Consider the following 144179-nt stretch of genomic DNA (forward strand, 5'->3'; position numbering starts at 1 on the left):
GACAGAACGACAGATTAGACAGAACAGGCAGAACGACAGAACTGAAAAAATAAACAGAATGACAGAACGGACAGAACAATAGAATGGCAGAACAGACAAAACAACAGAACTGGCAGAACGACAGAACCGACAGAACTGACAGAACGGAGAGAACGGAGAGAACGACAAATCTGACATAATGACAGAATGGATGGTAGGACAGAACGGACAGAACTGACCAAACGAAAGAACCAACAGAATGACAGAAGAGACAGAACGGACAGAATGACAGGATGGACAGAACGACAGAACCGATAGAACTGACAGAACAACAGAACAGACAGAACGACAGAACTGACAAAATGAACAGAACGACAGAATGGACAGAACAGACAGAACAACAGAACAGTGAGAAAGACAGAACCGACTGAACGACAGAACAGACAGAACGACAGAACTGACAGAATAGACAGAACAACAGAACAGGCAGAAAGACAGAACTGAGGAACGAACAGAATGACAGAACAGAGAGAATGACAGGACTGACAGACTGAGAGAACGGACAGAACTTCAGAATGACAGAAAAGACAGAACAGTCAGAATGACAGGACGGAGAGATCCAATGGAATGACAGACCTGACAGAACAGACAGAACTGAGAAAATGAACAGAATGACAGAATGGACAGAACGATAGAACAGACAAAACAACAGAACTGACAGAACAGACAGACCGACAGAATGGACAGAACGACAGATTAGACAGAACAGGCAGAACGACAGAACTGAAAAAATAAACAGAATGACAGAATGGACAGAACAATAGAATGGCAGAACAGACAGAATGCCAGAACAGACAAAACAACAGAACTGGCAGAACGACAGAACCGACAGAACTGACAGAACGGAGAGAACGGAGAGAACGACAAATCTGACATAATGACAGAATGGATGGTAGGACAGAACGGACAGAACTGACCAAACGAAAGAACCAACAGAATGACAGAAGAGACAGAACGGACAGAACGACAGGACAGAGAGATCCAATGGAACGACAGAACAGACAGAACAGATAGAAGGACAGAACAGACAGAATTACAGATCTAACAGAACAGACAGAACAACAGAACAGACAGAACGAATCAAGTGACAGAACAGACAGAATGCCAGAACAGACAAAATGACAGAACTGGCAGAACAACAGAACTGACAGAACGATGGAATGGACAGAACGACGGAAGGGACAGAATGACAGAACTGACCAAAGGACAGAACGACAGAACAGATGGAACCGACAGAACAGTCAGAATGACAGGATGGAGAGATCCAATGGAACGACAGACCTGACAGAACAGACAGAACTGAGAAAATGAACAGAATGACAGAATGGACAGAACGATAGAACAGACAAAACGACAGAACTGACAGAACAGACAGACCGACAGAATGGACAGAATGACAGATTAGACAGAACAGACAGACCGACAGAATGGACAGAACGACAGATTAGACAGAACAGGCAGAACGACAGAACTGAAAAAATAAACAGAATGACAGAACGGACAGAACAATAGAATGGCAGAACAGACAGAATGCCAGAACAGACAAAACAACAGAACTGGCAGAACGACAGAACCGACAGAACTGACAGAACGGAGAGAACGGAGAGAACGACAAAACTGACATAATGACAGAATGGATGGTAGGACAGAACAGGCAGAACGACAGAACTGACAGAATTATAGAACTGACAAAACAGACAGAACATCAGAACAGTGAGAAAGACAGAACGGACAGAACGACAGAAGTGACAGAATGACAGAATTGACAGAACGGACAGAACGACAGAACTGAGGAACGAACAGAATGACAGAACGGAGAGATCCAATGGAACGACAGACCTGACAGAACAGACAGAACTGAGAAAATGAACAGACCGACACGACGACAGAATGGACAGAACGACAGATTAGACAGAACAGGCAGAACGACAGAACTGAAAAAATAAACAGAATGACAGAACAGACAAAACAACAGAACTGGCAGAACGACAGAACCGACAGAACTGACAGAACGGAGAGAACGGAGAGAACGACAAATCTGACATAATGACAGAATGGATGGTAGGACAGAACAGACAGAACTGACCAAACGAAAGAACCAACAGAATGACAAAAGAGACAGAACGACAGAAGAGACAGAACGGACAGAACGACAGGACAGAGAGATCCAATGGAACGACAGAACAGACAGAACAAATCAAGTGACAGAACAGGCAGAACGCCAGAACTGACCGAAGGACAGAACCGACAGACCGACAGAACTGACCGAAGGACAGAACCAACAGAACGACAAAACTGACATAATGACAGAACGGATGGAACGACAGAACAGACAGAACAAAAAAATGGACAGAATGACAGAACCGACAGAACGACAGTAGTGACAGAACGGACAGAACAAAAAAATGGACAGAATGACAGAACAGACAGAACAACAGAACTGACAAAATGAACAGAATGACAGAACGGACAGAACGATAGAATGGCAGAACAGACAGAATGCCAGAACAGACAAAACGAAAGAACTGATAGAACAGACAGACCGACAGAATGGACAGAATGACAGAACTGACAGAATGACAGAACTGACAGAACTGACAAAACGACAGAATTGACAGAACAGACAGAACGACAGAACAGACGGAACAACAGAACCGACAGAACAACAGAACAGGCAGAATGACAGAACTGAGGAATGAACAGAATGACAGAATAGACAGAACGACAGGACTGACAGACTGAGAGAACTGACAGGATGACAGAATGACAGAATAGAGAGAACGACAGAACGAACAGAACCAACAGAACTGACAGAACCAACAGAACGAAAGAACAGACCGAACGGGCAGAACCAACAGAACGAAAGAACAGACCGAACGGGCAGAACCAACAGAACGAAAGAACAGACCGAACGGGCAGAACCAACAGAACGACAGAAAAGACAGAACGGACAGATCGAAAGGACGGAGAGAATGAAAGAAATGATAGAACGGAGAGAACGACAGAACGAACAGAATGACAGAACAGACAGAACGAAAGAACAGACAGAACAACAGAACTGACAAAATGAACAGAATGACAGAATGGAAAGAACGATAGAATGGCAGAACAGACAGAACAGACAAATTGACAGAATTGGCAGAACTACAGAACCGACAGAACTGACAGAACAAAAGAAGTGACAGAACAGACAGAACGACAGAACTGACAGAACGAAAGAACCAACAGAACGACAGAAGAGACAGAACGGACAGAACACATAGAATTACAGAACCAGCAGAATGACAGAACGGACAGAACGGACAGAACAGTCAGAATGACAGAATGGAGAGATCCAATGGGACGACAGAACTGACAGAACAGACAGAAGAACAGAACAGACAGAACGACAGAACTGACAAAATGAACAGAATGACAGAGCGGACAGAACGATATAATGGCAGAACAGACAGAATGACAGACCTGACAGAACAGACAGACTGACAGAACAGACAGACTGACAGAACTGGCAGAACTACAGAACCGACAGAACGGACAGAACAACAGAACTGAATGAACGACAGAACTGACAGAACAGGCAGAACGACAGACGGATAGAATGACAGAATGGACAGAATATCAAAACTGCAAGAACGACAGAACTAACAGAACGAAAGAATGGATAGAATGTCAGAACTGAAAGAACGACAGAATGGACAGAATATCAGAGCGGACAGAATGACAAAACAGACAGAACGAAGGAACGGAGAGAATGTCAGAACTGACAGAACTACAGAACTGACAGCATGACACAATGGACAGAATGTCAGAACAGGCGGAATGACAGGATGGACAGGATGAACAGAACAGACTGAACTACAGAAGAGCAGATTGGACAGTATGAACAGAACAGACAGAATGACAGAACAAAAGAATGCACGGAATGAACAGAAATGACAGAATGAAAGAACAACACAATGGACAAAGCAGACAGAACAACAGAATGTCAGAACTGACAGAACGGACAGAACGACAGAACAACACAATGGACAGAATTAACAGAATGACAGAATGACAGAACTGACAGAACGACAGAATGACAGAGCGGACAGAAGGAAAGAATGGACAGAATGTCAGAACTGACAGAGCGACATAACGGACAGAATGGACAGAACAGATAGAACGACAGAATGTCAGAACTGACAGAATGACAGAATGGACAGAACGAGAGAACGGAAAGAATGACAGAATGAACAGAATATCAAAACTGACAGGAATACAGAACTGACAGAACGGACAGAATGGGCATAATGTTAGAACAGACAGAACGACAGAACAGACAGAATGCCAGAACTGTCAGAACGACAGAACTGAGAGAACAGACAGAATGACAGGACGGACAGAATGACAGGACGGACAGAACTGACAGAAAAACAGAATGGGCGGAATGGACAGAACAGTCAGAACTGGCAAAACGACAGGACGGACACGATAGACAGAACGACAGAATGGACAGAATATCAGAACAGACAGAAATACAGAACGGACAGAATGTCAGAACCGACAAAAGGACAGAACAGACAGAATGGACAGAATGACAGAATGGATAGAGTATCAAAACTGAAAGAACGACAGAACTGACAGAACTGACAGAAAGACAGAATGGACAGAATGTCTGACCTGACAGAACGACAGAATGGACAGAACGGCCAGAATGAAATAATGGACAGAACGCCAGAATGGACATAAAGACAGAACAGACCGAACGACAGAACAACACAATGGACAGAATTAACAGAATGACAGAATGGGTGGAATGGACAGAACGGACAGAACGACAGAATGGGCGGAATGAACAGAACGACAGAATGGGCGGAATGGACAGAACAGTCAGAATGGACAGAACAGTCAGAACTGGCAAAACGACAGGACGGACACAACAGGCAGAATGGACAGAATATCAAAACTGACAGAAATACAGAACGGACAGAATGGACAGAATGGACAGAATGGACAGAATGACAGAATGGATAGAATATCAAAACTGAAAGAATGACAGAACTGACAGAACGAAATAATGGACAGAATGTCAGAATTGACAGTACGACAGAATGGACAGAATACCAAAACAGACACAATGACTGAATGGACAGAACGGAAAGTACGACAGAACTCACACAACAACAGAACGGACAGAACAACAAACTGACAGAACGACAGCATGGACGGAATGACAGATTTGATAGACTTTTTAAAACAGAAAGAACGACTGAACTGACAGAACTGAGAGAATGGACAGAATGTCAGAACTGACAGAATGGACAGAATGAACAGAACGGACAGAATGAAATAATGGACAGAATGAACAGAATGGACATAAAGACAGAACAGACCGAACGACAGAACAACACAATGGACAGAATTAACAGAATGACAGAGCAGACAGAACGGAAAGAATGGCAGAATGTCAGAACTGACAGAACGAAGAGAATGGACAGAACGACATAATAGACAGAATATCAAAACTGGCAGAAATACAGAATGGACAGAATGACAGAACAACAGAACCGACAGAACGGACACAACAGACAGAATGGGCAGAATGACAGAATGGATAGAGTATCAAAACTGACAGAACAGACAGAACAGACCGAACGACAGAACAACACAATGGACAGAATTAACAGAATGACAGAATGGGGGGAATGGACAGAACAGACAGAACTGACAGAACGGAAAGAATGACAGAATGGACAGAATGACTGAATGGACAGAACGGAAAGAACGACAGAACTCACATAACAACAGAACAACAAACTGACAGAACGACAGCATGGACGGAATGACAGATTTGATAGACTTTTTAAAACAGAAAGAACGACTGAACTGACAGAACGAAATAATGGACAGAATGTCAGAACTGACAGAATGGGGGGAATGTCAGAACTGACAGAACCAAGAGTATGGACAGAACGACATAATAGACTGTATATCAAAACTGACAGAACTGACAGAACTGACAGAATGGACAGAACAGTCAGAACGACAGAACGGACAGAATGTCAGAATGGACAGAACGACAAATCTGACAGAATGACAGAATGGATAGTATATCAAAACTGAAAGTACGACAGAACTGACAGAACTTATTGAATGACAGAACGGACAGAATGGACAAAATGAGAGAATGGACAGAACGACAGAATGGACAGAATATCAAAACTGACAGAAATACAGAACAGACAGAACAGACAGAATGGACATAATATCAAAACTGAAAGAACGACAGAACTGACCAATTGACAGAACAACACAATGTACAGAATTAACAACATGACAGAATCGGGGGAATGAACAGAACGGACAGAACGACAGAATGGACAGAACGACGGAACAGACAGAACGACCGAATGGACAGAACGACGGAACAGACAGAACGACCGAATGGACAGAACGACAGAACTGACAGAACGACCGAATGGACAGAACGACAGAACTGACAGAACGACAGAATGGACAGAACGACGGAACAGACAGAACGACCGAATGGACAGAACGACGGAACAGACAGAACGACCGAATGGACAGAACGACAGAACTGACAGAACGACAGAATGGACAGACAAGAGAACATACAGAACCACCGAAAAACAGCATGGACAGAATTAACAGAACGACAGAATGGGTGGAAAGGACAGAACAGTCAGAACTGGCAAAACGACAGGACAGACACGACAGACAGAACGGACAGAACGACAGAATGGACAGAACGAGAGAACGGATAAAACGACAGAACTGACAGAACGACAGAATGGACAGAATGGTCGGAAAGAGAGAACTGATAGAACGACAGAACAGATAGAACAGACAGAATGTCAGAACTGACAGAACGACCGAATGGACAGAACGACCGAATGGACAGACAAGAGAACATACAGAACCACCGATAAACAGCATGGACAGAATTAACAGAACGATACAATGGGTGGAAAGGACAGAACAGTCAGAACTGGCAAAACGACAGGACAGACACGAGAGACAGAACGGAGAGAATATCAAAACTGAAAGAACGACAGAACTGACAGAACCAAATAATGGACAGAATGTCAGAACTGACAGAACGGACAGAAAGGACAGAATGACAGAATTGGCAGACTGAAAGAAATGAAAGAATGAGAGAACACACAGAATAACAGAACTGACAGAACGAATGAAACGACAGGACGGACAGAACTGACACAATGGAATGAACGTCAGAATTGACAGAACGACAGAAAGGAAGAACAACAGAAGTGACAGAACAGACAGAATGGGCTGAATATCAGAATGGACAGAATGACAGAACAGACAGAACGGACAGAACGACAGAACCAACAGAACGGACGGACGACTGAATTGGCAGAATTAAAGAAATGAAAGAATGATAGAACACATAGAATGACAGAACTGACAGAAGAGGCAGAACTGAAAGAAAGTCAGAACAGACAGAACGACAGAATGACAGAACTGACAGAATAACAGAACTGACAGAACTGACAAAATGGGAGAATGACTGAACGGACAGAACGACAGAACTGAAAGAACGATAGAAGAGACAAAGCAACAAAACAACAGAATTGGCAGATGTGGCAGAGCAAACAGAACGACAGAACTGATGGAATGATAGAACAGAAAGAAAACGACAGAACAGACAGAACGAAAGAAGTAATAGAACAAGAGAACAGACAGAAAGACAGAACTGACAGAATGATAGAGATAGAGAATTCCAAAGATTCACAACTCTCTGAGTGAAGAAATGACAGAACGAGAGAACAGACAGAACAGACAGAACGACAGAATGGACGGAATAGACAGAACTGACAGAACAGATAGAATGACAGAACGGACAGAATGGACAGAACTGAAAGAACGACAGGACAGACAGAGCGACAGAATGGACAGAATGGACAGAACGACAGAATGGAGAGAATGACAGAACTGAAAGAACGACAGAACAGACAGAACGACAGAACGGACAGAACTGAAAGAACGATAGAAGAGACAAAGTGACAAAACAACAGAATTGGCAGAACGGGCGGAGCAAACAGAACGACAGAACTGATAGAACAATAAAACAGAAAAAAAACAACAGGACAGAACGAAAGAGCTGATAGAACAGTAGAACAGACAGAAAGACAGAACTGACAGAATGATAGAGAATTCCAAAGATTCACAGCCTCTGAGTGAAGAAATTTTGCCACATCTTAGTCCAAATGGCAACCCCTTGTTCTGAGAGGGTGACACCTAGTTCTAAACTCCTGGTCAGGGAACACATCCAGCACCTACCCTGTGAAGCCCCTTAAGGATTTCATATAATTCAATCAGGTCACCTCTCATTCTTCCAAACCGTAGCGAGTAAAGGCCCAGTGTTCTCAATCTCACCTCATAGGCCAATTTCCTCATCCCAGGAATCAATCTAGTGAATCTTTGTTGCACTGTCTCTGGGACAAATATGTTTTGTTGGGTTCATACAACATGGAAAGAAACCCCAAATTTTATCCTTATTGCTATTTTTTAAAAACTGGACTTTTTCTGCTGAATGAGGAAAATAAAGGAAGTTGGTACAAGTCACCTGATCGCAGGGTTGTCCCTCTGTCTGGGAGCTATACTCAGCGGTTTCAAGAGCAAAAGAATTCTTTTTTCAGATTCAGAAATTTCACAATTCATTGTACAAACCCCTTGTAATCAACAAAAGCAGAGGAAGTGCAGACGAACTGGCTCTCTCATCCTGCACTATCACAAAAGAGAAAGGTCGAAACTCATCACTGGAATAGATACTAACAGCCAAGTTGTCTATCTCCGAAGGAGGAACAATGGAATTCTGGCCAGGAGCACAGAAACTAATTGTTCAGCTGCAACTAACCATTAATAGACCATGTCACACAACCTGAGCCTCTGGCCTTTTGGCCAGTTTTAACATTGCAGCTTTGAGCCTCAGGGGCAGACCTGCTATTTTAACATCAACTAGGCAGAACTCCAGCAGCTCGGCTAGGTAAGTAGTCTCAACCCCACATAGCCTTCTTGACTTAAAAAGTATCTGATCAATGCCTGCCAAGTCGTCTAAACACAGAAAAGCACATTGTGCGGCAGCTTCATTCATTTCAAGGATTTCCGTGTCGTTTAACCAGCCAGACACACATGGAAATGGAACCTCACCAAGAAGGAAACACCCTCTGGACTCTGACTTTAGCCTATGAAACTCATATGAACTAATATTCTTTATTCTGTGGATCCTGCACTGTTAAACTCCTTTTCTCTATCGTCCCCCCCAACACCCTTTAGTGTGTGTGTGTTTGTGTGTGCGTTTGGTGTGGGTAGCTGCTCCTTTTTCCAGGTTTTGAATGTGAAAAATAAACTAACCTTCTGAGTTAACCCTAACTCGGGTTTGCTGTGGATTATTATTATATTGGATCACAAAACCGAGCGATTTGGAAAACACACCATCAGCTATTTTTACAAACTAATTCAAAACACCTTCTGCTTTCGGACAGGCGGTAAACCAAATTTAGTGCAGTTTGGACTGTCTCTCTCCTGTCCGTAACACCTTTCTTAGGTAAGGAGGACAAAATTGTACACAATACTCTGGCTGTAAGTTCACCAAAGTCATGTATAATAGTAGTAAGACTTCTTTACTCTTATATTCCAAACCCTTTGTAATAAAGGCTAACATACTATTTGTTTTCTTAATTGCTTATTGGAGCTGCATGTAACTTTCTGTGACTGTATACAAGAATACCCATGTGACTCTGAATACCAATAATTCTCAGCCTCTCACCTTTTAAAAAATATACTGCTTTTCTATTTTTCCTACCAAAGGGGATAATTTAACATTTCTCCACGTTACATTCCACCTGCCATGTTCTTTTCTACACACCTACCCTGTCTATAGAATCATAGAACCATAGAAAAGTTACAGCACAGAAGGAGGCCATTTGGCCCATCTTGTCCATGCCAGCCCGAGGACACCCAGGTGCCCTTCCTAATCCCACCTTCCTGCACCCGGCCCATAGCCCTGCAGCTTACAGCACTTTAGGTGCAGATCCAGGTACTTTTTAAAAGAGTTTAAAGTTTCTGCCTCTATCACCAACTTGGGCAGTCTATATCTCTTTCCTAAACAAAAACAGAATTACCTGGAAAAACTCAGCAGGTCTGGCAGCATCGGTGGAGAAGAAATCAGTTAACGTTTCGAGTCCTCATGACCCTTCGGCAGAACTGTTCTGCCGAAGGGTCATGAGGACTCGAAACGTTAACTGATTTCTTCTCCGCCGATGCTGCCAGACCTGCTGAGTTTTTCCAGGTAATTCTGTTTTTGTTTTGGATTTCCAGCATCCGCAGTAGCTTTTAGCTTTTTGTTTATATCTCTTTCCTCCTCACTGTAATTTCCTCATAGCTTATTTCCATCTAACTTTGTATGATCAACAAACATAGATAAATTACACTTGGTTCCTTTATCTAAAGTCATTGATATAATTCTATGAGTGACAACTGTTTAAATCTCTGACCCAGACACCTGCAAAGTGGGCCCCATGATCTTAGCAGTGGGGCCAATTCTTGTGCATAAGAACATAAGAAATAGGGTCAGGGGTAGACCACACAGCCCATCGAGCCTGCTCCGCCATTCGATACGATCATGGCTGATCTTGGACTTCAACTCCATTTTCCCGCCCACTCCCCATATCCCTTAATTCCCCGAGAGACCAAAAATCTGTTTATCCCGTCCTTAAATGTATTTAATGATGGAGCATCCACAACCCTCTGGGGTGGAGAATTCCAAAGGTTCACAACCCTTTGAGTGAAGTAATTCCCCCTCATCTCCGTCCTAAATGGTCCACCCCTTATCCTGAGACTGAGCCCCCGTGTTTTAGATTCCCCGACCAATGGAAACAATCTCTCAGAGTTCACCCTGTCAAACCCCTTCACAATCTTGAAGGTTTCAATACGATCCCCTCTCATTCTTCCAAAATTCAGAGAATATAGACCCAATTTACTCAACCTCTCATCATAGGACAACCCTCTCATCCAAGGGATCAATCTAGTGAACATTTGCTGTACTGCCTCTAATACAAGTATAGGCACAAATATTTATTCAATGTCTGCCATTCCCCATGATTGAATCTGGTCATCCCACTCCTAGATTGGTCTACTTTGTACCTCTTTTACACCTGAACTACAGCACATTCCAATTTCCACCCTTGGAAGTCTTGTCTGTGTAATAAAGGACCCAATTTTAATGAACGAAAATCCCCATCCCCTCCCCTAGCCACTGGTCACATGCTGAGGGCAGAGGACAAAGTTCCCACTGATGGTGAAGAGTTATGAGGTTGGATGGAGCCTGGGAAGGAGGTAGAGTCTGAATTATCTCCAAGCCTGCCAGAGAGGCCATTCCCAGAATAAGTGGAGTTTTGGGTGTTTGGTGCATATCAAAGGTTGAAGGTTAATGTTCAATATTGCACCTGTGTAAAAGAGGCACACTCCAATGCCCCTTCAGCTCACTCTTTACTGCACTCTTTCAATCCCCCGATAAAGATATTCAGGTCCTGAGATACCTTTTAAACAAGCACATGTTTCAGAAAGACTGTTCAGCTTGATCAAAGGAAAAAGTCTAATTTCGTGCAGATTGGAGTCCTCGGTAGGTTTTTTTTAACCTGTGCAGATGTGTGTTATCTTTGCTATGGAGACTGGGCTCTGTTTTCTTTGTTACCGTGGTAACTGAAGGCTTTCTGGCGCAAGCCCTTTGCTCCTCCTTGAGCTTTCAAAGCGTCTGCTGAGCAAGACAAAGAAAGGCCGGCAGTAATTCGGGACTGAAAAATCCACCAGCATTTTATATTCGCACATTTATTCTCCATGATTTGCAGTAACTCTGCGATGTATTATTATTTATCTCATTGGAAATATGGGGAAAAATAAGTTTACGTCCGACAAACTGTACCATTTGAATCGATAACTCATACGAAAATAAGCATGATTTTGAATTTTGTAATAAAAATAATGGATTTGCAAATTAATTTCCAGTCCGGTTCAAGATCAGCATGTGGGGATGAGTTTCAACACTGACCTTTACTTGTGGAGATCAGGATCATTTGGCAGAGTTCAGTAATCTTTGTTAATGTTCATCATATTTGTCGTGCAGCATTTTATTTACACGTTGTGGATTGGCAGTTGTACACTGTAGCCAGAGTGATGAGAAATGAGTAGACGTCTCAGGTGGTCACTATTCTGTTTATGCTGCAAAGTGGTTACGTTAATCCAGGCTACTGGGATTATGTCGAATTACATGGAAATTACAACACGGAAATAGGCCATTCGGTCCATCCAGCGCACGTTGGCATCTATTCTCCACATGGTTCTCTTTATTTATCCCCCTTTCCCTCAACACCTAGCAAAACTATTATTAAATGTTGACATTGATTTTGCTGCAAGCACTAACATTCCACAGGTTGTTTGTAAAAATGTTTCTTTCTTTCCTAGATCTGTTGTGTTTGATCTTTTTTCTATTTCCCCTCAATCTGGAAAAAAATCTATTTCTGTCAGTTCTGTTGCCGTTGCTTCATCAAGTTAAATACCTCTTACCAAATCAGCCCATAATCTTGGCTGTGCTAATGAAAGCAGCTCCAACTTCTCTAGTCTTTCTTTTTATTTCTGTTCCCTCACATCAGGCAGCATCCCAGTGAATCTGAGTTGTTCCCTGTCTATTCCCTCAACATCCTACCTGTGTCGTCAAGCCCAAAACTGCCCTCAATCTCCAATTGTTCCAGGCCCTGTGACAATGGCCATGTGGTAGGGTGGAGCATATAGGGAGAAATCATTGGAGCTTGTCAGAAAGGCATGGCGATAATCATGGGAGATTTTAATTTACATATAGACTGGAAAAATAAGATGGGCAAAAATAGTCCGGATGAGGAGCACATTGAATGCTTTTGGGATAGTTTCTTAGAACAGCATGTTCTGGAGCCAACCAGAGAGCTGGCTATACTAGACCTGGTATTGAACAATGAGATGGGGGTAATTAACAGTCTCATATTGAAGGCTCCCCTAGGTAGTAGCGACCATGATATGATTGACTTTTACATTCAGTTTGAGGGAGGGAGGAGCGGGTCCGAGACTATGTTTTTAAACTTAAATAAGGGCAATTATGAGGACATGAAAGCTGAGCTGGCAAAAGTGAATTGGCAAATGAGGTTAAGGGATAGGTCAGTAGGAATGCAGTGGCTAATATTTAAGGGAATATTTCAGAATGCACAGAATAGATACATTCCAATGAGTAAGAAAAAGCCCAAAGGACGGACACATCATCCATGGTTAACTAGAAAGATTAAAGACACTATCAAACGTAAAGAAAAAGCATATAATTGTGCAAAGACAGGTGGCAAGTCAGAAGATTGGACAGAATATAAGGAACAGCAAAAATGACTAAAAGACCAATAAGGAGGGAAAATTAGAATATGAGAGAAAGCTAGCCAGAAATATAGGGGAGTTTTGTCCTTGGCTTGTGGGATTGGTGGGGGTGGGTGGGGGCAGTTAGGAAGCTGCCCGCCACCTGCAATTGGCGGCGGTCCGCGATTTTACACAGACGGGCCTTTTAAGTCCAGCCCAGTGTGATACGTGAGGGGCATCGCTGAGCATGCGGGCGGGGGGAGGAGTGCGAGTGGGCCTAGCGCAAAATTCACGCATGCGTGCGAGAGAGCACAGAAAAATCTCCCTGAGGCACGGAGCTGCCCCAGGGGGATGAAGAATATATTGAAACAATTAATGAGCATCTGAAAAATTTAATGAAACATGTTCCCTCCTGTGGCTCTGTCACATGAGCAGGGACATACTTTTAATTAAAAAATAAAGTTTTTATTTGATTTTTATTTGCTTTTGGAAAACTCATCCCACCCGCGGATGAGGTTTCCGAAAAAGTGCAAAGGCTGCTTGGCCTTTTCGCCTGTCCCGCCAACCGTTAGGTTCTACTGGCAGTGAAAAAAATAAACTCAATTGGTAAATTGGTGGACTTAACAGGCCTTTTAATTGTCAGCGGGCACATGGCCGGCTCCATCACATGCCCACTGACCGGACTGTCACGCGACTGCGCGTTGGTGTCAGCACGTTTGGCCGACATCATCACGCGTCATTTCACGCTCGGTCGGGTCGGACGCATGCCCACCAGCCGAGCTAAAAATTCTGGCCACAAAAACAGATAGTAAGAGTTTTTATAAATACTTTAAAAAAGATACCAGTTAACGAAGTGAGCATTGTTCCTCTAGAAAGTGAGTGTCGGAAATTGATAATGGAAAACAAGGAGAAGGCAGATGAATTGAACAGGTATTTTGCATCTGTTTTCACCTTAGAGGATACAAGTAACATCCCAGAAGCAGCTATAAACCAGGAAATGGAAGGGAGGAACTCAGGAAAATTACAGTCACCAGAGAAATGGTACTGAGTAAATTGTTGGAGCTGCAGACTGACAAGAGCCCGGGTCCTGACGGACTTCACCCGAGGGTCTTAATAGAAGTGTCTAGTGCGATAGTTGCTGCATTGGTTTTAATTTTCCAAAACTCCCTAGGATCGGGGAAGGTCCCATTAGATTGGAAGATAGCAAATGTAACTCCATTATTCCAAAAGGGAGGAAGACAGAAGGCGAGAAACTATAGGCCAGTTAGCTTAACATCTGTTGCAGGGAAAATATTAGAAGCTTTTATTAAATAAGTTATAGCAGGGCACTTGGATAAGTTCAATGTCATCAGGCAGAGTCAACATGGTTTTGTGAAAGGGAAATTGTGTTTAACCAACTTAATGGAGTTCTGTGAGGAAGTAACTTGTGCTGTGGATAAAGGGGAACTGGTGGATGTACCAGAAGGCATTTGGTAAAGTGCCACATCAAAGGTTATTGCGGAAAATAAAAGCTCCTGGTGTAGGGGGTAACATATTGGCATGGATAGAAGATTGGCTAGCTAAGAGGAAGTAGCGAATAGGCATAAATAGGTCTTTTTCAGGTTGGCAGGTTGTAATCAGTGGCTTGCCACAGGGATCAGTGCTGGGACCTCAAATGTTTACAATTTATATCAATGATTTGGATGAAGGGATGGATGGGATGGTTGCCAAATTTGCTGATGACAAAAAGATAGGTGGGAAAGTAAATTGTGAATAGGACATAAGGAGGCTACAAAAAGACATAGATTAAGTGGGTGGGCAAAGATCTAGCAAATGGAGTATAATTTGGGAAATTGTGAAATTGTCCATTTTGGCAGGAGGAATAAAAGAGAAGCATATTATCTAAATGGTGAGAGATTGCAGAACTCTGAGATGCAGAGGTACCTGGGTGTCCCAGTACAAGAATCACAAAAGGCTAGTATGCAAATACAGCAAGTAATAAGAAAAGTTAATAGATCATTATCATTTATTGAGAGGGGGATTGAATACAAAAGTAGAGAGGCTATACTTTTGTTGTACAGGACACTAGTGAGACCACAGTGGGAGTACTGCATACAATATTGGTCACCTTATTTAAGGAAGGATGTTAATGCATTGGAAGCAGTTCAGAGAAGGTTTACTAGACTAATACCTGGAATGGGTGGGTTGTCTTATGAGGAAAGGTTGGACAGGTTAGGCTTGTATCCACTGGAGTTTAGAAGAGAAAGAGGCGACTTGATTGAAACATACAAGACCCTGGGGGGTCTTGACAGGATAGATATGGAGAGGATATTCCCTCTTGTGAGTGAATCTAGAACTAGGGGTCACAGTTTAAAAATAAGGGGTCACTGTTTAAAACAGAGGTGAGGTGAATTTTTTTTTCACTCAGAGGGTCATGAGCCTTTGGAACTCCCTTCCTGAAAAAGCGGTGGAAGCAGAGTTTTTGAATATTTTTAAGGCAGAGGTGGATAGATTCTTGGTAAGCAAGGGTTATCAGGGGTTATCAGGGGTAGGTGGGATGTAGATTTGAGGTTATTATCAGATCAGCCATGATCTTATTAAATGGCGGAGTAGTCTTGAGGGGCTGAATGGCCTACTCCTGCTCCTTGTTCGTATGTTCATCTGCGGGCATCGCTGGCTGGGCTAGGATTTATTGCCCATCCCTAATTGCCCTTGAGAAGGTGGTGGTGAGCTGCCTTCTTGAACCGCTGCAGTCCCTGTGGTGTAGGTACACCCACAGTGCTGTTAGAGAGGAAGTTCCAGGATTTTGACCCAGCGACAGTGAAGGAACGGCCGATATATTTCCAAGTTAGGATGGTGAGTGACTTGGGGGAGATTCCAGGTGGTGGTGTTCCCATCCATCTGCTGCCCTTGTCCTTCTAGATAGTAGCAGTTGTGGGTTTGGATGGTGCTGCCTAAGGAGCCTTGGTGAATTCCTGCAGTGCATCTTGTAGATGGTACACACTGCTGCTACTGTGCGTCGGTGATGAAGGGTGTGAATGTTTGTGGATGGGGTGCCAATCAACCGGGTTGCTTTGTCTTGGGTGGTGTCAAGCTTCTTGGGTGTTGTGGGAGCTTCACTCACCCAGGCAAGTGGGGAGTATTCCATCACACTCCTGACTTGTGCCTTGTAGATTGTTATGGCACAGCTGATGGTCAATGCTGAGCTGCTCAAATCCGAAAGGGAAACTTGATACAACTGCCATGGCTGTTTTGCAATTTGTATAAATTTCTAGATATGTGCCTTGAATTCAGTAGGAATAAGACCACCAAGTCTTATAGGTTTTACAAACCTAGATTAAACATTTATTAATAAGAGAAATAATTTTTAAATACATGCATAGATTTATAAATTACTACGATGATAACTTCTAAATCCTCTAATTAATCTAATTCACAGTTACACTTTCATTAAGGTAACAATGAGACACACAGATTTTTAACTGCTGGCCCAGCCAGCGAAGCCCACATTTCGTGAATGAATAAAAAACAACCCAGGCAAAGAAACATGAGACCCTGAACAATCCAATTCAAAGTGAGTTTCCTTAACTTCAGTTCTTTGGAGACAGCTGCTTGAGGCGTAGATGCTGAAGGCTTTTTCACACTTGTAAGATCTTAAAATGCCTCCCCTTACACACAGCCCTTGCACCTTTATACATATTTTCCCCTTTGAATGCAAATTCCCATTGTTTCACTATGTCTTTGGACTTTACCTTTCTGATAATAAAAATCTCTTACATTACCAATTTTACCAGTAATTTTTGGGAAAAGTAAATGCACAGGCCAGAATTTTTCACTGAGCGGGTGGGCCGCATCCGACCTGCTCGAGCGTAAATGATGCGCGAGGACATCGGGTGAGCATCCCGCTGTCATCGTGTGCTCGTGCGATATTTCGGTCAGCGGGCGTGTATGGAAGCCGGCAGCACCCGCCGCCAATTAACAGGCCCATTAAAGTAATAATTTAATGCACTTTCTCACTGCCAGGTGGCTTTTGGATTTTTATGAATTCTCATCCATGGCCGGGATGAGGTTTCCAACAGGAATTAAAAATAAAATAAAAATGTTTAAATCTCGTTTATAACATGTCCCTGCTCATGTGACAGAGTCTCATGAGGGGACATGTTTTTAACATTTTAAAATTCTTTACTCATGTTGTTAAAAGTCTTCAGCTCCCTGAGGCAGCTCTGTGCCTTCAGGGAGTTTTCAGTGCACGCACCTGTGCACATGTGTAAACTTGCGTGCTTGCCCTCCTCCCCAGCAGCGCTCAGCATCTCAGCTGTTAATTGACCAGCCAGTGTGAAATCGCGGCCGGGGCCACTCCCCAGCCCGCCTGCCTCGCCCGCCTGGTGAGGTAAAAATCTTGCCCCCTGTTTCTTAACTTCCACCGGCTAAGTGTAATATCTCACAGCCTCTTTTGAAACCAATCTAGCCTGGTTTATTTAAAAATGCTAATGTTCACCTGACACCTCTGTTTACCTACTTAACATTTCAAACCTATCTTGACTTCTATTACATCAAAGCCTTCAGACCAGCTGCCTTTAATTAAATTAAGTCTCACACACACACACAGACACACACATACAGACACACACGCACAGACACACAGACAGACACACACACACACAGACACACACACAGACACACACACAGACACACACAGACCCTGTTATTACTCGACTTTATAATAAATTCCAATAACATTATGAAAATTATTGTATGTTCCTGACAAGAAGGTGAACAGGCTTTTGGGAGTCAGGGGGTGAGTTACTCACTGCATATTGTTGAAGAACTAGCTGAACCACTAGCCTAACTGTCCAAGTACAGCTACAGGTGTCTACCCAAAGCAGTGCAAAATTGCCCGGCTATTCTTGATCACTAAAAGCAGGACAAATCTAATCCAACCAACACTTTTTTAAATTTTCTTTCACAGGATGTGGGTGTCACTGGCTAGGCCAGCATTTATTGCCCATCCCTAACTGCCCTTGAGAAGGTGGTGGTGAGTCACCTTTTCAACTGCTGCAGTCCATGTGGTGTAGGTACACCCACAGTGCTTTTAGGGAGGGAGTTCCAGGATTTTGACCCAGCGACAGTGAAGGAATGGTGATATATTTCCAAGGATGGTGAGTGGTTTGGAGGGGAACTTCCAGGTGGTGGTGTTCCCATGTGTCTGCTGCAGAATTCCTAGCCTCTGACCTGCTCTTGTAGCCACAGTATTTATATGGCTAGTCCAGTTCAGTTTCTGGTCAATGGTAACCCCCAGAATGTTGATAATGGGGGATTTGGCAATGGTAATGCCATTGAATGCCAAGGGGTGATGGTTAAATCTTGTTGGAGATGGTCATTGCCTGGCACTTGAGTGGCACAAATGTTACTTGCCACTTGTCAGCCCAAGCCTGGATATTGTCCAGGTCTTGCTGCATTTGGACATGGATTGTTTCAGTATCTGAGGAGATGCGAATGGTGCTGAACATTGTGCAATCATCAGTGAACATCCTCACTTCTAATCTTATGATAGTAATCGTGGGCAGTCATGGAGAATGGTCATTGTGAGCAGCAATGGTTGCAACCATGGTGAGCAGTCATGGTGAGGACGCAAGGTGAGTAATAATGGTGAGCAACAATGGTGAGTAGGAATGGTGAAAAGTCATGTTCAGCACTCATGGTGCGCAGCAAGTATGAGCAGAAATGGTGAGCAGAAATGGTGAGCAGCAATGGCGAGCAGCATTCGTGCGCAGCAAAGGTGTGCTGTCATGGTGAGGAGCAATGATGAGCTACAATGACGATCAATCAAAGAGAATTGTTTTTTTGAGCAGCAATGGTGGATAGTCAGGGTGAACAGAAATGGTGAACAGACATGGTGAACAGTAATTGTGAGCAGTAATGATGAGCAGCAATGCTGAGCACAAATTGTGAGCAAGAATGGCTAGCAGTAATGGTGGACAGCAATGGGCAGCAGTCATGGCGAGGAGACATGGTGAGCAGCAATGGTGAGCAACAATGATAAGTAGCAATGATGAGCAATCATGTTGTGCAGTCATGGCGAGCAGTCCTGGTGAGCAGTCATGGTGAGCAGCAATGGACAGCAGCAGTGCGAGCAGTAATGTTGAACACCAATTGTGAGCAGAAATGGCGAGCAATAATGGTGGGCCATCATGGAGAATAGCTATTGTGAGAAGCAATGGTGAGTAGCCATGGTGAGCAGTCACAGTGACAACTCAAGGTGAGTAGTAATGGTGTTCAACAATGGTGAGTAGGAATGGTGAACAGTCATGTTGATCAGTCATGGTGAGCAAGATTGAGCAGAAATGGTGAGCAGTCATGGTGAGCAAAAATAATGCGCAGCAACGGTGAGCATTCTTGGTGAGCAGCAATGGTATGCTGTCCTTGTGAGGTGCAATGATGAGCAACAATGACGAGCAGTCATGTTGAATTATTATTGTGAGCAGCATTGATGGGCAGTCAGGGTGAACAGTAATATTGAACAGTAATGGTGAACAGTAATTGTGAGCAGCAATGCAGAGCAGCAATGTTGAACACCAATTGTGTGCAAAAATGGTGAGCAGTAATGGTGGACAGCAATGGGCAGCAGTCATGGTCAGGAGACATGGTGAGCAGCAATGTTGAGCAACAATGGTGAGTGGCAGTGGTGAGCAATCATGGTGTGCAGTCATGGTGAGCAGTCAAGGTGATCAGTCATGGTGAGCAGCAATGGACAGCAGCAGTGCGAGCAGTAATGATGAACACCAATTGTGAGCAGAAATGGTGAGCAATAATGTTGGGCAGTTATGGAGATTAGTCATTGTGAGAAGCAATGGTGAGCAGCCATGGTGAGCAGTCATTGTGATGACTCAAGGTGAGTAGTAATTGTGAGTAACAATGGTGAGTAGGAATGTTGAACATTCATGTTGATCAGTCATGGTGAGCAGCAAGATTGAGCAGAAATGATGAGCAGCAATGGCGAGCAAAAATAACGTGCAGCAATGATGACCAATCATGGTGAGCATCAATGGTGCAATTTCATGGTGAGGAGCAATGATCAGTGGCAATGATGATTAGTCATGGAGAATTGTTATTGTGAGCAGCAATGGTGGGTAGTCAGGGTGAACAGTCATTTTGAACAGTCATGGTGAACAGTAATGGTGAGCAGCCATGGTGAGCAGCAATGTTGAACACCAATTGTGAGCCAAAATTGTGCTCAGTAATGGTGGACAGCAATTGGCAGCAGTCATGGCGAGGAGACATGGTGAGCAGCAATGTTGAGCAACAATGGTGAGTAGCAATGGTGAGCAAGCATGTTGTGCAGTCATGGTGAGAATTCATGGTGAGCAGTCACGGTGAGCAGCAAAGGTGAGCAGAAGTGCGAGCAGCAATGTAGAACACCAATTATGAGCAGAAATGGTGAGCAGAAATGGTGGGACGTCATGGAGAATGGTCATTGTGAGCAGCAATGGTGAGCAACCATCGTGAGCAGTCATGGAGAGGACTCAAGGTGAGTAGTAATGGTGAGCAACAATGGTGAGTAGGAATGGTGGACAGTCATGTTGAGCAGTCATGGTGAGCAGCAAGACTGAGCAGAAAGTGAGCAGTCATGGTGAGCAAAAATAGTGTGCAGCAATGGTGAGCAATCTTGGTGAGCAGCAATGGTGTGCTGTCCTTGTGAGGTGCAATGATGAGCAACAATGACGAGAAGTCATGGTGAATTATTATTGTGAGCAGCATTGGTGAGCAGTCAGGATGAACAGTAATATTGAACAGTAATGGTGAACAGTAATTGTGAGCAGCAATGCAGAGCAGCAACGTTGAACACCAATTGTGTGCAAAAATGGTGAGCAGTAATGGTGGACAGCAATGGGCAGGAGTCATGGTCAGGAGACATGGTGAGCAGCAATGTTGAGCAACAATGGTGAGTAGCAATGGTGAGCAATCATGATGTGCAGTCATGGTGAGAGTTCATGGTGAGCAGTCACTGTGAGCAGCAAAGGTGAGCAGAAGTGCGAGCAGCAATGTTGAACAGCAATTATGAGCAGAAATGGCGAGCAGTAATGGTTTGAAGTCATGGAGAATGGTCATTGGGAGCAGCAATGGTGAGCAATCATGGTGAGCAGTCATGGCGAGGACTCAAGGTGAGTAGTAATGGTGAGCAACAGTGGTGAGTGGGAATGGTGAACAGTCATGTTGAGCAGTTATGGTGAGCAGCAAGATTGAGCAGAAATGATCAGCAATGGCGAGCAAAAATAATACGTAGCAATGGTGAGCAATCTTGGTCAGCAGCAATGGTGTGCTGTCATGGTGAAGAGCAATGATGAGCAACAATGACGATCAGTCACGGAGTATTCTTATTGTGAGCCGTAATGGCGGGTAGTCAGGGTGAACAGTAATAGTGAACAGTCACGGTGAACCGTAATTGTGAGCAGCAATTGTGAGAAGCAATGTTGAACACCAATTGTGAGCATAAATGGCAAGCAGTAATGGTGGAAAGCAATGTGCAGCAGTCATGGCGAGGAGACATGGTGAGCATCAATGGTGAGTAGCAATGATGAGCAATCATTTTGTGCAGTCATGGTGAGCAGTCAAGGTGATCAGTCATGGTGAGCAGCAATGGACAGCAGCAGTGTGAGCAGTAATGTTGAACACAAATTGTGAGCAGAAATGGCAAGCAATAAAGGTGGGAAGTTATGGAGAATAGTCATTATGAGAAGCAATGGTGAACAGCCATGGTGAGCAGTCATTGTGACGACTCAAGGTGAGTAGTAATGGTGAGCAACAATGGTGAGTAGGAATGTTGAACATTCATGTTGATCATTCATGGTGAGCAGCAAGATTGAGCAGAAATGATGAGCAGCAATGGCATGCAAAAATAATGTGCAGCAATGATGAGCAATCATGGTGAGCATCAATGGTGCAATGTCATGGTGAGGAGCAATGATCAGTGGCAATGATGATTAGTCATGGAGAATTGTTATTGTGAGCAGCAATGGTGGGTAGTCAGGGTGAACAGTCATGGTGAACAGCCATGGTGAACAGTAATTGTGAGCAGCAACGGTAAGCAGCAATGTTGAACACCAATTGTGAACAGAACTGGCGAACAGTAATGGTGGGCAGCAATGGGCAACAGTCGTGGTGAGGAGTCATGGTGAGTAGCAATGTCGTGCAAAAATAATGTGCAGCAATGATGAGCAATCATGGTGAGCATCAATGGTGCAATGTCATGGTGAGGAGCAATGATCAGTGGCAATGATGATTAGCCATGGAGAATTGTTATTGTGAGCAGCAATGGTGGGTAGTCAGGGTGAACAGTCATGGTGAACAGTAATTGTGAGCAGCAATGGTAAGCAGCAATGTTGAACACCAATTGTGAACAGTCATGGTGAACAGTAACAGTGAGCAGCCATAGTGAGCAGCAATGTTGAACACCAATTGTGAGCCAAAATGATGACCAGTAATGGTGGACAGCAATGGGCAGCAGTCATGGCGAGGAGACATGGTGAGTAGCAACAGTGAGCAATCATGTTGAGCAGCAATGGTGTGCTATCATGGTGAGGAGCAATGATGAGCAGCAATGATGAGCTGTCATGGAGAATTGTTATTGTGAGCAGCAATGGTGGGTAGTCAGGGTGAACAGTAATAGTGAACAGTAATTGTGAGCAACAATGGTGAGCAATGTTGAAAACCAATTGTGAGCAGAAATGGCGATTAGTAATAGTGGACAGCAATGTGCAACAGTGATGGTGAGGAGACATGGTGAGCAGCAATGGTGAGTAGCAATGGTGAGCAATCATGTTGAGCAGTCATGGTGAGAAGTCACGGTGAGCAGCAATGGAGAGCAGCAGTGCAAGCAGTAACTTTGAACACCAATTGTTAACAGAAATGGTGAGCAGTAATGGTGGACAGCAATGGACAGTAGTAATGGCAAGGAGACATGGTGAGTAGCAATAGTAAGCAATCATGTTGAGCAGCAATGGTGTGCTATCATGGTGAGGAGCAATGATGAGCAGCAATGATGAGCAGTCACAGAGAATTGTTATTGTGAGCAGCAATGGTGGGTAGTCAGGGTGAATCGTAATGGTGAACAGTAATTTTGAGCAACAATAGTGAGCAGCAATGTTGAACACCAATTGTGAGCAGAAATACTGAGTAGTAATGGTGGGCAGCAATGGGCAACAGTGATGGTGAGGAGATATGGTGAGCAGCAAAGTTGAGCAGCAATGGTGAGTAGCAATGGTGAGCAATCATGTTAAGCAGTCATGGTGAGCAGACATGCTCAGCAGTCACAGAGAGCAGCAATGGTGAGCAGCAGTGTGAGCAGCAATGATGATCAATCAAAGTGTGTAACAATGGCAAGCAAAAATGGTGAGGAGAAATGATGTGCTTTAACAGTGACCAGCAATGGTTAACAGTCGTGTTGAACAGTCATGCTGAGCTGCAAGTGTGAGCAGCAATGGTGAGCATCAATGGGGAGCGGCCATGGTGTGCTGTATTGGTGAGGAGTCATGGTGAGCAGCAATAGTGATCAACAATAGTGAGTCCGAATAACGAGCAGTCCTGTTGAGAAGTTATGGTAAACAGTAATGTTGAGCAGTCATGGTGAGGAGTGGCTGTGAGCAGTAATAATGAGCAACAGTGGAGAGTAGGAATGGTGAGTAGTCATGTTGAGCAGTCAAGGTGAGCAGCCATGGTGTGCACCAATGGTGATCAGCAGTGGTGAGCAGCCATGCTGAGCAGCAAGTGTGAGCAGCAATGGTGAACAGCGATGGCGAGCAGTAATAGTGAGCAACAATGGTGAGCAATGTTGGTGAGCAGCAATGGTGTGCTGTCATGGTGAAGAGCAATGATGGAAAGCAATAAGGAGCAGTCAAGGCGAATTGCTATGGTGAACCGCAATGGTGGGTAGTCAGGGTGAACAGTAATGGTGACCAGCAATGTTTAGCAGCAATGCTGAACAGCAATTGTGTGCAGAAATGGTGAGCAATAATGGTGGGCAGCAATGGGCAGCAGTCATGGTGAGGAGACATGGCAAATGGCAATGGTGAGCAATCATGTTGAGCAGTCATGGTGAGCAGCCATGCTGAACAGACATGGTCAGCAGTAATGGCGAGCAGCAGTGCGAGCAGCAATGGTGAGCAATCAAGGCGTGTAGCAATGGTAAGGAAAAATGTTGAGGAGTAATGATGAGCTTTAGCAGTGAGCAGCAATGGTTAACAGTCATGTTGAGCAGTCATGCTGAGCAGCAATGGTGAGCATCAATGGTGAGCGGCCATGGTGAGCAGTCATGGTCAGCAGCCATGGTGTGCACCAATGGTGATCAGCAATGGTGATCAGTAATGCTGAGCAGCAATGGTGTGCAGTCATGCTGAGCAGGAAGTGTGAGCAGCAATGGTGAGCAGCTGTGGCGAGCAGCAATAGCGAGCAGCAATGGTGAGCAATCTTGATGAGCAGCAATGTTGTGCTGCCATGGTGAGGAGCAATGATGAGCAGTCACGGAGAATTGTTATTGTGAGCAGCAATGGTGGGTAGTCAGGGTGAATAATCATGGTGAACAGTCATGGTGAACAGTAATTGTGAGCAGCAATGGTGAGCAGCAATGTTGAACACCAATTGTGAGCAACAATGGCGAGCAGTAATGGTGGACAGCAATGGGCACCAGTCATGGCGAGGAAACATGGTGAACAGCAATGTAGAGCAACAATGGTGAGTAGCAATGGTGAGCAATCACGTTGAGCAGCAATGATGAGCAGTCATGGAGAATTCTTATTGTGAGCTGCAATGGTGGGTAGTCAGGGTGAACACTCATGGTGAACAGTAATTGTAAGCAGCAATGGTGAGCATCAATGGTGAGGAATAATGATGAGCAGTGATGGTGAGCAATCTTGGTGAGCAGCAATGGTGTGCTGTCATGGTGAAGAGCAATGATGAGCAGCATTAACGGGCAGTCACAGAGAATTGTTATTGTGAGCAGCAATGGTGGGTAGTCAGGGTGAATAATCATGGTGAACAGTCATGGTGAACAGTAATTGTGAGCAGCAATGGTGAGCAGCAATGTTGAAAACTAATTCTGAGCAGAACTGGCGAACTGCAATGGTGGGCAGCAATGGGCAACAGTGATGGTGAGGAGACATGGTGAGCAGCAATGTTGAGCAACAATGCTGATTGGAATGGTGAGCAGTCATGCTGAGCAGTCACGGTGAGCAGCAATGGCGAGCAGCAGTGCGGGCAGCAATGTTGAGCAATCACCATGTAATGGTAAGCAAAAATGGTGAGGAGGAATGATGAGCTTTAATAGTGAGCAACAATGATTAACAGTCATGTTGAACAGTCATGCTGAGCAGCAAGTGTGAGCAGCAATGGTGAGCATCAATGGTGAGCATCAATGGTGAGCAACAATGGTGAGCATCAATGGTGAGCATCGATGGTGAGTAGTAATGGTAGCAGCAATAGTGAGCAACAATAGTGAGTCGGAATGATGAATAGTCATGGTGAGAAACAATGGTGAGTAGCAATGGTGACCAAACAAGGGGTGTCAAAATGGTGAGCTCAAATTATGAGGAGAAATTATATTACAACAATGAGCAGCAATGGCTAACAGTCATGTTTAGTAGCAATGGCGAGCTGAAATATTGATCAGTCATTCTGAGCAACAATGGTGAGTAGGAATGGTGAGCAGTAATTTTGAGCAGTCATAGTGAGCAGTAATGGTGAGCAGTCATGGCAAGCAGCTATGGGGAACAGGAATGGTGGGAAGTCATAGTAAGGTGTTGCTGTGTGCAGCAATAGTGAGAAACAATGGTGAGCAGGAATGGTGAACATTCACGTTGAGCAGTCATGGGGAGCAGCCATGGTGTGTACCAATAGTGAGCAGCAATGGTGAGCAGCAATGTTGAGCAAAAATGGTGAGGGAGAATGATGAGTTTTACCAGTGAGCAGTAATGGTGAGCAGTCACGTTGAGCAGCAATAGTGAGCACAATGGTGAGTAGTAACTGTGAGCAATAATGGTGAACAGTCATTGTGAGCAGCAGTTATGAGCTGAATTGGAGGGAAGCAATGGTGAGCCATCATGGTGAGCAGCAATTGTGAGCAGTAATAGTGAACAGACATTGTGAGCAGTAATGGTGTGCAACAATGGATAGCAGCCAAGGTGAGCAGCAATCGCGGCCTGTCATGGTGAGGAGTGACCGTGAGCTGCAATAGTGAGCAACGATGATGAGTAGGAACGGTGAGCAGTTATATCAAACAATCATGGTGAGCAGCCATGGTGTGCACCAATGGTGAGCAGCAATAGTGAGCAGCAATGATGAATAGCAATGTTGAACAGTCATGGTGAGCAGTGGCTGTGAGCAGTAATAGTGAGAAACATTGGTGAGTAGGAATGGTGAGTAGTCATGTTGAGCAGTCATGGTGAGCATCCATTGTGTGCACCAATGCTGATCAGAAATGGTGAGCAGTCATGGTGATCTGCAATGGTGAACAGCGATGCTGAGCAGCAAGTGTGAGCAGCAATGGTGAACAGCAATGGCGAGCAGCAATAGCGAGCAGCAATAGTGAGTAGTAATGGTGAACAGTAATGGTGAGCAGCAATGATGTGCAGCAATGTTCATCACAAATTGTGAGCAGAAATGGCAAGTAGTAATGGTGGGCAGCAATGGGCAGCAGCCATGGCGTGGAGACATGGTGAGCAGCAATGTTGAGCAACAATGGTGAGTAGCAACGGTGAGCAATCATGTTGAGCAGTAATGGCGAGCAGTCACGCTGAGCAGTCACGGTGAGCAGCAATAGCGAGCAGCAATGTTGAGCACCAATTGTAAGTAGAAATGGCGAGCAGTAATGGTGGGCAGTCATGGAGAATAGTCATTTCGAGCAGCAATGGTGAGCAACCATGTTGAGCAGTCATGGTGAGGACTCAAGGTGAGTAGTAATGGTGAGCAACAATTGTGAGTAGGAATGGTGAACAGTCATGTTGAGCAGTCATAGTGAGCAGCAAGTATGAGCAGCAATGGTGGGCAGCAATAGTGCACAGCAATGGTGAGCAATCTTGGTGAGGAGCAATGGTGTTCTGTCATGGTGATGAGCAATGATGAGCAGCAATGAAGAGCAGTCACGGAGAATTGTTATTGTGAGAAGAAATGGTGGGTAGTCAGGGTGAACAATAATGGTGGACAGTCATGCTGAGCAGCAAGTGTGAGCAGCAATGGTGAGCATCAATGGTGAGCGACCATGGTGAGCAGTCATGGTGAGCAGCAATGATGAACATCAATGGCGAGCAGCAATAGTGAGCATCAATGGTGATGAGTAATTGTGAGCAGCAATAGTGAGCTACAATAGTGAGTCGGAATGACGAGAAGTCATGTTGAGCAGTTATGGTGAACAGTAATGTTGAGCACTCATGGTGAGGAGTGGCTGTGAGCAGTAATAGTGTGCAACAGTGGTGTTTAGGAATGGTAAGTAGTCATGTTGAGCAGTCATGTTGAGCAGTTATGGTGAGCAGCAAGTATGAGCAGCAATTGCGAGCAGCAATAGCGACCAGCAATGTTGAGCAATCTTGGTGAGCAACAACATTGAACACCAGTTGTGAGTGGAAATGGCGAACAGTAATGGTGGGCAGAGTTGGGCAACAGTCAAGGCGAGGAGACATGGTGAGTAGCAATGGTGAGCAATCATGTTGAGCAGTCATGATGAACAGTCATGCTGAGCATTCACGGTGAGCAGCAATGGCGAGCAGCAGTGCGAGCAGCAATGGTGAGCAATCAACTTGTGTAGTAATGGTAAGCAAAAATGGTGAGGAGGAATGATGAGCTTTAACAGTGAGCAGCAATGGTTAACAGTCATGTTGAACAGTCATACTGAGCAGCAAGTGTGAGCATCAATGGTGAGCTGCCATGGTGAGCAGTCATGGTGAGCAGCAATGGTGACCTACCATGGTGAGCAATGATAGTGAACAGTAATGGTGAGAAATAATGCTGAGCAGTGATGGTGAGCAATCTTGGTGAGCAGCAATGGTGTTCTGTCATGGTGATGAGCAATGATGAGCAGCAATGATGAGCAGTCACGGAGAATTGTTATTGTGAGAAGAAATGGTGGGTAGTCAGGGTGAACAGTAATGGTGGACAGTCATGCTGAGCAGCAAGTGTGAGCAGCAATGGTGAGCATTAATGGTGAGCGGCCATGGTGAGCAGTCATGGTGAGCAGTCATGGTGAGCAGCAATGATGAACATCAATGGCGAGCAGCAATAGTGAGCATCAATGGTGATGAGTAATTGTGAGCAGCAATAGTGAGCTACAATAGTGAGTCGGAATGACGAGAAGTCATGTTGAGCAGTTATGGTGAACAGTAATGTTGAGCACTCATGGTGAGGAGTGGCTGTGAGCAGTAATAGTGTGCAACAGTGGTGTTTAGGAATGGTAAGTAGTCATGTTGAGCAGTCATGGTGAGTAGCCACGGTGTGCACCATGGTGATCAGCAATGATAAGCAGTCATAGTGAGCAGTAATGTTGAGCAGTCATATTGAGCAGTTATGGTGAGCAGCAAATATGAGCAGCAATTGCGAGCAGCAATAGCGACCAGCAATGTTGAGCAATCTTGGTGAGCAACAACGTTGCACACCAGTTGTGAGTGGAAATGGCGAACAGTAATGGTGGGCTGAGTTGGGCAACAGTCAAGGTGAGGAGACATGGTGAGTAGCAATGGTGAGCAATCATGTTGAGCAGTCATGGTGAGCGGTCATGCTGAGCATTCACGGTGAGCAGCAATGGCGAGCAACAGTGCGAGCAGCAATGGTGAGCAATCAACTTGTGTAGTAATGGTAAGCAAAAATGGTGAGGAGGAATGATGAGCTCTAACAGTGAGCAGCAATGGTTAACAGTCATGTTGAACAGTCATACTGAGCAGCAAGTGTGAGCATCAATGGTGAGCATCAATGGTGAGCTGCCATGGTGAGCAGTCATGGTGAGCAGCAATGGTGACCTACCATGGTGAGCAATAATAGTGAACAGTAATGGTGAGAAATAATGCTGAGCAGTGATGGTGAGCAATCTTGGTGAGCAGCAATGGTGCAGTGTCATGGTGAAGAGCAATGATGAGCAGCATTAACGAGCAGTCACAGTGAATTGTTATTGTGAGCAGCAATGGTGGGTAGTCAGGGTGAACAGTCATGATGAACAGTCATGGTGAACAGTAATTGTGAGCAGCAATGGTAAGCAGCAATGTTGAACACCAATTGTGAACAGAACTGGCGAACAGTAATGGTGGGCAGCAATGGGCAACGGTCGTGGTGAGGAGTCATGGTGAGCAGCAATGTTGAGCAACAATGGTGAGTAGCAATGGTGAGCAATCATGTTGAGCAGTCATGGTGAGCAGTCATGCTAAGCAGTCACGGTGAGCAGCAATGGCGAGCAGCAGTGCGAGCAGCAATGTTGAGCAATCACCTTGTAATGGTAAGCAAAACTGGTGAGGAGGAATGATGAACTTTAATAGTGAACAGCAATGATTAACAGTCATGTTGAACAGTCATGCTGAGCAGCAAGTGTGAGCAGCAATGATGAGCAGCAATGGTGAGCAGCCATGGTGAGCAGTCATGGTAAGCAGTCATGGTGAGCAGCAATGGTGAGCATCAATGGTGAGGAGTAATGGTGAGCAGCAATAATGTGCAACAATAGTGAGTCAGAATGATGAGAAGTCATGGTGAGTAGTAATGGTGACAAAACAAGGGGTGTCGAAATGGTGAGCTCAAATTGTGAGGAGAAATTATATTATAACAGTGAGCAGCAATAGCTAACAGTCATGTTGAGTAGCAATGGCGAGCTGCAATGGTGATCAGTCATGCTGAGCAACATTGGTGAGTAGGGATGGTGAGCAGTAATTTTGAGCAGTCATAGTGAGCAGTAATGGTGAACAGTCATGACGAGCAGCTATGGGGAACAGCAATGGTGGGATGACATATTAAGGAGTTGCCATGTGCAGTAATAGTGAGAAACAATGGTGAGCAGGAATGGTGAACATTCATGTTGAGCAGTCATGGTGAGCAGCCATGGTGTGTACCAATAGTGAGCAGCAATGGTGAGGAGCAATGTTGAGCAAAAATGGTGAGGGGGAATGATGAGTTTTACCAGTGGTGAGCAGTCACGTTCAGCAGCAATAGCGAGCATAATGGTGAGTAGTCATTGTGAGCAATAATGGTTAACAGTTGTTGTGAGCAGCAGTGGTGAGCAGAATTGGAGGGAAGCAATGGTGAGCCGACATGGTGAGCAGCAATCGTGAGCAGTAATAGTGAACAGACATTGTGAGCAGTAATGGTGTGCAACCATAGCTAGGTGAGCAGCAATCGCGACCAGTCATGGTGAGGAGTTGCTGTGAGCTTCAATAGTGAGCAACGATGGTGAGTAGGAATGGTGAGCAGTCATGTCGAGCAATCATGGTGAGCAGCCATGGTGTGCACTAATGGTAAGCAACGATAGTGAGCAGCAATAGTGAATATCAATGGTGAACAGTCATGGTGAGCAGCAATGGTGAGCAGTCTTGGTGAGCAGCAATTGTAAGCATAGTGAGAACTCATGGTGAGCAGTCATGGTGAGCAGTGATGGTGATAATGAATGGTGATCAGCAATGGTGAGCAGTTATGGAGAATTGTGATTGTGATCATCAATGGCGAGCAGCCATGGAGAGCAGTCATGGCGAGGACTCAATGTGAGTAGTAATTGTGAGCAACATTGGTGAGTAGGAATGGTGGACAGTCATGCTGAGCAATCATGCTGAGAAGCAAGTATGAACAGCAATGGTGAGCATCAATGGCAAGCTGCAATGGTGAGCAGTCATAGTGAGCAGCAATGATGAGCAGCCATGGAGAATAGTTATTGTGAGCAGAAATGGTGAGCAGACATGGTGAGCAGACATGATGAGAAGTCATGATGAATAGCAATGGTGAGCAACAATGGTAAGTAGGAATGGTGAACAGTCATGTTGTGCAACAAGTGTGATCAGCAATAGTAAGCAGTCATGTTGAACAGTCATGGTGAGCAGTCACAGTGAACAGCAATGGTGAGCAGCAACGGCAAGCAGCAGTGGTGAGCAGTCATGGTGAGCAGTCATAGTGAGCAGCAATGATGAGCAGCCATGGAGAATAGTTATTGTGAGCAGAAATGGTGAGCAGACATGGTGAGCAGACATGATGAGAAGTCATGATGAATAGCAATGGTGAGCAACAATGGTAAGTAGGAATGGTGAACAGTCATGTTGTGCAACAAGTGTGATCAGCAATAGTAAGCAGTCATGTTGAACAGTCATGGTGAGCAGTCACAGTGAACAGCAATGGTGAGCAGCAACGGCAAGCAGCAGTGGTGAGCAGTCATGGTGAGCAGTCATAGCGAGCAGCAATGGTTAGCTGTCTTGGTGAGGAGTATTGGTAAGCCGCAGTGGTGGGAAAAAATGATGAGTAGGAATCGTAAGCAGTCATGTTGAGCAGCCATGGTGAGCAGCAATGGTAAGCTGTCAAGGTGAGGAGTCATGTTGAGGAGTCATGTTGAGCCGTCATGGTGAACAGTCATGGTGAACATCAAAGGCAAACAGCAGTGGCGAGCAGCAATGGTGAGCAGTCATAGTGAGCAGTAAAGGTGAGAAGCAATGGTGAACAGCAATGGTGAGCAGTCATGGGGAATAGTCATTGTAAGCAGCAATGGTGAGCAGCCATGGTGAGAAATCATGGTGAGGAGTCACAGTGAGAAGCAATGGCGAGCAACAATCTTGAGCAGGAATGGTGAACAGTCATGTTGAGCAGCCATGTTCAGCAGCAAGTGTGAGCACCAATGGTGAGCACCACTGGTGAGCAGCAATGGCAATGAGCAACAGTGAGCAATAATGGTGAGCAGCAATGGTGAGCAAAAATGGTGAGTAGGATTGATGAGCTTTAACACTGAGCTGCAATGGTATGCAGTCGTGTTGAGCATTAATGGTGAGCGTTATTGGTTAGAAAAGCTCATAATTCTTAATCCCATTTTTGCTCACCGTTGCTGCTCACCATGACTGCTCACTATTACTCTCATGATTCCTATTCAACATTGTTGCTCACCATTGATGCTCATCATGACTCCTCACCATGACTGCTCATTGATGCCCTCCACTGGTGCCCACCATTGCTGCTCATAATGACGGCTTATCATCACTGCTCATCATTACTGCTCACAATTACCATTGTTGCTTACCATTGCTATTCAACATTGTTGCTCACCATTGATGCTCATCATGACTCCTCTCGATGTCAGCTCACCATTGCTGCACACCATGGCTGCTCACCATGACTGCTGACCACAACCACTACACCATGACTGCTCCCCATTACTGACCACCATGTCTGCTCACTTTGACTGCTCATCATTACTGCTCACCATTGGAGCTCAAAATAATTGCTCACCATTGCTGAGTGCCATTGCTCCTCACTATTGCTGCTCACCATGACTGCTCACCATGTTTGCTCAACATGACTGCTCACCATTCCTACGCATTCCTACTCACCATTGCTGCTTATCATGACTCCTCACCGTGACAGCTCACCATTGCTGCTCACCATGGCTGTTTGCCATGATTGCTCTCCATGACTGCTCACCATGGCTGCTCATTGCTACTGATCATCATTACTGCTCACCATTGCTGCCATCCAACACTGCTCAGCATTACTGCTCACCATTACTGCTCACTATTACTTCTCACTATTGCTGCTCACCAAGACTGCTCACCATGACGGCTCTCCACTGTTGCTCACCGTTGCTGCTCGCCATGACTACTTACCTCTGTTCATAATTACCACATACCATGACTATTCACCATTACTGTTCACCATAACTACTCACCAGGACTCCTCACTATTACTATTCACCATGACAACCCAGCATCGCTGCTCACAATAGCTATACTCCATGACTGATCACCATTGTTGCTCACCACTACTGGTTCCTATTACTGCTCACCATGACTGCTGGCCAACACTTTCAATCATTGCTGTCCATCGTTACTTTTCACCATTACTGCTTGCCATGGCTGTTCATCATTACTGCTCACCATTGCTGCTTACCATTACATCTCACCATTACTGCTCACCATGACATGTTCAGCATTACTGCTCACCATTGCTGCTCACCATTACTTCTCAGCATTACTGCTCACTGTTACTGCTCACTATTACTATTCACTATGGCTGACTGCCATTGCTGCTCACCATGTCTGCTCATCATTGCGGCTCACTATTACTTCCAACCATTGCTGCACATCATTATTTCTCAGCATTACAGCTCACCATTACTCACCACTATTACTGTGCATTATGGTGTTCACCATTGCCGCTCACCATGGCAGTTCCCAATTGCTTCTCACTATTACTACTCAACATTGCTGCTCTCTATTATTGGTCACCATTGCTGCTCACAAATACTGCTCACCATTACTGATCACCATGACTGCTCACCATTACTTCTCACCATGTCTGCTCACTTTGACTGTGCATCATTACTGCTCACCATGACTTCTCATCATTACTGTTGGAGCTCAACATGACTGCCCATCATTGCTGGATGCCATTACTCCTCACGATTTCTGCTCACATGACTGCTCACAATTGCTGCTAAATATTACTGCTCAACATTGCTGCTTGCTATTACTTCTAACTATTACTGCTTGCCATGACTGTTCACCATGACTTCTCCCCACTGCAGCTTACCATTACTGATCACCATTGCTGCCCTCCTTTACTGATTACCATCACCGTTCACCATGAATGCTAATCATTTCTGATCAACATGACTGCTCACCATGACTGCTCATCATTGCTGCTCCCCACGATTGCTTATCATGGCTGCCCACCATGACTGCTCACCAACACTGCTCACCATTGCCACTTACTATGACTGCTAATCATTGCTGCTCACCATGACTGCTCGCCATGACTGTTTACCGTTGCTGCTCACTATTACTTCTCACCATTACTGCACGCCATTACTGACCACTATTACTATTCACTTTGGCTGCTCACCATTGTTGCTCACCATTACTGCTCACAATTGCTGCTAAGTATTTCTATTCAACATTGCTGCTTGCCATTACTTCTGACCATTTCTGCTTGCCATTACTGTTCACCATGACTTCTCACCATTGCAGCTTACCACTACTGCTCACCATTGCTGCTCACCATTATTGGTCACCATGACTGCTGACCATTACTTCTCATCAATGCTGCTCACCATTGCTGCTCAGCATTAATGCTCACCATTACTGCTCACCATTACTGCTCACCATTACTGCCCTCCATTACTGCCCTCCATTACTGCTCACCATCACCACACACCATGAATGCTAATCATTGCTGATCAACATGACTGCTTACCATGACTGCTCACAATGAATGTCCAGCATGACTGCTCACTGCCATTGCTCACCATTGCCACTCACCACGACTGCTAATCATTGCTGCTCACCATGAATCTTCACCATAACAGCTCGCCATTACTTCTCACCATGTCTGCTCACTTTACACATCAATATTGCTCATCATGACTACTCACCATGACTGCTCATCATTACTGCTTATCAGTACTGCTCACCATTGGAGCTCAACATGACTGCTCACCATTGCTGCTCACAATGACCACTCAGCATGGTTGCTCTCCATGACCGCTGACCATGACTGCTCACCATGACCGCTCACCATGGCTGTTCATCACTACTGCTCATTATTAATGCTCACCATTACTGCTCACCATTGATGCTTACCAATACTGCTTGCCGTTGTTACTCACCATTGGTGCTCACCATGTCTGCTTTCCATGACTGTTGATGAATATTTCCTACCATTGCTGCTCACGGTTACTGCTCACCAATACTGCTTGCCGTGACCTCTCACCAATGCAGCTCACCATGACTTCCCACCACTGCTGCTCGCCATTGCTGCTTAAAATTATTTCTCACCATCACTGCTCACCATGACTGCTCATCACTACTGCCTCAAATACTGATCACAATTGATGCTCACTATTATCGCTTACCAGTACCATTCATCATTACTGCTCACCATTACCAATCACCATGACTGCTGACCAATATTTCCTACCATTGCTGCACATCATTACTTCTAACTACTATTGCTCACCATTAATGCTCACTATTACTGCTCACTAAGGCTGTTTACCATAGCTTCTCTCCATGTCTTCTCACCATTGCTGCTCACTATTATTTCTCACCATTGCTGCACACCATTTCTTCTCATCATTACTGCTCACCATTGCTGCTCACTGTGACTGCGCACCATTGCTGCTCAGTACTACTGATCACTATTGCTGCTCAGCATTACTGCTCACCATTACTGCTAACCATGATTGCTCAACATTGCTGCTCACCATGAGTGATGGGCATGACTGCTAGCCATACTGCTCACCATTGCTACCAACCTTTGCTGCTCACCATTACTGGTCATCAATGGTGCTCATCATGACTTTTCACCCTTGAAGCTCACCATGACTGCCCACCATTGCTGCTTGCCATTGCTACTCACCATGACTGGTCACTATTACTGCTCACCATGACTGCAGATGAATACTTCCTACCATTGTTGCTCACCATTACTGCTCATCATTGCTGCTTACTGTAACTGTTCACCATGAGTGATCGCCTTTGCTGCCCACCATTACTGAATACTTCCTACCATTGCTGCTCACTATTATTGCTCATCATTGCTTCTCACCATTACTGCTCATTATCAATTGTCACCATTGCTGCTTACCATTATTGTTCATCATGACTACTCACAATGACTGCTCACTATTATTGTTCAGTATTTCTGCTCGCCATGACGGCTCACTGTGACTGCAGATGAATACTTCCTACCATTGCTGCTCACCATTACTGCTCAACATCGCTGCTTATTGTAACTGTTCATCATGAATGTTCACCATTGCTGCTCACCATTGCTTCTCACCATGACTGTGCACTATTGCTGCTCACTATTACTGCTTACCATTACTGCCCACTATTACTGTCCACCATCACTGCGAATTATTAATTCACACCATTGCTGCTCACCATGATTGTTCGCTATGACTGCTCACAATGATTGCTCACTATTGCTGCTCACCAAGATTGATCACCATTGCTTCCCTCAAATTCTGGTCACCATTGCTGCTCATCATGCCTGCTAACCATATTGCACACCATTGCTGCCAATTCTTGATGCTCACTGTGACTGCTCACCAATACTGCTCGCCATGAATACCTACCTTTGCTGCTTACAATAGCTATTCTCCGTTACTGCACAAAATTGCTGTACACCATTACTGCTCGCCATTATTCTTCACCATTACTGCTCACTATTGCTGCTTACCATTACTTTTCGCTATTACTGCTCACCATGACATTCGCACCAGTGCTTCTCACCATTGCTGCTCACCATTACTTATCACCATTGCAGCACATCATTACTTCTAGCCATACTGCACGCCATTATTGCTCACGATCACTGCTCACTATGGATGCTTAACATTACTGCTCACCATCTCTGCTCACCATTGCTGATCTCAATGACTTCTCACCATTGCTGCACGTCATTTCTTCTCACCATTATTGCTCACCAATGCTGCTCGCCATGGCTTCTCACCATTGCAGCTCACCATGACTGCTCGCCATTGATGCTCACTATTGCTACTCACCACTGCTGCTCCCCATCCATGACTGCTCACCATACTGCTCACCATTCCTGCCCACCTTTGCTGCTCACCATTACTGTTCACCATGACTGTGCACCATACTGCTCACCATTACTTCCCACCTTTGCTTCTCACCATTACTGATCACCTTTAATCCTCGCCATTAACTGATCACCATTGATGCTTATCATGACTGCCCACACTTGTTGTTCGCCATTGCTACCCGCCATTACTGCTAACCATAGCGGCTCGCCATGACTTCTCACCATGACTGCTCACTGTGACTGCAGATGAATACTTCCTATCATTGCTGCTCACAATTGATGCACAGCATTGCTGCTCACTCTAACTGCACACCATGAGTGCTCACTATTACTGCTCACCATTACTGCTCACCATTACTGCTCACCATTACGGCTCAGCATTAATTCTCACCATGATTGCTCACCATGACTGCTCACAATGAATGTTCACTATTACTACTCACTACTGCTGCTCACCATGACTGTTCACCATTGATTCCCTCAAATTCTGCTCGCCATCGCTGCTCACAATGACTGCTCATCATTACTGCTCACAACCACTCACCATTAGTTCTCACCATTGCTGCTCACTTTCAAAACTCATCATTCCTCCTCAACATTATTGCTCACCATTGCTGCACACCTTGATCGATCACCATTGCTGCTCACCCTTACTGCTCACCCTTACAGCTCACAATTACTGCTCACTATTGCTTCTCACTATGGCTGAGATCCGTTGCTTCTCACCATTGCTGCTATTCATTACGGCTCACACTTATAGCTCGCCTTGAGTACTGACCAATATTTCCTACCATTGTTGCTCACCATCAGTGACCACCATTGCTGCTCATCATGACTGCAGACCAATACACCCTACCCATTGCTGCTCCCCATTATGGCTCAGCATGTCTGCTCACTATGTCTGCTCACCATGAGTGCTCACAAGTATTGCTCGCAATTGCGGCTTGCCATTGCTGCTCACAATGGATGCTCACCATTGGTGCTCACCATGACTGCTCAGCATGGCTACTCACCACATCTGCTCACCATTATTGCTCACCATGACTTCTCATCAATACTGCTCACCATTGCTTCCCTCCAATGCTGCCATGCATTGCTGCTCACCACGACTGCTTGCCATTGTGCCTCACCATGACTACTCATGATTGCTGCTTGCCATTGCTACTCACAATGGATTCTCACCATTGCTGCTCACCATGACTGCTTTCCATGACTGCGGATGAATATTTCCTACCGTTGCTGCTAACTGTTACTGCTCACCGTTGCTGCTCAGCATGACTGCTCACCATTGCTGCTCACTGTTGAAGCTCATCATCCCTGCTCACCATGGATGTGCACAATGACTGCTCACCATGACTGCTCATCATTACTGCGTGCCATTGCTGCCCTCCAAAGCTGCCCATCATCGCTGCCCACTATTGCTACTCACTATTACTGCTCACTAAGGCTGCTTACCATTGCTTCTCACCATGTATGCTCACCATTGCTGCTCACTATTACTTCTCACCATTGCTGTACATCATTACTTCTCACCAATACAGCTCACGATGGCTGCTCATCATTTATGCTCACTGTTAAAGCTCATCATTATGGCTCTCCATATTTTCTCACCATTTATGCTCACTATAACTGTTCACCATGATTGTTCACCATTTTTGCTCACCATGACTGCTCACCATATTGCTCAACATTGCTACCCATCTTTGCTGCTCACCATTACTGCTCACCATTAATGCTTGCCATGACTGCTCACCATTGATGCTTACCAATACTGCTTGCCATTGTTGATCACCATTGGTGCTCACCACGTCTGCTTTCCATGACTGCTGATGAATATTTCCTACCATTGCTGCTCACTGTTACTGCTCAGCATGACTGCTCACCATTGCTGCTCACTGTTGAAGCTCATCATCCCTGCTCACCATGGATGCACACAATGACTGCTCACCATGACTGCTCATCATTACTGCGCGCCATTGCTGCCCATCACTGCTGCCCACTATTGCTGCTCACTATTACTGCTCACTAAGGCTGCTTATCATTGCTTCTCACCATGTCTGCTCACCATTGCTGCTCACTATTACTTCTCACCATTGCTGTACATTATTACTTCTCACCAATACAGCTCACCATTACTGCTCACCATGACTGCTCACCATGGCTGCTCATCATTTATGCTCACTGTTAAAGCTCATCATTATGGCTCTCCATATTTTCTCACCATTTCTGCTCACTGTAACTGTTCACCATGAGTGTTCACCATTTCTGCTCACCATACTGCTCAACATTGCTACCCATCCTTGTTGCGCACCATTACTGCTCACCATTAATGCTCACCATGACTGCTCACCATTGATGCTTACCAATACTGCTTGCCATTGTTACTTAGCATTGCTGCTCACCACGTCTGGTTTCCATGACTGCTGATGAATATTTCCTATCATTGCTGCTCACTGTTGCTGCTCACCATTGCTGCTCAGCATGACTGCTCACCATTGCTGCTCACTGTTGAAGCTCATCATCCCTGCTCACCATGGATGCACACAATGACTGCTCACCATGATTGCTCATCATTACTGCGCGCCATTGCTGCTCTCTAAAGCTGTCCATCATTGCTGCCCACTATTGCTGCTCACTATTATTGCTCACTAAGGCTGCTTACCATTGCTTCTCACCATGTATGCTCACCATTGCTGCTCACTATTACTTCTCACCATTGCTGTACATAAGTACTTCCCACCAATACAGCTCATCATTACTGCTCACCATTGCTGCTCATCATTTATGCTCATCATTTATGCTCACTGTTAAAGCTCATCATTACTTCTCACCATTGCTTCTCACCATTGCTGCTAACCATGATTGCTCATCATTGCTGCTCACCATGACTGCTAACCATACTGTTCCCCATCACTGCTAACATTTGCTGCGAACCATTGTTACTCACCATTGCTGCTCACCATGGCTGCAGGTGAATACTTCCTACCATTGCTGCTCACCATTACTTCTCACCAAGACTGCTAACCATACTGCTCCCCATCGCTGCTAACATTTGTTGCTCACCATTGTTACTCACTATTGCTGCTCGCCATGTCTGCTCACCATGACTGCAGATGAATACTTCCGACCATTGCTGCTCACCATGACTGTGCACTATTTCTGCTCACTATTACTGCTCACCATTACTGCCCACTATTACTGTCCACCATTACTGCTAATCATTAATTCTCACCATTGCTGCTCACCATGATTGCTCACCATGACTGCTCACAATGAATGCTCACTATTACTGCTCACTCTTAATGCTCACTATTGCTGCTACCTATGGCTGCTAACCATGATGCTCACCATTGCTAGTCTCCATTACTGCACAAAATTGCTGTACACCATTACTTCTCACCATCGCTGCTTACTGTAATTGCTCATCATGAATGTTCACCATTGCTGCTCACCGTGACTGTGCACCTTTGCTGCTTACAATTACTGCTCACTGTTACTGTCCAGCATTACTGTCCAGCATTACAGTCCACCATTACTGTCCACCATTACTGTCCACCATTACTGTCCAACATTACTGCTAATCATTAATTCTCACCATGATTGCTCACCATGACTACTCACTATTACTGCTCACTATCGCTGCTCAATATTGCTGCTCACCATGTCTGATTACCATTGCTTCCCTCAAATTCTGGTCACCATTGCTGCTCACCATGACTCCTAACCATAATGCTCACCATTGCTGCCAATTCTTGCTGCTCACCAATACTGCTCGCCATGAATACCCACCATTGCTGCTCACAATAGCTATTCTCCGTTACTGCACAAAATGACTGCAGATGAATACTTCCTACCATTGCTGCTCACTATAATTGCTCACAATTGCTTCTCACCATTACTGCTCATTATCAATTGCCACCATTACTGCTCACCATGATTGTTCATCATGACTGCTCACAATGACTGCTCACTACTACTGTTCAGTATTTCTGCTCACCATGACGGCTCAGTGTGATTGCAAATGAATACTTCCTACCCTTGCTGTTCACCATTACTGCTCACCATCGCTGCACATCATTCCTTCTCACCATTACTGCTCACCATGATTGTTCATCATGACTGCTCAGAATGACTGCTCACTATTACTGTTCAGCATTTCTGCTCACCATGAAGGCTCATTGTGACTGCAGATGAATACTTCCTACCATTGCTGCTCACCATTATTGCTCACCATCACTGCTTACTGTAACTGCTCATGAATGTTCACCATTGCTGCTCACCATGACTGTGCCCTATTGCTGCTCACTATTACTGCTAACCATTACTGCCCACTATTACTGTCCACCATTACTGCTAATCATCAGTTATCCCAATTGCTGCTCACCTTAATTGCTCACAATGATTGCTCATTATTACTGCTCACTCTTATGGCTCACTATTGCTGCTCACTATCGCTGCTCACCATGACTGATCACCATTGCTTGCCTCAAACTCTGGTCACCATTGCTGCACACCATGACTGTTAACGATGCTGCTCACCAATACTGCCAATTCTTGCTGCTCACCATGACTACTAACCATGCTGCTCACCATTGCTGCCAATTGTTGCTGCACACCATGACTGCTCACTAATACTGCTCGCCATGAGTACCCACCATTGCTGCTCACAATAGCTGTTCTACGTTACCTCACAAAATTGCTGTACACCATTACTTCTCACCATTACTGCTCGCCATTATTCTTCACCATTACTGCTCACTATTGCTGCTTACCATTACTTTTTGCTATTACTGCTCACCATGACATTCGCACCAGTGCTCCTCACCATTGCTGCTCACTATTACTTCTCACCATTGCAGTACATCATTACTTCTAGCCAGACTGAACACCATTACTGCTCATGATCATTGCTCACTACGGATGCTTAACATTGTTGCTCAGCATCTCTGCTCACCATTGCTGCTCTCAATTACTTCACACTGTTGCCGCACATCATTTCTTCTCACCATTAGTGCTCACCAATACTGCTCGGAGTGGCTTCTCAACATTGCAGCTCACCATGACTGTTCACTATTGATGCTCGCTATTGCTACTCACCACTCACCACATCATTACTTCTCACCATTACTGCTCACCATGATGGCTCACAATGATAGCTCACCATCAAATTTGCCACTACTGCTCAGCATGACTGCTCACCATTCCTGCTCACTGTTGAAGCTCATCATTCCTGCTCTCCATGGATGCTCACTATGACTGTTCACCACGACTGCTCGCCATGACTGTTCATCATTACTGCTCACCATCGCTGCCCTCCAACGCTGCTCACCATTGCTCTTCATCATTGCTGCTCACCAAGGCTGCTCACCAGGACTGCTCTTCACTCTTGCTCATCATAAATGGTTGCCATGACTATTCACCATGACTGCTCACCATGATTGCTCATCATTGCTGTTCACCATGACTATCCACCATTGCTACTCACAACAGCTCTTCTCCGTGACTGCTCAAAATTGCTGCTCGCCATTACTTCTCACCATTACTGCTCACCATTGCTGCTCACCATTGCTGCCCAATGCGATTGCGCACCATTGCTGCTCACTATTGCTGCCCAATGCGATTGTGCACCATCACTGCTCACTATTACTGCTCACCATTACTGTTCACCATTACTGCTCAGCATTCATTCTCACCATGTCTGCTCACCATGACTGCTCACTATTACTGCTCACTATTACTGCTTACTATGGCTGATCTCCATTGCTGCTCACCATGACTGCTGACCAATATTTCTTACCATTGCTGCTCACCATGACTGATCACCATTGTCACTCACCATGACTGCTGACCAATAAATCCTACCCATTGCTGCTCCCCATCACAGCTCAGCATGGCTGCTCACCATGACTGCACATCATTATTGCTCCGAATTGCTGTTCACTATTGATGATCAGTGTTACTGCTCACCATGATGGTTCACCATTACTTCTCACCGTTTTTGCTCACCATTGCGGCTCGCAATTTCTGCTCTCATTGCTGCTCAGCATAGCGGCTCACCATGACTCACCATGGCAGCTAAACTTTGCTTCTAACCATGACTTTTCACCATTGCAGTTCGCCTTTGTGCTTACCATTGCTGCTCACCATGACTGCTCACCATTACTGCTCACCATTGCTGCTTACCATTGCTGCCCAATGTGCTTGTGCACCATTGCTACTCACTATTACTTCTCACCATTGCTGCACATCATTACTTCTCAACATTACTGCTCACCATGACTGCTCACCATTACTGCTCGCCATGATGGGTCACAATGACTGCTCACCATCACATCTCACTGCTCAGCATGACTGCTCACCATTCTTGCTCACTATTGAAGCTCATCATTCCTGCTCTCCATGGATGCTCACTATGACTCCTCATCATTACTGCTCACCATGACTACTCGCCATGACTGTTCATCATTACTGCTCACCATTGCTGCCCTCCAACGCTGCTCAGCATCGTCCTTCATCATTGCTGCTCACCAAGGCTGCTCACCATTACTTCTCACCATTAGTGATCACCATTACTGCTCACAATTACTGCTCACCATTTCTTCTTATCATTGGTGCCCAGTGTGATTGTGCACCATGGCTGCTCACTATTACTGATCACCATTGCTGTTCACCATTACTGTTCACTATTACTGCTCAGCATTCATTCTCACCATTGCTGCTGACCATGACTGCTTACCATTACTGCTCACTATTACTGCTCACTGTTACTGCTCAGTACGGCTGATCTCCATTTCTGCTCACCATGACAACTGACCAATGTTTCCTACCATTGCTGCTCACCATGACTGATTGTCACCCACCATGATTACTGATCAATAAATCCTGCCCATTGCTGCTCACCATTTCTGCTCCCCATCACAGCTCAGCATAGCTGCTCATCATGACTGCACAACATTACTTCTCACCATTTTTGTTTGCCATTGCTGCTCTCATTGCTGCTCAGCATTGCGGCTAACCATGACTCCTCACCATGAAAGCTAAACATTACTCCTAACCATGACTGCTCAGCATTGCAGATCACTTTTGTGCTTACCACTGCTGCTCACCATGACATGACTGCTCACCATTGCTGTTCACTATTGACGATCAGTGTTACTGCTCACCATGACTGCTCACTATTACTTCTCACCATTTCTGCTCGCCACTGCAGCTCACCAATGCTGTTTTCATTGTTGCTCAGCATTGCGACTCACCATGACTCCTTACCATGAAAGCTAAACATTGCTCCTAACCATGACTGCTCGCCATTGCAGCTCACCTTTGTGATTACCATTGCTGATCACTATTACTGCTCACCATTACTTCTCAGCATTACTGCTCACCATTGCTGCTCACCATTACTGCTCAGCATTCATTCTCACCATTGCTGCTCACCATGACTGCTCAATGTGGCTGGTCTCCATTGCGGCTCACCATGACTCCTTACCATGAAAGCTAAACATTGCTCCTAACCATGACTGCTCGCCATCACAGCTCACCTTTGTGCTTACCATTGCTGCTCACCATTCCTGCGCACAATTGCTGCTCACCATTACTTCTTACCTTTACTGCTCACCATTGCTGCTCACCATTATTGCACAGAATTCCTATGCACTACTGCTGCTCAACATTACTGTACACCATTCCAGAGCATCATTGTTGCTTACCATTTCTTCTCACCATTACTGCTCACTGTTACTTCTCACTATTAATGCTCACCACAGCTGCTCACTATGGCTGCTCACAACACTTCTACTGCTCACCATGACTGCTCACTGTTGCTGATCACCATTTCTGCACACCATTCCTGTGCACCATTGCTGCTCACCGTTACTACTCACCATTGTTGCTTGTCATTACTTCTCACTATTTATGTTCACTATTACTGCTTATCATGGCTGCTCACCATTACTGCTCACCATTGTTGCTCACCAGGAATGCTCACCATGACTGCTTAGTATGACCTCTCACTTCTTTTTCCCACCATTACTTCTCAGCATCACTGCTACCATTGCTGTACACAATGAATGCTCACCATGACTGCACACGAATGTTGTTCACCATTACTTCTCATCATCATTGCTGACCATTCGTACACACCATTGCTGCTCACCATTTTGGCGCACCATTGCTGTTCACCATTGCTACTCACCATTGCTGTTCACAATTACTGCTCACTATTACTGCTCACCATTAAGGCTCACCATTAATACTCACTATTGCTGCACACTATTACTGTGCACCATTGCTGCTCACCATTGCTGCACACCATTGCTGATCACCATTGCTGCTCATGATTACTTCTCACCATCACTGCTCGTCATTACTGCTCACCATGGATGCACACCATTACTGCTCACCATTGTTGCTCACCATGACTGTTCACCACTATTGTTAACATTACTTCTCATCATTATGGCTGACCATTCCTGCACACCATTGCGGCTCGCCCTTCCTGTGCACCATTGCAGCTCACCACCGCTGCTCACCATCGCTGCTCACCATTGCTGCAGATCATTACTACTTAGAATTGCTGCTCACCATCGCTGCTCAACATTGCTCTCTCCATTGCTGATCACTGGTACTGCTCAGCATGAATGCTCAACATTGTTGTTCACCATTGCTACTCACCATTGCTGCTCACCATGACTGCTCATCATGGCCACTCACCATTACTATTCATGATGTTCTCGACTGCTCACCAATACTGCTCCCCATGACTGCTCACCATTGTGAGTACACACATATAAGCAAAACATTTTGAGCTGAATCTTCCTGTGGAATTTTTAAAATGAAAAGTTGCCCACTGACTTGGTAAACCCCCAGAGAGCTGTGTGTGAACAGAGTGTAGCTTTTTAGCTGGAATTACAGGGAGCTGACCAGGTCCACATTTACTCACATTGGCTGTCTGTGATATTTGAAGTGTGTGGTACGTTGTGAACATGATACAGCCTCTGAAAACCTCCAGTCTCACTGTCTATTGATTTGATTTCCCTGCATTCTGGCGAATTCTGGGAGACATTAGTGACTGGATCTGTTTTTACAATAAGTTCTGCAGAGACTTACATTCAAAAATATTCAACCTATTATTCTAAAAGGTCTATCACTGCAATTTGCAATTTTTTGCTGAACAATTAATTTCAGTTGTACATTTTTAAATTATTGCACATGAATTAACCACTTAAAACAACATTTTTCAGTATGGGAATTTCTATTTAAACAAGTGATTTGATTTGAATAATGGAGACACTATGGTGTATATCTGCACAGGCACCAGAATGGGAATATTGACTGATTGTTGTAATCAGTCCCAGCATCCTCCAGAGTTATTGATCCAAAACCACCTTAATCCCCTTCAAATAACACAAGCAATTCCATGTAATACCTGTAATCACAGGCTTCAGAGTCAAGTATCCATTGCAGGCTCTGTATCTCATGCTGGATTTCAGCTGCACTCAACAGAACAACCAAAGCTACTGGCTCTGATACAGGTAATAGTGTATGATAAGACCCTAATTCGGAAGATAAACAGTTGTCTGATATCAGAAAAAACAAGATATTAATTGCTTTCCCACTGCTGCTTGTGGATGACTGAGCCCAGAATCAAAGCATGTGAGACTGATTTTCTTTGTTGGCCGGCACCAAGGACAGCTCCTTGCTGATATGACTATCTATAGAGCAACCTGTCCCTATCAAATATTCTTCATGCACAAAAGTGGGAGCAAGGTTTCAAGGTTTCCGGCACTGGGTCATTGGAAACTCTGCAGGAGTTTGTCACATCACATGCGCACTGCTCCAACATTCTTTCCCCTGTCCTGATGGATGGTGCCCTGCTCTTATCAAAGCCTCAGCAGCTCTTCATTAATATATAGAGTGAGCTGCACTGTTACATGTGTCATTGTCTCATATTGGGGGAGGTGTAATCACTCAGCTATTATCAGCCTGTCAGCAGCAGGCAGGCAATCAGGACTGACAGCAAGGAATCATGGGAGTGCAGGCAAGGTTAAATAAGGCTGACAGTTGCGATAATGATGATTATATTATAAATTAAGATGTGATGATAAGGAAGAATAAAAGACATGGCCTGAAAGAATATTCAGTTTAACACCATCTCGTTCCCCTCACATCCTTTAAATTGCCCATTTCTATCAGACAGCATGAGAATGGACATTGAACCAGCAGGAAAGAGGGAGGGCCAGATACAAGAAACAAGTTATGGTTGTTGGATGTGAGAGTGGACGGGGGGACAGAGTGAGAATGGATGGGAAGAGAGGTCGAGAATGGGCAGTGGAAGCAGGTGAGAATAGACAGGGGGAGGGGGTGAGAATAGACAGAGGGGGGGTGAGAATAGACAGGGGGAGGGGGTAGAATAGACAGGGGGGGGTGAGAATAGACAGGGGTAGGGGGTGAGAATAGACAGGGGAAGGGGGTGAGAATAGACAGGGGGAGGGAGTGAGAATAGACAGGGGGAGGTGGTAGAATAGACAGGGTGAGGGAGTGAGAATGGACAGGGGGAGGGGTGAGAATGGATGGGGAGGGGTGAGAATGGACAGGGAGGGGTGAGAATGGATGGGGGAGGGAGTGAGGGTGGTCAGTAGAGGGGGAAAGAATGAATGGGGAGGTGAATGGACAGTGGATGGGGAGAATGGGTGTGGAGGGCTTTTTTATTCATTCACGGGATGTGGGTTTCACTGGCTGGGCCAGCATTTATTGCCCATCTCTAGTTGTCCTTGAGAAGGTGGTGGTGAGCTGCCTTCTTGAACCGCTGCAGTCCATGTGGTGTAGGTACACCCACTGTGGTGTTAGGGAGGGAGTTCCAGGATTTTGACCCAGCGACAGTGAAGGAACGGTGATATATTTCCAAGTCAGGATGGTGAGTGACTTGGAGGGGAACTTCCAGGTGGTGGTGTTCCCATGTATCTGCTGCCCTTGTCCTTCTAGATGGTAGTGGTCATGGGTTTGGAAGGTGCTGCCTAAGGAGGTTTGGTGAATCCCTGCAGTGCATCTTGTAGATGGTACACACTGCTGCTACTGTGCATCAGTGGTGGAGGGAATGAATGTTTGTGGATGTGGTGGCAAAGTGGGGGAATGAGTGTGGAGTGGGGCAAATAAGTGTGGAGTGGGGGAAATGGATGTAGATTGGGGGAATGGGTGTGGAGTTCGGGAATGGGTGTGGAGTTCGGGAATGGATGTGGAGTGGAGCAAATGGGTGTGGAGTGGGGGAATGGGGGCTGAGTGGGGGGAATGGGTGTGGAGTGGGGGGAATGGATGTGGAGTGGGGGGAATGGATGTGGAGTGGGGGGAATGGATGTGGAGTGGGGGGAATGAATGTGGAGTGGGGGGAATGAATGTGGAGTGGGGGGAATGGGTGTGGAGTGGGGGGAATGGGTGTGGAGTGGGGGGAATGAGTGTGGAGTGGGGGGAATGGATGTAGAGTGGGGGGAATGGATGTAGAGCTTGGGAATGGGTGTGGAGAGGGAGGAATGGGTGTGGAGTGGGGGGAATGGGTGTGGAGTGGGAGGAATGGGTGTGGAGTGGGGGGAATGGGTGTGGAGTTTGGGAATGGGTGTGGAGTTCAGGAATGGGTGTGGAGTGGGGGAAATGGATGTGGAGTGGGGGGAATGGGTGTGGAGTGGGGGGAATGGGTGTGGAGTGGGGGGAATGGGTGTGGATTGGGGGGAATGGGTGTGGAGTTCGGGAATGGGTGTGGAGTTCAGGAATGGGTGTGGAGTTCGGGAATGGGTGTGGAGTGGGGGGGAATACGTGTGGAGTGGGGGGAATGGGTGTGGAGTTCGGGAATGGGCGTGGAGTTCGGGAATGGGCGTGGAGTTCGGGAACGGGTGTGGAGTTCGGGAATGGGTGTGGAGTTCGGGAATGGGTGTGGAGTTCGGGAATGGGTGTGGAGTTCAGGAATGGGTGTGGAGTTCGGGAATGGGTGTGGAGTTCGGGAATGGGTGTGGAGTGGGGGAATGGGTGTGGATTTCGGGAATGGGTGTGGAGTTCGGGAATGGGTGTGGAGTTCGGGAATGGGTGTGGAGTTCGGGAATGGGTGTGGAGTTCGGGAATGGGTGTGGAGTTCGGGAATGGGTGTGGAGTGTGGGAACGGGTGTGGAGTGTGGGAATGGGTGAGGAGTGGGTGATAGATGGAGCAGGCAGAATGGGATGTAAACATGTCAATCCTGTCCACGCTGCATTATTAATAGTGACAGTCAGTCTAACAGGTCTGGTCTTTTCCTTTTGACTTGTTCCGCAGAGTTTCCTCAATAGAGAGTTTTGATTATCTCACTTTACAAAAACATAATGAATGTCGGCACCACAACTGGGATCTTGTGCCTTGCTGCAAGGTTTTCTCAATGCTGAATAAACGTTCAGTGTAAGTGCAGCAATGTTTTTAGCTGCTAAGTGCCGATAGGGCAGAATCATTCCAGATTTGCACTGAGTGCAGTATCCGACGGGAAGGGAGTGTTTTACCCGCCGGCCGCAATGGCAGCTTTCATGCTGTATCGCCCCAATTCCACCTCATTAACTACGCAGCCACAGGAAACACCGTCTCACTGGTGCGCAGCCTCTGAATCAGCCACCACGCCATTACCTTATTGCTTTCTCAGGCAGGGCACCAGATTTAAAGTTCAACTGTGCGCACAGCTCTCAATGCCCGCAGCCCAGGACTGCTCCAGTGAAGACATGAAGCCAAAAGCCAAGAAGAGTGCAGCCCCCCCACCCCCGATTCAGTGACACATCCCTGGGATGCCTTCTGGACACAGTGGGGGCCATTACCATGTGGCTCCCCCCCACACTGGCTGCAGGAGGCCCATCAGTCTCACCACTCCCACCTGGGAGGCGGTGGCAGAGGGGGTCAGTGCCAACGCTGCACACAAGAGATCGGCCATCCAGTGCAGAAAACAGATGAATGCTGCCAAGGTAAGGCAGCCATCTCATCCCTCTAAACTCACACACTCACAAGCCCATCACACATTCACTGGCATCTCACTCACTGCCAGCTCAAGGGACATCACCACTCACTCTCTCACACACACCCTCACATCTCCATCTGGCCTCATCTCCTCTGGAGACTGCCTCCTCAGCCCTCACCATCTTCAGGCCACTTGCACAGATCAACATGTGTCCCCCACACACCCCCTGGGATACCCCCCTTCCCCAGTACAGCCCTCGCCCTGCAGCCTGAGGCCACTCCTCCCTCTTCCCCAAACAAGCCCTAGCCCTGCAGCCATTGAAAAGCCGCCCCTGCCTTACGGCTGGTCTGGTAGGTAGAGAGCTGCCCGTGTGCCTCCCTAACAGTGATGTGGTGCTGTCTGTGAAGCCTGGCACTGATGACTGTGAGTGCTGCCCGAAGCAAGATAGGCAAACAAACCTCGAATCCCTGAGTGAACTGCAGCTCACCAGGTCCACGTTGTTTATGTACAGCTGTGAAACACGTCGGCGTGTGAACATCCTGACATGATTAAATGATGTGAAAGTATTGAAATAAGGTTTCTGATGTATGGCTGGGGGAAACACAGCCCCAGCACTGATGGGCAGAGCGGACAATCACAAACTGGTTTCACAATGACATGAAACTGATTTTTGAGCTTCTAGCCATACCACCCCACCCTGCCCACCATGATGCCTGATGCCAACGGAGCCAAAATGTTCTGGACTATGTATTACAGATGTGAAAAATTCAGGGCTCAAAAATGTATGTGGTTGGTTAGGCCACTGTTTTATCTGCACTTTGTTCACACTCTGTTCTGCACACAATCGGGCAAAGAAACAACAACGTAACGCTGTTGTTACACAATGGTGACACACTGTTACCACTGTCACTCACTGTTACCAATGCCACTCACTGTTACCATTGCCACTCATTGTTACCACTGTCACTCACTGTTACCACTGCCACTCACTGTTACCATTGCCAATCACTGTTATCACTGTCACACGCTGTTACCAATGCCACTCACTGTTACCATTGCCAATCACTGTTATCACTGTCACACACTGGGCTCACTGTCACATGCTGTTACCACTGTCACATGCCATTACCACTGCCACTCACTGTTACCACTGCCACTCACTGTTACCACTGCCACACGCTGTTACCACTGCCACATGCCGTTACCACTGCCACTCACTGTTATCAGTGCCACTCACTGTTACCACTGACACACACTGGGCCCACTGCCACACACTGTTACCACTGTCACATAGTGGGCCCAATGTCACATGCTGTGACCACTGTCACACGCTGTTACCACTGTCACACGCGGTTACCAGTGCCAGTCACTGTTACCCGTGCCACTCACTGTTACCACTGCCACTCGCTGTTACCACTGTCACACGCTGTTACCACTGTCACACGCTGTTACCACTGTCACACTCTATTACCACTGGGACTCACTGTTACCACTGCCACTCACTGTAACCACTGTCAAATGCTGTTACCACTGTAATATGCTTTTACCACTGCCACTCACTATTACCACTGCCACTCACTGTTATCACTGTCACCACAGTCACTCACTGTTATGACTGCCTCTCCCTGTTACCACTGCCAGTGACTGTTACCACTGCCACATACTGTTAGCACTGCCACATACTGTTACCACTGTCACACGTTGCTACCACTGTCAAACTGTGTGTCCACTGTCACACGCTGTTACCACTGATAGTCACTGTTACCACTGCCATTCACTGTAACCACTGTCCAACGCTGTTACCACTGTAATAGGATGTTACCACTGCCACTCACTGTTACCACTGCCACTCACTTTTGCCACTGTCACCACTGCAACTCACTATTACCACTGCCACTCACTGTTATCACTGTCACCACAGTCACTTACTGTTATGACTGCCTCTCCCTGTTACCACTGCCAGTGACTGTTACCACTGCCACATACTGTTACCACAGTGACTCACTGTTACCACTGTAACACAATGCCACTCACTGTTATCACTGTCACACACTCGGCCCACAGTCACATGCTTTTACCAATGTCACATGCTGTTACCACTGCCATTCATTGTTACCACTGCCACTCACTGTTATCACTGTCACACGCTGTTACCATTGCCAAAAACTGTAACAACTGTCACTCACTATTACCACTTTTACTCACTTTTACCACTGCCACTCACTGTTACCACTGCCACACACAGGACCCACTGTCACACGCTGTTACCACTGCCACACGCTGTTACCACTGCCAGTCACAGTTACCATTGTCACTCACTGTTACCACTGCCACTCACTGTTACCACTGCCACTCACTGTTACCACTGTCACACACTGGGCCCACAGTCACACGCTTTTACCAATGTCACATGCTGTTACCACTGCCATTCATTGTTACCACTGCCACTCACTGTTATCACTGTCACACGCTGTTACCACTGCCAAAAAATGTGACAACTGTAACTCGCTATTACCACTTTTACTCACTGTTACCACTGTTACTCACTTTTACCACTGCCACTCACTGTTTTGACTGCAACTCATTGTTACCACTGGCAAACACAGGGCCCGCTGTCACACGCTGTTACCACTGCAACACGCTGTTACCACTGCTAGTCACTGTTACCACTGTCACTCACTGTAACCACTGTAATAGGATGTTACCACTGCCACTCACTGTTACCACTGCCACTCACTTTTGCCACTGTCACCATTGTCACTCACTGTTACCACTGCCTCTCCCTGTTACCACTGCAACTGACTGTTACCACTGCCACTCACTGTTACCACTGCCACACACTGGGCCCACTGTCACACGCTGTTACCACTGTCACATGCTGTTAACACTGCCACTCCCTGTTTCCACTGTGACTCAATGTTACCACTGTCACTCACTGTAACCACTGTCACTCACTGTTACCACTGACACACAGTGGGCCCACTGTCACATGCTGTTACCACTGTCATACGCTGTTACCAGTGTCACTCACTGTTACCACTGCTACTCACTGTTACCACTGCCACTCACTGTTACCACTGCCACATACTTTTACCACTGCCACTCACTGTTACCATTGCCACTCACTGTTACCACTGTCACACAGTGGGCCCACTGTCACATGCTGTTACCACTGTCACACGCTGTTACCAGTGCCACTCACTGTTACCACTGCTACTCACTGTTACCACTGCCACTCCCTGTTACCACTGCCACTCACTGTTACCACTGTCACATGCTGTTACCACTGTCACACACGGTTACCACTGTCACTCACGGTTACCACTGTCACTCACTGTTGCAACTGCCACTCGCTGTTACCACTGCCACTCACTATTACCACTGTTATTCACTTTTACCACAGCCACTCAATGTTATCACTGTCACACGCTGTTACCACTGTCACATGCTGTACCACTGTCACACGCTGTTACCACTGTCACATGCTGTTACCACTGTCACACGCTGTACCACTGTCACACGCTGTTACCACTGTCACATGCTGTTACCACTGTCACACGCTGTACCACTGTCACACACTGTTACCACTGCCACTCGCTGTTACCACTGCAACTCGCAGTTACCACTGTCACACGCTGTTACAATTGCCACTCACTGTTCCCACTGCCACTCACTGTTACGACTGCCACATGCTGTTTCCACTGCCACTCACTGTTAACACTGTCACACTGTGGGTCCACTGTCACACACTTTTACAACTGCTAGTCACTGTTACCACTGCCACTCACTGTAACCACTGTCAAACGCTGTTACCACTGTAATATGCTGTTACCACTGTCACCCACTGTTACCACTGTCACTCACTGTTACCACTGTCACCACTGTCACTCACAGTTATGACTGCCTCTCCCTGTTACCACTGCCACTGCCTGTTACCACTGCCACATACTGTTACCACTGCCACTCGCTATTACCACTGCCACTCAATGTTACCACTGTCACTCACTGTTACCACAGTCACTCACTGTTACCACTGTAACACGCTGTTACCACTGCCACTCACTGTTACCACTGCCACTCACTGTTACCACTGCCACTCACTGTTATCACTGCCACACACTGGGCCCACAGTCACATGCTTTTACCAATGTCACATGCTGTTACCACTGCCATTCATTGTTACCACTACCACTCACTGTTATCACTGTCACACGCTGTTACCACTGTCAAGAACTGTAACAACTGTCACTCACTATTACCACATTTACTCACTGTTACCATTGTTACTCACTTTTACCATTGCCACTCACTGTTATGACTGTCACTCACTGTTACCACTGCCACACGCTGTTACCACTGCCAGACACAGTTACCACTGCCACTCACTGTTACCACTGCCACTCGCTGTTACCACTGCCACTCGCTGTTACCACTGTCACCCACTGTTACCACTGTCACACTTTGTGTCCATTGTCACACGCTGTTACCACTGCCACTCACTGTTACCACTGCCATTCACTGTTATCACTGTCACACACTGGGCCCACTGTCACACGCTGTGACCACAGTCCCACGCTGTTACCACTGCCAGACACAGTTACCACTGCCACTCACTGTTATGACTGCCACTCACTGTTACCAGTGCCACACACTGGGCCCACTGTCACACTCTGTGACCACAGTCCCACGCTGTTACCACTGCCAGACACAGTTACCACTGCCACTCACTGTTATGACTGCCACTCACTGTTACCAGTGCCACACATTGTTAGCACTGTCACTCACTTTTACGACTGTCACTCACTGTTAACAGTGACACTCACTGTTACCACTGCCACTCACTGTTACTAATGCCACTCACTGTTACTAATTCCACTCACTGTTATCAATGTCACACACTGGGCCCACTGCCACACGCTGTTACCACTGACATCACTTTTACCACTGCCACTAACCATTACCACTGTTACACACTGGGCCCACTGTCACATACTGTTACCACTGTCACACGTTGTTACCACTGCCAATCACTGTTACCACTGCCACGCACTGTTACCAGTGTCACACAATGAAACCACTGTCACACGCTGTTACTACTGCTCAGAAATGTATGTGGTTGATTAGGCCACTGTTTTAACTGCACTTTGTTCACACTCTGTTCCCCACACAATCGGGAAAAGAAACAACAACGTAACGCTGTTGCTACATACTGGTGGCACACTGTCACCACTGTCACTCACTGTTGCCACTGCCACTAACTCTTACCACTGTCACTCACTGTTACCACTGCCACTCACAGTTACCACTGTCACACACTGGGCCCACAGTCACATGCTTTTACCAATGTCACATGCTGTTACCACTGCCATTCATTGTTACCACTGCCACTCACTGTTATCACTGTCACACGCTGTTACCACTGCCAAAACATGTGACAACTGTAACTCGCTATTACCACTTTTACTCACTGTTACCACTGTTACTCACTTTTACCACTGCCACTCACTGTTTTGACTGCCACTCATTGTTACCACTGGCACACACAGGGCCCGCTGTCACACGCTGTTACCACTGCTAGTCACTGTTACCACTGTCACTCACTGTAACCACTGTAATAGGATGTTACCACTGCCACTCACTTTTACCACTGCCTCTCCCTGTTACCACTGCAACTGACTGTTACCACTGCCACTCGCTATTACCACTGCCACTCACTGTTACCACTGCTACACACTGGGCCCACTGTCACACGCTGTTACCACTATCACACGCTGTTACCAGTGTCACTCACTGTTACCACTGCTACTCACTGTTACCACTGCCACTCCAGTTACCACTGCCACTCACTGTTACCACTGCCACATACTTTTACCACTGCCACTCACTGTTACCATTGCCACTCGCTGTTACCACTGTCACACGCTGTTACCACTGTCACACGCTGTACCACTGTCACATGCTGTTACCACTGTCACATGCTGTTACCACTGTCACACGCTGTACCACTGTCACACAATGTTACCACTGCCACTCACTATTACCACTGCCACTCACTGTTACCACTGCCACTCGCTGTTACCACTGCAACTCGCAGTTACCACTGTCACACGCTGTTACAATTGCCACTCACTGTTGCAACTGCCACTCACTGTTGCGACTGCCACATGCTGTTTCCACTGCCACTCACTGTTAACACTGTCATACTGTGGGTCCACTGTCACACACTTTTACAACTGCTAGTAACTGTTACCACTGCCACTCACGGTAACCACTGTCAAACGCTGTTACCACTGTAATATGCTGTTACCACTGCCACTCACTATTACCACTGCCACTCACTGTTACCACTGTTACCACTGTCACTCACAGTTATGACTGCCTCTCCCTGTTACCACTGCCACTGACTGTTACCACTGCCACATACTGTCACCACTGCCACTCGCTATTACCACTGCCACTCAATGTTACCACTGTCACTCACTTTTACCACGGTCACCACTGTCACTCACTGTTGCCACTGCCTCTCCCTGTTACCACTGCGACTGACTGTTACCACTGCCACTCTATATTACCACTGCCACTCACTGTTACCATTGCCACTCACTGTTACCACTGAAGCACACTGGGCCCACTGTCACATGCTGTTACCACTGTGACATGCCGTTACCACTGCCACTCACTGTTACCACTGCCACATGCCGTTACCACTGCCACTCACTGTTACCACTGCCACATGCCGTTACCACTGCCACTCATGGTTACCACTGCCACTCACTGTTACCACTGACACACACTGGGCCCACTGCCACACACTGTTATCACTGTCACATAGTGGGCCCACTGTCACATGCTGTTACCACTGTCACACGCTGTTACCACTGTCACACGCTGTTATCACTGCCAATCACTGTTACCACTGCCACTCGCTGTTACCATTGCCACTTGCTGTTACCACTGTCACACGATGTTACCACTGCCACTCACTATTATCACTGGCACTCGCTGTTACCACTGCAACTCGCAGTTACCATTGCCACTCGCTGTTACCACTGTCACACGATGTTACCACTGTCACATGCTGTTACCACTGCCACACGCTGTTACCACTGCCAGTCACTGTTACCACTGCAACTCGCAGTTACCATTGCCACTCGCTGTTACCACTGTCACACGATGTTACCACTGTCACATGCTGTTACCACTGTCACACGATGTTACCACTGCCACTCACTATTACCACTGCCACTCGCTGTTACTACTGCAACTCGCAGTTACCACTGTCACTCGCTGTTACCACTGTCACACACTGTTACCACTATCGCATGCTGTTAACACTGCCACTCCCTGTTTCCACTGTGACTCAATGTTACCACTGTCGCTCACTGTAACCACTGTCACTCACTGTTATGACTGCCTCTTCATGTTACCACTGCCACCGACTGTTAGCACTGCAACATACTTTTACCACTGCCACTCACTGTTACCACTGTCACACGCTGTCACCACTGTCACACGCTGTTACCACTGTCACTCACTCTTACCACTGTCACTCACTGTTACCACTGCCACTCACTGTTGCCACTGCCACTCGCTGTTACGAGCACCACTCACTGTTACCCGTGCCACTCGCTGTTACCACTGTCACTCGCTGTTACCACTGTCACACGCTGTTACCACTGCCAATCACTGTTACCACTGCCACTCGCTGTTACCATTGCCACTCGCTGTTACCACTGTCACACGCTGTTACCACTGCCACTCACTATTACCACTGCCACACACTGTTACCACTGTCACTCACTATTACCGCTGCCACTCACTGTTACCACTGTCACCACTGTCACTCACTGTTATGACCGCCTCTCCTTGTTACCACTGCCACTGACTGTTACCACTGCCACATACTGTTACCACTGCCAGTCGCTATTACCACTGCCATTCACTGTTACCACTGTCACCACTGTCACTCACTCTTACCAGTGCCTCTCCCTGTTACCACTGCCACTGCCTATTACCACTGCCACATACTGTTACCACTGTCACATGCTGTTACCATTGTCAAACTGTATGTCCACTGTCACACGCTGTTACCACTGCTAGTCACTGTTACCACTGCCATTCACTGTAACCACTGTCCAACGCTGTTACCACTGTATTATGATGTTACCACTGCCACTCACTGTTACCACTGCCACTCACCTTTACCACGGTCACCACTGTCACTCACTGTTACCACTGCCTCTCCCTGTTACCACTGCGACTGACTGTTACCACTGCCACTCGCTATTACCACTGCCACTCACTGTTACCACTGCCACTCACTGTTACCACTGCCACACACTGTGCGCACTGTCACACGCTGTTACCGCTGTCACATGCTGTTACCACTATCACATGCTGTTAACACTACTACTCCCTGTTTCCACTGTGACTCAATGTTACCACTGTCACTCACTGTAACCACTGTCACTCACTGTTATGACTGCCTCTTCATGTTACCATTGCCACTGACTGTTACCACTGCCAGATACTTTTACCACTGCCACCCACTGTTACCATTGCCACTCACTGTTACCACTGTCACACACTGGGCCCACTGCCACACACTGTTACCAGTGCCACTCACTGTTACCACTGCTACACGCTGGTACCACTGCCACTCACTGTTACCACTGTTATTCACTTTTACCACTGCCACTCAATGTTATTACTGTCACACACTGGGCCCACTGTCACATGCTGTTACCACTGTCCCACGCTGTTACCAATGCCGCTCACTGTTACCATTGCCAATCACTGTTATCACTGTCACACACTGGGCTCTCTGTCACATTCTGTTACCACTGTCACATGCCGTTACCACTGCCACTCACTGTTACCACTGCCACTCACTGTTAACACTGCCATACGCTGTTACCACTGCCACATGCCGTTACCACTGCCACTCATTGTTACCACTGACACACACTGGGCCCACTGCCACTTACTGTTACCACTGTCACTCACTGTTACCACTGCCACTCAGTGTTACCACTGTAACACGCTGCTACCACTGCCACTCACTGTTACCACTGCCCCACACTGTTACCACTGCCACTCACTGTTACCACTGCCACTCACTGTTATCACTGTCACACGCTGGGCCCACAGTCACATCCGTTTACCAATGTCACATGCTGTTACCACTGCCATTCATTGTTACCACTACCAGTCACTGTTATCACTGTAACACGCCGTTACCACTGCCAAAAACAGTAACAACTGTCACTCACTATTACCACGTATACTCACTGTTACCACTGTAATTCACTTTTACCACTGCGACTCACTGTTATGATTGCCACTCACTGTTACCACTGCCACACACAGGGCCCACTGTCACATGCTGTTACCACTGCCACACGGTGTTACCACTGCCAGACACAGTTACCACTGCCACTCACTGTTACCACTGTCACTCACTGTTACCACTGCCTGTCACAGTTATCACTGTCACACGCTGTTACCACTGTCACACTTTGGACCACTGTCACACTCTGCTACCATGGCTAGTCACTGTTACCACTGCCTCTCCCTGTTACCACTGCCACTGACTGTTACCACCGCCACATACTGTTACCACAGCCAGTCGTTATTACCACTGCCATTCACTGTTACCACTGTCACCACTGTCAATCACTGTTACCACTGCCTCTCCCTGTTACCACTGCCACTGACTGTTACCACTGTCACACGCTGTTACCACTGTCAAACTGTGGGTCCACTGTCACACGCTGTTACCAATGCCACTCACTGTTACCATTGCCAATCATTGTTATCACTGTCACACACTGGGCTCAATGTCACATGCTGTTACCACTGTGACTTTCCGTTACCACTGCCACTCACTGTTACCACTGCCACATGTCGTTACCACTGCCACTCACGGTTACCACTGCCACACACTATTACCACTGTCACATAGTGGGCCCACTGTCACATGCTGTTACCACTGTCACACGCTGTTACCACTGTCACACGCTGTTACCACTGCCAATCACTGTTACCACTGCCAGTCACTGTAACCATTGCCACTCGCTGTTACCACTGTCACACGATGTTACCACTGTCACATGCTGTTACCACTGTCACACGCTGTTACCACTGCCAATCACTGTTACCACTGTCACACGCTGTTACCACTGTCACACGATGTTACCACTGCCACACGCTGTTACCACTATCACATGCTGTTAACACTGCCACTCCGTTTCCACTGTGACTCAATGTTACCACTGTCACTCACTGTAACCACTGTCACTCACTGTTATGACTGCCTCTTCATGTTACCACTGCCACCGACTGTTACCACTGCAACATACTTTTACCACTGCCACTCACTGTTACCACTGCCACTCACTGTTACCACTGCCATTCGCTGTTACCACTGCAGCCCGCAGTTGCCACTGTCACACTCTGTTACCATTGCCACTCACTGTTACCACTGCCACTCATTGTTATCCCTGTCACACTGTCGGTCCATTGCCACTCGCTGTTACCACTGCTAGTCACTGTAACCACTGCCACTCACTGTAACCACTGTCAAACGCTGTTATCACTGTAATATGCTGTTTCCACAGCCACTCACTATTACCACTGCCACTCATTGTTACCACTGTCACCACTGTTACTCACTGTTATGACTGCCTCTCCCTGTTAGCACTGCCACTGACTGTTACCACTGCCACTGACTGTTACCACTGCCACACGCTATTACCACTGCCCCTCACTGTTACCACTGTCACTCACTGTTACCACTGTCACTCACTGTTACCACTGTAACACGCTGTTACCACTGCCACTCACTGTTATCACTGTCACACACTGGGCCCACAGTCACATGCTTTTACCAATGTCACATGCTTTTACCACTGCCATTCATTGTTACCACTGCCACTCACAGTTATCACTGTCACACGCTGTTATCACTGCCAAAAACTGTAACAACTGTCATTCGCTTTTACCACTTTTACTCACTGTTACCACTGTTACTCACTTTTACCAGTGCCACACACTGTTATGACTGCCACTCACTGTTACCACTGCCACACACAGGGCCCACTGTCACATGCTGTTACCACTGCCAGACACAGTTACCACTGCCACTCACTGTTACCACTGTCACACACTGTTACCACTGCCAGTCACAGTTATCACTGTCACACGCTGTTACCACTGTCACACTGTGGGTCCACTGTCACACGCTGCTACCACGGATAGTCACTGTTACCATTCCCTCTCCCTGTTATCACTACCACTGACTGTTACCACAGCCAGTCGCTATTACCACTGCCATTCACTGTTACCACTGTCACCACTGTCAATCACTGTTACCACTGCCTCTCCCTGTTACCACCGCCACTGACTGTTACCATTGTCAAACTGTAGGTCCACTGTCACACGCTGTTACCAATGCCACTCACTCTTACCATTGCCAATCACTGTTATCAGTGTCACACACTGGGCTCACTGTCACATGCTGTTACCACTGTCACATGCCGTTGCCACTGCCACTCACTGTTACCACTGCCACTCACTGTTTCCACTGCCACATGCTGTTACCAGTGCCACATGCCATTACCACTGCCACATGCCGTTACCACTGCCACTCACTGTTACCACTGCCACTCACTGTTACCACTGACACACACTGGGCCCACTGCCACACACTGTTACCACTGACACACACTGGGCCCACTGTCACATGCTGTTACCACTGTAACACGCTGTTACCAGTGCCACTTACTGTTACCCGTGCCACTCACTGTTACCACTGCCACTCGTTGTTACCACTGTCACACGCTGTTACCACTGTCACACACTGTTACCAGTGCCAGTTACTGTTACCCGTGCCACTCACTGTTACTACTGCCACACGCTGTTACCACTGTCACGCACTGTTACCACTGTCACACAGTGGGCCCACTGTCATAGGCTGTTACCAGTGCCACTCACTGTTACCACTGCCATTCACTGTTACCACTGTAACCACTGTCAATCACTGTTACCACTGCCTCTCCCTGTTACCACTGCCACTGACTGTTACCACTGTCCATCTGTGGGTCCACTGTCACACGCTGTTACCACTGCCACTCACTGTTTCCATTGACAATCACTGTTATCATGGTCACACACTGGGCTCCCTGTCACATGCCGTTACCAATGCCACTCACTGTTACTACTGCCACTCACTGTTTCCACTGCCACACACTGTTACCAGTGCCATATGCCGTTACCACTGCCACTCACGGTTACCACTGTTACCACTGACACACACTGGGCCCACTGCCACACACTGTTACCACTGTCTCATAGTGGGCCCACTGTCACATGCTGTTACCACTGTCACACACTGTTACCACTGTCACACGCTGTTACCAGTGCCACTCACTGTTACCACTGCCACTCACTGTTACCACTGTCACACGCTGTTACCACTGTCACTCACTCTTACCACTGTCACTCACTGTTACCCGTGCCACTCATTGTTACCACTGCCACTCGCTGTCACCACTGTCACACGCTGTCACCACTGTCACACGCTGTTACCACTGTCACACGCTGTTACCACTGCCAATCACTGTTACCACAGTCACTCACTGTTACCACTGTCACACGCTGTTACCACTGTCACACGCTGTTACCACTGTCACTCACTCTTACCACTGTCACTCACTGTTACCACTGCCACTCACTGTTGCCACTGCCACTCGCTTTTACGAGTGCCACTTACTATTACCCGTGCCACTCTCTGTTACCACTGCCACTCGCTGTTACCACTGTCACACGCATTTACCACTGTCACACGCTGTTACCACTGTCACACGCTGTTACCACTGCCAATCACTGTTACCACTGCCACTCGCTGTTACCATTGCCACTCGCTGTTACCACTGTCACATGCTGTTACCACTGCCACTCACTATTACCACTGCCACTCGCTGTTACCACTGCAACTCGCAGTTGCCACTGCCACTCACTGTTATCACTGTCACACACTGGGCCCACAGTCACATGCTTTTACCAATGTCGCATGCTGTTAACACTGCCATTCATTGTTACCACTGCCACTCACAGTTATCACTGTCACATGCTGTTACCACTGCCAAAAACTGTAACAACTGTCACTTGCTTTTACTACTTTTACTCACTGTTACCACTGTTACTCACTTTTACCAGTGCCACACACTGTTATGACTGCCACTCACTGTTACCACTGCCACACACAGGGCCCACTGTCACACGCTGTTACCACTGCCACACGCTTTTACCACTGCCAGACACCGTTACCACTGCAACTCACTGTTACCACTGTCACTCACTGTTACCATTGCCAGTCACAGTTATCACTGTCACACGTTATTACCACGGCTAGTCACTGTTACCACTGCCTTTCCCTGTTACCACTGCCACATACTGTTACCACTGCCAGTCGCTATTACCACTGCCATTCACTGTTACCACTGTCACCACTGTCAATCACTGTTACCACTGCATCTCCCTGTTACCACTGCCATTGACTGTTACCAGATACTGTTACCACTATCACACACTGTTACCACTGTCAAACTGTGGGTCCACTGTCACATGCTGTTTCCACTGCTACTCACTGTTACCACTGCCACTCACTGTAACCACTGTCCAACGCTGTTACCACTGTAATATGATGTTACCACTGCCACTCACTGTTACCACTGCCACTCACTTTTACCACTGTCACCACTGCCTCTCCTTGTTACCACTGCGACTGACTCTTACCACTGCCACTCGCTATTCCCACTGCCACTCACTGTTACCACTGCCACTCACTGTTACCACCGTCACACACTTGGCCCACTGCCACACACTGTTACCGCTGTCACACAGTGGGCCCACTGTCACATGCTGTTACCACTGTCACACGCTGTTACCAGTGCCACTCACTGTTACCACTGCTACACGCTGGTACCACTGCCACTCACTGTTACCACTGTTATTGACTTTTACCACTGCCACTCAATGTTATTACTGTCACACACTGGGCCGACTGTCACATGCTGTTACCACTGTCCCACGCTGTTACCAATGCCACTCACTGTTACCATTGCCAATCACTGTTATCACTGTCACACACTGGGCTCACTGTCACATGCTGTTTCCACTGTCACATGCTGTTACCACTGCCACTCACTGTTACCACTTCCACTCACTGTTACCACTGCCACACGCTGTTACCACTGCCACATGCCGTTCCCACTACCACTCACTGTTACCACTGCCACTCACTGTTATCACTGACACACACTGGGCCCACTGCCACTCACTGTTATCACTGTCACTCACTGTTACCACAGTCACTCACTGTTACCACTGTAACACGCTGTTACCACTGCCACTCACTGTTACGACAGTCACTCACTGTTACCACTGTAACACGCTGTTACCACTGCCACTCACTGTTACCACTGCCACTCGCTGTTACCACTGTCACACACTGTTACCACTGTCACACGCTGTTACTACCGTCACACGCTGTTACCACTGCCAATCACTGTTACCACTGCCACTCGCTGTTACGACTGCCACTCACTGTTACCACTGCCATTCATTGTTAACACTGTCACACTGTGAATCCACTGTCACACACTGTTACAAGTGCTAGTAACTGTTACCACTGCCACACACTGTTACCACTGTCACCACTGCCACTCACTGTTATGACTACCTCTCCCTGTTACCACTGCCACTGACTGTTAAAACTGCCACATACTGTTACCACTGCCACTCGCTATTACCACTGCCGCTCACTGTTACCACTGCCACTCACTGTTATCACTGCCACACACAGGGCCCACTGTCACACGCTGTTACCACTGCCGCACGCTGTTACCACTGCCAGACACAGTTACCACTGCCACTCACTGTTACCACTGTCACTCACTGTTACCACTGCCATTCACAGTTATCACTGTCACACGCTGTTACCACTGCCACACTGTGGGTCCACTGTCACACGCTGCTACCACGGCTTGTCACTGTTACCACTGCCTCTCCCTGTTACCACTGCGACTGACTGTTACCACTGCCACTCGCTATTACCACTGCCACTCACTGTTACCACTGCCACACACTGGGCCCACTGTCACACGCTGTTACCGCTGTCACATGCTGTTACCACCGCCACTCCCTGTTTCCACTGTGACTCAATGTTACCACTGTCACTCACTGTAACCACTGTCACTCACTGTTATGACTGCCTCTTCCTATTACCACTGCCACTGACTGTTACCACTACCACATACCTTTAACACTGCCACTCACTGTTACCATTGCCACTCACTGTTACCACTGTTACACTCTGGGCCCACTGCCAAACAATGTTACCACTGTCACACAGTGGGCCCACTGTCACATGATGTTACCACTGTCACACGCTGTTACCACTGCCACTCACTGTTACCACTGTCACTCACTGTTACCACTGCCACTCACTGTTGGCACTGCCACTCACTGTTGCCACTGCCACTCGCTGTTACAACTGTCACATGATGTTGCCACTGCCATTCACCGTTACCACTGTCACCCACTTTTACCACTGCCACTCGCTGTTACCACTGTCACACGCTTTTACCAATGTCACACGCTGTTACCACTGCCACTCACTGTTACCACTGCCACTCACTGTTACTACTGCCATTCACTGATACCACTGTCACAACTTGGGTCCACTGTCACATGCTGTTACCACTGCCACTCACTGTTACCACTGCCATTCACTGTTACCACTGCCACTCACTGTTGCCACTGCCACTCGCTGTTACCCGTGCAACTCACTGTTACCCGTGCCACTCACTGTTACCACTGCCACTCGCTGTCACCACTGTCACACGCTGTCACCACTGTCACACGCTGTTACCACTGTCACACGCTGTTACCACTGCCAATCACTGTTACCACTGCCAATCACTGTTACCACTGCCACTCGCTGTTACTATTGCCACTCGCTGTTACCACTGTCACACGCTGTTACCACTGCCACTCACTATTACCACTGCCACACACTGTTACCAATGCCACTCACTGTTACCACTGTCACACGCTGTTACCACTGTCACACGCTGTTACCACTGTCACTCACTGTTACCACTGCCACTCACTGTTGCCACTGCCACTCGCTTTTACGAGTGCCACTTACTATTACCCGTGACACTCACTGTTACCACTGCCACTCGCTGTTACCACTGTCACACGCAGTTACCACTGTCACCTGCTCTTACCAGTGTCACACGCTGTTACCACTGCCAATCACTGTTACCACTGCCACTCGCTGTTACCATTGCCACTCGCTGTTACCACTGCCACTCACTATTACCACTGCCAATCACTGTTACCACTGCCACTCGCTGTTACCATTGCCACTCGCTGTTACCACTGTCACATGCTGTTACCACTGCCACTCACTATTACCACTGCCACTCGCTGTTACCACTGCAACTCGCAGTTGCCACTGTCACACGCTGTTACCATTGCCACTCACTGTTACCACTGCCACTCACTGTTATCCCTGTCACACTGTCGGTCCACTGCCATACGCTGTTACCACTGCTAGTCACTGTAACCACTGCCACTCACTGCAACCACTGTCAAACGCTGTTACCACTGTAATATGCTGTTTCCACTGCCACTCACTATTACCACTGCCACTCATTGTTACCACTGTCACCACTGTTACTCACTGTTATGACTGCCTCTCCCTGTTACCACTGCCACTGACTGTTACCAGTGCCACATACTATTACCCGTGCCGCTCGCTGTTACCACTGTCACTCACTGTTACCACTGTCACTCACTGTTACCACTGTCACTGACTCTTACCACTGCCACATACTGTTACCACTGTCACACGCTGTTACCACTGTCAAACCGTGGGTCCACTGTCCAACGCTGTTACCACTGTAATATGATGTTACCACTGCCACTCACTGTTACCATTTCCTCTCCCTGTTACCACTGCGACTGACTGTTACCACTGCCACTCGCTATTACCACTGCCACTCACTGTTACCACTGCCACGCACTGGGCACTGTCACACGCTGTTACCGCTGTCACATGCTGTTACCACTGCCACTCCCTGTTTCCACTGTGACTCAATGTTACCACTGTCACTCACTGTAACCACTGTCACTCACTGCCTCTTCCTGTTACCACTGCCACTGACTGTTAGCACTGCCACATACCTTTAACACTGCCACTCACTGTTACCATTGCCACTCACTGTTACCACTGTCACACACTGGACCCACTGCCAAACAATGTTACCACTGTCACACAGTGGGCCCACTGTCACATGATGTTACCACTGCCACTCACTGTTACCACTGTCACACAGTGGGCCCACTGTCACATGATGTTACCACTGTCACACGCTGTTACCACTGCCACTCACTGTTACCACTGTCACTCACTGTTACAACTGTCACATGATGTTACCACTGCCATTCACCGTTACCACTGTCACCCACTATTACCACTGCCACTCGTTGTTACCACTGTCACACGCTTTTACCAATGTCACATGCTGTTACCACTGCCACTCACTGTTATCACTGCCACTCACTGTTACTACTGCCATTCACTGATACCACTGTCACAACTTGAGTCCACTGTCACACGCTGTTACCACTGCCACTCACTGTTACCACTGCCATTCACTGTTATGACTGTCACACAATGGGCCCACTGTCACATGCTGTTACCACTGCCACTCACTGTTACCACAGACACTCACTTTTATTACTGACACACACTGGGCCCACTGTCACATCCTGTTACCACTGTCAAAAGCTGTTACAACTGTCACTCACTTTTACCACTGTTAATCACTTTTACCACTGCAACTCGCTGTTATGACTGCCACTCACTGTTACCACTGCCACACATTGTTACCACTGTCACACACTGGGCCCACTGTCACACGCTGTGACCACTGTCCCACGCTGTTACCACTGCCATTCACTCTTACCACTGCCTCACGCTGTTACCACTGCCATTCACTGTTACCACTTCCACTCGCTGTTACCACTGCCATTCGCTGTTACCAACGTCACCATTGGCAGACACTGTTACCAGTACCACTCACTCTTACCACTGCCACTCAGTCTTACCACTGCCACACTCTTTTACCACTGCCACACGCTATTACCACTGCCACACGCCGTTACCACTGCCTCACGCTGTTACCACTGCCACTCACTGTTACCACTGCCACTCTGTTACCACTGTCACACCCTGTTACCACTGTCACATGCTGTTCCCACTGCCACTCACTTTTACCACTGTCACTCACTGTTAACAGTGACACTCACTGTTGCCACTATCACTCACTGTTACCACTGCCACTCACTGTTACTAATGCCGCTCACTGTTACCAATGTCACACACTGGGCCCACTGCCACACGCTGTTACCACTGACATCACTTTTACCACTGCCACTAACCATTACCACTGTTACACACTAGGCCCACTGTCCCACAATATTACCACTGTCACACGTTGTTACCACTGCCAATCACTGTTACCACTGCCACTCACTGTTACCACTGTGACACAATGAAACCACTGTCACACGCTGTTACCACTGCTCAGAAATGTATGTGGTTGATTAGGCCACTGTTTTATCTGCACTTTGTTCACACTCTGTTCCCCACACAATCGGGTAAAGAAACAACAACGTAACGCTGTTGTTACACACTGGTGACACACTGTTACCACTGCCACTCACTGTTACCACTGTCACTCACTGTTACCACTGTCACTCACTGTTACCACTGTCACTCACTGTTACCACCGCCACTCACTGTTACCACTGTCAGTCAGTTACCACCGCCAGTCAGTTACCACTGCCACACACTGTAACCACTGCCACACACTGTTTCCACTGCCACACACTGGGCCCACTGTCACACACTGGGCCCATTGTCACCCGCTGTTACTAATGCCACACGCTGCTACCATTGCCAATCACTGTTACCAGTGCTACTCAACGTTAACACTGTCACACACTGGGCCCACAGTCACACGCTGTTATCACTGTCACACGCTGTTACCGCTGCCAGTCACTGTTACCACTGCCAGTCACTGTTACCACTGCCACTCACAGTAACCACTGCCACTCACAGTAACCACTGTCACACACTGGGCCTGTGACATGCTGTTACCACGGCTCCAAGCCGTTACCACTGTAGGTCACTGTTATGACTGCCACGCAGTGTTTCTACTGCCACATAGTGGGCCCACTGTCACACGCTGTTAACACTGCCACACGCTGGTACCACCGCCACTCACTGTTACCACTTTGATGCACTTTTACTACTGCCACTCAATGTTATCACTGTCACACACTGGGTCCACTGTCACATGCTGTTACCACTGTCCCACGCTGTTACCAATGCCACTCACTGTTACCATTGCCAATCACTGTTATCACAGTCACACACTGGGCTCACTGTCACATGCTGTTACCACTGTCACATGCCGTTACCACTGCCACTCACTGTTACCACTGCCACTCACTGTTACCACTGACACACACACTGGGCCCACTGCCACACACAGTTACCACTGTCACATAGTGGGCCCACTGTCACATGCTGTTACCACTGTCACACACTGTTGTCACTGTCACACGCTGTTACCACTGCCACTCACTGTTACCACTGCCACTCGCTGTTACCACTGCCACTCGCTGTTACCACTGTCACACGCTGATAACACTGCCACTCACTATTACCACTGCCACTCACTGTTACCACTGCCACTCGATGTTACCACTGCCACTCACTGTTACCACTGTCACATGCTGTTACCATTGCCACTCACTGTTACCATTGTCACTCACTGTTACCACTGCCACATGCTGTTTCCACTGCCACCTACTGTTACCACTGCCATTCACTGTTAACACTGTCAAACTGTGGGACCACTGTCACACGCTGTTACCACTGCTAGTTACTGTTACCACTGCCTCTCATTGTAACAACTGTCCAACGCTGTTACCACTGTAATATGATGTTACTACTGCCACTCACTTTTACCACTGTCACCACTGTCACTCACTGTTACCACTGCCTCTCCCTGTTACCACTGCGACTGACTGTTACCACTGCCACTCGCTATTACCACTGCCACTCACTGTTACCACTGCCACTCACTGTTACCACTGCCACTCGATGGTACCACTGCCACTCACTGTTACCACTGTCACACACTGTTACCACTTCCACACGCTGCTAGCACTGCCACTCACTGTTATCACTGTCTCTCACTGTTACCACTGTCACTCACTGTTACCTGTGCCACTCAATGTTACCACTGCAACACCCCGTTACCACTGCCACTCACTGTTACAGCTATCACTCACTGTTACCACTGTCACTCACTGTTACCAGTGTCACACGCTGTTACCAGTGTCACACGCTGTTACCACTGCCACTCGCTGTTACTACTACCACACAAAATGTTACCAATGTCAGACACTGTTACCTCTGCCAGGCGTTATTACCACTGTCACATACTGTCACCACTATCACACGCAGTTAGCAATGTCAGTCTTTGTCACCACAGCCAGCACTGTTATCACCCTCATCACTAGCAGACACTATTACCACTGACATACGCTGTTAGCACTGCCACTCACTGTTACCACTGTCACTCGTTGTTACCACTATCATTCACTGCTGCCACTGCCAATCACTGTTACCACTGCCACACGCTGTTACCATGGTCACTCACTGTTACCATTGGCACACACAGGGCCCACGGTCATACACTGTTACCACTGCCACTCACTGTTTCCACTGCCACTCACTGTTACCACTGTCACTCACTGTTACCACCGTCACCACTGGTAGACACAGTTACCAGTGCCACTCAATGCTACCACTGCAGCACCCTATTAACACTGCCACTCACTGTTACCCCTGTCACAAGCTGTTACCACTGCCACTCACTATTACCATTGCCACTCACTGTTACCGCTGCCACTCACTGTTACCAGTGTCACTCACTGTTACCAGTGTCACTCAGTGTTACCACTGCCACTCAATGTTACCACTGCCACACGCTGTTACCACTGTTACTCGCCGTTCCCACTGTCACACACTGGGCCCAATGCCACTAGCTGTTACCACTGCCACTCACTGTTATCACTGCCACTCACTGTTACCACTGCCACACGCTGTTACCACTGCCACATGCTATTACCACTGCCACTCACTGTTACCACCATCACTCAGTGTTATGACTGCCACTCCTTGTTACCCCTGCCACATGCTGTTACCACTGTCACATGCTGTTACCACTGTCACATGTTGTTACCACTGCCACTCACTGTTAGCACTGACACTCACTGTTACCACTGCCACACGCTGTTACCACTTCCACACGCTATTACCACTGCCACTCACTGTTACCACCGTCACTCACTGATTCCACTGCCACTCACTGTTACCCCTGTCACTCGCTGTTACCACTGTCACACGCTGTTACCACTGACACTCACTGTTACCACTGGCACACGCTGTTACCACTGCCACTCGCTGTTACTACTACCACACAAAATGTTACCAATGACAGACACTGTTACCTCTGCCAGGCGTTATTACCACTGTCACATACTGTCACCACTATCACATGCAGTTAGCAATGTCAGTCTTTGTCACCACAGCCAGCACTGTTATCACCCTCATCACTAGCAGACACTATTACCACTGACATACGCTGTTAGCACTGCCACTCACTGTTACCACTGTCACTCGTTGTTACCACTATCATTCACTGCTGCCACTGCCAATCACTGTTACCACTGCCACACGCTGTTACCATGGTCACTCACTGTTACCACTGCCACTCACTGTTACCACTGACACACACACTGGGCCCACTGCCACACACAGTTACCACTGTCACATAGTGGGCCCACTGTCACATGCTGTTACCACTGTCACACACTGTTGCCACTGTCACACGCTGTTACCACTGCCACTCACTGTTACCACTGCCACACACTTTTACCACCGCCACACACTGTTACCACTGACACACGCTGTTACCTCTGCCAGTTGCTTTAGCACGGTCACTCACTGTTACCACTGGCACACACAGGGCCCACTGTCACACGCTGTTACCACTGTCACATGCTGTTACCACTGCCTCACTCTGTTACCACTGCCTCACGCTGTTACCACTGCCACTCACTGTTACCACTGCCACTTGCTGTTACCACTGTCACTCGCTGTTAACACTGTCACATGCTGTTACCACTGTCACATGCTGTTACTACTGCCACCAACTGTTACCACTGCCTCTCACTGTAACCACTGCCACACGCTATTACCACTGCCACTTATTGTTACCACAGCCACTCACTGTTACCACTGTCATTCGCTGTTACCCCTGCCTCAAGCTGTTACCACTGCCACCCGCCGTTACCACTGCCTCACGCTGTTACCACTGCCTCTCGCTGTTACCACTGCCACTCGCTATTATCACTGCCACTCGCTGTTACCATGGTCACTCACTGTTACCACTGGCACACACTGTTACCAATGTCACACACTGTTACCACTGCCACACATTGTTACCACTGCCACACACTTTTACCATTGCCACACACTGTTACCACTGACAAACACTGTTACCGCTGACACACACTGTGACCACTGCCAGTTGATGTTAGCATGGTCACTCACTGTTACCACTGGCATACACAAGGCCCACTGTCACACGCTGTTACCACTGTCACATGCTGTTACCACTGCCAGTCACTGTTACCAATGCCACACGTTGTTTCCACTGCCTCACGCTGTTACCACTGCCTCTCGCTGTTACCACTGCCACTCGCTATTATCACTGCCACTCGCTGCTACCACCGTCACTCACTGTTACCACTGCCACACACTGTTACCACTGGAACACACTGTTACCACTGTCACACATTGTTACCACTGCCACACACTTTTACCACTGCCACACGCTGTTACCACTGCCACACGCTGTTACCACTGCCACTCACTGTTACCACTGCCACTCACTGTTACCACTGCCACTCACTGTTACCACTGCAACTCACTGTTACCACTGCCACTCACTGTTACCACTGCCACTCACTGTTACCACTGCCCATCACTGTTACAACTGCCACTCCATATTATCCACTGCCACTCACTGTTACCACTGCCACTCACTTTTACCACTTTCACTCACCCTTACCACGGTGACTCACCCTTACCACTGTCACTCACACTTACGATGTCACTCACACTTACCACTGGGCCCACTGTCTCTAGCTGTTACCACTGCCCCTCGCTGTTACCAATGGCACACGCTGTTACCACTGTTACCCACTCACTTTTACCACTGCCACTCACTGTTACCACTACCACTCGCCGTTACCACTGCCACTCGCTGTTACCACTGCCACCTGCTGTTACCACTGCCTCACGCTGTTACCACTGACTCTCACTGTTACCACTGCCACTCGCTATTATCACTGCCACTTGCTGTTACCACGGTCACTCACTGTTACCACTGGCACACACAGGGCCCACTGTCACACGCTGTTACCACTGTCACATGCTGTTACTACTGCCACTCGCTGTTCCCACTGCCACTCACGGTTACCACTGTCACACGCAGTTACCACTGCCACTCACTGTTACCACTGCAACTCACTGTTACCTCTGTCACTCGTTGTTACCTCTATCATTCACTGCTGCAACTGCCACTAACTGTTACCACTGCCACTCACTGTTACCACTGGCACTCACTGTTACCACTGCCACTCACTCTTACCACAGCCACTCCATATTATCCACTGCCACTCACTGTTAACACTGCCACTCACTTTTACCACTGTCACTCACACTTACCACTGTCACTCACACTTACGATGTCACTCACACTTACGATGTCACTCACACTTACCACTGGGACCACTGTCACACACTGTTACCACTGCCAGTCACTGTTACCACTGCCACTCACCCTTCCACTGTCACATACTGGGCCCACTGCCACTCTCTGTTACCACTGCAACTCACTGTTATCACTTACACTCATTGTTACCACAGTCACACATTGAGCCTACTGCTACACGCTACTACCACTGCCACATGCTGTTACCACTGCCACTCACTGTTACCACTGCCACTCACTGTTACCACTGCCACCCACCCTTACCACTGCCACCCACCCTTACCGCTGCCTCCCACCCTTACCACTGCCACTCACACTTACCACTGCCACTCACCCTTACCACTGCCATGCACCCTTACCACTGCCACGCACCCTTACCACTGTTACACACTGGACCCACAGTCACACACTGGGCCCACTATCGCACACAGTTACCACTGTGACACGCTGTTACCACTGCCAATCACAGTCACCACTGCCAGTCACAGTCACCACTGCCAGTCAGTCGCCATGGCCACACGCTGTTATCACTGCCACACGATGTTACTACTGTCAATCACTGTTACCACCGTCACATGCTGTTACCAATGCCACACACTCTTACCAATGCCACCCACTCTTACCAATGCCACACACTCTTACCAATGCCACACATTGTTACCAGTGCCACACACTGACACCACTGCCACACATTGACACCACTGCCACACACTGATACCACTGCCACTCACTGATACCAATGCCATTCACTGTTACCACCGTCACCACTGGCAGACAGTTTTACCAGTGCCACTCACTGTTACCACTGCAACACACCATTACCACTGCCACTCACTCTTACCACGGTCACTCACTCTTACCACTTCCACTCACTGTTACCACTGACACACACTACTACCACTGCCACTCACTGTTACCACTGCCACACACTGTTACCACTGCCACACACTGTTACCACTGCCACACATTGTTACCAATGCCACACACTTTTACCACCGCCACACACTGTTACCACTGACACACGCTGTTACCTCTGCCAGTTGCTGTTAGCACGGTCACTCACTGTTACCACTGGCACACACAGGGCCCACTGTCACACGCTGTTACCACTGTCACATGCTGTTACCACTGCCTCACTCTGTTACCACTGCCTCACGCTGTTACCACTGCCACTCACTGTTACCACTGCCACTCGCTGTTACCACTGTCACTCGCTGTTAACACTGTCACATGCTGTTACCACTGTCACATGCTGTTACTACTGCCACCAACTGTTACCACTGCCACTCACTGTAACCACTGCCACACGCTATTACCACTGCCACTTATTGTTACCACAGCCACTCACTGTTACCACTGTCATTCGCACTCGCAGTTACCACTGTCACTCACTGTTACCACTGCCACTCACTGTTACCACTGCCACTCGCTGTTACCACTGCCACTCGCTGTTACCACTGCCACACGCTGTTACCACTGTTACTCACTGCTACAATGTCCAACACTGGGGTCACTGTCACACGCTGTTACCACTGCCACACACTGTTTCCACTGCCACACGCTGTTACCACAGCCACATCCTGTTTCCACTGCCACTCACTGTTACCACTGCCACTCGCTGTTACCACTGCCACTCGCTGTTACCACAGTCACTCACTGTTACCACTGGCACACACAGGGCCCACTGTCACACGCTGTTACCACTGTCACATGCTGTTACCACTGCCACTCGTTGTTACCACTGCCACTCAATGTTGCCACTGCCACTCACTGTTACCACTGCCACTCACTGTTACCGCTGCCACTCACTGTTACCGCTGCCACTCACCATTACCACTGCCACTCACCGTTACCACTGCCACTCGCTGTTACCAATGCCACTCGGTGTTACCACTGTAACTCACTGCTACACTGTCACACACTGGGGCCACAGTCACTCGCTGTTACCACTGCCACACGCTGTCACAACTGCCACTCACTGTTACCACTGCCATTCAATTTTACCACTGTCACTCACTGTTACCACTGCCCTTCACTGTTACCACTGTCACTCACACTTACCATGTCACTCACACTTACCTCTGGGCCCACTGTCACACACTGTTACCACTGCCAGTCACTGTTACCACTGCCACTCACCCATCCACTGTCATAGACTGGGCCCACTGCCATTCTCTCTTACCACTGCAACTCACTGTTATCACTGACACTCATTGTTACCACTGTCACACATTGAGCCTACTGCTACACGCTGCACCACTGCCACACGCTGTTACCACTGCCACTCACTGTTACCACTGCCACTCACTGTTACCAGTGCCACTCACTGTTACCAATGCCACTCACTGTTACCACTGTGACTCACTGTTACCACTGCCACCCACCCTTACAACTGTCACTCACCCTTACCCCTGTCACTCACACTTACCACTGTCACTCACACTTACCCCTGTCACTCACACTTACCCCTGTCACTCACACTTACCCCTGTCACTCACACTTACCACTGTCACTCACACTTACCACTGGGCCCACTGTCATACACTGTTACCACTGCCACTCACTTTTACCACTGCCACTCGCTGTTACTCACTGCTACAATGTCCAACACTGGGGTCACTGTCACATGCTGTTACCACTGCCGCACACGGTTTCCACTGCCACATGCTGTTACCAGAGCCACACCCTGTTACCACTGCCTCACGCTGTTACCACTGCCACTCGCTGTTACCACTGCCACTCGCTGTTACCACTGCCACTCGCTGTTACCACTGGCACTCGCTGTTACCACGGTCACTCACTGTTACTACTGGCACACACTGGGCCCACTGTCACACGCTGTAACCACTGTCACATGCTGTTACCACTGCCACTCACTGTTACCGCTGCACTCGCCGTTACCACTGCCACTCACCCTTACCACTGTCACTCACCCTTACCACTGTCACTCACAATTACCACTGTCACTCACCCTTACCACTGCCACTCACCCTTACCACTGTCACTCACCCTTACCACTGTCACTCACCCTTACCACAGTCACTCACCCTTACCACTGTCACTCACCCTTACCACTGTCACTCACCCTTACCACTGTCACTCACACTTACCACTCTCACTCACACTTATCACTCTCACTCACACTTACCATGTTACTCACACTTACAATGTCACTCACACTTACCATGTCACTCACACTTACCACTGGGCCCACTGTCACACACTGTTACCACTGCCACTCTCTGTTACCACTGCAACTCACTGTTATTACTGACACTCATTGTTACCACTGTCACACATTGAGCCTACTGCTACACGCTGCTACCACTGCCACACGCTGTTACCACTGCAACTCACTGTTACCACTGACACTCACTGTTACCACTGACACTCACTGTTACCACTGCCACCCACCCTTACGACTGTCATTCACCCATACCACTGTCACTCAACTTTAACACTGTCACTCACACTTACCACTGGGCACACTGTCACACACTGTTACCACTGCCTGTCACTGTTACCACTGCCACTCACCCTTCCTCTGTCACATAGTGGGCCCACTGCCAATGTCTGTTACCACTGTAACTCACTGTTATCACTGACACTCATTGTTACCACTGCCACTCACTTTTACCATTGCCACTCGCTGTTACTACTGCCACACGTTGTTACCACTGTTACTCACTGCTACAATGTCCAACACTGGGGTCACTGTCACACGCTGTTACCACTGCCTCACGCTGTTACCACTGCCACTCGCTGTTACCACTGCTACTCGCAGTTACCACTGCCACACGCTGTTACCACTGCCACACGCTGTTACCACTGCCACACGCTGTTACCACGGTCACTCACTGTTACCACTGTCACACGATGTTACCACTGCCACTCACTGTTTCCACTGCCACATGCTGTTACCACAGCCACACCCTGTTACCACGGCCTCACACTGTTACCACTGCCACACGCTGTTACCACGGTCACTCACTGTTACCACTGTCACACGATGTTACCACTGCCACTCACTGTTTCCACTGCCACACGCTGTTACCACAGCCACACCCTGTTACCACGGCCTCACACTGTTACCACTGCCACTCGCTGTTACCACTGCCACACGCTGTTACCACGGTCACTCACTGTTACCACTGTCACACGATGTTACCACTGTCACATGCTGTTACCACTGCCACTCAATGTTGCCACTGCCACTCACTGTTGCCACTGCCACTCACTGTTACCACTGCCACTCAGTGTTACCACTGCCACACACCGTTACCACTGCCACTCGCCGTTATCACAGCCACTCGCCGTTCCAACTGCCGTCGCCCTTACCACTGCCACTTCCGTTATCACTGCCACTCGCCGTTACCACTGCCACTCACCGTTACCACTGCCACTCGCCGTTATCACAGCCACTCGCCGTTCCAACTGCCGTCGCCCTTACCACTGCCACTTCCGTTATCACTGCCACTCGCCGTTACCACTGCCACTCGCCGTTACCACTGCCACTCGCTGTTACCACTGCCACCCGCTGTTACCACTGCCTCACGCTGTAACCACTGCCTCTCGCTGTTACCACTGCCACTCGCTATTATCACTGCCACTCGCTGTTACCACGGTCACTCACTGTTACCACTGGCACACAGAGGGCCCTCTGTCACACGCTGTTACCACTGTCACATGCTGTTACTACTGCCACTCGCAGTTACTACTGTCGCATGATCTTACTACTGCCACTAACTGTTACCACTGCCACACACTGTTACCAATGCCACACACTGTTACCACTGCCACACACTGTTACCACTGCCACACTCTGTTACCACTGACACACAATGTTACCACTCTCACAAACTGTTTCCACTTCCACTCACTGTTACCACTGACACACACTGCTATGACTGCCACACACTGTTACCACTGCCACACACTGTTACCACTGCCACACACTGTTACCACTGCCACACGTTGTTACCACTGCCACACACTTTTACCACTGCCACACACTGTTACCACTGACACACACTGTTACCACTGACACACGCTGTTACCAATGCCAGTTGCTGTTAGCACGGTCACTCACTGTTACCACTGGCACACACAGGGCCCACTGTCACACGCTGTTACCACTGTCACATGCTGTTACCACTGCCACTTGCAGTTACCAGTGCCACACGCTGTTACCACTGCCTCACTCTGTTACCACTGCCTCACGCTGTTACCACTGCCACTCACTGTTACCACTGCCACTCGCTGTTACCACTGCCACTCGCTGTTACCACTGCCTCACGCTGTTACCACGGTCACTCGCTGTTACCACGGTCACTCACTGTTACTACTGGCACACACAGGGCCCACTGTCACACGCTGTTACCACTGTCACATGCTGTTACCACTGCCACTCAATGTTGCCACTGCCTCCCTCTGTTACCACTGCCTCACGCTGTTACCACTGCCACTTACTGTTACCACTGCCACTCGCCGTTACCACTGCCACTCGCCGTTACCACTGCCTCTCGCTGTTACCACTGCCTCTCGCTATTATCAGTGCCACTCGCTGTTACCACGGTCACTCACTGTTACCACTGCAACTCACAGTTACTTCTGGCACTCACTATTACCACTGCCACTCAATTTTACCACTGCCACTCATTGTTACCACTGCCACTTACTGTTACCACTGCCACTCACTGTTACCACTGCCCATCACTGTTACCACTGCCACTCCATATTATCCACTGCCACTCACTCTTACCACTGCCACTCACTGTTAACACTGCCACTCACTTTTACCACTGTCACTCACCCTTACCACTGTCACTCACCCTTATCACTGTCACTCACACTTATGATGTCACTCACACTTACCACTGGGCCCACTGTCACATACTGTTACCACTGCCTGACACTGTTACCACTGCCACTCACCCTTCAACTGTCACATAGTGGGCCCACTGCCACTCTCTGTTACCACTGTAACTTACTGTTATCACTGACACTCATTGTTACCACTGTCACACTTTGTGCCTACTGCTATACGCTGCTACCACTGCCACAGGCTGTTACTACTGCCAAATGCCATTACCACTGCCAGTAACTGTTACCAATGCCACTCACTGTTACCAATGCCACTCACTGTTACCACTGTTACTCGTTGTCACCTCTATCATTCACTGCTGCAAATGCCACTCACTGTTACCACTGCCACTCACAGTTACCACTGCCACTCAATGTTACCACTGCCACTCACAGTTACCACTGCCACTCACTGTTACCACTACCACTCAATGTTACCACTGCCACTCACTATTTCCACTACCACTCACTGTTACCACTGCCACTCACTGTTACCACTGCCACTCACTGTTACCACTGCCACTCTATGTTACCACTGCCACTCACTATTACCACTGCCACTCACTTTTACCACTGCCACTCACAGTTACCACTGCCACTCACTGTTACCACTGCCACTCACTATTACCACTGCCACTCACTGTTACCACTGCCCATCACTGTTACCACTGCCACTCAATATTATCCACTGCCACACACTGTTACCACCATCACCACTAGCAGACACTGTTAACAGTGCCACTCATGGTACCACTGCAACACGCCTTTACCACTGCCACTCACTGTTATCACTGCTACTCTCTGATGCCACTGCCACACACTGTTGCCACTGCCACTCGCTCTTACCGCTGTTACTCACTGCTATAAAGTCACACACTGGGGTCACTGCCACTCGCTGTTACAACTGACACACACTGTTACCACTGCCACACGCCGTTACCACTGCCTCACGCTGTTGCCTCTGCCACTCACTGTTACCACTGTCACTCGTTGTTACCACTGCCACTCAATATTACCACTGCCACTCACTGTTTGCACTGCCACTCACAGTTACCACTGCCACTCACAGTTACCACTGCCACTCACAGTTACCACTGCCCATCACTGTTACCACTGCCACTCACTTTTACCACTGTCACTCACACTTACCACTATCACTCACACTTACCACTGTCACTCACACTTACCTCTGGGCCCACTGTCACACACTGTTACCACTGCCAATCACTGTTACCACTTCCACTCACCCTTCCACTGTCACATACTGGGCCCACTGCCACTCTCTGTTACCACTGTAACTCACTGTTATTACTGTCACCCATTGTTACCATTGTCACACATTGAGCCTACTGCTACACGCTGCACCACTGCCACACACTGGTAACACTGCAACTCAATGTTACCACTGCCACTCACTGTTACCACTGCCCATCACTGTTACCACTGCCACTCAATATTATCCACTGCCACTCAATATTATCCACTGCCATTCAATATTATCCACTAGCAGACACTGTTACCAGTGCCACTCATGTTACCACTGCAACACACCTTTACCACTGCCACTCACTGTTATCACTGCCACTCTCCGATGCCACTGCCACACACTGTTACCGCTGTTACTCACTGCTATATTGTCACACACTGGGGTCACTGTCACACGCTGTCACCACTGCCACTCAATATTACCACTGCCACACACTGTTGCCACTGCCACTCACTATTACCACTGCCACTCACTGTTACCACTGCCCATCACTGTTACCACTGCCCATCACTGTTACCACTGCCCATCACTGTTACCACTCCACTCAATATTATCCACTGCCACTCACTGTTACCACTGTCACTCACTCTTCCCACTGTCACTCACACTTACCACTGGGACCACTGTCACACACTGTTACCACTGCCAGTCACTGTTACCACTGCCACTCACCCTTCCACTGTCACATACTGGGCCCACTGCCACTCTCTGTTACCACTGCAACTCACTGTTATCACTGTCACTCATTGTTACCATTGTCACACATTGACTCTACTGCTACAGGCTGCTACCACTGCCACACGCTGGTAACACTGCCACTCACTGTTACCATTGCCACTCACTGTTACCACTGCCACTCACTGTTACCACTGCCACTCACTGTTACCACTGCTACTCACTATTACCAATGCCACTCACTGTTACCACTGCTACTCACCCTTACAACTGTCACTCACCCTTACCACTGCCACTCAATTTAACCACTGCCACTCACTGTTACCACTCCCACTCACTGTTACCACTGCCACTCGCTGTTACCACTGCCACTCGCTGTTACCAATGCCACTCACTGTTAACTCTACCACTCACTGTTACCACTGTCACTCGTTATTACCTCTATCATTCACTGCTGCAAATGCCACTCATTGTTACCACTGCCACTCACTATTACCACTGCTACTCACTGTTACGACTGCCACTCACAGTTACCACTGCCACTCACTTTTACCACTGCCACTCAATTTTACCACTGCCACTCACTGTTACCACTACCACTCACTGTTACCTTTGCCCATCACTGTTACCACTGCCACTCAATATTATCCACTGCCACTCACTGTTACCACTGCCACTCACTGTTACCACTGCCAGTCACTGTTATCACTGACACTCATTGTTACCAGTGTCACACATTGACCCTACTGCTATATGCTGCTACCACTGCCACACGCTGGTACTACTGCCACTCACTGTTCCCACTGCCACTCACTGTTACCACTGGCACTCACTGTTACCACTGCTACTCAATGTTACCAATGCTACTCAGCCTTACAACTGTCACTCACCCTTACCACTGTTACTCACCCTTACCACTGTCACTCACACTTACCACTGTCACTCACACTTACCACTGTTACTCACACTTACCACTGTCACTCACTCTTACCAATGGGCCCACTGTCACACACTGTTACCACTGCCACTCACCCTTCCACTGTCACATAGTGGGCCCACTGCCACTCTCTGTTACCACTGAAACTCACTGTTATCACTGACACTCATTGTTACCACTGTCACACAGTGGGCCTACTGCTACACGCTGCTACCACTGCCACACACTGTTAGCACTGCCACACACTGTTACCACTGCCAAACACTGTTACCACTGCCAAACACTGTAACCACTGCCACATATTGTTACCACTGCCGCACACTGTTAGCACTGCCACATACTATTACCACTGCCACGCACTGTAACCACTGCCATACACTGTAACCACTGCCACAAACTGTTACCACTGCTACATACTGTTACCACTGGCACACAGTTACCACTGCCACACACTGTTACCAATGCCACACGCTGTTACCACTGTTACTCACTGCTACACTGTCACACACTGGGGTCACTGTCACACGCTGTTACCAGTGACACACACTGTTTCCACTGCCACTCGCTGTTACCACTGCCACACGCTGTTCCCACTGCCACACGCTGTTACCACTGCCACACAATGTTACCACCATCACCACTAGCAGACACTGTTACCAGTGCCACTCATGTTACCACTGCAACACGCTTTTACCACTGCCTCTCACTGTTATCACTGCCACTCACCGCTACCACTGCCACTCGCCGTTACCACTGCCACTCACCGTTACCACTGCCACTCACCGCTACCACTGCCACTCACTGTTACCACTGCCACATGCTGCAACCACTGCCACATGCTGCAACCACTGCAACTCGCTGTTACCACTGCCACACGCTGTTACCACTGCCACATGCTGCAACCACTGCAACTTGCTGTTACCACTGCCACACGCTGTTACCAGTGCCTCACGCTGTTACCACTGCCACTCACTGTTACCACTGCCACTCGCTGTTACCGCGGTCACTCACTGTTACCACTGCCACTCACTGTTACCACTGCCACTCACTGTTACCACTGCTACTCACTATTACCAATGCCACTCACTGTTACCACTGCTACTCACCCTTACAACTGTCACTCACCCTTACCACTGCCACTCAATTTAACCACTGCCACTCACTGTTACCACTCCCACTCACTGTTACCACTGCCACTCGCTGTTACCACTGCCACTCGCTGTTACCAATGCCACTCACTGTTAACTCTACCACTCACTGTTACCACTGTCACTCGTTATTACCTCTATCATTCACTGCTGCAAATGCCACTCATTGTTACCACTGCCACTCACTGTTACCACTGCCACTCACAGTTACCACTGCCACTCAATGTTACCACTGCCACTCACTATTACCACTGCCACTCACTGTTACCACTGCCACTCACTGTTACCACTACCACTCAATGTTACCACTGCCACTCACTATAACCACTGATAGTCACTGTTACCACTGCCACTCACTGTTACCACTGCCACTCACTGTTACCACTGCCACTCAATGTTACCACTGCCACTCACTATTACCACTGCCACTCGCTGTTACCACTGCCACTCAATTTTACCATTGCCACTCACTGTTATCCCTTCCGCTCACTGTTACCACTGCCACTCACTGTTACCACTGCCACTCAATATTATCCACTGCCACTCACTGTTACCACCATCACCACTAGCAGACACTGTTACCAGTGCCACTCATGTTACCACTGCAACACACCTTTACCACTGCCACTCACTGTTATCACTGCCACTCTCTGATGCCACTGCCACTCACTGTTACCACTGCCACTCACTGTTACCACTGCCCATCACTGTTACCACTGCCCATCACTGTTACCACTCCACTCAATATTATCCACTGTCACTCACTCTTACCACTGTCACTCACTCTTACCACTGTCACTCACACTTACCACTGTCACTCACACTTACCACTGTCACTCACCCTTACCACTGTCACTCACTGTTACCACTGCCATTCACTTTTACCACTGTCACTCACACTTACCGCTGTCACTCACCCTTACCTCTGTCACTCACACTTACCACTGTCACTCACACTTACCACTGTCACTCACACTTACCACTGTCACTCACACTTACCACTAGCACTCACACTTACCACTGTCACTCACACTTACCACTGTCACTCACACTTACCACTGGGCCCACTGTCACACACTGTTACCACTGGCACTCACTGTTACAACAGCTACTCACTGTTACCACTGCTACCCAGCCTTACAACCGTCACTCACCCTTACCACTGTCACTCAAACTAACCACTGTCACTCAAACTAACCACTGTCACTCACACTTACCACTGTCACTCACTCTTACCACTGGGCCCACTGTCACACACTGTTACCACTGCCAGTCACTGTTGCCATTGGCACTCACCCTTCCACTGTCACATAGTGTGCCCACTGCCACTCTCTGTTACCACTGAAACTCACTGTTATCACTGACACTCATTGTTACCACTGTCACACAGTGGGCCTACTGCTACACACTGCTACCACTGCCACACGCTGTTACCACTGCCACACACTGTTAGCACTGCCACACACTGTTACCACTGCCAAACACTGTAACCACTGCCACATACTGTTACCACTGCCACATATTGTTACCACCTCCACACACTGTTACCACTGCCACACACTGTTACCACTGCCACGCACTTTAACCACTGCCACACACTGTAACCACTGCCACGCACTGTTGCCACTGCTACACACTGTTACCAATGCCACACGCTGTTACCACTGTTACTCACTACTACACTGTCACACACTGGGGTCACTGTCACACGCTGTTACCACTGCCACACACTGTTACCACTGCCACATATTGTTACCACTGCTACACACTGTTACCACTGCCACACACTGTAACAACTGCCACGCAATGTAACCACTGCCACACACTGTTACCAATGCCACACGCTGTTACCACTGTTACTCACATGCTACACTGTCACACACTGGGGTCACTGTCACACGCTGTTACCACTGACACACACTATTTCCACTGCCACTCACTGTTACCACTGCCATACGCTGTTACCACTGCCACACGCTGTTACCACTGCCACAGACTGTTATCACCATCACCACTAGCAGACACTGTTACCAGTGCCACTCATGTTACCACTGCAACACGCTTTTACCACTGCCTCTCACTGTTATCACTGCCACTCACTGTTGCCACTGCCACTCACCGTTACCATTGCCACTCACCGCTACCGCTGCCACTCACCGTTACAACTGCCTCTGGCTGTTACCACTGCCACTCGCTGTTACCACTGCCACTCGCTGTTACCAATGCCACTCGCTGTTACCAATGCCACACGCTGTTACCACTGCCACTCAATGCTACATTGTCACACATGGGGTCACTGTCACACACTGTTACCACTGACACACACCGTTACCACTGCCACTCGACATTACCACTGCCACTCGACGTTACCACTGCCACTCGACGTTACCACGGCCACTCGACTTTACCACTGCCACTCGCAGTTACCAATGCCACACGCTGTTACCACTGTTACTCACTGCTACACTGTCACACACTGGGGCCACTGTCACTCGCTGTTACCACTGCCACATGCTGCCACCACTGCAACTCGCTGTTACCACTGCCGCACGCTGTTACCAGTGCCTCACGCTGTTACCACTGCCTCACGCTGTTACCACTGCCTCTCGCTGTTACCACTGCCACTCGCTGTTACCACGGTCACTCACTGTTACCACTGGCACACACTGGGCCGACTGTCACACGCTGTTACCACTGTCACATGCTGTTAGCACTGCCAAACCCTGTTACCACTGCATCACACTCTTACCACTGCCACTAACTGTTACCTTTGCCTCTCACTGTTACCACTATCACTCACTGTTACCACTGTCACATGCTGTTACCACTGTCAAATATTGTTACCACTATCACATGCTGTTACTACTGCCACTAACTTTTACCACTGCCACTCACTGTTACCACTGCCACACACTGTTACCACTGCCTCACGCTGTTACGAATACCACTGGCTGTTACCACTTCCACTCGCTGTTACCACTGCCACACGCTGTTACCACTGCCTCACTCTCTTACCACGGCCACTAACTGTTACCACTGCCACTCACTGTTACCACTTTCACTCACTGTTACCACTGTCACATGCTGTTACCACTGCCACATGCTGTTACTACTACCACTAACTGCTACCACTGCTACTCACTGTTATGACTGCCACACACTGTTTCCACTGCCACTCACTGTTACCACTGCCACTAACTGTTACCACTGCCACTCACTGTTACCTCTACCACTCACTGTTACCACTGTCACTCGTTGTTACATCTATCATTCACTGCTGCTTCTGCCCCTCACTGTTACCACTGCCACTCACAGTTAGCACTGCCACTCACAGTTAGCACTGCCACTCACTGTTACCACTGCCACTCAATATTACCACTGCCACCCACTGTTACCATCATCACCACTAGCTGACACTGTTACCACTGCCACTCATGTTACCACTGCAACACGCCTTTACCACTGCCACTCACTGTTATCACTGCCACTCTCTGCTGCCACTGCCACACACTGTTGCCACTGCCACTCACCCTTACCACTGCCACTCACCGCTACAACTGCCACTCATTGTTATCACTGCCACTCACCGTAACCACTGCCACTCACCGTAACCACTGCCACTCGCTGTTACCACTGTCACTCGCTGTTACCACTGCCACTCGCTGTTACCACTGTTACTCACTGCTACACTGTCACACACTGGGGTCAATGTCACACGCTGTTACAACTGACACACACTGTTACCACTGCCACTCACTATTACCACTGCTACTCACTGTTACGACTGCCACTCACAGTTACCACTGCCACTCACTTTTACCACTGCCACTCAATTTTACCACTGCCACTCACTGTTACCACTACCACTCACTGTTACCTTTGCCCATCACTGTTACCACTGCCACTCAATATTATCCACTGCCACTCACTGTTACCACTGCCACTCACTGTTACCACTGCCAGTCACTGTTATCACTGACATTCATTGTTACCAGTGTCACACATTGACCCTACTGCTATATGCTGCTACCACTGCCACACGCTGGTACTACTGCCACTCACTGTTCCCACTGCCACTCACTGTTACCACTGGCACTCACTGTTACCACTGCTACTCAATGTTACCAATGCTACTCAGCCTTACAACTGTCACTCACCCTTACCACTGTTACTCACCCTTACCACTGTCACTCACACTTACCACTGTCACTCACACTTACCACTGTTACTCACACTTACCACTGTCACTCACTCTTACCAATGGGCCCACTGTCACACACTGTTACCACTGCCACTCACCCTTCCACTGTCACATAGTGGGCCCACTGCCACTCTCTGTTACCACTGAAACTCACTGTTATCACTGACACTCATTGTTACCACTGTCACACAGTGGGCCTACTGCTACACGCTGCTACCACTGCCACACACTGTTAGCACTGCCACACACTGTTACCACTGCCAAACACTGTTACCACTGCCAAACACTGTAACCACTGCCACATATTGTTACCACTGCCGCACACTGTTAGCACTGCCACATACTATTACCACTGCCACGCACTGTAACCACTGCCATACACTGTAACCACTGCCACAAACTGTTACCACTGCTACATACTGTTACCACTGGCACACAGTTACCACTGCCACACACTGTTACCAATGCCACACGCTGTTACCACTGTTACTCACTGCTACACTGTCACACACTGGGGTCACTGTCACACGCTGTTACCAGTGACACACACTGTTTCCACTGCCACTCGCTGTTACCACTGCCACACGCTGTTCCCACTGCCACACGCTGTTACCACTGCCACACAATGTTACCACCATCACCACTAGCAGACACTGTTACCAGTGCCACTCATGTTACCACTGCAACACGCTTTTACCACTGCCTCTCACTGTTATCACTGCCACTCACCGCTACCACTGCCACTCGCCGTTACCACTGCCACTCACCGTTACCACTGCCACTCACCGCTACCACTGCCACTCACTGTTACCACTGCCACATGCTGCAACCACTGCCACATGCTGCAACCACTGCAACTCGCTGTTACCACTGCCACACGCTGTTACCACTGCCACATGCTGCAACCACTGCAACTTGCTGTTACCACTGCCACACGCTGTTACCAGTGCCTCACGCTGTTACCACTGCCACTCACTGTTACCACTGCCACTCGCTGTTACCGCGGTCACTCACTGTTACCACTGCCACTCACTGTTACCACTGCCACTCACTGTTACCACTGCTACTCACTATTACCAATGCCACTCACTGTTACCACTGCTACTCACCCTTACAACTGTCACTCACCCTTACCACTGCCACTCAATTTAACCACTGCCACTCACTGTTACCACTCCCACTCACTGTTACCACTGCCACTCGCTGTTACCACTGCCACTCGCTGTTACCAATGCCACTCACTGTTAACTCTACCACTCACTGTTACCACTGTCACTCGTTATTACCTCTATCATTCACTGCTGCAAATGCCACTCATTGTTACCACTGCCACTCACTGTTACCACTGCCACTCACAGTTACCACTGCCACTCAATGTTACCACTGCCACTCACTATTACCACTGCCACTCACTGTTACCACTGCCACTCACTGTTACCACTACCACTCAATGTTACCACTGCCACTCACTATAACCACTGATAGTCACTGTTACCACTGCCACTCACTGTTACCACTGCCACTCACTGTTACCACTGCCACTCAATGTTACCACTGCCACTCACTATTACCACTGCCACTCGCTGTTACCACTGCCACTCAATTTTACCATTGCCACTCACTGTTATCCCTTCCGCTCACTGTTACCACTGCCACTCACTGTTACCACTGCCACTCAATATTATCCACTGCCACTCACTGTTACCACCATCACCACTAGCAGACACTGTTACCAGTGCCACTCATGTTACCACTGCAACACACCTTTACCACTGCCACTCACTGTTATCACTGCCACTCTCTGATGCCACTGCCACTCACTGTTACCACTGCCACTCACTGTTACCACTGCCCATCACTGTTACCACTGCCCATCACTGTTACCACTCCACTCAATATTATCCACTGTCACTCACTCTTACCACTGTCACTCACTCTTACCACTGTCACTCACACTTACCACTGTCACTCACACTTACCACTGTCACTCACCCTTACCACTGTCACTCACTGTTACCACTGCCATTCACTTTTACCACTGTCACTCACACTTACCGCTGTCACTCACCCTTACCTCTGTCACTCACACTTACCACTGTCACTCACACTTACCACTGTCACTCACACTTACCACTGTCACTCACACTTACCACTAGCACTCACACTTACCACTGTCACTCACACTTACCACTGTCACTCACACTTACCACTGGGCCCACTGTCACACACTGTTACCACTGGCACTCACTGTTACAACAGCTACTCACTGTTACCACTGCTACCCAGCCTTACAACCGTCACTCACCCTTACCACTGTCACTCAAACTAACCACTGTCACTCAAACTAACCACTGTCACTCACACTTACCACTGTCACTCACTCTTACCACTGGGCCCACTGTCACACACTGTTACCACTGCCAGTCACTGTTGCCATTGGCACTCACCCTTCCACTGTCACATAGTGTGCCCACTGCCACTCTCTGTTACCACTGAAACTCACTGTTATCACTGACACTCATTGTTACCACTGTCACACAGTGGGCCTACTGCTACACACTGCTACCACTGCCACACGCTGTTACCACTGCCACACACTGTTAGCACTGCCACACACTGTTACCACTGCCAAACACTGTAACCACTGCCACATACTGTTACCACTGCCACATATTGTTACCACCTCCACACACTGTTACCACTGCCACACACTGTTACCACTGCCACGCACTTTAACCACTGCCACACACTGTAACCACTGCCACGCACTGTTGCCACTGCTACACACTGTTACCAATGCCACACGCTGTTACCACTGTTACTCACTACTACACTGTCACACACTGGGGTCACTGTCACACGCTGTTACCACTGCCACACACTGTTACCACTGCCACATATTGTTACCACTGCTACACACTGTTACCACTGCCACACACTGTAACAACTGCCACGCAATGTAACCACTGCCACACACTGTTACCAATGCCACACGCTGTTACCACTGTTACTCACATGCTACACTGTCACACACTGGGGTCACTGTCACACGCTGTTACCACTGACACACACTATTTCCACTGCCACTCACTGTTACCACTGCCATACGCTGTTACCACTGCCACACGCTGTTACCACTGCCACAGACTGTTATCACCATCACCACTAGCAGACACTGTTACCAGTGCCACTCATGTTACCACTGCAACACGCTTTTACCACTGCCTCTCACTGTTATCACTGCCACTCACTGTTGCCACTGCCACTCACCGTTACCATTGCCACTCACCGCTACCGCTGCCACTCACCGTTACAACTGCCTCTGGCTGTTACCACTGCCACTCGCTGTTACCACTGCCACTCGCTGTTACCAATGCCACTCGCTGTTACCAATGCCACACGCTGTTACCACTGCCACTCAATGCTACATTGTCACACATGGGGTCACTGTCACACACTGTTACCACTGACACACACCGTTACCACTGCCACTCGACATTACCACTGCCACTCGACGTTACCACTGCCACTCGACGTTACCACGGCCACTCGACTTTACCACTGCCACTCGCAGTTACCAATGCCACACGCTGTTACCACTGTTACTCACTGCTACACTGTCACACACTGGGGCCACTGTCACTCGCTGTTACCACTGCCACATGCTGCCACCACTGCAACTCGCTGTTACCACTGCCGCACGCTGTTACCAGTGCCTCACGCTGTTACCACTGCCTCACGCTGTTACCACTGCCTCTCGCTGTTACCACTGCCACTCGCTGTTACCACGGTCACTCACTGTTACCACTGGCACACACTGGGCCGACTGTCACACGCTGTTACCACTGTCACATGCTGTTAGCACTGCCAAACCCTGTTACCACTGCATCACACTCTTACCACTGCCACTAACTGTTACCTTTGCCTCTCACTGTTACCACTATCACTCACTGTTACCACTGTCACATGCTGTTACCACTGTCAAATATTGTTACCACTATCACATGCTGTTACTACTGCCACTAACTTTTACCACTGCCACTCACTGTTACCACTGCCACACACTGTTACCACTGCCTCACGCTGTTACGAATACCACTGGCTGTTACCACTTCCACTCGCTGTTACCACTGCCACACGCTGTTACCACTGCCTCACTCTCTTACCACGGCCACTAACTGTTACCACTGCCACTCACTGTTACCACTTTCACTCACTGTTACCACTGTCACATGCTGTTACCACTGCCACATGCTGTTACTACTACCACTAACTGCTACCACTGCTACTCACTGTTATGACTGCCACACACTGTTTCCACTGCCACTCACTGTTACCACTGCCACTAACTGTTACCACTGCCACTCACTGTTACCTCTACCACTCACTGTTACCACTGTCACTCGTTGTTACATCTATCATTCACTGCTGCTTCTGCCCCTCACTGTTACCACTGCCACTCACAGTTAGCACTGCCACTCACAGTTAGCACTGCCACTCACTGTTACCACTGCCACTCAATATTACCACTGCCACCCACTGTTACCATCATCACCACTAGCTGACACTGTTACCACTGCCACTCATGTTACCACTGCAACACGCCTTTACCACTGCCACTCACTGTTATCACTGCCACTCTCTGCTGCCACTGCCACACACTGTTGCCACTGCCACTCACCCTTACCACTGCCACTCACCGCTACAACTGCCACTCATTGTTATCACTGCCACTCACCGTAACCACTGCCACTCACCGTAACCACTGCCACTCGCTGTTACCACTGTCACTCGCTGTTACCACTGCCACTCGCTGTTACCACTGTTACTCACTGCTACACTGTCACACACTGGGGTCAATGTCACACGCTGTTACAACTGACACACACTGTTACCACTGCCACTCACTATTACCACTGCTACTCACTGTTACGACTGCCACTCACAGTTACCACTGCCACTCACTTTTACCACTGCCACTCAATTTTACCACTGCCACTCACTGTTACCACTACCACTCACTGTTACCTTTGCCCATCACTGTTACCACTGCCACTCAATATTATCCACTGCCACTCACTGTTACCACTGCCACTCACTGTTACCACTGCCAGTCACTGTTATCACTGACACTCATTGTTACCAGTGTCACACATTGACCCTACTGCTATATGCTGCTACCACTGCCACACGCTGGTACTACTGCCACTCACTGTTCCCACTGCCACTCACTGTTACCACTGGCACTCACTGTTACCACTGCTACTCAATGTTACCAATGCTACTCAGCCTTACAACTGTCACTCACCCTTACCACTGTTACTCACCCTTACCACTGTCACTCACACTTACCACTGTCACTCACACTTACCACTGTTACTCACACTTACCACTGTCACTCACTCTTACCAATGGGCCCACTGTCACACACTGTTACCACTGCCACTCACCCTTCCACTGTCACATAGTGGGCCCACTGCCACTCTCTGTTACCACTGAAACTCACTGTTATCACTGACACTCATTGTTACCACTGTCACACAGTGGGCCTACTGCTACACGCTGCTACCACTGCCACACACTGTTAGCACTGCCACACACTGTTACCACTGCCAAACACTGTTACCACTGCCAAACACTGTAACCACTGCCACATATTGTTACCACTGCCGCACACTGTTAGCACTGCCACATACTATTACCACTGCCACGCACTGTAACCACTGCCATACACTGTAACCACTGCCACAAACTGTTACCACTGCTACATACTGTTACCACTGGCACACAGTTACCACTGCCACACACTGTTACCAATGCCACACGCTGTTACCACTGTTACTCACTGCTACACTGTCACACACTGGGGTCACTGTCACACGCTGTTACCAGTGACACACACTGTTTCCACTGCCACTCGCTGTTACCACTGCCACACGCTGTTCCCACTGCCACACGCTGTTACCACTGCCACACAATGTTACCACCATCACCACTAGCAGACACTGTTACCAGTGCCACTCATGTTACCACTGCAACACGCTTTTACCACTGCCTCTCACTGTTATCACTGCCACTCACCGCTACCACTGCCACTCGCCGTTACCACTGCCACTCACCGTTACCACTGCCACTCACCGCTACCACTGCCACTCACTGTTACCACTGCCACATGCTGCAACCACTGCCACATGCTGCAACCACTGCAACTCGCTGTTACCACTGCCACACGCTGTTACCACTGCCACATGCTGCAACCACTGCAACTTGCTGTTACCACTGCCACACGCTGTTACCAGTGCCTCACGCTGTTACCACTGCCACTCACTGTTACCACTGCCACTCGCTGTTACCGCGGTCACTCATTGTTACCACTGGCACACACTGGGCCGACTGTCACACGCTGTTACCACTGTCACATGCTGTTACCACTATCACATGCTGTTACTACTGCCACTAACTTTTACCACTGCCACTCACTGTTCCAACTGCCACACACTGTTACCACTGCCTCATGCTGTTACCAATACCACTGGCTGTTACCACTGCCTCAATCTCTTACCACTGCCACTCACTGTTATCACTGACACTCTCTGATGCCACTGCCACACACTGTTGCCACTGCCACTCACTGTTACCACTGCCACTCACCGCTACCACTGCCACTCATATTTACCACTGCCACTCACCGTAACCACTGCCACTCACTGTTACCACTGCCACTCGCTGTTACCACTGTCACTCGCTGTTACCATTGCCACTCACTGTTACCACTGTCAGTCGCTGTTACCAATGCCACACGCTGTTACCACTGTTACTCACTGCTACACTGTCACACACTGGGGTCACTGCCACACGCTGTTACCACTGCCACATGCTGTTACCACTGTCACTCAATGTTACAACTGCCACTCAATATTACCACTGCCATTCAATATTACCACTGCCACTCAATGTTACCACTGCCACTCACTATTACCACTGCCAGTCACTGTTACCACTGCCACTCACTATTACCACTGCCACTCACTGTAACACCTTCCACTCACTGTTACCACTGCCACTCAGTGTTACCACTGCCACTCAGTGTTACCACTTCCACTCAATATTATCCACTGCAACTCGCTGTTACCGCTGTCACACGCTGTTACCACTGCCTCACGCTGCTACCACTGCCACTCGCTGTTACCACGGTCACTCACTGTTACCACTGGCACACACTGGGCCGACTGTCACACGTTGTTACCACTGTCACATGCTGTTAGCACTGTCAAACCCTGTAACCACTTCCACTCACTGTTACTCTGCCACTCACTGTTACCACTGCCACTCACTGTTACCACTGCCACTCACTGTTACCACTGCCACTCACTGTTACCACTGCCACTCACTGTTACCACTGCCACTCACTGTTACCACTGTCACTCGCTGTTACCACTGCCACACGCTGTTACCACTGCCACATGCTGTTACCACTGCCTCACGCTGTAAGCACTGCCTCACGCTGTTACCACTGCCATTCACTGTTACCACTGCCACTCGCTGTTACCATTGCCACTCGCTGTTACCACGGTCACTCACTGTTACCACTGGCACACACTGGGCCGACTGTCACACGTTGTTACCACTGTCACATGCTGTTAGCACTGTCAAACCCTGTAACCACTTCCACTCACTGTTACTCTGCCACTCACTGATGCCACTTTCACTCACTGTTACCACTGTCACATGCTGTTACTACTGCCACTAACATTTACCACTGCCACTCACTGGCACACGCTGTTACCATTGCCACTGGCTGTTACCACTTCCTCTCACTGTTACCACTGCCACTCGCTGTTACCACTGTCACATGCTGTTACTACTACCACTAACTGTTACCACTGCCACTCACAGTTATGACTGCCACACACTGTTACCACTGCCACACGCTGCTACCACTGCCACTCACTATTACCACTGCCACTCACTGTTAACTCTATCACTCACTGTTAAATCTACCACTCACTGTTACCACTGTCACTCGTTGTTACCTCTATCATTCACTGCTGCAAATGCAACTCACTGTTACCACTGCCACTCACTGTTACCACTGCCACTCACTGTTACCACTGCAACTCACTGCTACCAATGCTTTCACTATTACCACTGCCACTCACAGCTACCACTGCCACTCACTGTTACCACTGCAACTCACTGCTACCACTGCTTTCACTATTACCACTGCCACTCACTGTTACCACTGCCACTCACTGTTTCCAGTGCCACTCACAGTTACCACTGTCACTCACTGTTACCACTGTCACTCACTGTTACCACTGTCACACGCTGTTACCACTGCCACACGCTGTTACCACTGCCATTCACTATTACCACTGCTACTCACTGTTACCACTGCTACTCACTGTTACAACTGCCACACGCTGTTACCACTGCCACACGCTGTTACCACTGCCACACGCTGTTACCACTGCCACACGCTGTTACCACTGCCACACGCTGTTACCACTGTCACTCACTATTACCACTGACACTCAAAGTTAGCACTGCTACTCACTGTTACCACTGCCACTCACTGTTACCACTGCCACTCACTGTTACCACTGCCATTCACTGTTACCACTGCCACACGCTGTTACCACTGCCACTCACTGTTACCACCGCCACTCACTGTTACCACTGCCACTCACTGTTACCACTGCCACACGCTGTTACCACTGCCACTAACTGTTACCACTGCCACTCACTGTTACCACTGCCACTCACTGTTACCACTGCCACTCGCTTTTACCACTGCCACTCACTGTTACCACTGCCACACGCTGTTACCACTGCCACACGCTGTTACCACTGCCATTCACTATTACCACTGGCACTCATTGTTACCGCTGCCACTCGCTGTTACCACTCCCACTCACTGTTACCACTGTCACACGCTGTTACCACTGCCACACGCTGTTACCACTGCCATTCACTATTACCACTGCTACTCACTGTTACCACTGCTACTCACTGTTACAACTGCCACACGCTGTTACCACTGCCACACGCTGTTACCACTGCCACACGCTGTTACCACTGCCACACGCTGTTACCACTGCCACACGCTGTTACCACTGTCACTCACTATTACCACTGACACTCAAAGTTAGCACTGCTACTCACTGTTACCACTGCCACTCACTGTAACCACTGCCACTCACTGTTACCACTGCCATTCACTGTTACCACTGCCACACGCTGTTACCACTGCCACTCACTGTTACCACCGCCACTCACTGTTACCACTGCCACTCACTGTTACCACTGCCACACGCTGTTACCACTGCCACTAACTGTTACCACTGCCACTCACTGTTACCACTGCCACTCACTGTTACCACTGCCACTCGCTTTTACCACTGCCACACGGTGTTACCAATGCCACACGCTGTTACCACTGTTACTCACTGCTACACTGTCACATACTGTGGTCACTGTCACACGCTGTTACCACTGCCACACGCTGTTGCCACTGCCTGACGCTGTTACCAGTGCCTCACACTGTTACCACTGCCACTCTCTGTTACCACTGCCACTCGCTGTTACCACTGCCACTCACTGTTACCACTGTCACTCACTGTTAACATCGGCACACACAGGGCCCACTGCCACCCGCTGTTACCACTGTCACATGCTGTTAGCACTGCCACTCGCTGTTACCACTGCCGCACGCTGTTACCACTGCCACATGCTGCTACCACTGTCACATGCTGTTACCACTGTCACATGCTGTTACCACTGCCACTCGCTGTTACCACTGCTACATGCTGTTACCACTGCCACTCGCTGTTAACACTGCCTCACGCTGTTAGCACTGCCTCATGCTGTTAGCACTGCCACTCACTGTTACCACTGCCTCACGCTGTTAGCACTGCCTCACGCTGTTACTACTGCCACTCACTGTTACCACTGCCACTAGCTGTTACCACTGTCACATGCTGTTACCACTGTCACTTGCTGTTACCACTGTCACATGTTGTTAATACTGCCACTAACTATTACCACTGCCTCTCACTGTTACCACTGCCACACGCTGTTACCACTGCCATACGCTGTTACCACTGCCACACGCTGTTATCACTGCCATTCACTATTACCACTGCCACTCACTGTTACCACTGCCACTCACTGTTACCACTGCCACTCACTGTTACCACTGCACTCGCTTTTACCACTGCCACTCGCTTTTACCACTGCCACACGTTGTTACCAATACCACATGCTGTTACCACGGTTACTCACTGCTACACTGTCACACACTGTGGTCACTGCCACACGCTGTTGCTACTGCCTGACGCTGTTACCAGTGCCTCACGCTGTTACCACTACCACTCACTGTTACCACTGCCACCCGCTATTACCACTGCCACTCGCTGTTACCACTGCCACTCACTGTTACCACTGCCACTCACTGTTACCACTGCAACTCACTGCTACCACTGCTTTCACTATTACCACTGCCACTCACAGCTACCACTGCCACTCACTGTTACCACTGCAACTCACTGCTACCACTGCTTTCACTATTACCACTGCCACTCACTGTTACCACTGCCACTCACTGTTTCCAGTGCCACTCACAGTTACCACTGTCACTCACTGTTACCACTGTCACTCACTGTTACCACTGTCACACGCTGTTACCACTGCCACACGCTGTTACCACTGCCATTCACTATTACCACTGCTACTCACTGTTACCACTGCTACTCACTGTTACCACTGCTACTCACTGTTACAACTGCCACACGCTGTTACCACTGCCACACGCTGTTACCACTGCCACACGCTGTTACCACTGCCACACGCTGTTACCACTGCCACACGCTGTTACCACTGTCACTCACTATTACCACTGACACTCAAAGTTAGCACTGCTACTCACTGTTACCACTGCCACTCACTGTTACCACTGCCACTCACTGTTACCACTGCCATTCACTGTTACCACTGCCACACGCTGTTACCACTGCCACTCACTGTTACCACCGCCACTCACTGTTACCACTGCCACTCACTGTTACCACTGCCACACGCTGTTACCACTGCCACTAACTGTTACCACTGCCACTCACTGTTACCACTGCCACTCACTGTTACCACTGCCACTCGCTTTTACCACTGCCACTCACTGTTACCACTGCCACACGCTGTTACCACTGCCACACGCTGTTACCACTGCCATTCACTATTACCACTGGCACTCATTGTTACCGCTGCCACTCGCTGTTACCACTCCCACTCACTGTTACCACTGTCACACGCTGTTACCACTGCCACACGCTGTTACCACTGCCATTCACTATTACCACTGCTACTCACTGTTACCACTGCTACTCACTGTTACAACTGCCACACGCTGTTACCACTGCCACACGCTGTTACCACTGCCACACGCTGTTACCACTGCCACACGCTGTTACCACTGCCACACGCTGTTACCACTGTCACTCACTATTACCACTGACACTCAAAGTTAGCACTGCTACTCACTGTTACCACTGCCACTCACTGTAACCACTGCCACTCACTGTTACCACTGCCATTCACTGTTACCACTGCCACACGCTGTTACCACTGCCACTCACTGTTACCACCGCCACTCACTGTTACCACTGCCACTCACTGTTACCACTGCCACACGCTGTTACCACTGCCACTAACTGTTACCACTGCCACTCACTGTTACCACTGCCACTCACTGTTACCACTGCCACTCGCTTTTACCACTGCCACACGGTGTTACCAATGCCACACGCTGTTACCACTGTTACTCACTGCTACACTGTCACATACTGTGGTCACTGTCACACGCTGTTACCACTGCCACACGCTGTTGCCACTGCCTGACGCTGTTACCAGTGCCTCACACTGTTACCACTGCCACTCTCTGTTACCACTGCCACTCGCTGTTACCACTGCCACTCACTGTTACCACTGTCACTCACTGTTAACATCGGCACACACAGGGCCCACTGCCACCCGCTGTTACCACTGTCACATGCTGTTAGCACTGCCACTCGCTGTTACCACTGCCGCACGCTGTTACCACTGCCACATGCTGCTACCACTGTCACATGCTGTTACCACTGTCACATGCTGTTACCACTGCCACTCGCTGTTACCACTGCTACATGCTGTTACCACTGCCACTCGCTGTTAACACTGCCTCACGCTGTTAGCACTGCCTCATGCTGTTAGCACTGCCACTCACTGTTACCACTGCCTCACGCTGTTAGCACTGCCTCACGCTGTTACTACTGCCACTCACTGTTACCACTGCCACTAGCTGTTACCACTGTCACATGCTGTTACCACTGTCACTTGCTGTTACCACTGTCACATGTTGTTAATACTGCCACTAACTATTACCACTGCCTCTCACTGTTACCACTGCCACACGCTGTTACCACTGCCATACGCTGTTACCACTGCCACACGCTGTTATCACTGCCATTCACTATTACCACTGCCACTCACTGTTACCACTGCCACTCACTGTTACCACTGCCACTCACTGTTACCACTGCACTCGCTTTTACCACTGCCACTCGCTTTTACCACTGCCACACGTTGTTACCAATACCACATGCTGTTACCACGGTTACTCACTGCTACACTGTCACACACTGTGGTCACTGCCACACGCTGTTGCTACTGCCTGACGCTGTTACCAGTGCCTCACGCTGTTACCACTACCACTCACTGTTACCACTGCCACCCGCTATTACCACTGCCACTCGCTGTTACCACTGCCACTCACTGTTACCACTGTCACTCACTGTTACCATTGGCACACACAGGGCCCACTGCCACCCGCTTCTCCCACTGTCACATGCTGTTACCACTGCCATTCGCTGTTACCACTGCCTCACGCTGTTAACACTGCCACTCGCTTTTACCACGATCACTCACTATTACCATTGGCACACACAGGGCCCACTGTCACACGCTGTTACCACTGTCACATGCTGTTACTACTGCCACTAACTATTACCACTGCCTCTCACTGTTACCACTGCCACTCACTGTTACCACTGCCACTCGCTTTTACCAATGCCACACGGTGTTACCAATGCCACACGCTGTTACCACTGTTACTCACTGCTACACTGTCACATACTGTGGTCACTGTCACACGCTGTTACCACTGCCACACGCTATTGCCACTGCCTGACGCTATTACCAGTGCCTCACACTGTTACCACTGCCATTCACTGTTACCAACGCCACATGCTGTTACCACTGTTACTCACTGCTACACTGTCACGTACTGTGGTCACTGTCACACGCTGTTACCACTGCCACACGCTGTTGCCACTGCCTGATGCTGTTACCAGTGCCTCACACTGTTACCACTGCCACTCTCTGTTACCACTGCCACTCGCTGTTACCACTGCCACTCACTGTTACCACTGTCACTCACTGTTAACATTGGCACACACAGGGCCCACTGCCACCCGCTGTTACCACTGTCACATGCTGTTAGCACTGCCACTCGCTGTTACCACTGCCGCACGCTGTTACCATTGCCACATGCTGCTACCACTGTCACATGCTGTTACCACTGTCACATGCTGTTACCACTGCCACTCGCTGTTACCACTGCTACATGCTGTTACCACTGCCACTCGCTGTTACCACTGCCTCACGCTGTTAGCACTGCCTCATGCTGTTAGCACTGCCACTCACTGTTACCACTGCCTCACGCTGTTAGCAATGCCTCACGCTGTTACCACTGCCACTCACTGTTACCACTGCCACTAGCTGTTACCACTGTCACATGCTGTTACCACTGTCACTTGCTGTTACCACTGTCACATGTTGTTAATACTGCCACTAACTATTACCACTGCCTCTCACTGTTACCACTGCCACACGCTGTTACCACTGCCATTCACTATTACCACTGCCACTCACTGTTACCACTGCCACTCACTGTTACCACTGCCACTCACTGTTACCACTGCACTCGCTTTTACCACTGCCACTCGCTTTTACCACTGCCACACGTTGTTACCAATACCACATGCTGTTACCACGGTTACTCACTGCTACACTGTCACACACTGTGGTCACTGCCACACGCTGTTGCTACTGCCTGATGCTGTTACCAGTGCCTCACGCTGTTACCACTACCACTCACTGTTACCACTGCCACCCGCTATTACCACTGCCACTCGCTGTTACCACTGCCACTCACTGTTACCACTGTCACTCACTGTTACCATTGGCACACACAGGGCCCACTGCCACCCGCTTCTCCCACTGTCACATGCTGTTACCACTGCCATTCGCTGTTACCACTGCCTCATGCTGTTAACACTGCCACTCGCTTTTACCACGATCACTCACTATTACCATTGGCACACACAGGGCCCACTGTCACACGCTGTTACCACTGTCACATGCTGTTACTACTGCCACTAACTATTACCACTGCCTCTCACTGTTACCACTGCCACTCACTGTTACCACTGCAACACGCCTTTACCACTGCCACTCATTGTTATCACTGCCACTCTCTGTTGCCAGTGCCACTCACTGTTGCCACTGCCACTCACCATTACCACTGCCACTCGCCCTTATAAATGCCACTCGCTCTTACCACTGCCACACGCTGTTACCACGGCCACTCGCTGTTAGCACTGCCACTCTCTGTTACCAGTGCCAATCACTGTTACCACTGGCACACGCTGTTACCACTGTCACATGCTGTTACCACTGTCACATGTTGTTACCACTGTCACATGCTGTTACCACTGCCACTCGCTGTTACCACTGCCACATGCTGTTACCACTGCCACATGCTGTAACCACTGCCACATGCTGTTACCACTGCCTCACGATGTTAGCACTGCCTCATGCTGATAAGCACTGCCACTCACTTTTACCACTGCCTCACGCTGTTACCACTGCCACTCACTGTTACCACTGCCACTAGCTGTTACCACTGTCACATGCTGTTACCACTGTCACTTGCTGTTACCACTGTCACATGTTGTTACTACTTCCACTAACTATTACCACTGCCACACGCTGTTACCACTGCCACACGCTGTTACCACTGCCACACGCTGTTACCACTGCCACTCACTGTTACCACTGCCACTCACTGTTACCACTGTCACTCGCTTTTACCACTGCCACACGGTGTTACCACTGCCGCTCACTGTTACCACTGCCACCCACTGTTACCACTGCCACTCACTGTTAGCAATGCCACACGCTGTTACTACTGTTACTCACTGCTACACTGTCACATACTGTGGCCACTGTCACACGCTGTTACCACTCCCACACGCTGTTGCCACTGCCTGACGCTGTTACCAGTGCCTCATGCTGTTACCACTGGCACTCACTGTTACCAATGCCACACGCTGTTACCACTGTTTCTCTCTGCTACACTGTCACATACTGTGGTCACTGTCACACGCTGTTACCACTGCCACACGCTGTTGCCACTGCCTGACGCTGTTACCAGTGCCTCATGCTGTTACCACTGGCACTCACTGTTACCAATGCCACACGCTGTTACCACTGTTACTCTCTGCTACACTGTCACATACTGTGGTCACTGTCACACGCTGTTACTACTGCCACACGCTGTTGCCATTGCCTGACGCTGTTACCAGTGCCTCACGCTGTTACCACTGCCACTCACTGCTACCACTGCCACACACTGTTACTACTGCCACACGCTGTTACCACGGTCACTCTCTGTTACCATTGGCACACACAGGTGCCACTGTCACACGCTGTTACCACTGCAACAAGCTGTTGCCACTGTCTCATGCTGTTACCACTGCCACACGCTATTACCACTGCCACATGCTGTAACCACTGCCTCATGCTCTTACCACTGCCACTCACTGTTACCACTGTCACTCGCTGTTACCACTGCCACACGCTGTTACCACTGCCACATGCTGTTAGCACTGCCTCACGCTGTTAGCACTGCCTCACGCTGTTACCACTGCCACTCACTGTTTCCACTGCCACTCAACGTTACCACTGCCACTCAACGTTACCACTGCCACTCGCTGTTACCACTGCCGCTCGCTGTTATCACTGCTACTCGCTGTTATCACTGCCAATCACTGTTACCACTGCCACACACTGTTACCACTGTCACATGCTGTTACCACTGTCACATGCTGTTACCACTGTCACATGCTGTTACCACTGCCACTCGCTGTTACCACTGCCACATGCTGTTACCACTGCCACATGCTGTTACCACTGCCTCACGCTGTTAGCACTGCCTCATGCTGTTAGCACTGCCACTCACTGTTACCACTGCCTCACGCTGTTAGCACTGCCTCACGCTGTTACCACTGCCTCACGCTGTTACCACTGTCACTTGCTGTTACCACTGTCACATGTTGTTACTACTGCCATTAACTATTACCACTGCCTCTCACTGTTACCACTGCCACACGCTGTTACCTCTGCCTGACGCTGTTACCAGTGCCTCACGCTGTTACCACTGCCACTCACTGTTACCACTGCCACACACTGTTACTACTGCCACTTGCTGTTACCACGGTCACTCTCTGTTACCATTGGCACACACAGGTGCCACTGTCACACGCTGTTACCACTGTCTCATGCTGTTACCACTGCCACACGCTATTACCACTGCCACACGCTGTATCCACTGCCTCATGCTCTTACCACTGCCACTCACTGTTACCACTGTCACTCGCTGTTACTACTGCCACACGCTGTTACCACTGCTACATGTTGTTACCACTGCCTCACGCTGTTAGCACTGCCTCACGCTGTTACCACTGCCACTCGCTGTTACCACTGCCACATGCTGTTACCACTGCCACATGCTGTTACCACTGCCACATGCTGTTACCACTGCCTCACGCTGTTAGCACTGCCTCATGCTGTTAGCACTGCCACTCACTGTTACCACTGCCTCACGCTGTTAGCACTGCCTCACGCTGTTACCACTGCCACTCACTGTTACCACTGCCACTAGCTGTTACCACTGTCACATGCTGTTACCACTGTCACTTGCTGTTACCACTGTCACATGTTGTTACTACTGCCATTAACTATTACCACTGCCTCTCACTGTTACCACTGCCACACGCTGTTACCACTGCCACACGCTGTTACTACTGCCACACGCTGTTACCACTGCCACTCACTGTTACCACTGCCACACGGTGTTACCAATGCCACACGCTGTTACCACTGTTACTCAGTGCTACACTGTCCACGCTGTTACCACTGCCACATGCTGTTGCCACTGCCTGACGCTGTTACCACTGTTACTCACTGCTACACTGTCACATACTGTGGTCACTGTCACACGCTGTTACCACTGCCACACACTGTTACCACTGCCTGACGCTGTTACCAGGGACTCACGCTGTTACCACTGCCACTCACTGTTACCACTGCCACACGCTGTTACCACTGTCACACGCTGTTACCACTGCCACACGCTGTTACCACTGCCACAAGCTGTTGTCACTGCCTCAAGCTGTTACCACTGCCACACGCTATTACCACTGCCACACGCAGATCCCATGGCATCACGCTGTTATCACTGCATCACGCTGTTACCACTGCCACTCGCTGTTACCACTGTCACTCGCTGTTACCACTGCCACATGCTGTTACCACTGCCACATGCTGTTACCACTGCCTCACGCTGTTAGCACTGCCTCACGCTGTTAGCACTGCCATTCGCTGTTACCACTGCCACTCGCTGTTACCACTGCCACTCACTGTTACCACTGCCACACGCTGTTACCACTGCCACATGCTGTTACCACTGCCTCACGCTGTTACCACTGCCATTCGCTGTTACCACTGCCACTCACTGTTACCACTGCCACTCACTGTTACCAACGCCACTCGCTGTTACCACTGTCACTCGCTGTTACCACTGCCATACGCTGTTACCACTGCCACATGCTGTTACCACTGCCTCACGCTGTTAGCACTGCCTCACGCTGTTACCACTGCCCTTCACTGTTACCACTGCCACTCGCTGTTACCATTGCCACTCGCTGTTACCACTGCCACTCACTGTTACCACTGACTCACGCTGTTAGCACTGCCTCACGCTGTTTCCACTGCCACTCACTGTTACCACTGCCACTCACTGTTACCACTGCCACTCACTGTTACCAACGCCACTCACTGTTTCCACTGCCACTCGCTGTTTCCACTGCCACTCGCTGTTACCACTGCCACATGCTGTTACCACTGCCACATGCTGTTACCACTGCCTCACGCTGTTACCACTGCCTCACGCTGTTACCACTGCCTCTCACTGTTACCACTGCCACTCACTGTTACCACTGCCGCTCACTGTTACCACTGTCACTCGCTTTTACCACTGCCACACGCTGTTACCACTGTTACTCACTGCTTCACTGTCACATACTATGGTCACTGTCACACGCTGTTACCACTGCCACACACTGTTGCCACTGTCTGATGCTGTTCCTGTGCCTCACACTGTTACCACTGCCTCACGTTGTTACCAGTGCCACACGCTGTTACCACGGTCACTCACTGTTACCATTGGCACACACAGGGCCCACTGTCACACGCTGTTACAACTGTCACATGCTGTTACAACTGCCTCACGCTGTTACCACTGCCACATGCTGTTACCACTGCCTCACGCTGTTACCACTGTCACACGCTGTTACCACTGCCACTCGCTGGTACCATTGCCTCTCACTGTTACCACTGCCACACGCTGTTACCACTGCCATACGCTGTTACCACTGCCACTCATTGTTACCACTGCCACTCACCATTACCACTGCCACTCACCGTTACCGCGGCCACTCTCTGTTACCACTGCCACTCACTGTTACCACTGCCACTCACTGTTACCACTGTCACTCGCTGTTACCACTGCCACTCGCTGTTACCACTGCCACTCGCTGTTATCACTGCCACTCGCTGGTACCACTGCCAATCACTGTAACCACTGGCACACACTGTTACCACTGTCACATGCTGTTACCACTGCCACTCGCTTTTACCACTGCCACTCGCTGTTACCAATGCCACATGCTGTTACCACTGCCTCACGCTGTTAGCACTGCCTCACGCTGTTACCACTGCCTCACGCTGTTACCACTGCCACTCGCTGTTACCATTGCCTCTCACTGTTACCACTGCCACACGCTGTTACCACTGCCACACGCTGTTACCACTGCCACACGCTGTTACCACTGCCAAACGCTGTTACCACTGCCACTCACTATTACCACTGCCACTCACTATTACCACTTCCACTCACTGTTACCACTGCCTCTCACTGTTACCACTGCCACTCACTGTTTCAACTGCCACTCACTGTTACAACTGCCACACACAGTTACCAATGCCACACAGTTACCAGTGCCACTCACTGTTACCACTGCAACACACCTTTACCACTGCCACTCACCGTTACCACTGCCACTAACCATTACGACTGCCACTAACCATTACGACTGCCACTCACCATTACAACTTCCGCTCGCCGTTGCAACTGCCACTTAACTTTACCATTGCCACTCGCTGTTACCACTGCCACTTGCTGTTACCCCTGCCTCACGCTGTTACCTCAGCCTCACGCTGTTACCACTGCCACTCACTGTTACCATTGGTACACACAGGGCCCACTGTCAAACGCTTTTAACACTGCCACTCGTTGTTACCACTGCCACTCACTGTTACCACTGCCACATGCTGTTGCCACTGACAGTCGCTGTTACCACTGCCACACGCTGTTGCCACTGACACTCGCTGTTACCACTGCCTCACATTCCTACCACTGCCTCACACTGTTACCACTGCCTGACGCTGTTACCAGGGACTCACGCTGTTACCACTGCCACTCACTGTTACCACTGCCACACGCTGTTACCACTGTCACACGCTATTACCACTGCCACACGCAGATCCCATGGCATCACGCTGTTATCACTGCATCACGCTGTTACCACTGCCACTCGCTGTTACCACTGCCACTCGCTGTTACCACTGCCACATGCTGTTACCACTGCCACATGCTGTTACCACTGCCTCACGCTGTTAGCACTGCCTCACGCTGTTAGCACTGCCAATCGCTGTTACCACTGCCACTTGCTGTTACCACTGCCACTCACTGTTACCACTGCCTCACGCTGTTACCACTGCCATTCGCTGTTACCACTGCCACTCGCTGTTACCACTGCCACTCACGGTTACCACTGCCACTCACTGTTACCACTGCCACTCACTGTTACCAACGCCACTCGCTGTTACCACTGTCACTCGCTGTTACCACTGCCACACGCTGTTACCACTGCCACATGCTGTTACCACTGCCTCACGCTGTTAGCACTGCCTCACGCTGTTACCACTGCCATTCACTGTTACCACTGCCACTCGCTGTTACCATTGCCACTCGCTGTTACCACTGCCACTCACTGTTACCACTGACTCACGCTGTTAGCACTGCCTCACGCTGTTTCCACTGCCACTCACTGTTACCACTGCCACTCACTGTTACCACTGCCACTCACTGTTACCAACGCCACTCACTGTTTCCACTGCCACTCGCTGTTTCCACTGCCACTCGCTGTTACCACTGCCACATGCTGTTACCACTGTCACAAGCTGTTACCACTGCCTCACGCTGTTACCACTGCCTCACGCTGTTACCACTGCCACTCACTGTTACCACTGTTACTCACTGCTTCACTGTCACATACTATGGTCACTGTCACATGCTGTTACCACTGCCACACACTGTTGCCACTGTCTGATGCTGTTCCAGTGATTCACGCTGTTACCACTGCCACTCACTGTTACCACTGCCACTCGCTGTTATCACTGCCACTCGCTGTTATCACTGCCAATCACTGTTACCACTGCCACACACTGTTACCACTGTCACATGATGTTACCACTGTCACATGCTGTTACCACTGTCACATGCTGTTACCACTGTCACGTGCTGTTACCACTGCCACTCGCTGTTACCACTGCCACATGCTGTTACCACTGCCACATGCTGTTACCACTGCCACATGCTGTTACCACTGCCTCACGCTGTTAGCACTGCCTCATGCTGTTAGCACTGCCACTCACTGTTACCACTGCCACTCGCTGTTACCACTGCCACATGCTGTTACCACTGCCACATGTTGTTGCCACTGCCACATGCTGTTACCACTGCCTCACGCTGTTAGCACTGCCTCATGCTGTTAACACTGCCACTCACTGTTACCACTGCCTCACGCTGTTAGCACTGCCTCACGCTGTTACCATTGCCACTCGCTGTTACCACTGCCACTCACTGTTACCACTGACTCACGCTGTTAGCACTGCCTCACGCTGTTTCCACTGCCACTCACTGTTACCACTGCCACTCACTGTTACCACTGCCACTCACTGTTACCAACGCCACTCACTGTTTCCACTGCCACTCGCTGTTTCCACTGCCACTCGCTGTTACCACTGCCACATGCTGTTACCACTGCCACAAGCTGTTACCACTGTCTCACGCTGTTACCACTGCCTCACGCTGTTACCACTGCCTCTCACTGTTACCACTGCCACTCACTGTTACCACTGCCGCTCACTGTTACCACTATCACTCGCTTTTACCACTGCCACACGCTGTTACCACTGTTACTCACTGCTTCACTGTCACATACTATGGTCACTGTCACACGCTGTTACCACTGCCACACACTGTTGCCACTGTCTGATGCTGTTCCAGTGCCTCACGCTGTTTCCACTGCCACTCACTGTTACCACTGCCTCACGTTGTTACCAGTGCCACACGCTGTTACCACTGTCACTCACTGTTACCATTGGCACACACAGGGCCCACTGTCACACGCTGTTACCACTGTCACATGCTGTTACAACTGCCTCACGCTGTTACCACTGCCACATGCTGTTACCACTGCCTCACGCTGTTACCACTGTCACACGCTGTTACCACTGCCACTCGCTGGTACCATTGCCTCTCACTGTTACCACTGCCACACGCTGTTACCACTGCCATACGCTGTTACCACTGCCACTCATTGTTACCACTGCCACTCACCGTTACCACTGCCACTCACCGTTACCGCGGCCACTCTCTGTTACCACTGCCACTCACTGTTACCACTGCCACTCACTGTTACCACTGTCACTCACTGTTACCACTGTCACTCGCTTTTACCACTGCCACACGGTGTTACCAATGCCACATGCTGTTACCACTGTTACTCACTGCTACACTGTCACATACTGTGGTCACTGTCACTCGCTGTTACCACTGCCACTCGCTGTTACCACTGTCACATGCTGTTATCACTGCCACTCGCTGTTACCACTGCCACATGTTGTTACCCCTGCCACACGCTGTTACCAGTGCCTCACGCTGTTACCACTGCCACACGCTGTTAACAAAGCCACACGCTGTTACCACTGCCACTCACTGTTACCACCGCCACTCACTGTTACCACTGCCACTCACTGTTACCACTGCCACACGCTGTTACCACTGCCACTCACTGTTACCACTGCCACTCGCTTTTACCACTGCCACACGGTGTTACCAATGCCACACGCTGTTACCACTGTTACTCACTGCTACACTGTCACATACTGTGGTCACTGTCACACGCTGTTACCACTGCCACACGCTGTTGCCACTGCCTGACGCTGTTACCAGTGCCTCACACTGTTACCACTGCCATTCACTGTTACCAATGCCACATGCTGTTACCACTGTTACTCACTGCTACACTGTCACGTACTGTGGTCACTGTCACACGCTGTTACCACTGCCACACGCTGTTGCCACTGCCTGACGCTGTTACCAGTGCCTCACACTGTTACCACTGCCACTCACTGTTACCACTGCCACTCGCTGTTACCACTGCCACTCACTGTTACCACTGTCACTCACTGTTAACATTGGCACACACAGGGCCCACTGCCACCCGCTGTTACCACTGTCATATGCTGTTAGCACTGCCACTCGCTGTTACCACTGCCTCACGCTGTTACCACTGCCACATGCTGCTACCACTGTCACATGCTGTTACCACTGTCACATGCTGTTACCACTGCCACTCGCTGTTACCACTGCTACATGCTGTTACCACTGCCTCACGCTGTTACCACTGCCACTCACTGTTACCACTGCCACTAGCTGTTACCACTGTCACATGCTGTTACCACTGTCACTTGCTGTTACCACTGTCACATGTTGTTAATACTGCCACTAACTATTACCACTGCCTCTCACTGTTACCACTGCCACTAACTGTTACCACTGTCACATGCTGTTACCACTGCCACACGCTGTTACCACTGCCATACGCTGTTACCACTGCCACACGCTGTTATCAATGCCACTCACTATTAACACTGCCACTCACTATTACCACTGCCATTCGCTACTACCACTGCCACTCGCTATTACCACTGCCACTCGCTGTTACCAATGCCACATGCTGTTACCACTGTTGCTCACTGCTACAATGTGCAACACTAGGGTCACTGTCACACGCTGTTCCCACTGCCAAACACTGTTACCACTGTCACACCTTGTTACCAGTGCCTCACCCTGTTACCACTGCCTCACACTGTTACCATTGCTTCACACTGTTACCACTACCACTCGCTGTAACCACTGCCACGCGCTTTTACCACTGCCACTCGCTGTTACCATGGTCACTCACTGTTACCACTGGCACACACATGGCCCACTGCCAATCGCTGTTACCACTGCCTCACGCTATTACCACTGCCTCACGGTGTTGCCACTGCCACTCACTGTTACCACTGTCACTCACTGTTAACATTGGCACACACAGGGCCCACTACCACCCGCTGTTACCACTGTCACATGTTGTTAGCACTGCCACTCGCTGTTACCACTGCCTCACGATGTTACCACTGCCACTCGCTTTTACCACGATCACTCACTATTACCATTGGCACACAGAGGGCCCACTGTCACACACTGTTACCACTGCCACATACTGTTACCACTGCCATTCACTGTTACCACTGCCACACGCTGTTACCCCTGCCACTCAATGATACCACTGCCACTCGCTGTTACCACTGCCACTCGCTGTTACCACTGCCACTCGCTGTTATCACTGCCACTCGCTGGTACCACTGCCAATCACTGTAACCACTGGCACACACTGTTACCACTGTCACATGCTGCTACCACTGTCACATGCTGTTACCACTGTCACATGCTGTTACCACTGCCACATGCTGTTACCACTGCCTCACGCTGTTAGCACTGTCTCATGCTGTTAGCACTGCCACTCACTGTTAGCACTGCCTCACGCTGTTACCACTGCCTCACGCTGTTACCACTGCCACTCGCTGTTACCATTGCCTCTCACTGTTACCACTGCCACACGCTGTTACCACTGCCACACGCTGTTACCACTGCCACACGCTGTTACCACTGCCAAACGCTGTTACCACTGCCACTCACTATTACCACTGCCACTCACTATTACCACTTCCACTCACTGTTACCACTGCCTCTCACTGTTACCACTGCCACTCACTGTTTCAACTGCCACTCACTGTTACAACTTCCACACACAGTTACCAATGCCACACAGTTACCAGTGCTACTCACTGTTACCACTGCAACATACCTTTACCACTGCCACTCACCGTTACCACTGCCACTAACCATTACGACTGCCACTAACCATTACGACTGCCACTCACCATTACAACTGCCACTCGCTGTTGCAACTGCCACTCGACTTTACCACTGCCACTCGCTGTTACCACTGCCACTTGCTGTTACCCCTGCCTCACGCTGTTACCTCAGCCTCACGCTGTTACCACTGCCACTCACTGTTACCATTGGTACACACAGGGCCCACTGTCAAACGCTTTTAACACTGCCACTCGTTGTTACCACTGCCACTCACTGTTACCACTGCCACACGCTGTTGCCACTGACAGTCGCTGTTACCACTGCCACACGCTGTTGCCACTGACACTCGCTGTTACCACTGCCTCACATTCCTACCACTGCCTCACACTGTTACCACTGCCACATGTTGTTGCTACTGCCACTACCTATTACCATTGCCTCTCACTGTTCCCACTGCCACACGCGGTTACCACTGCCACTCACTATTACCACTGCCACTCACAGTTACCACTGTCACTCGTTGTTACATCTATCATTCATTGCTGCAACTGCCACTCACTGTTACCACTGCCTCACGCTGTTACCACTGCCTCACGGTGTTGCCACTGCCACTCGCTGTTACTACTGCCTCACGCTATTAGCACTGCCTCACGCTGTTACCACTGCCACCCACTGTTACCACTGCCACTAGCTGTTACCACTGCCACTCACTGTTACCACTGCCACTCACTGTTACCACTGCCATACGCTGTTACCAATGCCACTCACTGTTACCACTGCCCCATACTATTACCACTGCCACTCGCTATTACCACTGCCACTCACTGTTACCACTGCCCCTCACAGTTACCACTGTCACTCGTTGTTACCTCTGTCATTCATTGCTGCAACTGCCACTCACTGTTACCACTGCCACACACTGTTACCACTGCTACTCACTGTTACCAATGCCACATGCTGTTACCACTTTTGCTCACTGCTACAATGTGCAACACTGGGGTCACTGTCACACGCTGTTACCACTGCCACACACTGTTACCACTGTCACACGCTGTTACCACTGCCACACACTGTTACCACTGTCACACCCTGTTATCAGTGCCTCACCCTGTTACCACTGCCTCACACTGTTACCACTGCTTCACACTGTTACCACTGCCACTCGCTGTAACCACTGCCATGCGCTGTTACCACTGCCACTCGCTGTTACCACGGTCACTCACTGTTACCACTGGCACACACATGGCCCACTGCCAATCGCTGTTACCACTGCCTCACGCTGTTACCACTGCCTCACGGTGTTGCCACTGCCACTTGCTGTTACCACTGCCTCACGCTATTAGCACTGCCTCACGCTGTTAGCACTGCCTCACGCTGTTACCACTGCCACCCACTGTTACAACTGCCACTAGCTGTTACCACTGTCACATGCTGTTACCACTGTCACATGCTGTTACCACTGCCACATGCTGTTACTACTGCCACTAACTATTACCACTGCCTTTCACTGTTACCACTGCCACTCACTGTTACCACTGCCACTCGCTTTTGCCATTGCCACACAGTGTTGCCAATGCCACATGCTGTTACCATTGTTACTCACTGCTACACTGTCACACACTGTGGTCACTGTCACATGATGTTACCACTGCCACATGCTGTTGCTACTGCCTGACGCTGTTACCAGTGTCTCACACTGTCACCACTGCCCCTCACTGTTACCACTGCCACCCGCTATTACCACTGCCACTCGCTGTTACCACTGCCACTCACTGTTACCACTGTCACTCACTGTTAACATTGGCACACACAGGGCCCACTGCCACCCGCTGTTACCACTGTCACATGCTGTTAGCACTGCCACTCGCTGTTACCACTGCCTCACGCTGTTACCACTGCCACTCGCTTTTACCACGATCACTCACTATTACCATTGGCACACACAGGGCCCACTGTCACACGCTGTTACCACTGCCTCACGCTGTTAGCACTGCCTCACGCTGTTACATCTGCCACTCACTGTTACCACTGCCACTCACTGTTACCACTGCAACACGCCTTTACCACTGCCACTCACTGTTATCACTGCCACTCACTGTTGCCACTGCCACTCACCGTTACCACTGCCACTTGCCGTTATAAATGCCACTCGCCGTTATAAATGCCACTCACTTTTACCACTGCCACACGCTGTTACCACTGTTACTCACTGCTACACTGTCACATACTGGGGTCACTGTCACACACTGTTACCACTGCCACATACTGTTACCACTGCCTCACGCTGTTAGCACTGCCACTCACTGTTACCACTGCCGCATGCTGTTACCACTGCCGCATGCCGTTACCACTGCCTCACGCTGTTAGCACTGCCACTCACTGTTACCACTGCTTCACGCTGTTAGCACTGCCACTCACTGTTACCACTGCCTCACGCTGTTAGCACTGCCTCACGCTGTTACCACTGCCACTCACTGTTACCACTGCCACTAGCTGTTACCACTGTCACATGCTGTTACCACTGTCACTTGCTGTTACCACTGTCACATGTTGTTAATACTGCCACTAACTATTACCACTGCCTCTCACTGTTACCACTGCCACACGCTGTTACCACTGCCACACGCTGTTATCACTGCCATTCAGTATTACCACTGCCACTCACTGTTACCACTGCCACTCACTGTTACCACTGCCACTCACTGTTACCACTGCCACTCACTGCTACCACTGCCACACGCTGTTACCAATGCCACTCACTATTAACACTGCCAGTCACTATTACCACTGCCACTCGCTATTACCACTGCCACTCGCTATTACCACTGCCACTCGATGTTACCAATGCCACATGCTGTTACTACTGTTGCTCACTGCGACAATGTGCAACACTGGGGTCACTGTCACATGCTGTTACCACTGCCACACACTGTTACCACTGTCACACCCTGTTACCAGTGCCTCACCCTGTTACCACTGCCTCACACTGTTACCACTGCTTCACACTGTTACCACTGCCACTCGCTGTAACCACTGCCACGTGCCGTTACCACTGCCACTCGCTGTTACCACGGTCACTCACTGTTACCATTGGCACACACAGGGCCCACTGCCAATCGCTGTTACCACTGCCTTACGGTGTTGCCACTGCCACTCGCTGTTACCACTGCCTCACGCTATTAGCACTGCCTCACGCTGTTAGCACTGCCTCACGCTGTTACCACTGCCACCCACTGTTACCATTGTCACTAGTTGTTACAACTGTCACATGCTGTTACCACTGTCACATGCTGTTACCACTGCCACATGCTGTTACTACTGCCACTAACTATTACCACTGAATTTCACTGTTACCACTGCCACACGCTGTTACCACTGCCACTCACTGTTACCACTGCCACTTACTGTTACCACTGCCACTCACTGTTACCACTGCCACTCGCTTTTGCCATTGCCACACAGTGTTACCAATGCCACATGCTGTTACCACTGTTACTCACTGCTACACTGTCACACTCTGTGGTCACTGTCACACGCTGTTACCACTGCCACACGCTGTTGCTACTGCCTGACGCTGTTACCAGTGCCTCACGCTGTTACCACTGCCACTCACTGTTACCACTGCCACCCGCTATTACCACTGCCACTCGCTGTTACCACTGCCACTTGCTGTTACCACTGCCACCCGCTGTTACCACGGTCACTCACTGTTACCATTGGCACACACAGGGCCCACTGTCAAATGCTGTTAACACTGCCACTCGTTGTTACCATTGCCACTCGCTGTTACCACTGCCACACGCTGTTGCCACTGACAGTCGCTGTTACCACTGCCACACACTGTTGCCACTGACACACGCTGTTACCACTGTCACTCACTATTACCACTGCCACTCACTGTTAACACTGCTACTCACTGTTACCACTGCCACTCACTGTTACCACTACCACCCGCTGTTACCACTGCCACTCACTATTAACACTGCCACTCACTGTTACCACTGCCACTCGCTATTACCTCTGCCACTCGCTATTACCACTGCCACTCGCTGTTACCAATGCCTCACGCTGTTACCACTGTTGCTCACTGTTACAATGTGCAACACTGAGGTCACTGTCACACGCTGTTACCACTGCCACACACTGTTACCACTGTCTCACCCTGTAACCAGTGCCTCACCCTGTTACCACTGCCTCACACTGTTACCACTGCCTCACACTGTTACCACTGCCTCACACTGTTACCATGGCCCCACACAGTTACAACTGCCACTCGCTGTAACAACTGCCATGCGCTGTTACCACTGCCAGTAACTGTTACCACGGTCAATCACTGTTACCACTGGCACACACATGGCACACTGCCAATCGCTGTTACCACTGCCTCACGCTGTTACCACTGCCTCACGGTGTTGCCACTGCCAATCACTGTTACCACTGCCACTAGCTGTTACCACTGTCACATGCTGTTACCACTGTCACATGCTGTTACCACTGTCACATGCTGTTACTACTGTTCCTCACTGCTACACTGTCACTCACTGTGGTCACTGTCACACGCTGTTACCACTGCCACACGCTGTTGCTACTGCCTTGCGCTGTTACCAGTGCCTCACGCTGTTACCACTGCCACTCAGTGTTACCACTGCCACCCGCTATTACCACTGCCACTCGCTGTTACCACTGCCACTCACTGTTACCACTGCCACTCACTGTTACCAATGCCACATGCTGTTACTCACTGCTACACTGTCACTCACTGTGGTCACTGTCACACGCTGCTACCACTGCCACACACTGTTGCTACTGCCTGACGCTGTTACCAGTGCCTCATGCTGTTACAACTGCCACTCAGTGTTACCACTGCCACCCGCTATTACCACTGCCACTCACTGTTACCACTGTCACTCACTGTTACCATTGGCACACACAGGGCCCACTGCCACCCGCTGATACCACTGTCACACGCTGTTACCACTGTCACATGCTGTTACCACTGCCACTCGCTGTTACCACTGCCTCACAATGTTACCACTGCCACTCGCTTTTACCACGATCACTCACTGTTACCATTGGCACACACAGGGCCCACTGCCACCCGCTGATACCACTGTCACACGCTGTTACCACTGTCACATGCTGTTACCACTGCCAATCGCTGTTACCTCTGCCACTCGCTGTTACCACTGTCCCATGCTTTTACTACTGCCACTAACTATTACCACTGCCTCTCACCGTTACCACTGCCACTCACTGTTACCACTGCAACTCACTTTTACTACTGCCACACAGTGTTACCAATGCCACACGCTGTTACCACTGTTACTCACTGCTACACTGTCACATACTGTGGTCACTGTCACACGCTGTTACCACTGCCATTCACTGTTACCACTGCCACTCACTGTTACCACTGCCACCCGCTGTTACCACTGCCACCCGCTGTTACCACTGCCACACTCTGTTACCACTGCCTGATGCTACCAGTGCCTCACGCTGTTACCACTGCCACTCACTGTTACCACTGCCACTTGCTGTTACCACGGTCACTCACTGTTACCATTGGCATACACAGGGCCCTCTGTCACACGCTATTACCACTGCCACTCACTGTTACCACTGCCACTCACTGCTACCACTGCCACTCACCGCTACCACTGCCACTCACCGTTACCTCTGCCACTCGCTGTTACCAATGCCACAAGCTGTTACCAGTGCCTCATGCTGTTACCATTGCCTCACGCTGTTACCACTGCCACTCACTGTTACCACTGCCACTCACTTTTACCACTGCCACTCGCTGTTACCACTGTAACTCACTGTTACCACTGCCACTCGCTGTTAACACTGTCACATGCTGTTACTACTGCCACTAACTGTTACCACTTCCTCTCACTGTTATCACTGCCACACACTGTTACCACTGCCACTCACCGTTACCACTGCCACTCACCATTACCACTGCCACTCACCATTAACACTGCCACTCACCATTAACACTGCCACTCACCATTAACACTGCCACTCACAGTTACCACTGCCACTCACAGTTACCACTGCCACTCGCCATTACGACTGCCACTCGCCGTTACCACTGCCACTCGCTGTTACCAATGCCACACGCTGTTACCACTGTTACTCACTGCTACACTGTTACACACTGGGGTCACTGTCACACACTGTTACCACTGCCACTCGCTGTTACCACTGCCACACGCTGTTACCCCTGCCTCACGCTGTTACCACTGCCACTCGCTGTTATCACTGCCTCTCGCTGTTACCACTGCCTCTCGCTGTTACCACTGCCTCTCGCTGTTACCACTGCCACTCGCTGTTACCACTGCCACACGCTGTTACCACTGCCACTCGCTGTTACCACTGCCACTCGCTGTTACCACTGCCTCTCGCTGTTACCACTGCCTCTCGCTGTTACCACTGCCACTCGCTGTTACCACTGCCACTCGCTTTTACCACTGCCTCTCGCTGTTACCACTGCCTCTCGCTGTTACCACTGCCTCTCGCTGTTACCACTGCCACTCGCTGTTACCACTGCCACACGCTGTTACCACTGCCTCACGCTGTTGCCACTGACACTCGCTGTTACCACTGCCACTCGCTGTTACCACTGCCTCTCGCTGTTACCACTGCCACTCGTTGTTACCACTGCCACACGCTGTTACCACTGCCTCACGCTGTTACCACTGCCTCACGCTGTTGCCACTGACACACACTGTTACCACTGCCAATCACAGTCACCACCGCCAGTCACAGTCACCACTGCCACTCGTTGTTACCACTGCCACACGCTGTTACCACTGTCTCACCCTGTAACCAGTGCCTCACCCTGTTACCACTGCCTCACACTGTTACCACTGCCTCACACTTTTACCACTGCCTCACACTGTTACCACTGCCTCACACTGTTACCATGGCCTCACACTGTTACAACTGCCACTCGCTGTAACCACTGCCACGCGCTGTTACCACTGCCAGTAGCTGTTACCACGGTCAATCACTGTTACCACTGGCACACACATGGCACACTGCCAATCGCTGTTACCACTGCCTCACGCTGTTACCACTGCCTCACGGTGTTGCCACTGCCAATCACTGTTACCACTGCCACTCGCTGTTACCACTGCCACTCGCTTTTACCACTGCCTCTCGCTGTTACCACTGCCTCTCGCTGTTACCACTGCCTCTCGCTGTTACCACTGCCACTCGCTGTTACCACTGCCACACGCTGTTACCACTGCCTCACGCTGTTGCCACTGACACTCGCTGTTACCACTGCCACTCGCTGTTACCACTGCCTCTCGCTGTTACCACTGCCACTCGTTGTTACCACTGCCACACGCTGTTACCACTGCCTCACGCTGTTACCACTGCCTCACGCTGTTGCCACTGACACACACTGTTACCACTGCCAATCACAGTCACCACCGCCAGTCACAGTCACCACTGCCACTCGTTGTTACCACTGCCACACGCTGTTACCACTGTCTCACCCTGTAACCAGTGCCTCACCCTGTTACCACTGCCTCACACTGTTACCACTGCCTCACACTTTTACCACTGCCTCACACTGTTACCACTGCCTCACACTGTTACCATGGCCTCACACTGTTACAACTGCCACTCGCTGTAACCACTGCCACGCGCTGTTACCACTGCCAGTAGCTGTTACCACGGTCAATCACTGTTACCACTGGCACACACATGGCACACTGCCAATCGCTGTTACCACTGCCTCACGCTGTTACCACTGCCTCACGGTGTTGCCACTGCCAATCACTGTTACCACTGCCACTAGCTGTTACCACTGTCACATGCTGTTACCACTGTCACATGTTGTTACCACTATCACATGCTGTTACTACTGCCACTAACATTTACCACTGCCACTCACTGTTACCACTGGCACACGCTGTTACCATTGCCTCACGCTGTTACCAATGCCACATGCTGTTACTACTGTTACTCACTGCTACACTGTCACTCACTGTGGTCACTGTCACACGCTGTTACCACTGCCACACGCTGTTGCTACTGCTTGACGCTGTTACCAGTGCCTCACGCTGTTACCACTGCCACTCAGTGTTACCACTGCCACATGCTATTACCACTGCCAATCGCTGTTACCACTGCCACACGCTTTTACCACTGCCACTCACTGTTACCACTGCCACTCACTGTTACCACTGCCACCCACTGTTACCACTGCCACTCGGTGTTACCAATGCCACATGCTGTTACCACTGTTACTCACTGCTACACTGTCACTCACTGTGGTCACTGTCACACACTGTTACCAATGCCACACGCTGTTGCTACTGCCTGACGCTGTTACCGGTGCCTCACGCTGGTACCACTGCCACTCTCTGTTACCACTGCCACTCGCTATTACCATTGGCACACACAGGGCCCACTGTCAAACGCTGTTAACACTGCCACTCGCTGTTAGCACTGCCACTTGCTGTTACCACTGCCACACGCTGTTGCCACTGACACTCGCTGTTACCACTGCCACACGCTGTTACCACTGCCACATGCTGTTACCACTGCCACAAACTGTTACCACTGCCAGTCACTGTTACCACTGCTACTCACTGTTACCACTGCCACTCACTGTTACCACTGCCACACGCTGTTACCACTGCCCCACACTGTCACCACCGTAACTCACTATTACCACTGCTACTCACTGTTACCACTGCTACTCACTGTTACCACTGCCACTCACTGTTACCACTGCCACACGCTGTTACCACTGCCACATGCTGTTACCACTGCCACTCACTGTTACCACTGCCACTCACTGTTACCACTGCCACTCACTGTTACCACTGCCACCCACTGTTACCACTGCCACTCGGTGTTACCAATGCCACTCGCTGTTACCACTGTTACTCACTGCTACACTGTCACTCACTGTGGTCACTGCCACACGCTGTTACCACTGCCACTCACTGTTACCACTGCCACTCAGTGTTACCACTGCCACCCGCTATTACCACTGCCACTCGCTGTTACCACTGCCACTCACTGTTACCACTGTCACTCACTGTTAGCATTGGCACACACAGGGCCCACTGTCACACGCTGTTACCACTGTCACATGCTGTTACCACTGCCAATCGCTGTTACCACTGCCTCACGCTGTTAGCACTGACTCACGCTGTTACCTCTGCCACTCGCTGTTACCACTGTCACATGCTGTTACCACTGTCCCATGCTTTTACTACTGCGACTAACTATTACCACTGCCTCTCACCGTTACCACTGCCACTCACTGTTACCACTGCAACTCACTTTTACCATTGCCACACAGTGTTACCAATGCCACACGCTGTTACCACTGTTACTCACTGCTACACTGTCACATACTGTTACCACTGCCACTTGCTGTTACCACTGCCACTCACTGTTACCACAGTCACTCACTGTTACCATTGGCACACACAGGGCCCACTGCCGCACGCTGTTACCACTGCCACAAGCTGTTGCCACTGCCTCAAGCTGTTACCACTGCCACACGCTATTACCACTGCCACACGCTATTACCACTGCATCACGCTGTTACCACTGCCACTCACTGTTACCACTGCCACTCACTGTTACAACTGCCACACACTTTTACCAATGCCACACACTGTTACCACCATCAGCATTGGCAGACACTGTTACCAGTGCCACTCACTGTTAACACTGCAACACGCCTTTACCACTGCCACTCACCGTTACCACTGCGACTCACCGTTACCATTGCCACTCAGCGTTACCACTGCCACTCACCGCTGCCACTGCCACTCAACGTTACCACTGCGACTCACCGCTACCACTGCGACTTACCGTTACCATTGCCACTCAGCGTTACCACTGCCACTAACCGCTACCACTGCCACTCAACGTTACCACTGCGACTCACCGCTACCACTGCGACTCACCGTTACCACTGCCACTCACCGTTACCACTGCCACTCACCATTACGACTGCCACTCGCCATTACCACTGCCACTCACTGTTACCCCTGCCACTCGCTGTTACCATGGTCACTCACTGTTACCATTGGCACACACAGGGCCCACTGTCAAACGCTGTTAACACTGCCACTCACTGTTAGCACTGCCACACGCTGTTGCCACTGACACTCGCTGTTACCACTGCCTCACATTCTTACCACTGCCACATGTTGTTGCTACTGCCACTCACTATTACCACTGACACTCACTGTTACCACTGACACTCACTGTTACACCTGCCACTCACAGTTACCACTGTCACTCGTTGTTACCTCTATCATTCATTGCTGCAACTGCCACTCACTGTTACCACTGTTACTCACTGTTACCACTGGCACACGCTGTTACCACTGCCACATGCTGTTACCACTGCCACACGCTGTTACCACTGCCACTCACTGTTACCACTGCTACTCACTGTTACCACTGCTACTCACTGTTACCACTGTCACTCACTGTTACCACTGCCACACGCTGTTAACACTGCCCCACACTGTCACCACTGTCACTCACTATTACCACTGCTACTCACTGTTACCACTGCTACTCACTGTTACCACTGCCACTCACTGTTACCACTGCCACACGCTGTTACCACTGCCACATGCTGTTACCACTGTCACTCACTATTACCACTGCCACTCACTGTTACCACTGCCACTCACTGTTACCACTGTCACTCACTATTACCACTGCCACTCACTGTTACCACTGCCACTCATTGTTACCACTGCCACACGCTGTTATGACTTCCATTCACTATTACCACTGCTACTCACTGTTACCACTGCTACTCACTGTTACCACTGCCACTCACTGTTACCACTGCCACACGCTGTTAGCACTGCCACACGCAGTTAGCACTGCCACACGCTGTTACCACTGTCACTCACTATTACCACTGCCACTCACTGTTACCACTGCCACTCACTGTTACCACTGCAACACGCTGTTACCACTGCCACTCACTATTAAAACTGCCACTCACTATTACCACTGCCACTCGCAGTTACCACTGCCACTCGCAGTTACCACTTCCACTCGCTGTTACCAATGCCACACGCTGTTACCACTGCCACACGCTGTTACCACTGCCACTCACGGTTACCACTGCCACACGCTGTTAGCACTGCCACACGCTGTTACCACTGTCACTCACTATTACCACTGCCACTCACTGTTACCACTGCCACTCACTGTTACCACTGTCACTCACTATTACCACTGCCACTCACTGTTACCACTGCCACTCACTGTTACCACTGCCACACGCTGTTACCACTGCCACTCACTATTACCACTGCTACTCACTGTTACCACTGCTACTCACTGTTACCACTGCCACTCACTGTTACCACTGCCACACGCTGTTAGCACTGCCACACGCTGTTACCACTGTCACTCACTATTACCACTGCTACTCACTGATACCACTGTCACTCACTATTTCCACTGCCACTCACTGTTACCACTGCCACTCACTGTTACCACTGCCACACGCTGTTACCACTGCCACTCACTATTAACACTGCCACTCACTATTAACACTGCCACTCACTATTAACACTGCCACTCACTATTACCACTTCCACTCGCAGTTACCACTGCCACTCGCTGTTACCAATGCCACATGCTGTTACCACAGTTGCTCACTGCTACAATGTGCAACACTGGGGTCACTGTCACACCCTGTTACCAGTGCCTCACCCTGTTACCACTGCCTCACACTGTTAACACTGCCTCACACTGTTACCACTGCCACTCGCTGTAACCAGTGCCATGCGCTGTTACCACTGCCACTCGCTGTTACCATGGTCACTCACTGTTACCACTGACACACACATGGCCCACTGCCAATCGCTGCTACCACTGCCTCACGCTGTTACCACTGCCTCACGGTGTTGCCACTGCCAATCACTGTTACCACTGCCTCACGGTTTTGCCACTGCCAATCACTGTTACCACTGCCTCACGCTGTTAGCACTGCCTCACGCTGTTAGCACTGCCTCACGGTTTTGCCACTGCCAATCACTGTTACCACTGCCTCACGCTGTTAGCACTGCCTCACGCTGTTAGCACTGCCTCACGCTGTTAGCACTGCCTCACACTGTTAGCACTGCCTCACGCTGTTAGCACTGCCTCACGTTGTTACCACTGCCACTCACTGTTACCACTGCCACTAGCTTTTACCACTGTCACATGCTGTTACCACTGTCACATGCTGTTACTACTGCCACTAACTATTACCACTACCTTTCACTGTTACCACTGCCACACGCTGTTACCACTGCCACACGCTGTTACCACTGTCACTCACTGTTACCACTGCCACTCACTGCTGCAACTGCCACTCACTGTTACCACTGCCACTCGCTTTTACCACTGCCACTCGCTGTTACCAATGCCACATGCTGTTACCACTGTTGCTCACTGCTACAATGTGCAACACTGGGGTCACTGTCACACGCTGTTACCACTGCCACACACTCTTACCACTGTGACACCCTGTTACCAGTGCCTCACCCTTTTATCACTGCATCACACTGTTACCACTGCCACTCGCTGTAACCAGTGCCACGCGCTGTTACCACTGCCACTCGCTGTTACCACTGCCACTCACTGTTACCACTGCCACTCACTGTTACCACTGCCACTCAATGTTTCACCTGCCACACACAGTTACCAATGCCACACAGTTACCAGTGCCACTCACCGTTACCACTGCCACTCACCGTTACCACTGCCACTCACCGTTACCACTGCCACTCACCGTTAACACTGCCATTCACCGTTACCACTGCCACTCACCGTTAACACTGCCATTCACCGTTACCACTGCCACTCACCGTTACCACTGCCACTCACAGTTACCACTGCCACTCACTGTTACCACTGCCGCTCGCTGTTACCACTGCCACTCACTGTTACCACTACCACTCGCTGTTACAACTGCCACTCGCTGTTACCACTGCCACTCGCTGTTACCCCTGCTACTCGCAGTTACCATTGTCACTCGCTGTTACCAATGGCACACACTGTTAAACTGTTGCTCACTGCTACAATGTGCAACACTGGGGTCACTGTCACACGCTGTTACCTCTGCCACACACTGTTTCCACTGCCACTCGCTGTTACCTCTGCCTCACGCTGTTGCCACTCACACTCGCTGTTACCACTGCCTCTCACTGTTACCACTGCCACACACTGTTACCACTGCCACTCACTATTACCACTGCCACTCACTATTACCACTCACACTCACTGTTACCACTGCCACTCACCGTTACCACTGCCACTCACCGTTACCACTGCCACTCTCTGTTACCACTGCCACTCACTGTTACCACTGCCACTCGCTGTTACCACTGCCACTCGCTGTACCATTACCACTCACTATTAACACTTCCACTCGCTGTTACCACTGCCACTCGCTGTTACCACTGTCACACGTTGTTACCACTGTCACACGCTGTTACCACTGCCACTCGCTGTTACCACTGTCACTCTCTGTTACCACTGCCACTAGCTGTTACCACTGCCACTCGCTGTACCATTACCACTCACTATTAACACTTCCACTCGCTGTTACCACTGCCACTCGCTGTTACCACTGTCACACGTTGTTACCACTGTCACACGCTGTTACCACTGCCACTCGCTGTTACCACTGTCACTCACTGTTACCACTGCCACTCGCTGTTACCACTGTCACATGCTGTTTCAACTGCCACTAACTATTACCACTGCCTCTCACTGTTACCACTGCCACTCACTTTTACCACTGCCACTCACTGTTAACACTGCCACTCACTGCTGCAACTGCCACTCACTGTTACCACTGCCACTCGCTTTTACCACTGCCACTCGCTGTTACCAATGCCACATGCTGTTACCACTGTTGCTCACTGCTACAATGTGCAACACTGGGGTCACTGTCACACGCTGTTACCACTGCCACACACTCTTACCACTGTGACACCCTGTTACCAGTGCCTCACCCTTTTATCACTGCATCACACTGTTACCACTGCCACTCGCTGTAACCAGTGCCACGCGCTGTTACCACTGCCACTCGCTGTTACCACTGCCACTCACTGTTACCACTGCCACTCACTGTTACCACTGCCACTCAATGTTTCACCTGCCACACACAGTTACCAATGCCACACAGTTACCAGTGCCACTCACCGTTACCACTGCCACTCACCGTTACCACTGCCACTCACCGTTACCACTGTCACTCACCGTTAACACTGCCATTCACCGTTACCACTGCCACTCACCGTTAACACTGCCATTCACCGTTACCACTGCCACTCACCGTTACCACTGCCACTCACAGTTACCACTGCCACTCACTGTTACCACTGCCGCTCGCTGTTACCACTGCCACTCACTGTTACCACTACCACTCGCTGTTACAACTGCCACTCGCTGTTACCACTGCCACTCGCTGTTACCCCTGCTACTCGCAGTTACCATTGTCACTCGCTGTTACCAATGGCACACACTGTTAAACTGTTGCTCACTGCTACAATGTGCAACACTGGGGTCACTGTCACACGCTGTTACCTCTGCCACACACTGTTTCCACTGCCACTCGCTGTTACCTCTGCCTCACGCTGTTGCCACTCACACTCGCTGTTACCACTGCCTCTCACTGTTACCACTGCCACACACTGTTACCACTGCCACTCACTATTACCACTGCCACTCACTATTACCACTCACACTCACCGTTACCACTGCCACTCACCGTTACCACTGCCACTCTCTGTTACCACTGCCACTAGCTGTTACCACTGCCACTCGCTGTACCATTACCACTCACTATTAACACTTCCACTCGCTGTTACCACTGCCACTCGCTGTTACCACTGTCACACGTTGTTACCACTGTCACACGCTGTTACCACTGCCACTCGCTGTTACCACTGTCACTCACTGTTACCACTGCCACTCGCTGTTACCACTGTCACATGCTGTTTCAACTGCCACTAACTATTACCACTGCCTCTCACTGTTACCACTGCCACTCACTTTTACCACTGCCACTCACTGTTAACACTGCCACTCACTGTTACCACTGCCACTCACTGTTACCACTGCCACACACTGTTACCACTGCCACTCACTGTTACCACTGTCACTCACTGTTACCACTGCCACTCGCAGTTACCACTGTCACATGCTGTTTCTACTGCCACTACCTATTACCACTGCCTCTCACTGATACCACTGCCACTCACTGTTACCACTGCCACACACTGTTACCACTGCCACTCACTGTTACCACTGTCACACGCTGTTACCACTGCCACTCACTGTTACCACAGCCACTCACTGTTACCACAGCCACTCACTGTTACAACTGCCACTCACAGTTACCACTGTCACTCGTTTATCCCTCTATCATTCACTGCTGCATCTACCACTCACTGTTACCACTGCCACTCACCGTTACCACTGCCACTCACCGTTACCACTGCCACTCGCTGTACCACTGTCACATGCTGTTTCTACTGCCACTAACTGTTACCACTGCCTCTCACTGTTATCACTGTCACTCAAATGTTACCACTGCCACTCTCTGTTAACAATGTCACATGCTGTTTCTACTGCCACTAACTATTACCACTGCCTCTCACTGTTACCACTGCCACTCACTGTTACCACTGCCACTCGCTGTTACCAATGCCACACGCTGTTACCACTGCCACACGCTGTTACCACTGCCACTCACGGTTACCACTGCCACACGCTGTTAGCACTGCCACACGCTGTTACCACTGTCACTCACTATTACCACTGCCACTCACTGTTACCACTGCCACTCACTGTTACCACTGTCACTCACTATTACCACTGCCACTCACTGTTACCACTGCCACTCACTGTTACCACTGCCACACGCTGTTACCACTGCCACACGCTGTTACCACTGTCACTCACTATTACCACTGCCACTCACTGTTACCACTGCCACTCACTGTTACCACTGTCACTCACTATTACCACTGCTACTCACTGTTACCACTGCCACTCACTATTACCACTGCTACTCACTGTTACCACTGCTACTCACTGTTACCACTGCCACTCACTGTTACCACTGCCACAAGCTGTTAGCACTGCCACACGCTGTTACCACTGTCACTCACTATTACCACTGCTACTCACTGATACCACTGTCACTCACTATTTCCACTGCCACTCATTGTTACCACTGCCACTCACTGTTACCACTGCCACACGCTGTTACCACTGCCACTCACTATTAACACTGCCACTCACTATTAACACTGCCACTCACTATTAACACTGCCACTCACTATTACCACTTCCACTCGCAGTTACCACTGCCACTCGCTGTTACCAATGCCACATGCTGTTACCACAGTTGCTCACTGCTACAATGTGCAACACTGGGGTCACTGTCACACCCTGTTACCAGTGCCTCACCCTGTTACCACTGCCTCACACTGTTAACACTGCCTCACACTGTTACCACTGCCACTCGCTGTAACCAGTGCCATGCGCTGTTACCACTGCCACTCGCTGTTACCATGGTCACTCACTGTTACCACTGACACACACATGGCCCACTGCCAATCGCTGCTACCACTGCCTCACGCTGTTACCACTGCCTCACGGTGTTGCCACTGCCAATCACTGTTACCACTGCCTCACGGTTTTGCCACTGCCAATCACTGTTACCACTGCCTCACGCTGTTAGCACTGCCTCACGCTGTTAGCACTGTCTCACGCTGTTAGCACTGCCTCACGTTGTTACCACTGCCACTCACTGTTACCACTGCCACTAGCTTTTACCACTGTCACATGCTGTTACCACTGTCACATGCTGTTACTACTGCCACTAACTATTACCACTACCTTTCACTGTTACCACTGCCACACGCTGTTACCACTGCCACACGCTGTTACCACTGTCACTCACTGTTACCACTGCCACTCACTGCTGCAACTGCCACTCACTGTTACCACTGCCACTCGCTTTTACCACTGCCACTCGCTGTTACCAATGCCACATGCTGTTACCACTGTTGCTCACTGCTACAATGTGCAACACTGGGGTCACTGTCACACGCTGTTACCACTGTCACACACTCTTACCACTGTGACACCCTGTTACCAGTGCCTCACCCTTTTACCACTGCATCACACTGTTACCACTGCCACTCGCTGTAACCAGTGCCACGCGCTGTTACCACTGCCACTCGCTGTTACCACTGCCACTCACCGTTACCACTGCCACTCACCGTTAACACTGCCATTCACCGTTACCACTGCCACTCACCGTTAACACTGCCATTCACCGTTACCACTGCCACTCACTGTTACCACTGCCACTCACCGTTACCACTGCCACTCACCGTTACCACTGCCACTCACTGTACCACTGTCACATGCTGTTTCTACTGCCACTAACTGTTACCACTGCCTCTCACTGTTATCACTGTCACTCAAATGTTACCACTGCCACTCTCTGTTAACACTGTCACATGCTGATTCTACTGCCACTAACTATTACCACTGCCTCTCACTGTTACCACTGCCACTCACTGTAACCACTGCCACTCACTGTTACCACTGTCACACGCTGTTACCACTGCCACTCACTGTTACCACAGCCACTCACTGTTATCACTGCCACTCACTGTTACCACTGCCACTCACTGTTACCACTGCCACTCACAGTTACCACTGTCACTCGTTTATCCCTCTATCATTCAGTGCTGCAACTGCCACTCACTGTTGCCACTGGCACTCACTGTTACCACTGCCACCAACTATTATCACTGCCACTCACTGTTACCACTGCCACTCGCTGTTACCTCTGCCTCACGCTGTTGCCACTCACACTCGCTGTTACCACTGCCACTCACCGTTACCAATGCAACCGCTGTTACCACCGCCACTCGCTGTTACCATTACCACTCACAATTACCACTGCCACTCACTGTTACCACTGCCACTCGCTGTTACCACTGCCACTCGCTGTTACCATTGCCACTCACTGTTACCACTGCCACACGCTGTTACCACTGCCACATGCTGTTGCCACTGTCACTCACTGTTACCACTGCAACTCGCTTTTACCACTGCCACACAGTGTTACCACGGTCACTCACTGTTACCACGGTCACTCACTGTTACCATTGGCACATACAGGGCACAGTGCCTCACGCTGTTACCACTGCCACAAGCTGTTGCCACTGCCTCAAGCTGTTACCACTGCCACACGCTATTACCATTGCCACACGCTGTTACCACTGCATCACGCTGTTTCCACTGCCACTCACTGTTACCACTGCCACTCGCTGTTACCACTGTCACATGCTGTTACCACTGTCACATGCTGTTACTAATGCCACTCACTATTACCACTGCCTCTCACTGTTACCACTGCCACACGCTGTTACCCCTGCCACTCGCTGTTACCACTGCCACTCACTGTTACCACAGCCACTCACTGTTACCACTGCCACTCAAAGTTTCCATTGTCACTCGTTTATCCCTCTATCATTCACTGTTACAACATCCCCACACAGTTACCAATGCCACACACTTTTACCAATGCCACTCACTTTTACCACTGCAACACGCCTTTACCACTGCCACTCACCGTTACCACTGCCACTCACCATTAGCATTGCCACTCACCGTTACCACTGCCACTTACCGTTACCACTGCCACTCACTGTTACCACTGCCACTCAACGTTACCACTGCCACTCACCGTTACTAGTGCCACTCGCTGTTACCACTGCCACTCGCTGTTACCACTGCCACACGCTGTTGCCACTGTTACTCACTGCTACACTGTCACATACTTTGGTCACTGTCACACGCTGTTACCACTGCCACACGTTGTTGCCACTGCCTGACGCTGTTACCAGTGCCTCAAGCTGTTACCACTGCCACTTGCTGTTACCACTGCCACTCACTGTTACCAATGCTACTCGCAGTTACCATTGTCACTCGCTGTTACCACTGCCACACGCTGTTACCCCTGCTACTCGCAGTTACCATTGTCACTCGCTGTTACCAATGGCACACACTGTTACCACTGTTGCTCACTGCTACAATGTGCAACACTGGGGTCACTCTCACACGCTGTTACCACTGCCACACACTGTTTCCACTGCCACTCGCTGTTACCTCTGCCTCACGCTGTTGCCACTCACACTCGCTGTTACCACTGCCTCTCACTGTTACCACTGCCTCCCACTGTTACCACTGCTACTCACTATTACCACTGCCACTCACTATTACCACTCACACTCACTGTTACCACTGCCACTCACCGTTACCACTGCCACTCACCGTTACCACTGCCACTCACTGTTACCACTGCCACTCACTGTTACCACTGCCACTCGCTGTTACCACTGCCACTCGCTGTTACCATTACCACTCACTATTACCACTGCCACTCGCTGTTACCACTGCCACTCGCTGTTACCACTGCCACTCGCTGTTACCATTACCACTCACTATTACCACTGCCACTCGCTGTTACCACTGCCACTTGCTGTTACCACTGCCACTCGCTGTTACCATTGCCACTCACCGTTACCACTGCCACACGCTGTTGCCACTGACACTCGCTGTTACCACTGTCACTCACTGTTACCACTGCCACTCACTGTTACCACTGCAACTCGCTTTTACCACTGCCACACAGTGTTACCAATGCCACATGCTGTTACCACTATTACTCACTGCTACACTGTCACATACTGTGGTCACTGTCACACGCTGTTACCACTGCCACTCACTGTTACCACGGTCACTCACTGTTACCATTGGCACATACAGGGCCCACTGTCACATGCTGTTACCACTGCCTCATGCTGTTACCACTGCCACAAGCTGTTGCCACTGCCTCAAGCTGTTACCACTGCCACACGCTATTACCATTGCCACACGCTGTTACCACTGCATCACGCTGTTTCCACTGCCACTCACTGTTACCACTGCCACTCGCTGTTACCACTGTCACATGCTGTTACTACTGTCACATGCTGTTACTACTGCCACTCACTATTACCACTGCCTCTCACTGTTACCACTGCCACACGCTGTTACCCCTGCCACTCACTGTTACCACTGCCACTCACTGTTACCACAGCCACTCACTGTTACCACTGCCACTCAAAGTTTCCATTGTCACTCGTTTATCCCTCTATCATTCACTGTTACAACTTCCCCACACAGTTACCAATGCCACACACTTTTACCAATGCCACTCACTGTTACCACTGCAACACGCCTTTACCACTGCCACTCACCGTTACCACTGCCACTCACCATTAGCATTGCCACTCACCGTTACCACTGCCACTTACCGTTACCACTGCCACTCACTGTTACCACTGCCACTCACTGTTACCACTGCCACTCACCGTTACCACTGCCACTCGCTGTTACCACTGCCACTCGCTGTTACCACTGCCACTCACTGTTACCACTGCCACTCACCGTTACCACTGCCACTCGCTGTTACCACTGCCACTCGCTGTTACCACTGCCACACGTTGTTGCCACTGTTACTCACTGCTACACTGTCACACACTGTGGTCACTGTCACACGCTGTTACCACTGCCACTCACTGTTACCACGGTCACTCACTGTTACCATTGGCACATACAGGGCCCACTGTCACATGCTGTTACCACTGCCTCATGCTGTTACCACTGCCACAAGCTGTTGCCACTGCCTCAAGCTGTTACCACTGCCACACGCTATTACCATTGCCACACGCTGTTACCACTGCATCACGCTGTTTCCACTGCCACTCACTGTTACCACTGCCACTCGCTGTTACCACTGTCACATGCTGTTACTACTGTCACATGCTGTTACTACTGCCACTCACTATTACCACTGCCTCTCACTGTTACCACTGCCACACGCTGTTACCCCTGCCACTCACTGTTACCACTGCCACTCACTGTTACCACAGCCACTCACTGTTACCACTGCCACTCAAAGTTTCCATTGTCACTCGTTTATCCCTCTATCATTCACTGTTACAACTTCCCCACACAGTTACCAATGCCACACACTTTTACCAATGCCACTCACTGTTACCACTGCAACACGCCTTTACCACTGCCACTCACCGTTACCACTGCCACTCACCATTAGCATTGCCACTCACCGTTACCACTGCCACTTACCGTTACCACTGCCACTCACTGTTACCACTGCCACTCACTGTTACCACTGCCATTCACCGTTACCACTGCCACTCGCTGTTACCACTGCCACTCACTGTTACCACTGCCACTCACTGTTACCACTGCCACTCACCGTTACCACTGCCACTCGCTGTTACCACTGCCACTCGCTGTTACCACTGCCACACGCTGTTGCCACTGTTACTCACTGCTACACTGTCACATACTTTGGTCACTGTCACACGCTGTTACCACTGCCACACGTTGTTGCCACTGCCTGATGCTGTTCCCAGTGCCTCAAGCTGTTACCACTGCCACTTGCTGTTACCACTGCCACTCACTGTTACCACTGCCAGCGCTGTTACCACTGCCACACGCTGTTACCACTGCCAGACCCTGTTACCACTGCCACTCGCTGTTACCATGGTCAATCACTGTTAAGATTGGCACACACAGGGCCCACTGTCACACGCTGTTACCACTGGCACTCGCTGTTACCACTGCCGCACGCTGTTACCACTGCATCACGCTGTTACCACTGCCTCACGCTGTTACCACTGCCACTCATTGTTACCACTGCCACTCACTGTTACCACTGCCACTCACTGTTACCACTGCCAACCGCTGTTAGCACTGCCAACCGCTGTTAGCACTGCCACTCACTATTACCACTGTCACTCACTATTACCACTGCCACCAACTATAATCCTGCCACTCACTGTTACCACTGCCACTCACTGTTTCAACTGCCACACACAGTTACCAATGCCACACAGTCACCCGTGCCACTCACCGTTAACACTGCCACTCACCGTTACCACTGCCACTCACTGTTACCACTGCCACTCACTGTTACCACTTCCACTCGCAGTTACCACTGTCACTCGCTGTTACCAATGCCACATGCTGTTACCACTGTTGCTCACTGCTACAATGTGCAACACTGGGGTCACTGTCACACGCTGTTACCACTGCCACACACTGTTACCACTGTCACTCGCTGTTACCACTGCCACTCGCTGTTACCACTGCCACTCGCTGTTACCACTGACACTCGCTGTTACAACTTCCACTCACTATTACCACTGCCACTCGCTGTTACAACTTCCACTCACTATTACCACTGCCACTCGCTGTTACCACTGCCACTCGCTGTTACCACTGCCACTCACTATTACCACTGCCACTCACTGTTACCACTGCCACTCACTATTACCACTGCCACTCACTGTTACCACTTCCACTCGCTGTTTCCAATGCTACTCGCAGTTACCATTGTCACTCGCTGTTACCACTGCCACACGCTGTTACCCCTGCTACTCGCAGTTACCATTGTCACTCGCTGTTACCAATGGCACACACTGTTACCACTGTTGCTCACTGCTACAATGTGCAACACTGGGGTCACTCTCACACGCTGTTACCACTGCCACACACTGTTTCCACCGCCACTCGCTGTTACCTCTGCCTCACGCTGTTGCCACTCACACTCGCTGTTACCACTGCCTCTCACTGTTACCACTGCCTCCCACTGTTACCACTGCTACTCACTATTACCACTGCCACTCACTATTACCACTCACACTCACTGTTACCACTGCCACTCACCGTTACCACTGCCACTCACCGTTACCACTGCCACTCACTGTTACCACTGCCACTCACTGTTACCACTGCCACTCGCTGTTACCACTGCCACTCGCTGTTACCATTACCACTCACTATTACCACTGCCACTCGCTGTTACCACTGCCACTCGCTGTTACCACTGCCACTCGCTGTTACCATTACCACTCACTATTACCACTGCCACTCGCTGTTACCACTGCCACTTGCTGTTACCACTGCCACTCGCTGTTACCATTGCCACTCACTGTTACCACTGCCACACGCTGTTGCCACTGACACTCGCTGTTACCACTGTCACTCACTGTTACCACTGCCACTCACTGTTACCACTGCAACTCGCTTTTACCACTGCCACACAGTGTTACCAATGCCACATGCTGTTACCACTATTACTCACTGCTACACTGTCACATACTGTGGTCACTGTCACACGCTGTTACCACTGCCACTCACTGTTACCACGGTCACTCACTGTTACCATTGGCACATACAGGGCCCACTGTCACATGCTGTTACCACTGCCTCATGCTGTTACCACTGCCACAAGCTGTTGCCACTGCCTCAAGCTGTTACCACTGCCACACGCTATTACCATTGCCACACGCTGTTACCACTGCATCACGCTGTTTCCACTGCCACTCACTGTTACCACTGCCACTCGCTGTTACCACTGTCACATGCTGTTACTACTGTCACATGCTGTTACTACTGCCACTCACTATTACCACTGCCTCTCACTGTTACCACTGCCACACGCTGTTACCCCTGCCACTCACTGTTACCACTGCCACTCACTGTTACCACAGCCACTCACTGTTACCACTGCCACTCAAAGTTTCCATTGTCACTCGTTTATCCCTCTATCATTCACTGTTACAACTTCCCCACACAGTTACCAATGCCACACACTTTTACCAATGCCACTCACTGTTACCACTGCAACACGCCTTTACCACTGCCACTCACCGTTACCACTGCCACTCACCATTAGCATTGCCACTCACCGTTACCACTGCCACTTACCGTTACCACTGCCACTCACTGTTACCACTGCCACTCACTGTTACCACTGCCACTCACCGTTACCACTGCCACTCGCTGTTACCACTGCCACTCGCTGTTACCACTGCCACTCACTGTTACCACTGCCACTCACCGTTACCACTGCCACTCGCTGTTACCACTGCCACTCGCTGTTACCACTGCCACACGCTGTTGCCACTGTTACTCACTGCTACACTGTCACATACTTTGGTCACTGTCACACGCTGTTACCACTGCCACACGTTGTTGCCACTGCCTGACGCTGTTCCCAGTGCCTCAAGCTGTTACCACTGCCACTTGCTGTTACCACTGCCACTCACTGTTACCACTGCCAGCGCTGTTACCACTGCCACACGCTGTTACCACTGCCAGACCCTGTTACCACTGCCACTCGCTGTTACCACTGCCACTCACTGTTACCACTGCCAGCGCTGTTACCACTGCCACACGCTGTTACCACTGCCAGACCCTGTTACCACTGCCACTCGCTGTTACCATGGTCACTCACTGTTAAGATTGGCACACACAGGGCCCACTGTCACACGCTGTTACCACTGGCACTCGCTGTTACCACTGCCGCACGCTGTTACCACTGCATCACGCTGTTACCACTGCCTCACGCTGTTACCACTGCCACTCATTGTTACCACTGCCACTCACTGTTACCACTGTCACTCGCTGTTACCACTGTCACTCACTGTTACCACTGCCACTCGCTGTTACCACTGTCACATGCTGTTACCACTGTCACATGCTGTTTCTACTGCCAATAACTATTACCACTGCCTCTCACTGTTACCACTGCCACTCACTGTTACCACTGCCACTCACTGTTACCACTGCCTCTCGCTGTTACCACTGTCACTCACTGTTACCACTGCCACTCGCTGTTTCCACTGTCACATGCTGTTTCTACTGCCACTAACTATTACCACTGCCACTCACTGTTACCACTGCCACTCACTGTTACCACTGCCAGCGCTGTTACCACTGCCACACGCTGTTACCATTGCCAGACCCTGTTACCACTGCCACTCGCTGTTACCATGGTCACTCACTGTTAAGATTGGCACACACAGGGCCCACTGTCACACGCTGTTACCACTGGCACTCGCTGTTACCACTGCCGCACGCTGTTACCACTGCATCACGCTGTTACCACTGCCTCACGCTGTTACCACTGCCACTCACTGTTACCACAGCCACTCACTGTTACCACTGCCACTCAAAGTTTCCATTGTCACTCGTTTATCCCTCTATCATTCACTGTTACAACTTCCCCACACAGTTACCAATGCCACACACTTTTACCAATGCCACTCACTGTTACCACTGCAACACGCCTTTACCACTGCCACTCACCGTTACCACTGCCACTCACCATTAGCATTGCCACTCACCGTTACCACTGCCACTTACCGTTACCACTGCCACTCACTGTTACCACTGCCACTCACTGTTACCACTGCCACTCACCGTTACCACTGCCACTCGCTGTTACCACTGCCACTCGCTGTTACCACTGCCACTCACTGTTACCACTGCCACTCACCGTTACCACTGCCACTCGCTGTTACCACTGCCACTCGCTGTTACCACTGCCACACGTTGTTGCCACTGTTACTCACTGCTACACTGTCACATACTTTGGTCACTGTCACACGCTGTTACCACTGCCACACGTTGTTGCCACTGCCTGACGCTGTTCCCAGTGCCTCAAGCTGTTACCACTGCCACTTGCTGTTACCACTGCCACTCACCGTTACCACTGCCACTCGCTGTTACCACTGCCACTCGCTGTTACCACTGCCACACGTTGTTGCCACTGTTACTCACTGCTACACTGTCACATACTTTGGTCATTGTCACACGCTGTTACCACTGCCACACGTTGTTGCCACTGCCTGACGCTGTTCCCAGTGCCTCAAGCTGTTACCACTGCCACTTGCTGTTACCACTGCCACTCACTGTTACCACTGCCAGCGCTGTTACCACTGCCACACGCTGTTACCACTGCCAGACCCTGTTACCACTGCCACTTGCTGTTACCACTGCCACTCACTGTTACCACTGCCAGCGCTGTTACCACTGCCACACGCTGTTACCACTGCCAGACCCTGTTACCACTGCCACTCGCTGTTACCATGGTCACTCACTGTTAAGATTGGCACACACAGGGCCCACTGTCACACGCTGTTACCACTGGCACTCGCTGTTACCACTGCCGCACGCTGTTACCACTGCATCATGCTGTTACCACTGCCTCACGCTGTTACCACTGCCACTCGCTGTTACCACTGCCACTCGCTGTTACCACTGCCACTCACTGTTACCACTGCCACTCACCGTTACCACTGCCACTCGCTGTTACCACTGCCACTCGCTGTTACCACTGTCACATGCTGTTTCTACTGCCAATAACTATTAACACTGCCTCTCACTGTTACCACTGCCACTCACTGTTACCACTGCCACTCACTGTTACCACTGCCTCTCGCTGTTACCACTGTCACTCACTGTTACCACTGCCACTCGCTGTTTCCACTGTCACATGCTGTTTCTACTGCCACTAACTATTACCACTGCCACTCACTGTTACCACTGCCACTCACTGTTACCACTGCAACTCGCTGTTACCACTGTCACTCAATGTTACCACTGTCACTCACTATTACCACTGCCACCAACTATAATCCTGCCACTCACTGTTACCACTGCCACTCACTGTTTCAACTGCCACACACAGTTACCAATGCCACACAGTCACCCGTGCCACTCACCGTTATCACTGCCACTCACCGTTACAAATGCCACTCACTGTTACCACTGCCACTCACTGTTACCACTTCCACTCGCAGTTACCACTGTCACTCGCTGTTACCAATGCCACATGCTGTTACCACTGTTGCTCACTGCTACAATGTGCAACACTGGGGTCACTGTCACACGCTGTTACCACTGCCACACACTGTTACCACTGTCACACCCTGTTACCAGTGCCTCACGCTGTTACCACTGCCTCACACTGTTACCACTGCCTCACACTGTAACCATTGCCATGTGCTGTTACCACTGCCATCGATGTTACCACGGTCACTTACTGTAACCACTGGCACACACATGGCCCACTGCCACTCGCTGTTACCACTGCCACATGCTGTTACCACTGGCTCACGCTGTTACCACTGCCTCACGGTGTTGCCACTGCCACTCTCTGTTACCACTGTCTCCATGTTAACACTGCCACTCACTGTTACCACTGTCACATGCTGTTACCACTGTCACATGCTGTTACCACTGTCACATGCTGTTACCACTGTCACATGCTGTTACCATTGTCACATGCTGTTACCACTGCCACGCACTGTTACCACTGCCACTCACTGTTACCACTGCCACTCACCGTTACCACTGCCACTCACCGTTACCACTGCCACTCACCATTAACACTGCCACTCACCATTAACACTGCCACTCACTGTTACCACTGCCACTCACAGTTTCCACTGTCACTCGTTTATCCCTCTATCATTCACTGCTGCAACTGCCACTCACTGTTGCCACTGCCACTCACTGTTACCACTGCCAACCGCTGTTACCACTACCACTCTCTGTTACCACTGCCAACCTCTGTTAGCACTGCCACTCACTATTACCACTGTCACTCACTATTACCACTGCCACCAACTATAATCCTGCCACTCACTGTTACCACTGCCACTCACTGTTTCAACTGCCACACACAGTTACCAATGCCACACAGTCACCCGTGCCACTCACCGTTAACACTGCCACTCACCGTTACCACTGCCACTCACTGTTACCACTGCCACTCACTGTTACCACTGCCACTCACTGTTACCACTTCCACTCGGAGTTACCACTGTCACTCGCTGTTACCAATGCCACATGCTGTTGCCACTGTTGCTCACTGCTACAATGTGCAACACTGGGGTCACTGTCACACGCTGTTACCACTGCCACACACTGTTACCACTGTCACACCCTGTTACCAGTGCCTCACGCTGTTACCACTACCTCACACTGTTACCACTGCCTCACACTGTTACCACTGCCTCACACTGTAACCATTGCCATGCGCTGTTACCACTGCCACTCGATGTTACCACGGTCACTCACTGTAACCACTGGCACACACATGGCCCACTGCCACTCACTGTTACCACTGCCACTCGAAGTTACCACTGCCACTCGCTGTTACCACTGCTACTCGAAGTTACCACTGCCACACACTGTTACCACTGTCACACCCTGTTACCAGTGCCTCACGCTGTTACCACTGCCTCACACTGTTACCACTGCCACTCACTGTAACCATTGCCACGCGCTGTTACCACTGCCACTCGATGTTACCACGGTCACTTACTGTAACCACTGGCACACACATGGCCCACTGCCACTCGCTGTTACCACTGCCACATGCTGTTACCACTGGCTCATGCTGTTACTACTGCCTCACGGTGTTGCCACTGCCACTCTCTGTTACCACTGTCTCCATGTTAACACTGCCACTCACTGTTACCACTGTCACATGCTGTTACCACTGTCACATGCTGTTACCATTGTCACATGCTGTTACCACTGCCACGCACTGTTACCACTGCCACTCACTGTTACCACTGCCACTCACCGTTACCACTGCCACTCACCTTTACCACTGCCACTGCCACTCACTGTTACCACTGCCACTCACTGTTACCACTGCCACTCACTGTTACCACTGTCACTCACTGTTACCACTGCCACTCACTGTTACCACTGTCACATGCTGTTTCTACTGCCACTAACTATTACCACTGCCTCTCACTGTTACCATTGCCACTCACTTTTACCACTGCCACTCACTGTTACCACTGCCACTCACTGTTACCACTGTCACTCACTGTTACCACAGCCACTCACTGTTACCACAGCCACTCACTCTTACCATTGCCACTCACAGTTACCACTGCCACTCACAGATACCACTGTCACTCGTTTATCCCTCTATCATTCACTGCTGCAATTGCCACTCACTGTTGCCACTGCCACTCACTGTTACCACTGCCAACCGCTGTTACCACTGCCACTCTCTGTTACCACTGCCAACCGCTGTTAGCACTGCCACTCACTATTACCACTGTCACTCACTATTACCACTGCCACCAACTATAATCCTGCCACTCACTGTTACCACTGCCACTCACTGTTTCAACTGCCACACACAGTTACCAATGCCACACAGTCACCCGTGCCACTCACCGTTAACACTGCCACTCACCGTTACCACTGCCACTCACTGTTACCACTGCCACTCACTGTTACCACTTCCACTCGCAGTTACCACTGTCACTCGCTGTTACCAATGCCACATGCTGTTACCACTGTTGCTCACTGCTACAATGTGCAACACTGGGGTCACTGTCACACGCTGTTACCACTGCCACACACTGTTACCACTGTCACTCGCTGTTACCACTGCCACTCGCTGTTACCACTGCCACTCGCTGTTACAACTTCCACTCACTATTACCACTGCCACTCACTGTTACCACTGCCACTCACTATTACCACTGCCACTCGCTGTTACCACTGCCACTCGCTGTTACCACTGCCACTCACTATTACCACTGCCACTCACTGTTTCCACTGCCACTCACTGTTACCACTGCCACTCGCTGTTACCACTGTCACATGCTGTTACTACTGTCACATGCTGTTACTACTGCCACTCACTATTACCACTGCCTCTCACTGTTACCACTGCCACACGCTGTTACCCCTGCCACTCACTGTTACCACTGCCACTCACTGTTACCACAGCCACTCACTGTTACCACTGCCACTCAAAGTTTCCATTGTCACTCGTTTATCCCTCTATCATTCACTGTTACAACTTCCCCACACAGTTACCAATGCCACACACTTTTACCAATGCCACTCACTGTTACCACTGCAACACGCCTTTACCACTGCCACTCACCGTTACCACTGCCACTCACCATTAGCATTGCCACTCACCGTTACCACTGCCACTTACCGTTACCACTGCCACTCACTGTTACCACTGCCACTCACTGTTACCACTGCCACTCACCGTTACCACTGCCACTCGCTGTTACCACTGCCACTCGCTGTTACCACTGCCACTCACTGTTACCACTGCCACTCACCGTTACCACTGCCACTCGCTGTTACCACTGCCACTCGCTGTTACCACTGCCACACGTTGTTGCCACTGTTACTCACTGCTACACTGTCACATACTTTGGTCACTGTCACACGCTGTTACCACTGCCACACGTTGTTGCCACTGCCTGACGCTGTTCCCAGTGCCTCAAGCTGTTACCACTGCCACTTGCTGTTACCACTGCCACTCACCGTTACCACTGCCACTCGCTGTTACCACTGCCACTCGCTGTTACCACTGCCACACGTTGTTGCCACTGTTACTCACTGCTACACTGTCACATACTTTGGTCATTGTCACACGCTGTTACCACTGCCACACGTTGTTGCCACTGCCTGACGCTGTTCCCAGTGCCTCAAGCTGTTACCACTGCCACTTGCTGTTACCACTGCCACTCACTGTTACCACTGCCAGCGCTGTTACCACTGCCACACGCTGTTACCACTGCCAGACCCTGTTACCACTGCCACTCGCTGTTACCATGGTCACTCACTGTTAAGATTGGCACACACAGGGCCCACTGTCACATGCTGTTACCACTGGCACTCGCTGTTACCACTGCCGCACGCTGTTACCACTGCATCACGCTGTTACCACTGCCTCACGCTGTTACCACTGCCACTCATTGTTACCACTGCCACTCACTGTTACCACTGTCACTCGCTGTTACCACTGTCACTCACTGTTACCACTGCCACTCGTTGTTACCACTGTCACATGCTGTTACCACTGTCACATGCTGTTTCTACTGCCAATAACTATTACCACTGCCTCTCACTGTTACCACTGCCACTCACTGTTACCACTGCCACTCACTGTTACCACTGCCACTCGCTGTTTCCACTGTCACATGCTGTTTCTACTGCCACTAACTATTACCACTGCCTCTCACAGTTACCACTGCCACTCACTGTTACCACTGCCACTCACTGTTACCACTGCAACTCGCTGTTACCACTGTCACTCAATGTTACCACTGTCACTCACTATTACCACTGCCACCAACTATAATCCTGCCACTCACTGTTACCACTGCCACTCACTGTTTCAACTGCCACACACAGTTACCAATGCCACACAGTCACCCGTGCCACTCACCGTTAACACTGCCACTCACCGTTACCAATGCCACTCACTGTTACCACTGCCACTCACTGTTACCACTTCCACTCGCAGTTACCA

This window comes from Cetorhinus maximus, chromosome 7 (assembly GCF_964194155.1).
Source record: "Cetorhinus maximus chromosome 7, sCetMax3.hap1.1, whole genome shotgun sequence".
Classification (NCBI taxonomy): Eukaryota; Metazoa; Chordata; class Chondrichthyes; order Lamniformes; family Cetorhinidae; genus Cetorhinus; species Cetorhinus maximus.